The following is a 144,179-nucleotide window of genomic DNA, read 5'->3' as shown; positions in this document are numbered from 1 at the left end:
CATAAAGATGCAGAAACTCCAAGCTCCTGTCCTTAGGGCAGCTGTGCCATTGCTACACCTGGCCAGCGACCTGCTAAAAGTTAAGAACAAGGAAATGTCAGTGCAGCAATTAGACATCAAACAACTGGCGAAACAGGCCACTGATGCCATTAGTCTGCTCGCTCACGTGAACACAGAGCTAAACTACCGCCGACGGGAAATGATCAGACCACATCTCAATAAGCAATTCCAGCAGTTGTGTTCACCTCAGACGCCTATGTCTACCCTGCTGTTTGGAGACAACTTGGCGGAAACGATCAAGTCAATGAGTATGACCAACAGATTGGCTCAACAACTCACCTACAGTCAGCAGCGCCCGGCGCCCTACCACAAGCCGTTTACTGCATACAAGACTCCCTCTTATGCAACCAGCCGTAACCATGGCAACCCGGTGAGAGGAAGGGGTTTTTTAGACAGGAGTCGCCCCTTCCACAAGAAGAAATTCGAAGGGGGGAGGCACTAACTGGTACCCCAAGAGAGGTGAGCACTTTCAATATACCAAACAATGTATTTGTTGCGGGTAGACTACGATTTCACGTTCAGAGCTGGCAAGAACTATCTTCAGACCCGTTTATCTTGCAGACTGTAACTGGTTCTTACATAGACTTTACTTCGTTGCCCGTCCAGTCGCATATTCCCAAAGAAATTAGCTTCTCACCCCAAGAACATTTCATCATAGGTGGAGAAATCGCTAAACTTTTAGCTAAGGGAGTTATCGTTCCATCACGTCGTGAACATGGTGAATACATATCCACAATCTTCATTAGACTTAAGAAAAACGGGACATACAGACTTATCCTGAATCTGAAGCAACTAAATGGAAGTGTAGACTATGTCCATTTCAAGATGGAGAGCCTTACAGCTGCTATCTCATTAGTGCGTAAGGACTGTTACATCGCATCGATAGATTTGAAAGATGCCTACTACACTGTGCCTGTTCATCCAAATCATCAGAAATACCTTAAATTCTTCTGGCAAGGTCAGCTATACCAGTTTACTGTTCTGCCAAACGGACTTAGTTGTGCTCCTAGATACTTCACAAAATTACTTAGAGTGCCGTTTTCATTTCTGAGAACACGGGGACATACTAATGTCGGATACATTGATGATTCGTTCATCGTTGGTGATGATAAGAAAGAATGTTCAACGTTTGTTTCGGAAACTGCTGTCTTGTTCACCAAACTAGGCTTTGTTTTACACCCTGAAAAATCGGTACTGTCACCTACACAGGAAATCACTTTTCTTGGTTTTGTCATCAACTCGTCATCAATGACCGTTTCTCCAGTTCCATCTAAAGCTCAGTTCGTGAAACAAGCCTGTGAAGCATTACTCAAGAAACAGTTGTGCTCGATCCGGGAACTAGCCGAGGTGATTGGTTACATGGTAGCGTGCTTTCCCGGAGTTCGATTAGGCCCCCTTAACTTCCGTCGCCTTGACAACGGCAAGTCACACGCTCTTCGAAACGCGAAAGGCCATTTTGACAAGGTATTAGAAGTCACCACAGATCAAACGGCTGATCTACAATGGTGGGTAGATAATGTGTGTACAAGTAGCAAGCCGATAAGTGTCGCACCTCCGGTAATTACCCTGACCTCAGACGCGTCAGACACCGGGTGGGGTGGGGCCCGCGGGAAACAGTCCACCGGCGGCCGGTGGTCACGTGATGAAACCGTTAAACATATAAACTACCTTGAGTTACTTGCGGCCTTCTTGACACTGCGGACATTCTGTTCCCTAGAATCCAGCTGTCATGTGAAACTAATGATTGACAATACCACGGCCGTCAGTTATATCAACAACATGGGTGGTAAGAAACCACCACTTGACAGCCTCGCAAGAGACACTTGGCTATGGGGTCTGCAGCGAGACTTGTGGTTAAGTGCGTGCCATGTTCCGGGTAAAGACAATGTGATTGCGGATCGAGAATCTAGAATAATGAAAGACAATACTGAGTGGTACATCGTTGATGAAGTGTTCAGTGAAATATGTAGGGTATTTGGGAAACCTGACATAGATTTGTTTGCCTCAAGACTTAATACTAGACTTGAAAAATATGCTTCTTGGAAGCCAGACCCAGATGCATGTGCCATTGACTCTTTTACGTTTGCATGGAATACTCACTTCTACGCTTTCCCGCCTTTCAGCATCCTGAATGCAGTGATAAAGAAAGTGGAAGAAGACCAAGCCAGAGGACTACTAGTGGCCCCAGTGTGGCCCACACAACCATGGTTCTCCAGACTCCTCAGACTCCTCATCCATCCACCAGTCATACTACCACCAGTCTCTCAGATCCTACGCCTTCCACACAACAAGGAGGCGAGACACTCTCTCGACAGAATGAAACTTGCAGTGTTTCCCTTATCAGGCTATCTCTTACACGGAGAGGAGTTTCGGACAGAGCTGCCAGTGTTATCCTCCAATCCTGGCGCAAATCCACTAGAGACCAGTACTCCACATACATCAAGAGATGGGTTGCGTTTTGTAATCAAAGGGAAATTGATACGCTGTGTCCATCTGTGACCGAGGTGTTAGATTTTCTGACGGAACTCTATGAGTTACACAACCTTGGTTACAGTGCACTTAACACAGCCAGATCCGCTCTGTCCTGTGTTATATCAGCAGATAACGTCACCATTGGATCTCATCCTCTCATTAACCGCTTCATGAAGGGAGTTTTTCAGACTCGCCCCTCACTGCCCAGAAACTCAGTGACGTGGGATACCAGTGTTGTTCTAGGTTATCTAAAAACATTGATGCCTTTGAAGGAACTGTCGTTGAAAGATTTGACACTTAAAACTGTGACTTTGATTGCGCTATTGTCAGGGCAGAGACTGCAAACTGTTCATCTATTAGATGTTAGAGATATTAGCTTGTTCAGTAGTTGTTGTAAGTTCAGAGTTGGTAGCCTGATCAAACAGTCGAGACCTGGGTCGCACCAGGCGGAGATCACTCTGCCGGCATACACGCCGAACAGTAGTCTGTGTATCGTTAGGGTATTACAGGAATACCTTGTCAGAACAGCTCCCATGCGGAACGGTGAGAATCAGCTATTCATTAGCTACACACAGCCGCATAAGGCTGTAAGTAAAGATACCGTGTCACGCTGGATCAAGCAGGTGCTTCAGTTGAGTGGCATAGACATGAATACGTTCACGCCACACAGTACAAGAATGGCGTCGACTAGTGCCGCGTTACGACATTCTGTGCCGCTTCAGACTATACTGAAAACGGCAGGGTGGAGTAGTTCTGCGACTTTCTCCAAGTTCTACAACAAACCAGTGACTGACAATACGTTCGCATTGGCCATCCTCGACAACAGCTGAACTATTAAACATATAATCATGGAGACTCGTCACATTCCAAGGACTTGGAAGTAGAAGTACATAGACTGGCAAGTGGTTGTTTGAGATTGCCAATTTGGACGTTTCATTTGTTCATATTTGCATATTATAATTAAACTAGCTGTCAGCTTATATTCAGCATTTGTTCTTTGTTTGAAACACCTGTGCTTTAAACATCTCACGTGATCACGATCTACGTCGTGATTGGTTGAAATATAATCGTAGATTAAACGAGACTTACCTGTAAGTTGAAGGTTGATATAGATTATATGAAATAATCACAAGTAGGAGGGATCACGTGCCCTCCCGAACTTATACAGTTACCCACCCTGCTATTTACAGGGTTTCAAACGCTTTAAAGTCTGACGCCTGGTTCGCTCTCGCTATCTCACGTGATCCCTCCTACTTGTGATTATTTCATATAATCTATATCAACCTTCAACTTACAGGTAAGTCTCGTTTAATCTACGATTTTGGGTGCGTGCGTTGTGTGGCCCATTACACAAATGTTGAAAACTTTTCAAATACAGAACAACTGATTTTACAGCCCATTGGAAGGCACATGTCAAAGTAATAACTGCCTTGAAATTGAAAACCAAGGAAATTAAAATCCTCTAACCTTATTGGGCAAAGCCTAAATGCACTTTATATATCTGCCTTGGCCAAAAGTGCTTTTATGCCTAAACCCTGTACCAAGGCGACCGCATCATCAAAGAGGGTGTATGTGACAGAGACAACATTGTCATCAATATTGTCATTTATGGATTAACTTTCAGGGATTTTTGTCCTGTGGGAGATATTCTAAATTCTTGCAGTGGGATTTCCGGTATGGCGCGCGAGCAGGTGTGACGCGAAAGATAGGCCTCTGCTACCAATCTTTTCCATTTCAATCTAAAACTGTCGGCAGCAACCCGTAAAAACCCTCAGTTCAACCAGAGTATCAAACATCACCACGATGGACAGGTATAGCGAAGATTCTCAGTGCGGAAACGTGAAGAAAATTTCCCCACCTGCCAACACCAAGATTAGCAACATGGCGTCACACGAGGTCGATTTCCACGGCGCGAGAAGTTGTCCAAGATTCTGATGCTGATAAGAACATGCGTGCATTCATAACTGAGGTGATTAGTAGACAAACAGCGGCAATATGTGCTAAAATCGATATAAAAAGAACATGAAACTCGTCTTCAATCTCCTGGTTGGTACAGGTAGAACATATATAATTTTCAATATCACTATCCTTGGTTCTACGATATTTATTGACAAGTAAGTTATGGAGACATATTCTAAATTTACAAAGAGCTCTCAATTGAGTTTTATCTTCTAATATGCTTAAATATGTTTGTTTTTTTCTTTGTCAACTTTCTGTTATTATGGAGTTCATTCTGTATTTTATCTCAATGTGTCTTTTTGTTCGTAGTGTATATTGGACATGGTGTGCTTTCAGTTGGATTTAAAAAGACATTCATTGGGACGGATTTGTAAGGTTTGTGGACCAAAGCTAGCTTCTGTACGTCCTTTGACAGGTCAGTCGTCATTATATGGCAAAAAAACATTTTACTGTCTGTCATGTATACTAATTACTAAGTCTGAGATCTTTGTGGTTTTAATCACTGTGCTGCACTACGTTACTGTTTGGTCATGTGACATCTACACAGAACACCAAGACCTGCAAACATATCAGACTGTAGATTTATACATTACTGATTTTTTTACAAAATATGTAATTTTCTATGCGACTAATCTACTGTGTGTGTTGCATCGCCAAAACGTGGGGAACGATGTTGAACGTTCACGTGACCTATCATTTGACCTCTAAGTGTACAAATATGAACATACTAGCATTGCTAAATCGACGTGTGCACTGTGTACGATTGAAGTCAAAGTATGTCCCGGTTTGTCGTGTGCCAAATGCCGGTGTGTGCAACATGGCAGAAGATCTTGGTTTGTAAGCTGAATACCGCTCATATGGCATGCCTGGGCTGTACGATTGTGGGGTCATGAATAACAACCATAGTTCCTGGTTAATTTTAGACCAAGGCGTCAGTGGGTAACGCGAAGGACGCAGTCTAAATTGCTGATCATAGTGTTTCCAGCCACCCCCCTTTAGCCTGTGATATGCTGTGCGAATAATATCCATGTACTACAACAACTGTTGAGGTCTAGCAGGAATATAAATGCTGGTAAAAACCAAGAAAGCTGATGTCCACTCTTCGACATTGTTAATCTTGGACTGCTGGCGGTTTACTTTCTCCAGATTTCCTCTGTTATTTAGGCCCAATTACACCTACTAAACCTCTCAGAATATGATGACCCCTTAGTTGTTTTGAGCATTATGGCTAAATCCACATACTCATGATTCCAAATATTTTCTTTAATATGCTGTGGGACAACACCCCCCAAAAATCATCCCCAGCTTGTGGAATACACATGTGGTTAATATCGGAGACAGTTTGCTGTGTGGATGTCGCCATGGACGGAGGAACGTAACATACATGTGCTGCATTGGACCGAAGAGCGACTGGTAACTACCATGCTTTCGAACGATATAGGAACGTTCTGAGGGTTGTAAGATGAGCCTAACTGAGGTGAGACATACCTAGGGTTTCAGGAGGAGTAATTGAAAATATGTTTCGAATAACCTCCCCCGATATGGCGCCATCCTGGACGGTAGCGGACTGCTGGCACTGGATGTCGGCAGCGGCCTGCTCAGTTGTCTGCGGTCCCCGGTCACTGTCAAGCCTAGTCTGTTTTCGTCCTGCCCTCCTTGTCCTCACAGACCCCCACTCTTCCTTTTATTCGTCATGCTGCTCCTGTTACGCAGCGACATGGACTGTGAATGTTACCCACGTATAGCTCGCTTTAAAAGTTAGACAGGAATGGACAACTCCTGCCGATGACCTGAATAACCTATCCAAACGGTTTAGAGTTATCTCCCTTTAAGTTGCTTTCAATTGCCAGTAATAATTAATTTTATGTCAAATGCTTTCAATAAAATATTATAATAGTACTGACCTTTTTGACGATTTCTAACGTGTAGCGACACTCTATTGAAGACGTCACATAGAACTATGACGTTACACGTTTGGGTACCTATGCAGTGATGTCACCTAGAATAATGTCAGAAAAACAGACAGTTTATTTTTAAATACAGTAAACTACGTTTATAACGAACACTCTTATAACTAACTGACCGATATACCGAACTTAATTTTTTAGTCCCGGTCATTTGTTCTGTACATGCTGTACATACGCTTATTACGAACTACGGTTATTACGAACTAAAATTAGTGGTCCTTTTGAATTCGTTATAACCGTAGTCTACTGACATTGAGATTGACATTTGATGACAAAAAAACAAAGCAGATTTCAGTAAAACCGATCGCCCAAACACATCACGGCAACGGTCATGGTAACCCGCTGCACGTGAGTTCCGTGCAAATTGAAATGCACATGCGTTCCCCAATTTCTTGCCCTATAAAAATCCACCCGGATCGGATAACATTCATTCGTTATTGAATTGCTGCCACATGCCAAGATTGACAAGAAATCAGCGACACCAAGTAGCCAATGCATTTCAAGTCCACGTAAGGACCATATACAGGCTCCAGCAACGATACCAGACCACCAACGCTACAGATGACGGACCACGTAGTGGAAGACCAAGGGTCTGACGTCTGACGTCGGATTGTCAGATTGTGCGACATCATCTTCATGATCGCTTTGTTACTGCCTCGGAAACTGCTCGTTAGACCAAGGGGACATACCAGCGACACATTAGTGCGGACACCGTGCGTCGACGATTGACGAGCAGAAAACCTCCACTGTCATAGGCCACACCCAGGACCAATTCTGACAACACGTCATCGCCGGGACCGTCTTCAGTGGGCAACAAAGCACCAGCATTGGCGCAACTAGCAGTGGAGAAGAGTCCTCCTCTCAGACGAGAGCCGTTACTGTATCTGAACAGCAAATGGCCGAGTGAGAGAGAGTCCGGCGACGCCGTGGGGAACGTTATTCGGGGTGCTTGTGTTGTTGAGGGGACTCGTGGGGTGGTCCGAGCATCATGGTGTGGGGTGGAATTGGTCTTGCACAGAGGGTCGGTCCTGTGGTCTTCCAGAACATCGGTCCAGGGAGAGGCAATGGTGTCACAGCAGCTCAGTACATTGATCAAGTCTTGAGACCACATGCACGTCGCCGCAACCACATGTTTCAGCATGATAACACCTGTACCCACACTGCGACAGCAACAATTGACTTCCTCCAGCAGAATGGCATCAGAACTATACAGTTGCCTGCCCTAAGTCCCGATTTAAATCCCATATAGCACCTGTGGGACGAGATTCAAAGACGGCTGAATGACGTCCGACCAAGGCCGACAGCTGCAGCTGAACTGCGACAGGCGTTCCTCCGAGTGCCTATGGCCTTCATCAACCGCCTCATCCATTCCATGTATCGACGTTGCACGGAAGTCATCAATGCACATGGCTGACACTCGAGATACTGACTTGTGATGCCATTTTCTCAGATACTAGTGTTGTGTTTCACTTTAAGAACATTTGACACTTTATTGTTTGATAGGCATTACTTAGAAGTTGACGGATGACAAGGTAGACACAATTTTGTATGGATAACAACTTCTTTAATACTGGGAAAAGCGACGTTTCGGTATAGATCCTTATACCGTTGTCAAGCAAGACTGAATGAGGGACATAGTACAGAATATATACTGAGTCAAATTAAAAACTTCACATTTTTAAAAGTAATCCCATATATGATATACAACGGACAAATGTATCAGAGAAGGTAATTTTTAATCATTAATGTCCTAAGAAGGATTTTAATTAACGGTGGTAACCGTTATTTGTTCCAAGCACCTACGATATTCGGTAATAACATCAACAGTTTAAATCATAAGTCCCAAGCACGAGGATCTGATGGCACACAAGTTCAGTAGCGTGTATGGCCACCATGTGCGTTGACAACTGCCACACAACGCCTCCGCATGGACCTTGTGATGCTTGTGAACACATGATTGGGAAGACGACGCATTTGCTGCTGCAAAATTGTGCCAAGATCTTGCAAATTCTGTGGTTGGTTCTGAAGAGTGCGCAGACTTCTGCCAAGAGCATCCCAGACGTGTTCGATTGGATTGAGGTCGGCAGACCTTGAGGGCCAGTCCATGACGTTGACTACCGCATTCTGAAGGACATTCCTTGTCAAAATTGCTGTGTGGGGTCTGGCATTGCCGTGTTGGAAGATCAAACCGGGTCAATGTGCTGCCATAAAAGGCAGAAGTTCTGGTGCCAGTACCTGGTCGCGGTAAGCAGCAGCGTTGAGGTTGCCACGGATGACAAGAAGCCTGGAACGTGCATTGCCACAGAAAGCACCCGCAACCATGACACTTCCACCTCGAAATCTGTCAACTTCCTGTACACAACACTGGGCGTAACGTTCATGACGGCGCCTCCACACCCTCGCCCTACCATCAGCAAATCGAAGATTAAATCGGGATTGATCACTGAAGACGACTTGATTCCAATTCCTGGGAAGGTATCCGGAAGGTTTCCTCAACACGGAGACCTACACTTTTTTGCTTTGAGTATTCATCTTCGTTTTGGTGGTTACAATATGGTGAGGTGAGGTGAAATTGGGTTTAACGTCGCGTCCAAGATTATTGCACTTATATAGCGACGTGCATGCACGTGTATGTGTGTGTGTGGCTGCTTGTACTAGTCCGGACTGATGCCAATTTATAGTGCTAGCTCACTGAGATACCATGCCGCAATTTAACATGAATACCCCACTCAGACACAGTATACTGACTCCGAGCCGACCAGTCCTTGTTTTAGCCCCTTAAAGCCGAGCGCCAGACAGGGTAACAACAAGTACAATCTTTTAACGTCTTTTTGTATGACGCGGCCCGGGATCGAACCCTGGACCTTCCGCTCTCCGGGCGGACGCTCTACCACAAGACCACGGAGGCGGTCGGTTACAGTATGGACAGGATGTATTTTCAATTCTAGCTGCTCTAATGTTAAAAGTATGTACATTGCATCTAAATTTCGTTAAGACTCGACGGAAAACAGTTTTTATTGACGTAAGGAAGGTCTCAGATGCAATAGGATTTTTAAATTCAGAATAATAATGTACCCAATTTTTTTCTCGTACATGACTCATTCTTGTTGATATATATCTTTACAGCTTTGTTTAAAAATAAGGAACTGCGATTCGGTGTGCTGAGTTGCGTCCCTTGAGCACGCCAGAAACCTATGATTGTGGGTTCGAATCCCGGTTCGCCCCGATTATGTTTCTAGGTTTGTCAGCACCATACCCGTGCTCGTGGGTTTTACCGAGGTAGTAAACGTCTGGGACCTGCATCACTCCCGGCTTTCCTCCCACATTAAGCTGACACGCGGTGATATAACTGGAATACTGTTAAAAGCGGCGTTAAACACATCTCACTCACTCACTGCTTGTCAAGTATCTCACAGGTTCTAGTGAATATATTTCTTCACGAAAATAGAACACTCTTTCCTTTGAGAAACCATTTCTCATATCTTGATATCCTACCTCCTTTTTAAAGACTATTATTTTGATATTACCCGTATTTATTTTTAATTGACCATTTCACACAATACTCATTTGGGATATCAATTTTACGCTAGAGCATAGCACCGAGTCCGCAAAAATGTTTATATCGTCTGCAAATAGTAAGATTGATAGATTTTGTATAGTTTCATCAATAAATATATATTTCGAATCGTTGGATAATTCTTCGCAGAAAAATGCAACCCTGTCTTACACCAGCATATGTCTTAAATATATCGGTCATATCATGTTTATTGGCTTTTACAGATGCTTTAATATTGTGGCACGTGTGTTTATATAAGGCGTTGTAATTTTCCATGTATGTCAGATTGTAGTAAAACGTATAGTAATTTGGATCTATGAACACAATCTAAGGTTTTTATAAAATCAACAAACAATACAACTTTGTTGCGTAAATACTTATGTTGAAGGCTGTAAAGGTTAAATGCACGGTCGGTGGTAGAGTAACTCTCTAAACCCAGCTTGCATTTTGATATTCTGATAACAATTGTCATCGATTCTTGAGTTCTTGCGATTGGCGCTTCCATTCTGTTCGGATTCTTTTCTCTTTTACTCAATATGACATATATATAAATATGTCCATCTCAATAGTTTTCGTTTATACATTTTTCAGGTATCTCAGAAAAACAGTATTGTAAGTATTGTCTGAAATGAGAAAGTATCATCAGATGTGTAATCCTTACATAGTATTATAAATGAATGAAAATTAGTTTTGCACATTTTCATAGGTTTTCGAATAAATACTGTGGACTTTAGGGAGGAATATGTTAATTACATGCCTAAGCGGTATGCCTTAATAAATCGAAAGAAGGCAGACTATTGAAAGATCAACCTTTTAAAAATACTATATTTTGTCAAAGTTTTGATGAGAGTAATTACATCCTTCCTTCTTTCTGAATATTCAAACAGAAACATCTCCTTTATCAAATATATTTTAGTTCCTGTTTTATTATGCATCCAGTTTTCTAGTTTATTCCATATTGTTCTTATCTACAATGTAATAGGGTGTATTAAGTGGGTGTATTAATGTCGTAACTATCCCACTTGCTTTCGCTGATAACGCAAAATATTTTATACAGCGGACTTATTGATTTTATTGTCCGAATAATTCCATGTATACTGTATGGACGTCGTCAATCGAAAGAAATTGTCAATGTCACGTTTTGTCACGGAAGGCAATAATTAATGCCGATGTATAATATACAGGTAGGACCAAATTATTATTCCAATGTAATTACTTGTATTCCATTTTTGTCGGGAAAACATTTTACAAAACCTAGTGAATATTGGTAACTTGGCCCAGTTCAACAAACACCATTTTTCATTCTTTGGACGTTTGCTTTGTGAAGATCCGAACAAAACGGAACTATGATCAGTAATATGTTTTTATTAATGTATATGAATTCTTTTATTGTAAAACCATTAAGCACACCAAAAACATATGAAGAGAATTTTAATTTGATTTGCATTTATAACAATGTGCTCTTAGACCGGGTAATGTCGAGCGCTGTATAAATATGGCAATTAACAGTCGCTGATTTTTATGTATCAGTATGAAGGCAGGCACCACATAGGCAGGGATTTTTTTTGCAGAGCTCTGAAGACAGTTGGTAAGTATATACCTATATTAAGACTTATGTATTATGTATCATTCGTTTGAGTCCTTTAAGACTTATGTAACCTTTATGCACAAATTTCCTGAAAAAGTAATTCATGGTACGAAACGTATAAATGTATATTAGGATGAGATGCCTGTAGATCGTTCCTTCTATTAACCTCAAGATTTCTCGACGACGTGCTGAAGCAACCTGTTACATATTGACGCAATTAAGATTCAGACAATATTTTCATTATATTTCCATGTAAAAACAATGAGGGATACAGCACTATAAAAGATAAAACATAAAACTATTTTATGTGTCTTTGTAAAGGAATAGTGATGGCATCCAACATTAAAGAAGAAGCATCAGAGAAAGAGTTGTCAGTCAACTGTGAAAATACAGATCAGGTGGACAAGAAGACTATAAGCAGCATCTGTGATTCGGACGAAGACAAAGCATCGTGTGGCGCCGGATCACGTTCACCATCCTGTATGCAAAGATGTGGGAAAGTTGGATCATTCACGATCTCGGTGGGATTGGCCTCCCTTTGTCTGCAAACAATAACGGTTTATCTAGCATCTCAGATAACCACTCTGGAGAAGGTGTTCAACATCGACAGTACAACGAGTGGCATCCTTCTGAGCTGCAATGATATCGGCTACCTTTCCACAGTCTTGTTTACCAGCCACTTCCTCCGGAAGAGTAATATCCCGCGAGTGCTTGGCGTAAGTACGTTGGTTTATGCACTATCGGGAGTTCTTAGCGGGCTGTGTCATTTCATGGATCCAGCGTCTTTGCCAAGAAGCATCGGCATGACAGGCAATGTCACCAACGCGACTGACGCAGGGGATTGGGAGAAGTATCTGTGCAGTCAATCCGGGTGGGAGAGTAGGCAGAATGATACGTGTGAGGGTGGATCTGCTGGACCCCTCGGGTCGGAGAAGCGATTGGCGCTGTGGTTTCTCGCATTGACGCTGGTGGTACAGGGGTTAGCTAAATCTCCCAGGACCCCTCTGTCATCAGAGTATATTGACAACAGTGTGACTGATAGAAGAAGAACGGGGCTGTTTCTAGGTAAGAGTGAGTAGGTTGAGTCTAATGTCGTTTGGGATGGAAATGTCGTAAGAATGGAATGAGCTAAGGATAGGATGACTTAAGTCACTGTTGTTGATAAAACCAATGACGGGAACCAGCCTATGCTTATGTATAATAGAAACATCATCTCACACAGCATTAATTCTGTTTTCGACCAGCTTACAGATGTCTGAAAAGATCCAAAACAGATAATGTTACAAAAACGTTGTTTTGTCTAATGTTGAAATATTTATTTAATTTCATGTTCAAATGTTTGTTTGATCTACCTTTGCAAAGATACTTTCACCATATCATCATGTTATCATGAACATAGTGAATGTGACGTTGGGGCACATATTCGTACTTTTGAATGTATGTACGGATGGACACCATTTGTTATATCATTTTATTCATATGTATTTCAATTCATGTCAGGGGGACTTATATCAATTACAATGTTCGGACCAGCGTTGGCATTTTCCCTTGGAGGCGTCTTTTCTCAAATCCCAGTTGATTTGTCTCGTAAGTAAGATAAATATTGTTTACAAATATGTAAAAATGTATGTATTTTCCTATACGGTCGGTATCGTACAAACATTTATTCAATGAACTCGATTCTGTTGTCACAAGTTAAAACGTATTGTTAATAATATTAAAAAATAACATATTATTATAATGATTTAACATGAAATAATAATAACCCAATAAAATTATCAATAGGACTTTCTGTGATAAATTACTAAACACTTTCAATAACATAAAGTTCAATACTTATGGTTAAAATGCAGCGAAACTTTCTTCAAGATTTGAAACAAAAGATGAGATTGTCTGCTCTGTTGTTATATATGACTCTCTAAACATGTCAGCTTTGTACAAGGACTTCATGATGCAATATCTAAACAATGTTTTTCCCAAGCCTCTGAGATATGCCACTGCATTAGATGTTGTTATAAGTTAAGAACTTAAAAGCATTACCAAACAAATGTCCATCTGTCAAGTTTGTCATTTTATATCTCCCTTATCATACTTTGTCACGGGTGGCCATTTTAGCCATCCGAGATTATTGGAGCTTTGGACAACTTTAGGCAAATTTATAGTCTTTGAACGTTTATACCTGTTACATATATTGGCCCTACTTTATGTTCTTCCAGCTACTTCTCTGACCCCACAGGATCCAAGATGGCTTGGTGCCTGGTGGCTCGGATTTATTGTTTTCGGTGGTGTGTCGGTCGTCACGGCAGTGCCATTGTTCTTCTTTCCGAAAAGGATAAAAGGCCGACATATTGTCCTATCAGATGATGACAAGACACAATCATTTTGTGACAAAGTAAAAGGTAGTGCTCCAGAAATCATGATGTAAAATGTAAACAAGATTAACATCAGTGCCCTTTATTTATGAAATATACATTGAGGGGTATTTCATAGCATTTAACGCTTCAGCCAATAATGGGAAGAGTTGATATTTGATATTATTAGTCTTTTGGCCAAAAGGAGGGATTAAATATAACTCATATCGTACACACCTTAACCTGAAACACCAGAATATAGTAATTTCTTCTTTTGTCAGGTCACATTACTGTTCCATAACTTGTGTCATGTTTAGACAAACCAAGGGTGACAAAAATGAGAGTAAATGTTTTCATGATATGTTTATTGAAGAAGTAACAGTGAAAGGTAGCTGCGATTGCCTTCGAGCTCAACTGATCATTTCTCCACATGTTCAGATTTCCCGCTGTCGTTGTTTCGGGTGGTGAGTCAACCAGTCTACACTTTAAACAACATCTCCATGGCGTGCGCGTCGATTGCTGCAGCGGGGCTAATCTCATTTGGCGCCAAGTATCTCGAAACAGTCTTCAACATCCCTTCCTGGAAGTCCAACCTGTTTATAGGTCTGTTTAATGTATCATCACGTCTTAAATGTGTAGGGGCACGTGTGGCCCAGTCGTCTAAGGTGTCCCTTGGGCTTGCCAGAAACCTATGATTGTGGGTTCGAATCCCGGTTCGCCCCGATTATGTTTCTAGGTTTGTCAGCACCATACCCGTGCTCGTGGGTTTCACTGAAGTGGTAAACGTCTGAGACCTGCATCACTTCGGGCTTTCCTCCCACATTAAGCTGACACGCCGTGATATAACTGGAATAATGTTAAAAGCGGGTTAAACCCAACTCACTCACTCACTCTTAGATGTGTTCTCCTTTATGTCTTGTCTCCATTTACGAATCGAATCCACCATGCATCATTGTGTCATAACTAACATGTTAGGCCTGTCAATCAGCGAATCATCACTTCTTAAACCTGTTCTCCTTTAGCGAATTACGAGATCTTTGGTCTGTATTCCATCAGTGAGTTATGATCTGGATCAGGCTGGATCTCTATCATAACCGCGTTTTAGATGTTCTCACGAGATTCATCACGCCTTAGGTATGTCCTCCATCTGTGTACACTCGCTTATTAGATGTGCCCTCCACCAGTGAATCATTACGTCTTAGGTGCATATATGTTATCCATCCGTCATTACTCATTCCGACATAACGCCGAAGACCCGGGTTCGATTCCCGACATGGGTAAAATGTGTGAAGCCCATTTCTGGTGTCCCCCGCCGTGATATTGCTGGAATATTGCTAAAAGCGGCGTAAAACCATACTCACTCACTTACTTATTCCGACATATATTCTCCATCAGTGAATCATTATAATTAGGTATGTCCTCCATCCGTGTACACTCGCTTAGTAGATATGTACTCCATCATTGAGTCATTACGTCTTCGGAAACTATATGTTATCCATCCGTGGTACCCCATTCTGATATATGATCTCCACCAGTAAATCATTACGTCTCAGGTACTTGTATGTTCTCGATCTGTGAATCATTATAATTAGGTACGTTCTCCATCCGTATTCACTGACTTTGTAAGTCAATCAACTGTGTCTTCCGTTAGTGAATCATTAGGTCTACATTAGCTATGTTCTTTTAACTGGCGGTATCTTCGGCCGATTTACAACTATTTACCTTACACCATTGATAGCATGACTACCATACCTGCACATGTTGTTTGTCATTTTGTAGGTGTCATCGTGCTGATAACAACAATTTCTGGAACGTTTCTCGGAGGTTTCATTGCAATGCATTTCAAGTTAGACAGAAGTGGCTGTCTCAAAGTAATTATCGGGACCTTCTTTCTCGCTACTCTTGTTGAGTGCCTAAACTTCCAATTTGGCTGTGACAACCAAACGATACGCGGACTTAGACGGGGAAACCAGTAAGTTTATAAAATATTATTTCTTAGGACAATTTACTTCTTGAAATGAGACTGAACACTATCAGAATCGTAATTTCGTATCCATTGTCTTTGTTGGTGATATTAACTGTTTGATATTGTCACATCTTCAGAGAGAGGGTTGTGTTTGATGACGGTCTGAATACGTGTGACTGTCTCAACGTCCGCTTTCTTCCCGTCTGCAGCGGCAACGTCACGTTCTTCTCACCATGTCATGCGGGGTGTCGCAACCAGACTGACACTGTAAGGGGTATTATATACTGAACCGCAAAAGAAATGTCACCGTGGATAGATATTTGAGAAACTATATTTTTCCTAACACTGTAAACATATTTTGAGATACTCTGATGCCATTCTGCTGGGGGAAGTCTCTTGTTGCTGTCGCAGTGTGGGCACGGGCGTTATCATGCTGAAACTCGTGGTTGCGGCGACGTGCGAAATGAGGTATGGCGCGTGGTTTCAAGACTTGATCAATGTACCGAGCTGCTGTGGCACCATTGCCTCTCCCTGGACCGATGTTCTGGAAGACCACAGGGCCGACGCTCTGTGCAAGACCAATTCCACCCCTAACCATGATGCTCGCACCACCGCACGAGTCTCTCTCAACAACACAATCATCAATATAACGTTCCCCACGGCGTCTCCAGACTCTCTCTCTCTCTCTGCCATATGCTGTTCAGATACAGTAACGGCTCTCGTCTGAGAAGAGGACTCTTCTCCACTGCTAGTTGCGCCAATGATGATGCTGTTTTGCCCACTGAAGACGGTCCCGGCGATGACGTGGTGTCAGAATGGGTCCTGGGTGTGGCATGTGACAGTGGGGGTGTCTGCTCGTCAATCGTCGACGCACGGTGTCCGCACTTATGTGTCGCTGGTGTGTCCCCATGGTCTGCCCAGCAGTTTCCGCAGCAGTAACAAAGCGGCCTTGAAGATGCTGTCGCACGATCTGACGAGCCTGACGTCGGGTGGTGACCCTTGGTCTTCCACTACGTGGTCGGTCATCTGTTGTGTTGGTGGTCTGGTACCGATGCTGGAGCCTGTATATGGTCCTTACTGGACTTGAAATGCATTGGCTACCTGCCGGGCGGTTTGTGCAGCTTGCAATCCTCCAAGGACTTGGTGATGCTGATTTCTTGTCAATCTTGGCATGTGGTAGCAATTCAATAACGAATGAATGTTATCCGATCCGGGTGGATTTTATAGGGCAAGAAACGGGGGAACGCATGTGCATTTCAATTTGCACGGAATTTGCAGCGGTTTACCATTGTCGTTGCCGTGATGTGTTTGGGTGATCGGTTTTATTGTCATCTGCTTTGTGTTATTATCATCAAATTTAATTTTGTCGGACTAGGTTATGTTATATTTTAGTAACTTTGACAAAAATTACTCAGATATTTAAATGACAACTTTTCATGCAATCGTACTTGGGGTGACGTTTCTTTTGCGATTCAGTATAGTTTTTCTTTTAAAGGTTGAGGTAGGATGAGAGATAAAAGGCCGAGTTTTGGAACTCCTAGAGAACCCATTCATATGAACTCATCTGGTCACATTCACAATGATTTCAAAAGGTTTTTCCTCATTTCATATATTATGCATGTCCCGTTGGGTAAAAGATGCTCTTATCCTACCATGGCTTTCTATAAGCAAATATTATGAAGTCATGTGCTGAAAACGAATTTTGTACTAAATAAAATGAATAACTGAATTGTTCAATGCCTGTCCAGTTAAATTCCACATATGTTGATATGTTTGGGTAGCCTTTATCCGGCGCTTATGTATTTGAGGACCATATATAGTGCGTTCCCTATACCAGTATCATTGCACAGATTCAACGCAACTGATTAATCGTAATGATTCAATTAAAGATTATCATGTAAGTGTACCGGCATTGTCAATATGGAAAAAAGCTGGAAAGGGACTTGAACAGATGGATTTCTGGGCAGAATAAGTAATGCTATTCAGAGTCGATTTAAGTGAGGAAGCAATCAAAGAGTTGGTATTTTTCGTGCCTTCAGCTAATTAATTGAATATTGATAAATGTTGAGTTAAACAACAACCAAACAAACAAACAAACAAGCAATGTTAAAGATCGCTATTGCGACATACCAAAAAGGTTGAAACCTAAGGTACACACATGGGCGAAATTCGTCTTTAATTCCTTTTTCTGATTGACAATATAGTAGTACCGTGTATCTTTTGTTACATACAGCCGTCACTCAATCCGTTCGTGAATGTAGCGCTTGATGTGTACCTTTAAGGCTAGGAAATTATTACTGAGTTATCGAACATCCTACAGCCTTTTGCTGATCGGATTTATGTGTCTTCATTTTACTCATTATAACTTGATGACGTTTGGCTTATACACCTGTTTGGCATATGTGTTGATGCATATCTAGTCATAAGCAACACGAACGTTTGTTTCAGACTTACGGAGGTTGTTTGTCTGCTGGAGGCGGCTCTGTAAGCCCCAGCTTCTGTGAATCGGGATGTCCCTACCTCTACCCCTACGTTGCCACTACGGCTGTTTACGCTTTGGCTGGAAGTACTGCGATCATCCCCATGTATCTTGTCCTAATACGGTAGGGTCACAACATTCAGGATGTTATGCATGCAACAGGAGTATCTCTGTAAAGTCTTCTACACATTTGAAGTACCATATCAACTTACACCGTAGTGATTCCCGAGTTAGAAGGCGACTTAAAGGATCCAGTACTCAGATTCCATATTGATTTCATTGTTGATGTCGTATTCTTGTATCGTAGCTCGTAATATCAATCAATTGATTGTAAGTACCCAACTCGATTAATTCCAGGCCGTCGTAATATAGCCAGAATTTTGCCGGTGCGGCGTTATACAAAATACAAACATACGAAATATTGTTTCCATTACAATATAGCATTATTAACCTCCTGTGGGTAAATATGCTTGCATTGACTTCAGTGATGCTGCATACAAATGCCTCTAATTATACTTTGTATTTCATAACAGAAGTGTGGCGGAGAAAGACAAGTCAATGGCAATAGGACTATTCAGTTTTTCAGTGTCTGTTTTTGGTACGTATTTGTAAGTCACTATATCTCTTTCTTTCTCTTTCTCGCATACACACACACACACACACACACACACACACACACACACACACACACACACACACACACACACACACAAACACAACACATGGACTAGCATGGTGTGCAAGCGGCCCAGCTCTTGGTGCCGGTATGTTGTCTCGGTAGTCCTGTCCAGTGACCCTTCTATGCACAAAACGCCATGGCGTTGTGGCAGCCATAGTAATACCGACATTTATTATTACAGACCAACCCCCTATTACTTCGACGATTTGATTGGCTGTCTTGGCTCGATTTCATAATTGTTAGATAGGCATTTCTTCGAGTTAATGAATGACAAAGTGGAAAACAGCTTATTGATAACAGCTTCCTTATTACACTGTAACAGCGACGTTTTCGGCATCTGTCCGATTAATTATTGCAGAACAAGTGTTTTGATACAGACATGTGATGCAATGCAATACCTGCACGATGCCTCTACTGAGCGTGAATTCAAGGTGCAAAGCGTGTAGGCTAGACCAGTGTGTGCAAACAGCAACCACTATTTGCGGCTGAGCTTACAAATGTTACCCAACATAGCGGTTTGGCGCAGATATTTCATAATCCAACTAAATATCTACGCGACGCATCAATGTTCGTTATTTCAACATTTCAACGTGTGTTTAACACAAGTGAGTCACACGTTTCTATGGTTTCTGTTTCAGCCTTCATCCCAGGCCCTATTGTGTACGGGAAGATTATCGACACCACGTGTATTATCTGGAATTACGCATGCGGCAAGCGTGGATCATGTGCACTCCATGACCTTGTAGATCTACGAATGAAAATTACAGGAATGAATTTATGCGCCCGCTCGGTTTGTATTGTGTTGAGTGTCATAGCACTGTTGCTTCTGAAGCGGAGGAATAAGAAACCAGAAAACTCAAAGAAACTCGAGTCAGAGACAGCGTCGTCTGAAATGTAGCACTCCCATCGGGATTTAGTATTCTGATAGTATACCATCAGCTGAAGTTCAGTATGATTTAGGTGATCGTTCAAACTGTTTCAGTACGGGATATAATACAATCAAATGAGTTTCTACATTCAATATAGTACCATCCATGGGGTGTCTGTATACGATATAGTACCATTCATACGGTTTCAGTACGTTACAATCAATAGGGTTTCTGTATGCAGCATGGTAACGTCTATATGGTTTCTGTATGAGATAGGTACCATTAATGGGGTTTTAGTATGAGAGACAGAACCATCCATATGGTTTCAGTATGACATATACTCCCATCCACGGGGTTTCGAACGGAGATTATTTTGGCACCCATATTGTTTCAATGTGAAAAGTTGCAGTTTGTGCTGAGATGTAGTATCATGCAATGAGTGGTCAGGTTTGGACTTGGGACATGATCAAATTTATAATTATGACTAAAGAAAAACACGAGTACTAACTTCACTTCAAGCCAGTTAAGTATTGTATGGTATTTCTAAGGCGCTGTATGTTGTAACATCCATCCCATTAAATATGTTTCTTGACATGATTTAAACCATATATGTGTAATGCTCCAATGTTCTCCTCACATTTCATGAATAAACGAATTAAAACCAAAAGGTCCGTGAGTCAAGATAATGTGTTTACCTTAACTCTATACTGTTTTTATCTACATCTACTTGAGTCAAAGACTTGCTCACAGGTTTCAAAACGCTCTATTGAAACATTAAAAACCACATTTGACACATACCTATTAGCCATAAGTATTTGCTGATAATGTTCATGAACCAGGCGTCAAAAACCTCGTGTACAGGATAACATGACTATTTAAGAATGGAATTTGATTAAACTTAGCGTACATGATCTCTAACGCACGGTCTCGATCGCATCCACACTTTAGGTGACCTCCATATAAGGTCAAGGTCACCAGAGGTCAAATGATGAAAAATTGCACTAACTTTAGCTTCATAGTTACACTAAGCTACAGCACAGTGGCGTGACGTGTAATACACATTGTAATAAGACACCACATTGTTCTGGAAATTAGATCAAGGACCATGATGTTCCAAAATACTATTTCCACATGATTTCATATAAAACGCTGCTTTATGTACCCAGTAAACTAGGTTCAAGAATATCAAGGGAAAAGTAAATGGAACCAACATACCTATAGCTGGTTGTATGAAGTCATTGGATTCCGATTTAACGACGTCGGCTACAGCAAATCTAGTAATTAATCAGGCGACCCGTGAAGATCCGGGGTAGAATAGGTTTTCAGCAAGCCATACTTGCTGTAAAAGGCGACTATGCTTGTCATAAGAGGCGACTAACGGGATCGGGTGGTCAGGCTCGCTGACTTGGTTGATCCCAATTGCGTGGATGGATGCTCATGATATGAATTACTGGATTGTGTGGTCCAGACTCGATTATTTACAGACAGCCGTTATATAGCTGGAATGTTGCTGAGTGCGGCGTTAAACAACCAACCAAGCAGCCAACCAACCAATTAATCAGTCATCATCGGGATTCGAACCCACGAACATAGGCTTCTAGCACATATTGTTGATGCAACACTGCACAGTGACTGGTTTACCCGTCCCCAAAGTTTCCTTTATAGTGTATTTGTAAGAGAGACCAATATTAATAAAAGCACCTTCAATCTGGAAAGTAACGTCGTCACATATGAAATGTACGAAAACTAAATTAAATTCTCAAACCTTATTTTAGCACTCTGAATTGTTTGATCACCTACACGTATTTACGATATGGTTTTCCCTCATTGGTTAAAAGAAAACCTGTTTTAGATTGATTATCACCAAATCTAATTACAACCCTAACGCTTTTGGACCGTATTTTTCAAAGAAATATTTGTGTATGTGTGTTTATGTTTATTAACACTACAAATTACAGAATGATAATAATCTATTTAATCGAATCTGATGATGATAAAATACATGTAGATGAAACATGATATCATTAATAAGTTCACAATTGGCAAATCCATCAGAACTTCATACATTTTTCTGTATCTCTTTTATGACATAATGAAAACAACTGGTTGTTTAAATAATAACACAACAGATTGCAAAGTACAGAAAAAATGTTCCATTTAAAATAATCCATTCACGATACAGTACATATAGGATGCTATAACATAATATTATTATTAATATAGAGATTCATAATATAGGGAGTCGCAGTTTCGGTGCCTGGATCTAGGGAGTCGCAGATTCAGTACATAGCTCCAGAGAATCGCAAATTTAGTGCTCAGAGTCAGAGAGTCACAGATTCAGTGTCTCACATTCAGTGCACAGAGCCATCGATTCATTGCAGAGATCCAGAGAATCGCAAATTCAGTGCCTATATCAACAGAATCGCAGATAGGGTGCATGGATTCTGAGAATTCAGTGAATAGATCAAGAGAATCGCATTGCCAGAGTTCCAGAGAATTGCAGATAACCCCAGAGAGTCGCGATCTAAGGAGTTGCAGTTTCATTGCATAGAACCAGAGAGTAACTGGTTGAGTATACAGAGCCAGAGTCACAGATACAGGACCTAACGCAGAAAGCCGCAGATTTAGTGCATACGCATTCAGCTGTAACCTATTCCTGCCTAAAAGGCAACACAGCTATGTCTTAAAAAGATATTAGGACATCAGTATCATTATTACCTGTCGTAAATGCCGGAGACAGAGAAGACCCGGTTGAACTTCACACAAGCTTGCGTAACGCACAGAGTACACCAAAATGGCGACGAAGAATAACTGGGCTTGCCTCATTCACCTTCTCCACAGGCGCTGCCTCCCTTTGCTTACAGACCGTTACAGTATACATAGCGTCGCAGGTTCCTGCCATAGAGAAGGCGTTGAACATTGACAGCGCCACCAGCGGGGTCCTCATGAGTTGCAACGACATCGGCTTTTTGACAACCATACTGTTCAGCAGTCACCTTCTCCGAAAGAGTCATATCCCACGGGTCCTAGGTGTATGCACTGCAATGTATGGTTGTGCAAGCTTCCTATGCAGTATTCCCCATTTTGTTGACCCTGCAGTTTTGCCTTGGACGTCGGAGCTGAGGAACATCAGTTCGGAATTGCTTCACCTGTGTACAAGGCAAGGGCGAGAAGTTCGTGGAACGATGTCCTGTGATGTTGACGGGAGGACGCCAAGCAAGTCGTGGTCAGTAGGGCTGTTCGCTGTGTGTTTGTTGATTCAGGATGCAGTAAAAGCTCCTAGAACACCTCTAGTCACCGAGTACATTGACAACAACGTTATCCAGAAACGACACACGGGCGTACTGTTAGGTAAGACAATGAGTAGTGTACATTTCTGTTAGGAAGAGAGTTCAAATGTACCAGCCATATGACAATGAGAACACATTTAATGTGATTAATTAACGACTTCCTTTCTGAACTAATAATGCACGAAACAGTTTTATAAATAAACTTGATACATGATTAGCATGGTTAAAGGGGAACTAGCCCATAGTAAACTGTCGAGTCCCTGCTAATTTTATTTAAGTCTTTCAAGCATCTGTTTGTGTCTTTGCTATGTTCAATTTATTGTGTATCAATTTAGCAAGTGTTGATTATTCTAATTGCACAGAGACAATGTCTCAGTTTCTCATAAAATATTAATTACTACGTCTGGAACAATGCAGAAAAAAAGGCTTCTGACATTATAGTTCATTCGTCATTTAAATGTACCTGTTTTTGTTAGTATCGTGTTGAGCATGCTAGTGTTTGTTTCTGTTTAGGTTCAGTTTTGACACTTGGAGTCTTCGGTCTAGCAATTGCATTTGTATTAGGAGGGATCTTCTCTGCTATACCAGTCGATTTGAGTGGTAAGTGTTATGATATGTAAACAGAGATTATATGTATCTTATACTCGACCCCGAAAACATTCCATTACAGGTACCGTAACATTAACCCCAATGCTTGGAACAAAACTTATTAAACAGAGCTTAGGGTTGTTAACATGTGTGCCCTGGCTGCCCTTATCATCGTCGTCCGACCGGCAAGTATCGTTGCTCATATTATCAACTCCTGGGCCCCCATGCACAAAGCGATCTTAGCGCTAAGATGATCGTAACATTCTTTCACATAGGCTTACAATAGTTGTAGCGCTAAGATCGCTTTGTGCATGTGGGCCCTGGTTGACTTTACTACTTGATTATCTACAGGCTATACTAAAGCTGGAATATTGCTGATTGTGACATAAAACAACATTCGCTCATTACCTCATATTCGATGACTGTAATTTGGTAGGGAACGGTTCTCATAGCCATGTAAAGTGTCCCAGTGGCTTTCTACGGAAGCATGGGTCCTCTTTGTAGTCTTTAGCTGACCATGATGATCGGGTGATTCACGCCGAGTAGGTTACATGTGGTTAACACGAGGACACACGGCCAGGACACTTTGAAACATCAACCATACCTGATTTCCTTAGAAAAGCACAGAATTAATTATGTTAACATTATCATCATCGAAGGTGACAATAGCAGCATGTTTATGTTATAACGCATTACGACTACCGCTACTTTGACCACAGACACAGCTCTAACGAGACGCGACCCACGATGGATTGGTGCTTGGTGGTTAGGCTTTTTGGTGCTGGGGGTGATCTCCGTCGTCCTAGCCGTCCCGTTGTTCTTCTACCCAAAACAGCAGACAAGTCGGCCCCTGGTCCCAACTGAGCAGCACCCATATCCGACGACTGAGGAGCTGTCAAACCAGACCGGGGGGTTGGGTGGGGGGTAGGGGTGGTGGGGGGTGGGGGGCCGGGGTCGCTGGATGATGTGGTGTGGTGAGGACTTTCGTTAGAGACGCAATTAACTTCTGTCAGTCCTTCAAGACATTAACTTTCTCTGTACGCAGCAACCAATTATGTTTTGGTACAAATTACTTATTAGTTGATGGGACCTCAAAGCCCAGACTCGGATATTAGCGTTGAGTACTAACAAACTGACTGAGCAAGTACAACTATCTCTACCTGCATATGGTGACCTATACATTCCACTCTCCTCAGACGTCCCCAAGTCTGTGTTCCGTGTGGTGAGAAATCCGGTGTACCTGCTCACCTTGCTGGCCATGGCGGGACTCAACATGCGAGCAATCAGTCTCCTCGTCTTTGGGTCGAAGTACATGGAGCACGTGTTCAATGTTCCAATCTGGCAATCAAGCATGTTTATAGGTCGGTATATATAGGATGTTGTTTATAGTTCACGTCGTTGTTGTTTACACTTTAGGTGTAAACTTGTACGTATGATTTTCACTGTTTTGTCACCCACAATGATCTATTGCACTACAGAGTTTTCGTGATAACGTTTGTTTCACATGTTTTAAAGCTATGGCGTTTGCTCGATTTTAACTTTAACGGTTCAAAGCGTTCATTCTCCAGTAAACCAACACAATATGAAATATATTTCTTAAATATAACATATTTCTGAACTGTTGATCATTTGAACAACAGTCCCATAAACCCAATTTAATCACCTGAACAACAGTCACGTGATCTCAATTGTTGATCATCTGAACAAATGTCACATTGTACTCGCTTTCAGTGATGTTCAACAACATGCGCTACACCACGCTATCGATAAATCTGAAGCAAATCACTTGTAGGTCATCTCAAGGCAGAATGTAGCTTGGTCCCAAGCTCCAAGTGTTTGACGTTGATTGTTGCTTACGCTATCAGTGATTGCTTTGTCAACCCCAGCATCGATTACTTACCCGCATTGGTGAAATAGCTGGAATAGTGCTGACTGTGTCATGAAAATAACATTAAATCAATCTGAACATTCCCGAGTTACAGTAGAACACGGATATAACGAACCCGGATATAGTGAACAAACGGATACAACGAACTGTTAAAAAATCCCCGATTTATCTCCTATATAATATCATATGAAATTTACGTATATAACGAACCTTCTACAGCGAACTAACGGATACAGCGAACTGATATCGGATCACCGACAAGCCCATCTATCATTAATTAGTGACGTGTATAGCGAACTGATTTCTCTGGTCCCTTGTAATTCGTTATATCCGTGTTCTACTGTACTTCCGATTTGAGCGGCTCGAGCGATTTTTGTACCCTTTATTTTTATATAATTAAGGATATTCGCATTGCCAGGTATTGGAGTGATGCTACTGAGTGGAGTGGGGTGCTTTCTCGGCGGGGCTGTGGTATCTCATTTTAAGATGGGACGCAGGGGGTGTCTTTTATTTGCAACTGGAGCCATGGTGCTGTCCACAGTTTCAGAAGGCATAAATATGACAATGGGTTGTCCAAACACACGCATAGCTGGGCTTAACCTGCAGTAAGTATGTTTGCAGAGTAACGTTAGGTTTTAATCTTTGATAGCACGCACAGATCAGGAATAAATTCTTGCATATCGATCTGAAAAAACACAGCTGAAGGGGGCACGAGTGGCACAGTGGTTAGAGGCCCCGCAATTCGCTGTGCAGAGGTGCGCCTTAGTCGTACCAGAAACAGATAATCGGGGTTTAAATCCTACCTTCGCACCCGTAATATTCCTGGATTTCTTCACAATCATAAACTTGTACGACCAGCACGACTTCAGGCTTTACTTACACACGAAGCCGACAAGCAGTGATAATATACACGGCGGTAAACACGCCTTTCAATCATCGTTGTGAAGCTGCAATGAACATAAAACGAGGGAGAACCTGGTAAAACCTATTTTATGTGTGTTAAGGGATTTGTATTTTGTTCATGAAAGGTTTATAACCGTCCAGCGAAATAATGATTGTCAACTGGTCTCTAGATTAAATGGCACACTGAACACAATTGCTTGCCAGTGTGATGGTACCGACTTTCTTCCGGTTTGCGGCAATGATGTCACATTTTTCTCCCCGTGCCACCCCGGATGCCAGAATTCAACTGGCATTGTGAGTAGTTCTCGGGAAAACTGTAGATCCAAGTGTTGATTGCAGTAAATATTTCAAAACCGTTATTGCTGTATATTTTTATTTGATAACAAATTCTATCCATTTTAGCTGTAATGGCGGTAATGCTATTTTTCAGGGCAATATCATTTGCAGAAGTCCTCGGCCGTTTCAACTACCCTCCTTCGGCAGTTAATTGAAGACCTTTGATTTCTGCAAATGATAATGCTCTGAAAAATAGCTTACCTTTATAGTAATGCCCTACTTTAAGGCTTGCGTTGGTACAAAGCTGCATTATCCTACTGTCAGCCTAGTGTACATGGTATTTTGAAGCTGCAATGCCCTACTTTAAGGCTGGTGTTCGTATACGGCTGTTTACCCTACTGCCAGCCCAGTGTTTCAGTGTGAAACGTTTAAAGATATGACACTGACAATAAATTCCCTGTGATGCGAGCGTTTCAGAGTTTTTGTGTTCTTGCATCTACACATAGTGTTGCTATTGTTGTTTCAGTCCTATGGAGGCTGTGCTGGTGTGGAAGGTGGGGCAGTAGTGTTGGGAATGTGTGACACGGACTGCTTCAAACTCTACCCGTTCATGGCGCTCACAGTTGTTTATGCCGTGGTCGGCTCTTTCTCCATTGTGCCCAGCTATCTGGTCCTCATCAGGTACAATCACATACCTTATTCCAATGTATGTAGGTATCAGGACACTATGTAACCTAACGACGTTATCGCGTGTCCTTTCAATACACTAGTCGTATTGTAAGTAAATTATATGAAATCAAGATATTTCAAACAGAACCCTTCCTGGTCAGGTGTGCTGTGGAGAGATGATTTTAAATGACCAGAATTATTTTAGTGTTTTTGCCAGTCCTTCATACGATAATGATAATGTATTTCTTTGTTATGTCTTGTATTTATTTTGTCCTTTGTCTCATCTATTTATTGTTATGATTATGATTGTTTTGCAGAAGCGTCTCTGAACGCGATAGGACGATGGCAGCAAGTATCTATGGACTGGCGATATCTCTGCTTGGTATGTGGCCCCGTGAATATCCGGGGTAGAAAGTGCCTTCAGTTACCCATGCTTGTCGTAAAACGCGACTGTGCTTGTCGTAAGAGGCGACTAACGGATCAGGTGGTCAGGCTCGCTGACTTGGTTAAAGCATATCATCGATCAAAACTGCGTGTATTGAAGCTCATGATATTAATCACTGGATTGTCTGGTCCAGACCCGATTATTTGCTGGAATGTTGCTGAGTGCGGCGTAAAACAACTAAACAATCAACCAACCTTGGTATGTGTCTTTCTTTGTAGCTTGATTTTCTATTCTATTTTCTATTTCTCTACAAAACAATACAAGAGTATAGCTCTGTCGCGTTTAACCTTTAGGAAGTATTTCAGCTGTAGCACAGCTTGTCACCTTAATATCGAATGAGGGCCAAAAGTTACTCATTCCGTAAATGCACGATATATCGGATATTGAGCTGACAGACCATGGATCACAACGCATTTGAATCTCAAAAAGCCGATCCTAACACTTCTAATGGGCAGCAACTGGACAGTGCGGAATCCGCAGCCTTACACCACATTCACGACTGCACTACCTAGCGAGTTATCTTAAACATTTGTTTATGTTTGCAGCCTACATACCGGGACCTGTACTGTATGGGAAGATCATCGACACCACTTGTATTGTCTGGAGGAACTTGTGCGGTAAACGTGGGGCATGCGCACTATACGACATTGTTGAATGGAGGATGAAGATGGCGGGAACGAACGTAGGACTCTTGGTGATGTCCACCCTGTTCGCTGTTCTAGCGTACTGCGTTCTAACATATAAAGGAAGACCTGCTGTTGCCAAGTCAGTATGATTGGTATGAATATGTTGACACACAGCTGTCTGCATGGGCAATTAAACTATTTGAACAATTAAACTGATTGTCCATGCAGCTGATTTCAGGGACATGCATTGTCATCACACTGACGTGGCAACACCTGGACTTTTCGTTTCACTCTTTAACAGGGAGTGGCCTCGAGCCAAGTTGCATCCCACTTTGTGTGCCTGCTGCTATTTTGTTGCGTATACAAATTAGGGCATTTAACAATATCACAACGTTTCCATTTCGTACAAGGCGTTAAATCTATGATTGGACCTACACTGGAAATAGGCGCCAGGCCTTGGAATGTAGTCACTTGTTAACTTGGCCTCTTTCATTCCTTGTTGCATTACTGATTTTGTTTATCTCAGGCGGATATACTTTTCCCAAACTGTCACTTGTATTGCATGATGTAAGATCTTGCACTAATAAATATACAGATTGCTATGATTTTTGATGGAGGGGTGGGGGAAGCAGAGGGGTGCTTCTATTGCTACCTCTGTGGAGACATACATAGAGTCGACTATAAACTTAGGTATGGGTGGTTACAGTGTGTGGCCTGGCTGTTTGGAAAACTGGCAGTGGCGAAAAGAAACCAAGACTCACTCACCAAATTTACTCATTAGTTGATGGTATATTGCCTAGAATGTTCACGAAGTACAGGCCTGTTACAATTCTACATTTCAAGTGTTTAATTTGAACAACGGGTGGCATTTCTTGTTGCATGGAGAATGAACACATAAGTGTGCTGGGACAGGTATAATACAAGTATATCTATGATGCGCCCCACCCTATTGTCAAATAGGGTGGAGGTGGGGCGTCCTGGGCATCGCCAGTGCGTCCCGTATGCTTTCCAGCAACCGATAATCGTTGGTTTGAATCCCAGTTGGCCCTGATTATGTTTGTAGGTTTAGAGGCACCATACCCAAGCACCAAAGTATCATCAAAGTGGTGAATGTCTAAGACCTGCGTCAGGTTGGTCTTTCCTCACATCAAGCTGACACGTCGTGACATAGATAAACTACTCATCATTGCGGCGTTAAACCAAACCTACTCACTCATTCAATAACCCACACACAGGCCTGGATGTAGCACAGATCGCACCTATGACTCATCCTTCTTGTGATAACATTTATGGCGACGATGGGGAAATAGTAGTGGTTAAAGCTTGGTTAGGGGGCACGGGTGGCCAAGTCGTCCAAGGCGCCGCGATTCGCTGTGCAGAGTTGCGTCCCTTGGGTACGCCAGAAACCTATGATTGTGAGTTCGAATCCAGGTTCGACCCGATTATGTTTCTAGGTTTGTCAGCACCATACTTGTGCTCGTGGGTTTCACCGAAGTGGTAAACGTCTAAGACCTGCATCACTTCGGGCTTTCCCCCCACATTAAACTGACACGCCGCGATATAACTAGAATACTTTTAAAAGCGGCGTGTAACCCAACTCGCTCACTCGTCAATGGTTAATTCATTCGTTAGTCACGCCGAAGGTCGGGGTTTGATTCCCCACATGGGTACAATGCTAAATGTGGTGTTAACCAAATTCACTCGCTCGTCCATATTCGCTCGTCTGGCACAAGGAAGGAAACACAACGAAACAGAAGCACTTCTGAAGCTAGCACTTCCGAACCGTAGTCAAAATAATGACATCACTGATTCGTCAAACACGTGTACAGAGGTCCCACCAGGGGACGTTGCCCACGCTAATAGTTTGGGATGGTATTACTTGATTATATTCTATTATTGATAAATATAATGTTTGCATAAGTCGTGTGGTCTTCGTAATAGAAATAGTCTGAACAAGTAAAACGCTTTCCGAATATGTGCAAAGAGACGAAACGAAAAAATAAGAAAAGCAAAAATGAAACAAGAAAGCCCTTGATGTCAGGACAAGTATCAACATGCCTACATGTGAGTCCATCTTGGCAGCAAAGTATTGGTTCTCTTTTCAAAACAAAACTAAACGAAACAAATAAAAAAACTAAAAATCAGATTTATTTGGATAACACGTTTGGAAGTATAGTTGATAAGAACAATCTAACAAGTAATTATTTACAAGTCGTAGAAATGAAGCTATCTTGCGGAGTAATACTGACTTGAACCTATGAAGCATTGCACAATGATTGGTGAAAATGGAACATATAAAACAGACAATTAAGACTACGATGTCATCTTGAGGTTAACACCTTTCGCACGTGTATCGTAACATGTAATAAATAACAGTAAATATACACGGAGGGCACACGATTAACCTGATGGCAGTGTACAAACATTTATTATATACATACAAACATACATACATACATACAAACACGTAACCAAGAAACATTCATAACTATATCTATGTAACAATAATACAAACTTTAATTGTTAAAGCAATCAATCATAAAATATATTTTGCATAGTTGATTACAGCACCAGTTGTAACGTGTAGGATATTAAATTTACTGCACGTACTAGTAGCAGTAGATTAACGGCGTGAAGTAGCTGCAGTAGATGAAGCCGTAGAGTAGTTGCAGTAGATGTACCGGGCGTAGTATTTGTAGTGGATATTCTGAACTTAGCAGTTGCCGTAGATGTACGAAACAATCTAGTTGCAGTCACGTATACCGAGAAGCGCAGTAGATGTAAGGCATAAAGAAGTCTATGTTGCTAAAAGTCGTGAAGTTGTTGCTGTAGATGTAAGCCGTGAAGTAGTTGAAAGTAGAAACGATCTAGTTGCAGTCACCTATACCGATAAGTTCAGTAGATGTAAGACATAAAGTAGTTTCTGTTGGTAAAAGTCGTGAAGTTGTTGCTGTAGATGTAAACCTCTGGAGTAGTTGCAGTAGATGTAAGCCGGGAAGCAGTTGAAGTAGATGTACGCCGTGACGTAGTTGCAGCAGATGTAAGCCGTGAAGTAGTTGCAATAGATGTACGCCGTGAAGTACTTGTTGTAGATGCGTTGTGGTGTTTGCTCTAGAGCCACTATAGATAGTTGAAGTTGGAGTAGTGATTGTGGGCATTGTCTGTCCAAGTGTTGGTTGTTCTTTTGCACGAGAAAATGTTCTTGTTGTAAAGCTAATTTCAGTTCTTGCTCTCGTAGAACTTGAAGTTGTAATTGTCTTGTTGTTGACTTTTATTCTACTACATGAACTACCATGTAGTATTTTTCTGCTGTTAGTTGGTGAACTACAAGAAGCACCCGTTGCACTAGTGGCATTAGTTTTGACCGTGCCGATGAGTACCCACTAGTCCAGCTGTGCAGGTTGTCTCGGCAGCAGCGGCCCCTCTAGATAAACAGGCAGTAAGACAGTTGCCAGGCCATGTTAGCAGCGAACAGCAAAGCTATAGATGATTCGTTCGAGAGGTTTATCAAAGTGCACATTAATCAAAACGCGTTTTCTTTGATTATAAAAAGCATTGTAAAAAAACCATGCGAAGTATACTTCCTATTTAGTAAGCCTTCAATCCGCCAACGTTCTGAACGATGGTTTGTACACCAAGGTATGTCGTGGTATTCTGTTCCCTAAAACTACATTGAGATATTACTAACCATTAGATGTGTCGATATACATAGAAACGCCGACATTGTATGTCTATACACAAACATATTACTTCAAGTAATAGATACAGAACCTTATCTAACAAACGTTTGTTTATAAAAATACAAACGTATCTTGAGTGTCTCATATATGGAACTAAGACAAGGACAGAGCGTAAATTGATACCATATCCCATGTAATTTCGTATGTCAACAAACAGACAAACACAGTTTGATACACAACTCACAAGGAACATTGTACGTACAGGACTGCAGTTAGAACTGATTTGTTTGCTATATGGTTAACGAGATATATTGAGACATGTGTTCTTTTGAAGATATTATTGAGTACAGAATTAACTCCGCTTATGTATATACATAATGACTGTTAATGGTAAATGATCCACGGACATAATATACAACGATCCAAGAATGTTTCGATGAATGACAGTTATAAACTCCAAAATGTATTTTAATCCACAGATAATACTGTAGCTTGTATCACCGTTCCAACGCCTCAATACAATTGTCATAGCCTGTTGATTTCTTGAGATCAGCAATCTGATAACACAAAATGAGTATCTAGTCTGCATTTTGTATGTTAGTGAATTAGATTAATATCAAGGTGCACATTAGTAGTAAATTACACGTGACAATATCGTTTGTGTTAGATAAGAACTATAATATGAAGGGATGTTAAAAGTTTAAAATGTATAGATTTATAAAAGATGACTACTATGGGGAGGTTAAGCTCATTAGACAATGAGTAAGTTGCTAATAACACCTTTCGAGTATCATTTCACACGTAAAATCAAATTTAGACCAAAGACAAAAATTTGAAGCAAACACTTGACCACCAATAACAAGATACAAATACAGATCTAAATGGGGTATAGATTTTAAAGGATTATCTTATAACCCTGATCAAAGGTACTATATTTGTTGATAAATGTATAAAAAAATATATTACCAGAGAATAATCAGCCTCGATATTGGGCGTAAAATACAAAAAAGTGGTGAAAATTACATGAATGTATCACTGAAAATCAGCGGTGACACCAGGTGTTCGCTTAAAGGGTAAGCATGTCCTGCTTTCAAAAGCAACAATGAAACATTACTTATCGCCGTCGTAGGCCAAGTGTTTTACATACACTTTCACTTTACACTGCAACAGTGGGCTTGGCAATTACGCACGAAGAACATAACAGTAGTGCACAAGCGAATCGAGTCTTGAATCACACAAGATGAATCTGCCAACCTATCATTTAGTCAAGGCATCTGACTGCTGTCTTTGTCATTATGTTTGTTGAGATCCTACACTCTGAAAACACCGGATTTCGTCTTGTTAATGCTGCCCTCTTTAACATGTTAGTCCAATTAGATTGGCAAGCTAGTCTACGTTTATGTCACGAATTGGTATACGTAACTCCTCATAAGGTTCAAGGTGTTATGAAGAAGGCGGACCTTTTCTTTAAAACTAAAGAGCCAAGGTAAGGTTTCCAGCATCGAAGGGTGTTTCTGTACCATTGTCAGGTGTAAGAATATCATTGCAGACACATGGGATGTAATTACACTACACCCATCGCTACATGAATGTAATGAATACCTTTGAATCCAGTAGATACTGATACGCTATATTTTCTTGATCTTTAAGCTTGACTTTCTTGATGTGTATACCGTCCAGCATTAGCATAACGGTCGTCTCCACTGAAATAACCCGCGTTATATTTACCACTTTGATCTCTTCTACCTCGGTACTCGTCCATCGAGTCAGGCTCATCATCATTGACATCGTAAGCAGGGTTATGGGCGGGTCGCTTCTTCGTAGATGTATCTTCCTCAGACCTGCAACAGTAAGGGATAGAGATGAAGTGAAATGGGGGTTAATATCGCCTTCAAGATTATTGCACATACATTGCGACGTACATGCACGTGTGTGTCTGTGTGTGGCTGCTTGTACTAGTAAGGACTTATTTTGGTTTGATAGTGCTAGCCCACTGATATATCATGTCGCATCTTAACACGGGTACCTTACTCAGACACTGTACACAGACCCCGAGCCGACCAGTCCTTGCTTTGTCTCCCGAATACCGAGCGTCAGGTCGGGTTTCGACAAGAACGATCTTTTCACGTCTTTTTGTATAACGCGGCCGGGAATAGAACCACCCACCTTCCGCTCTCCGGGCAGACGCTCCATCAACTAGACCACCTCCGTGGTCTTTTAGTGATACATGGAACGTGTGAATGAAATATGGACCAGTCTCTGTTGATTGTACAAGTTAAGTATGTCTTCAAATTATCTGCCGACATAGTTTTATACTTACACATCTATTGTTGATTTTCACGTGTGACAGATCTTTTCTTTGGATACATTGGTACTGTCATTAGTTCCTTTATAAATAAGAAGCGTTTTCAAAGTAAATCGATATATGTCAGCCCGAAAACCACATATTACTCCGTCAAGGTCGTCCATATATAGCAAATAAAAATACTTACTCTATTCTGGCAACATTGTGGAACTTGTGGTCTTCCAAATCCTTATCCGGATTAAGGTACACGGCGTTTACCTCTTTTGCATAGACTGAAAGATAAAATATGTCAAATACTAGCACGAATACGAAACGACATTCCATTAGGTGTGAACTTAGTTCCAGACGTGACAAGGAAAATAGTTCAATGGATCCCTCATCGAATAACAGTGAGTGAGTGAGTGAGTATGGTTTTACGCTGCTTTTAGCAATATTCCAGCAATATCACGGCGGGGGACACCAGAAATGGGCTTCACACATTGTACCCATGTCGGGAATCGAACCCGGGTTTTCGGCGTGACGAGCGAACACATTAACCACTAGGCTACCCGACCGCCCCTCGAATAACAGATGAGATATAACTAATAGTGACCTATTTGGACATTCCTTGGCTACACTGATATATCATTTTTTAAATGCAAAATACCAGTTGGCTACTGCAAATTATGTAAGTATATATTAGTATTTGGTAAGCGTTATCAACATTGCCTATTAATGATTAGTTTCATAAAGCTATTTATTTATGATTGGTCATATAGTTTCCTTATTTTACATTTTACTCTATTTCTCATAGTTGTACACCTAACTAAGTATAAATGCATTTCTAATGTATCTCTCTTCGCAACGCAAACAACAGTTAGCAATAGATAAGTGTAGCCGTTAATCGCATGGTCCATTACGATGAGAATTACATTTGATGCAGTAAAGAATGCAATCTACGATTTGGAGGACATTTTTTATACAAACATCAAAATTTCACTTTATTAATGAGAATTTGTCAAAACCCACATATCTAGTAAGAATCATAGCACACTGATACAACAGCAGTTGAGACTGTAACAACCTGTTCTTGTATCTCCTGGAGAGAGAAACTAAATTCTTCTGAAAAGCATGACTGCTAGCTTACATTCCTATCTATGATTGTGAAGGTATATGAGTAATTACTCAGAACATCATGACAGGGGCAGTAAAGCCTATTGGCATGATAACAGGGCAAAATAACATCAACAAGATAACTGCATTTGGATGTACAGGTTAGCTTTAGTAACAGAGACAGGATCGAATTTCCCAAAGTATATACTGGATCATCCAATGCTGAAGTGTTCCATGTAATCCAACAGCTCACCTTTGTAAGTCCCTTCATCCTGTTTCCGCTTGCAGCAGAAGCAGATGAGGATGATGATGACGACGAGCAAGAGGAGGAGTATCACCACCACTATCCACCACCACGGGAAGTCCCCAGCGGCTGCAACCGCATCATCTGGCAACAAGGATACATGTAACGTTGGGAAACTACCTTGAAAGGTTCATAGTTCCATAGTTCATACAAGTACACTATTTATGTGAAGGTATATTTTTAAACAGAAATACACAGTTATGTGTAAATAACATCTGACAATAATAATGAGAATTCTACCATGAATTTGGAATTCACTCGATTCTGATTGGTCAATCAGAGGCTATTAAATCACAATAAACCTCCTGTGATTGAAACAGCTCGTTTGACGGCCGCATCATCGCGGAAGCTAATATTCATAAAATAGTACTATTTTCTGTCATTGTCGGTAGGCATATTTAAATAACTATATCTACAGTTACAGGTTACAAAATGCACAGATGCTGTTACTACAATATTCAAAGGATGTGTGGCAATACATTTCGTGCAGAAAAAAACTACAAAAATCAACAAAGGGAATGTATTTACGTTTTGGAGACAAGAGAGAGCTTGAAATTTTGGCGCTTTTCTATATACGACTGTGACGTCATATCTTTTGAAAACACACTATGTTTATCTCCTAAATATATCTGCTGAGCGCAAAATCCATTTTACGATTGCGACCATATCATAAGCATGAATGAATGAATGAATGAATGAATGAATGAATGTATGAATTTAAGAAATATATGATATCAAGCCATACAATAACACATAGACAACATTTCTCAATTTCAAAGACTAATTACGACGGTTAAACAGCACTAAATCATTACCAGATCACGGAGCACAGTCTACTTAAACACTAGACAAACACGGCCAAAGTCGCTGCAGCTGACGATATGAGTTTATATTTCGAAATTGCAAAGGAGGTCACCGTCAAATTGTTTAACATGGTTAATTTTCTTAAGGTCACTGGCTTTCAAAATACTGTAGTAAATGACATGAACTGAAGCATCGACACTTAACTGTACGCGGGATACATTTAGCATTACATTCCGAGGAGTGCGGATTGACACAAGAAACATTTGATTAGATTAATATTATTTGAAAACACCAACCTCTACCCTTCGGTACGACTTCAATTGTTACTGTGTAGCTATCGTATTGGTGATACAGGTCCCGGTAGTACACGCCAATAATCGCTTCAAACTCCGCATCGGTGAGGCCTGACGTGTCGATATAGGCTTCCTTTGTGACATCATTGTAGATCACATGAGGCGGCGCATTATTGTCATAGGTTTGATTCTTGAAGCGCCATCTTTCTCTCAAGGTCATCCCCGGGTCAGTTGTAGCTTTCACTGTCAGGTTAACGCGATCGCCCTTGACGATTTCTTGAATTGGCGGGGGATGTTCGGTTATTACGATTGGTTCTGAAAGAAACATGCAAAATGTGTCTTTCTTCGGGTCCCAGGTTGCAATGATGCTTGAATATTGCTACAAGATCCAATCTACACTGAACATGAAGTAACTTAACATGTGGAAAAAATATACATTAGTCATTCGAATTTCAAGAAATGCATACAACACACATTGCACGAATTAACACCATTCCTTGAGTAACATCGTCATGAAACTGTCACATTACTGTCCAGGAATGATGATTTAACTATCTTTGTATCCATCCGTTTGTATCCATGTTTGGTGACAAATATAACCACTTACCGATGACGTTGAGGCAACCATTTGCAAATTCATAGTCTATTTTGTTGCTGACGTTACACTGGAAACACTGGGTATCGTCCGGTTTCTGCAGACCTATGACCGTTAACACTCTTCCACCATCACTGAACTGGAACTTGCCGCTTCCTATAAAGGGATGTGAATTGTTTTTGAAATAATCGTATTAGAACAATTATACCCATACATGTGTATGTCAAATGTGTATGTCTGCGAGGGATTCTTTCGAAAGTCATTTGTTAAAGTCGCAATAATGATTAAATTTTGCAAGGGGGAGTTTCTTTAACACAACAAAGATTCATCTCTGACAATCTGGTTTCGTTTGTCGTTTCGTGAAGCTGTTGTTCAATGACATGCTTTCATGTTTTTCCTCGATGTTTTCAAAGCCGACAACTGTTGATTTTGCCCTTTTTAAGGCATCTTCTACATAATGCAGGGCAATTAATGCAATTATACATGTGTGGATTTTGCCATATCAGTGTGAGAAAAAAGATATTTGAGAAAATGTGTACAACACAGATATTGCGCCTCAGACTCCACTTCTCGCATGTCTACATGCACCTGAATTACATGGAAGGTAGGGTGAACTGGGATTTTATGTCACGTTCAAGATTTGTGGATCAATATTGCGACGTTTAAATTACAGAAGGACAGTATCAGTCTTACCTGGAGGACTTAGTATGTTAATTAGATTCCCATTAATGTACCAGGTGGGTGTGTCAATGGGATCCTCCCCGTCAGCTGCCCGGGACTTGCAGTAGAAGACAGCGTCCCTGCCCGTTGGTATAGTCTGGTAACTTAACGCCTGTTCCCAAATAGGACCAGCTGCAACATAGAGCTCACAGTTTAGTCACACACGTTATCCAAATTATCTTTAGAACTTGGGGGATATATTAGTTAAAAAATTAAAAAACAATATGTCATCTTTGTTCATCAAAATTCTGAATTAACGAATATTGAAAACCGTGCATCGAAACATGCGAATCTATGTGTCAACATGGAGCACAACTCAGATCAATATCCGGTGATGGTCCATAGTAATAAAAGAACAATGTGCGAGTTAGGTTTAACACCGCTCTGAACAGTATTGCATTCAAATATCACGGCCTTTCATCTTAATAGGAAGGAATCTCATCGTTACGCCGGTTGTAAACATTTTACCTCTTTGATGAAAAAACGAGGAAGGATATCGTACTGACAGATCAAAGATCAATACCGGGAGAACAAGATATCTGGGCGGCCAAGGTTTGTAACTCTTCACAACGAGTTAGACGAACCGTGACCCATCATAACAATACAGAATAACTTACACGTGACATCGAGAAAGATTGGAATCTGGACTGTGCTGACGGAGTTCTGCCCGAAGCAGGTGTAAATTCCCTCGTCTTCCTCCACCAGGTTCAATACCTTCAGTTTCCTGTTGATCTTGTCGAACTGATATTTCTCACTTGCTGTGATGGTATTACCCCCCTTGCGCCACGTGATTGTTGGTAGAGGACTAAGAACACATGTACCAAAAGCTTTAGTGCAATGGTATTAAAATCAGTATTCATCTTTAATCAAGGTTTGTGAAGGCTTAAGATGACTATACAAAATAGTTTTAAAACTACGCTGCTGTACCAATGTAAGAACTATATATTGTTGTTATAATTAACGGAGTTATATGGCAAACAGGTGTATATTTACTCAAATGACATGTCAACGTTGAACATGTACTTGCGGAAATATATCAAATCTATCATGAACGAACTGCACTCACTATCCACTGAACACACACTCCAGCTCTGCCGTCTGGGTCCGTAAGAATATTGCAGGGTTAGTTGTATACTCGGCCTTAGGTTTTACCTGCGGTTTACCTGAAACAAAATGCAAAGTAATACGTCAATGAAAATATCTATTGAGTTATGACTAGTTTACTAGTTGGCTGGTTTACTAGATTGGGTATAATTGCGAGCCGTGTATGCTGGTGTCCATCATCTCATAGTTCGACGCTCTCAATTTCCGACGGACACTGTATTAAGTCATAGGACAGTCTGTCCTGGAATAAAACAGTGTACATTGTATTCTATGCTACAATGGTATGCCAGGATAAGTAGCTCTCGACGAAGAAGACAGTGTAAATTGCCCTGGGACATTTTATCCTCGTATTTATGGCTCAAGACACGAAAATCCAGTTCATTGTCTAAGGACATTCATTCCTGGGAATAGTAGACAAGTAAACAATGTAAAGTGTATGAGAACATTGCTTGCCCCATATATATATATATATATATATATATATATATATATATCATTAAAGACTTATAGATCGATTTGTAAATACAGAGAAATACTGAGCCACGCTGAAAATGAGCTTAAGGAAAAAAATAATGTCAGTCTCTTTCGCAGATGATAGCATCAAAATATACCTTATTGTGAAATACCACAAATTCCTATAAGAAATAAGATAGGATGTATATCGGTTTTATATCTTTTAAAACAATAAATCATTTTTAAAGATATATCGATTACAGTGTAGACACGAATTTAAAGGCAACCATTACAATACGGCCTCCTTAACATACAGCATATGTACGTACATTACTAGACGCTGAGTAGACTGAATAGGCATATGTGTATGTGTGCCAGAAATAGTAGTTGCAGGACACCAAGAAGCAATGACCTGCGGAGGACGTTGTATGCTAGAAATAACACCCTCTGGACAAGCCATTGTCACATCGACATAATCCTTCCTATTTGACGTTTCAATGTGGAAAGGGAGACAACTGCCAAGTCAATCATACCTCTTTATATGAATAAACTAAAGATATCTTGGATAGCTAAATACGCTGTCCTGGTGGATGTCATGAATATTTTAATGTCAAGGTTTGGTATTTTCCATGGCCATCGTCTTGACATTTTGATGTCTTCTTTAATTCACCTGTTGATGTCAATTTCGTTTCCATATATGGACAACAGCGTATGTGAGTTTTGCATACTATGTGACATTTCTGTACTTCATACATAATTGAATATTGAATTCAGCTAAGAATCTGAAGGTTTGTTCCATGTTCACTCTTCATGTTTTCACTACGAGCAAAACAACACATTTAACAATTCGTGCCACTACATTATCGCTCGTGTCAGTAGGACAGACAGGTACGTGCTAATATAAGCAAGGGGAGATAACTTGAGAGAAGAAGGGTTAAATCTAAAGAAAGTGATAGTGATATACACGCTAGATGGTTAAAGTTGTTAAATACATGAACAATATTAATTTGTTAAATACAACGTCACATCTGATACAAAGCAATCGATACTCACTGGCAACCGGAGTAACTGTCAGACTCTTTGGACTGCCTAGCTGAATAGTGTTTAGGATATTGTTATAGATGGCACACTTGTACAGATCGGCGCCAGTCTGGTCAATTGTCTCCAAGTAGATAAAATGCAGCGTTCCTGTGAAAAAAATTGTATTAAATACAAATCATGCAATATCATCCAGTAGACTATTAGAGATGGAATGCATTGCGTATGCATATACTAACAACTATTCAAGTAGAGAGGTAGGATAAAATGTCATTCGGTAGACTTTTAAGGTTGAAATGTATGGTTCTAGTATATATGAATGTCGTAATAACATTTATTCATATCCAAAGATATAAACATATTCCCAGTTAAAGCAAAATTCTTGTTTCATTATAAAATGACTGGGTAATAGGGAGGAGTTTATTTAGTTTCATTTTTAGTGGGTTACATATCTAGAAAAACGTTGCTTTAGGTGTACAACGTGACCGATTATTGTCACCACGGTTGTCCCTGCAATTCTGACGAACAACGAATTGAAAAAGTTGGAATCTGTTCCAAAGCCGTTTCATAAACAATTAATGAATGGCGAGTCAGGTCAAACAGGAAACTTAACAAATACATATTGTAAGGGTTTTACACCAATTGTGTCGTAGGACAAAGATTGTTGTGTCAAAAGTCTCACTGTTTTGCCATCTTTGTCTTTTAGTCTTGTCTATTAAACATTAATTTTGAACACCAACCTTGATCGTCAACGTGGATTCTGTCGGTTTCCTCCACTTGTTTCTTTGCCCCGTCGGGTGATTCTAAAAACCAGCTGAATTGAGCTTTCGGGACACTTTCTGGTACGTCTGTACATAGCAGGTTGGCGTATGCTCCTTCGAATTTGTTGATGTCTTCAACAGGGATCACAGGCCAGTTTGCACCGAGTGCTGTAAATACACACGTTAAAGGTCGTGTATGTTGGGACATAGCGTATACCCCGTTATTATCAATGCTCTCTTGGTGGGTTTTGAAGGGTTGGTATATAAATATGCAAATGAGTTACGTTACATCGATGTAATGTCTACGTGATAAAACAAAAGTTATATTTGACATTTCCACTACGTGTGAAAGGTGTTTCCCGATGTCTTGGTGTTTCTGCAGACAAACATGGCTGCAAATCAGCTGACACTACGTGTATATGATAAATGAAGCGATACACTCAAACATTGTATTCATACGCAGTTTTAAGGTTACCTCCTCAAACATTGCTTATTTTAAGACACACATAATACGATAAAGAGATTATAATCCTCGTGTGATACGGAAACAAGATCGGCTGATAATCACAATTTCTCAGATGAACTTACAGCATAACTCCGCTCTTTTTCTTTGGCGATTAAGCAGTCATGTACTTGAACACTGTTCTGACAGACTTTCTTATTTAAATTCAACTTTCTACATTCTAATTGTGTCTGCATCTTTATTCACCTTTGGTGAAAAGTTGGATTACGTTAATTCTTCATCAAAATGTTTGAACTGTTTGAAATGGGAAAAGTGAGATAAAACTTTCATATTGACACCAAACTGCTTGTGCTGTGCTTGTTTGACAAAAGGTCTGTTGTGTACAACATTAACCATCGAGTCCATATCATTATAACTATGATCATAAATCGATTGATATTCAGTTCAATAATCTGCCATTGAGTAAATATTACACCTTGTCAGTGTGAACATTATGGACAGAAAGAACATGCATATGAATCGGAGTGTCTGCTCGGGTTGGCAAAACCAATACAAAGGAATTTGGCCAAGACGTGAAACTAAATATTACTATAATTATCAAAGCGGTAATTCCCTACCGGCCTGAACTAGAAATTCAGGAGACCAGTGAAATCGCCTCATCTGTTTCATATTTGCATCTATGTTTAGAGCTTCAGAATGACAAAAACATATCCACATGCCTGAATGAATGAATTAAGTTAACATTCCTTTTGTCGAGCAATATTCTAGCAGCTCCAGCCTTTGGGGTCAATATTTCACAACTTTAGAGGTATAATCTTTCAATTAAGATTTTAAAGAGCGTCATACGACGAAAGGTTGTTTGATCAGGATTACGACATTCAGGGCCTCACAAATGGGAGGACATCACAAATTGGTAGAATCAGTGTCCAAAATTATATCCGATTAATTCCTTATTTTGAGTTGGAGACCTGCATCACTTCGGACTTTCCTCCCACAGTAAGTTGACACGCCGCGATATAACTGGAATACTGTTAAAAGCGGCGTTAAACCCAACTCACTCACTCACTATTTTGAGTTGTATCATATGTTCATGTTACATGTGTTTTTTGACACTGGGGCAGGATACGCTCACCTATTTCACTATGACAAAGCAAGGATCGTAAACTCAGGATGTTATTTGTAATAGCCTTGACTGTAAGTTCTGTTCGGCCACCCGATCCCCGTTTTAGTCGGCATGGGGCACTGGGGACCTGGCCCTTAATCCCAAAGGATGTGTGTACGCGTTGAAATTGGCATGTTGCTACGGGTCTTCACATCATTGTATTAATCGAAATATACGAATATGTGGTCTTTATTTCAGATTTATAACAGATTATGAACATATACGACATTGTTAAATCATTAATCTGTGAACGGATGTATATTCATGTCAAAAACATTACAGCATAGAGCGAACCCCCGTTAATCCGGAATGCTAGTGTTCGCATTAGCACATTTTCCGATATGACGAATCATCAGTACGCATTTATGTCACTTTGTATGCATGAAGGACTATCCAACAGTGCTCGTCCCGAAGGAAGGGGTTTCCGGATTAGCGGGGTCCAGACTAAATCGGTTTGACTGTATATTGCAGCAGTGCATAGATATATCTACTCACAAACTTCTCTGACGTTAATGGCGGGGGATTGGGCTAATGGAGTCACCCCTGGACTAACGGTGTTCTCCGCCCCGCACTGGTATAATCCTTCCTCCCTTATTGTGAAGCTGGGTATGGACAAGTTGCCAGTGACTGGATCTACTTGTGTGATAGAATCGGAGACAATTAAGGCCCCGTCTTTGTACCATTTGTACCTGCAATCAGACAAAAAGACACAAGTGGAAACTTTTGATTCTTGTGGTCTCAAACTCTTTAATGACTTATTACACTGTTAACGCCGCTGAGGTTCCTAAATAGAACCTCAGAAACCTATGTTTGTTATGTAGTCAGGCTCTTCTACAAGTCATTGTTAGCAGATATTGCACAGGATATTTGACCAACTGACTGTATCAATACAGACAATCATTCTGTACAAGGTACATTAAGGAATGTGGTATATCCCCCATCTTCGAATTTCATTGAAGGCACCTTCAGCTTAGAAAGGCTCGCCTTGCGATGCTCATTTACCCACACACATGTAGGTTGCCTCTAGAACTCTCATTCTACAACTACTTCAACGGTTCAGTTGTTCTTCAAGCAGGACACAGTTTCAAAGAAGATCTTTAAAGAATCAAAAGAGCTTGTTTCAAGGAATCGAACAGCAGTATTGATACCAACAATAAGATAACTTTCATAACGTGGACTTTCATTTGTCTAAATAACACCATGAAGTTGCCTTACAGCCGATATGCTTTTTAAGGGGCATAAGAGTAGCCTACTCGAAGAAGCAATCGCCCGTCATAACAAAAATGCCCGGGTCCGATTACACATTTATAATAAGTGAAACCCATTTCTCATGCTAAACGCGCCTTATTCCCTACCCACTCGTGTCTTTACTCTTATTCATAATTGTGACCAACCATGAGATATGGGACTTTATGGGTGAAATATCATATTTTGACTTTTCATTATATTTTAAAACTACAGTATCTTAGGAACACACAAATATAATTCACAAGCTTCAATTCATATTTATTACATCATTATTTGGCATCAAACTTTTGGACTCATTTTCCGACTTATAACTGTTTATGTAATAATTGTAGATTTTAGACATACTGTCTGATGAATTGAAAAAAGACATGTATGCTGAAATATTGTGAAATAATGTTTTTATTACATTGCGAACTAACGAAAAAAAAGTGAAGATGGTGACATCTTTTACTAAAATAAAATACATAATTCAACCTTCAAATAACATCGACCGAAAGGTCAGTTAGTGTTCCCCTTTGTATGAAATACTTTGAAATAACGATTTGTGACAAAAGTCGTACTTACCTAGGGACTGGTACACCTTCGGCATTACACATCAAAAGGACCTGTTGATTGGAAATGTATTCCATCCGACGCACATCAGGCATCTTTATTTCTGGAGCTGTTTCTGGAAACAATTAATCCAATTACAGACAACAAGGCTACTCGACCTGTTTACAGTTGAATAATGTCTGGAGTATTATATACTAATAACTGGAGACGTCTTCGTCTACACAGTCCTGTATACCACTTTTTAATGCAGGACCTATGTTAGTGGTAAGAGCCAACGAAATGGATCGGTAGTCAGGCTCAGTGACTTGGTTGATTGTGTGGCACCATAACCCGCCATTAGTCACAGTTAGCCGTCTTATACTATGAGCTGGAATAGTGAGAGTGGCGTTAAACAAAACAAAAGCAAAAGAGACTTTAAGACAGGATGTGCCTCTGGATAATGTACTGTGTATCACATGATAATGAGAGAAATCCTCCTTTTCACAGTCCTGAATCGTATTGGTAAGGCAGTATATGCATTGGAAACGATGTCTTCACAATGCTTCAAAGTGTTTTGATACAATATGCTCTTGAATTTGTCCCTTTTGGTTTTCTTGTAACAGCGATGCGAACTCGAATCACGTAGAGGAATATACGTTTCTTAATGAGTACTTACATACAATAATAAAAAGCATGTAGGTGATACGATAGGTAGTTTATAAATATTGATTAAACGACGCAAAAACAGCGTTCGAGTAACTACCTCCGTGATATTGCTGCAATATGGTTAAACGCTGCGTACTAACCTTGAGTAAACAATTTGACCAAATAGTATGATGCAAAATGTTTAAATCCCTACAGCCTTTTCATATGGTATTGACAACATATCGATCAATTTTGGGCTCCGAACATGGACATGTAATAAAAACAAACTCGAAGACAATAAATTCACTATAATTTTGCCACTGAAAATAGGAATATAACTTTCTTTTAAATTCCTTTCAAACTTGTGGAATGGACATTGCGTTTCCATAAAGTGTTTCAGCATTAATACCGAAAAGTGGAACTTCGTATTGATAGCTGTAGGCAATCTGAAATGTTTACGATATATCGCTCAGCCCTGGACGAAGAGCTGAACCCATTTTTTACGAAACGTTTCTACAGCGACACCAGGCGCATGGTAACCTTGGGAGTGACGCTAGTCGTGGTGTATCGATCGCTGTTTGGGACGGACCCATTGTCGCAAAGGGGGAACCTCATACCCGGTACACCACATTCACGCCCTTCCCTACCCCTATTACAAATCACCTGATAACGCCTACCCGACGAGTCACCAAGAGCAAACACTCAATATCCTTATCCGTTAAGTAAACACACATCATAAATCACTCTTATCAGTAAAACTGCAAGACCTTGGTTTGTCTACTACCTTAATAACGTTTATCTCACAGTCAGCCAAATGCATGTCTGAAGTTAATATGCGGGACACTATTACTGTGCTTGTCCCACCTACCAGTGATCCGATCAATCATGCACAGGTATACACGTGGGTGGATGATTAATCTTTAGGTGTGGCGATGACCTTCCAATTCGTTGTGTTTTTATTTCCTGCGTGTGTTGGTGATTTGACTTTTTTCATGTTAAAATCAACATTTACAGTGTTTTTTCGATTACGACTCGTCTGTCCAACGAGTAGGGTTTAACAGAGTTGTGGGCAAACTCGGCACAGATAGTAATACAACCACTGAGAGGCAAATGGCGGATAAAAGTGGCTTCCGGTCCGCATTATTCAAAACTTTAACCTTAGTTTCCTGAGCGCAACAAAACCAGAACATAAGTCACACCCAGTTTTGTTTGTCGTCATGAAAAGATAAATCCCGCTTTTTTAATATGCAGTAAATACTAACAGGCGTAGATAATCTTTACATTTGTCAAGGCTTAGCGACAACATCATAACAGCCAAGGGAAGCAAACAACAGCCCAGAGACGGGTGCTTATTCCAGACGAGTACTTATCCTTGTTCTATCTGGTAATCACCTTTCTGCGGATATTATCAACAGCTTTTGAATGAAGCTCTTAATTTGATGCCTCGAATCAGCAAGTTCTCTTCACTGCGTGTTACATGATGTACCTGATGCCTTTGATCCAAACTATTTACTACTTGGTGACTTTGATCCAACACTATGTACTACTTGGTGACTTTGATCCAACACTATGTATTACGTGGTGACTTTGATCCAAAACTATGTACAACTTGGTGACTTTGACCCAAACAATGTACTACTTGGTGACTTTGATCTAACACTATGTACTACGTGATGACTTTGATCCAACACTATGTACTACTTGGTGACTTTGACCCAAACAATGTACTACTTGGTGACTTTGATTCAACACTATGTACTACGTGATGACTTTGATCCAACACTATGTATTACTTGGTGACTTTGATGCAACACTATGTACTACTTGGTGACTTTGATCCAACATTATGTACTACTTGGTGACTTTGATCCAAACAATGTACTACTTGGTGACTTTGATCCAACACTATGTACTACTTGGTGATTTTGATCTAAAGTATGTACTACTTGGTGACTTTGATGCAACACTATGTACTACTTGGTGACTTTGATCCAAACTATGTATTACGTGGTGACTTTGATCCAACAGTAATGCCTATAATGTAGTGCCTGGTGTATTTGATCCAACATCACTGCTTACTATGAACTACCAAACGTCATAGATGCAACAATGCAGATCGCAGTATGCTACATTAACTACCTGATACATCAATAATGCTGCTGGGGAATACATGATCTATTAGATGGAACAGTGCTGCACACTATGTACCACATATCGCCTCAGAACCAACTACATGTATACTGCTTTCAGTGTACTAGCCAGTGCTCAGACATGTTAATAGTGTCTTAAAAGGACTCACAGTATTACTCCGGGTCAATAGATGGATCAATGTGCAACAGTGGTGCTTAATGTGTACATCTTGGTATCTTTGATGCAACAATACTGGTTACGTTGCTGCCTTATGCGATACATTTGATATGACGTTCCTGCATACAATGTACTACCTGATGCCTTAGATGTACCAATGCTGCTTGCTATGTAGCAACTGATGCCCTCTATGTAATACTACCATTAGTTATATACTACCTGATGCCTCAGAGGTAACAATACTGCTTACTGTGTACTACCTGGTGCCTTCTATGTAATACTACCATTAGTTATCTACTACCTGATGCTTTACAGGTAACAATACTGCTTACTGTGTACTACCTGGTGCCTTCTATGTAATACTACCATTAGTTATCTACTACCTGATGCTTTACAGGTAACAATACTGCTTACTGTGTACTACCTGGTGCCTTCTATGTAATACTACCACTAGTTATATACTACCCGATGCCTCAGAGGTAACAATACTGCTTACATGTGTACTACCTGGTGCCTTCTATGTAATACTACCATTAGTTACATACTATCTGATGCCTCAGAGGTAACAATACTGCTTACAGTGTACAACCTGGTGCCTTCTATGTAATGCTACCACTAGTTATATACTACCTGATGCCTCAGAGGTAACAATACTGCTTACTGTGTACAACCTGGTGCCTTCTATGTAATACTACCACTAGATATATACTATCTGATGCCTCAGAGGTAACAATACTGCTTACTGTGTACTACCTGGTGCCTTCTATGTAATACTCCCACTAGTTATATACTACCTGATGCCTCAGAGGTAACAATACTGCTTACTGTGTACTACCTGGTGCCTTCTATGTAATACTACCACTAGTTATATAGTACCTGATGCCTCAGAGGTAACAATACTGCTTACTGTGTACTACCTGGTGCCTTCTATGTAATACTACCACTAGTTATATACTACCTGATGCCTCAGAGGTAACAATACTGCTTACTGTGTACTACCTGGTGCCTTCTATGTAATACTACCACTAGTTATATACTATCTGATGCTTCAGAGGTAACAATACTGCTTTCTGTGTACTACCTGGTGCCTTCTATGTAATACTCCCACTAGTTATATACTACCTGATGCCTCAGAGGTAACAATACTGCTTACTGTGTACTACCTGTCGCCTTCTATGTAATACTACCCCTAGTTATATACTATCTGATGCCTCAGAGGTAACAATACTGCTTACATGTGTACTACCTGGTGCCTTCTATGTAATATTACCACTAGTTATATACTATCTGATGCCTCAGAGGTAACAATACTGCTTACTGTGTACTACCTGGTGCCTTCTATGTAATACTACCATTAGTTACATACTATCTGATGCTTCAGAGGTAACAATACTGCTTACTTGTGTACTACCTGGTGCCTTCTATGTAATACTACCACTAGTTATATACTATCTGATGCCTCAGAGGTAACAATACTGCTTACTGTGTACTACCTGGTGCCTTCTATGTAATACTCCCACTAGTTATATACTACCTGATGCCTCAGAGGTAACAATACTGCTTACTGTGTACTACCTGGTGCCTTCTATGTAATACTACCACTAGTTATATACTACCTGATGCCTTAGAGGTAACAATGCTGCTTGCTATGTAGTAACCGATGCCTTCTATGTAATGCTACCACTAGTTATATACTACCTGATGCCTCAGAGGTAACAATACTGCTTACTGTGTACTACCTGGTGCCTTCTATGTAGTACTACCACTAGTTATATACTACCTGATGCCTCAGAGGTAACAATACTGCTTACTGTGTACTACCCGGTGCCTTCTATGTAATACTCCCACTAGTTATGATGCCTCAGAGGTAACAATACTGCTTACTGTGTAGTACCTAGTGCCTTCTATGTAATACTACCACTAGTTATATACTACCTGATGCCTCAGAGGTAACAATACTGCTTACTGTGTACTACCTGGTGACTTCTATGTAATACTACCATTAGTAATATACTACCTGATGCCTTAGATGTAACAATTCTGCTTGCTATGTAGTAACCGATGCCTTCTATGTAATACTACCACTAGTTATATACTACCTGATGCCTCAGAGGTAACAATACTGCTTACTGTGTACTACCTGGTGCCTTCTATGTAATACTACCATTAGTAATATACTACCAGATGCCTTAGATGTAACAATGCTGCTTGCTATGTAGTAACCGAGGCCTTCTATGTAATGCTACCACTAGTTATATACTACCTGATGCCTCAGAGGTAACAATACTGCTTACTGTATGCTACCTGGTGCCTTCTATGTAATACTACCCCTAGTCATATACTACCTGATGCCTCAGAGGTAACAATACTGCTTACTGTGTACTACCTGGTGCCTTCTATGTAATATAACCACTAGTTATATACTACCCGATGCCTCAGAGGTAACAATACTGCTAACTGTGTACTACCTGGTGCCTTCTATGTAATACTACCACTAGTTATGATGCCTCAGAGGTAACAATACTGCTTACTGTGTACTACCTGGTGCCTTCTATGTAATACTACCACTAGTTATATAGTACCTGATGCCTCAGAGGTAACAATACTGCTTACTGTGTACTACCTGGTGACTTCTATGTAATACTACCACTAGTTATATACTACCTGATGCCTCAGAGGTAACAATACTGCTTACTGTGTACTACCTGGTGCCTTCTATGTAATACTACCATTAGTAATATACTACCAGATGCCTTAGATGTAACAATGCTGCTTGCTATGTAGTAACCGATGCCTTCTATGTAATACTACCACTAGTTATATACTACCTGATGCCTCAGAGGTAACAATACTGCTTACTGTGTACTACCTGGTGCCTTCTATGTAATACTACCATTAGTAATATACTACCAGATGCCTAGATGTAACAATGCTGCTTGCTATGTAGTAACCGATGCCTTCTATGTTATGCTACCACTAGTTATATACTACCTGATGCCTCAGAGGTAACAAAACTGCTTACATGTGTGCTACCTGGTGCTTTCTATATAATACTACCCCTAGTTATACACTACCTGATGCTTCAGAGGTAACAATACTGCTTACTGTGTACTACCTGGTGCCTTCTATGTAATACTACCATTAGTTACATACTACCTGATGCCTCAGAGGTAACAATACTGCTTACTGTGTACTACCTGGTGCGTTCTATATAATACTACCACTAGTTATATACTACCTGATGCCTCAGAGGTAACAATACTGCTTACTGTGTACTACCTGGTGCCTTCTAGATAATACTACCACTTACTATTTACACCCTTGGGCCTTTGATGTTACAATGCAGATTGATGCGTGTGCCCTGATGTCTCAGATCTATGTAACAAGACTCCTTATTATGTAATACATGATGCCTTCTATATAACGATGCTGCTTACTGATCCTTAAATGTAACAATACTGCTTATAACGTAATACCTGATTTTATTTCTATGAAACAAAACTGCTTACCATATAAAACATGATGCTTGCGACGTAACAGTGCTGCTTACTACATACCACCTATTACTTATATGTAATGATACTGCTTACTATATACTACATGATGCTGAGTTGTAACAATTCTGCTTATTATGTTATACCTCATAACTTCGACCCTTCGATGAAAAAATACCGCAAACGGTTTACTATTATAATACATGATGCCATAGATATTGCAATATTGCTTATTATGTACGACCTAACGCCTTTCATTCAACAGTGTCCTAGTATATACTACCTTGTGCCTTTCATGGTATAAATGTTGATATGGTTGACATGTGGAGGACATTTCCAAATTTGACGCATCAGTGACAAAATATGATGTCTGATGCAATTCTTTATTTTAACTTGTACCATATGTGCCCGTGTTTTTTCAAGTGAAAAATTGACTTGTGTTTGTGACGGATGCAACCTTTGGGGCAGGATACGCTCACCTTTTCGAGAACACCAGGCGTCATCACAATATGACAGTGATTCATAAACAAATGCTCATGATATAGTCGGAACCGTGCAATCTGCTTTCCTTTGGATTTCGAATGGGTTTTGTGGCTTTAATGTAACAATGCTGCGCACACGGTAACAGTTCACATTACTATGCATAACATCATGTCTTAGATTCAGTAGTTTAACTTAGCATGCACAGCCTCATGTCTTAGATGTAACAGTTCCCCTAACTATGGACAACATTGCGTCTTAAATGTAACAGTTCCCCTAACTATGGACATAGATTTAACAACACTGATTTAAATTTATATGTACTGTATGATGTTTGAGTGTAATAATACTGCTTTAAATATATTACCATATGCCTAAGATGTAACATTACTGCTTACTGTAAACTACCTGATGCCTTAGATGTAACAATACTGCTGACTATGTACTGCAGAATATCTTGATGCCAAAGATGTAAAACTACTGCTTACTATATATTATCCGAAGCTTGTGACATAACAATTCTACTCACTATACTTACTATATAATAAATGATGTCATAGATGTCATATCGCTTATTTGGCATTGTCTGATACAGTACCTTTAACTGTGTTCTTCCTAAAACATTGGATCTAAAAGTACTTCCTGATCCCTCGGATGCAACAGTCCTACTTACTTACAATCTTAAATGTAACAATACTGTTACTTCCTTATCCCTTAGATAGAGCAATACTGCAAACTATGTATTACCTTTTTCAAAGATTTAACAACACCACTACATACCACATGAGGACTTCGATGTAAAAATACTGCTTACTATGTACTACCTGATGCCTTTGATGTAACCCTGAGGCTTATAATTAATATGTACTACCTGATGCCTTTGATGTAACAATGAGGCTTACTATGTACTACCTGATGCCTTTGATGTAACAATGAGGCTTGCTATGAACTACCTGATGTCTTTGGTATAACACTGAGGCTTACTATGTACTACCTGATGCCTTTGGTATAACACTGAGGCTTACTATGGCTATGTACTACCTGATGCCTTTGATGTAACACTGAGGCTTACTATGTCCTACCTGATGCCTTTGGTATAACACTGAGGCTTACTATGTACTACCTGATGCCTTTGACGTAACAATAATGAGGCTTACTATAGCTATGTACTACCTGATGCCTTTGATGTAACACTGAGGCTTACTATGTACTGCCTGATGCCTTTGGTATAACCATGAGGCTTACTATAGCTATGTACTGCCTGATGCCTTTGACGTAACAATAATGAGGCTTACTATGATCCAACAATATTACCGGAGAATCTATCATGTGAACAAGTCAGTTATCTGACATTTATATCTGATATTTGATGTCAAACCATTAAACTAAAAATACACAAGTTCACTTGACTAAATGTAATGTAACTGCAGTACGTGTACGCCTGCCAGGCTGTTACTGACGCTCGGTTATGTTATGTAAACAATAATACAATGATACATGTACCGTAAAGTACGTCATATATACTGGTATGTTAAAATCCTTGTTGTGCCTATCCTTATCAGGTGTACATTGTCAGATATGTACCATGACACATGTTGAATAGTCACAGGTGCTATCCTGACGACAAGGACTATTCTTATCAACATGCAGGAAATGACAATGACTCACACAGTAGGAGTGTTTACTGAGTGTTATTCGATCATATACCTTCTTTAAGTAACAGTGGTGTCATTATGTGGACGACAAATAATAACTCTACTATCATCTGCTCTTCGATATAAATTTGTTTGAAATAAATTGTAAATTCAATAATGACATCGGACCCAGTGCCATGAAATGTTGGAAACTCTTCACATAATCAAACCTTAAACTCTTGCCCAGAACGCACACAAGGAAACCTCGTTAATGCAGATACATCGGGGTACCTTAAGTCTTAAACAATATATGTTCAGAAACTGGCAACGTTGAATGCCGCAGTGCTAGGATTACAGTCAGGTTCGATACAGTCACTCCATTGTGTGACCTGCTGCAAGCTCAGTCATGTGAAATTGTATTGACATTGGTCTTACCCTGTGCTGTGACCCCGTTCAGCTGGGTCAGCGCGAGGAGAAAGAAGACGGTGAAGCACAGTCTCATATTGAAGCGGTGCCTCCTTCACTGGAGCTTGTGGTGGCTAACTCTCGTTGGTCACATACAGGTTATCTACAAATAGACGTGAAAAATAGACGTGACATGAGGTCATTTGACATGAAGCACACATTCTACAATACATGAAACAGACAATTGTGTGTTATGCCCATTGATTATACTTTGAAAATGTTAATTTTCTAGTGAGTAACAGTCGTTTGACAACTACACCAATACCCAAATCGTTTAAACTAGCACGTTTATTAGCGCGACCTGAAGTGTGCTGGCAGATCAATACTACTGTGGCTAGCCAGGTAACCCAGATATGAAGCATGGCGGACAGGTAGAGCAACGTGACCGCGTTAGTGATATTCAAAGTCCACCCGGTTCCTGGTGGCAAATATGTGTTTCAGTTAATTCGAACGATGGTGTTCCTAAAAAGCAACTGATAGTTAATGCTATACCAAGGCTACACAAACGAGGCCTCCCATGACAAAGGTATTCATAAAGTGTACTCACGCTATAGAGACCCACTGTATATGATAACACAAACACATATGTACAAGAGACGCGCATACTTCCCTACGCCTTTGTACAGTACATGGACTATGTGAGAACTGTGTCAGTTGCTCTGCGTGCTTACCTTTAGGTGTTCGTGATGCGTTGACCAAGTAACATCCTGAGTCAACAAGCAGAGGCGAATTTTTCAAAGGTCCGTCATACCGGTGCAGCTCGCCCACACCTGTCTTCAATGCGCTGTAAGTATGTCAGAGTCACGGCGATAACTCCCTGGGTTAGTGGCTGGGTAGCTACCGGTATAGGGTATTCAAACTAGATATAACTGCTTGCTTGAGCTCGGCCAATGCATTGTTGGCGTGACAGCGGTTGACTTCTACCGCAACCTGTCTGGTTTCAAACATGAATATACATTAAACGCATGAGTGCATAACTCTATGCACTATTTTTTTAATACTTCAACACCTTCTGTCACATTTGGATATATTATGTTGAATTCATGCCCTGAATATAGAAAACAATATAAACTTATTTCACAACATATACATTCAGCTTAAAAATATGGTAATCAAAATGATAGATGTTGGTGTTTTTTGTTTTATAATTAACACCACTTTGCCTGCCGTCATTCATAATTCGGATAAGGTACGAACGTATCACGAGTCTGTGGCACCTCATGAGTGTGGCTTTTTCTACTGCTTGGGTGAGTGAGTGAGTGAGTGAGTTGGGTTTAACAGAACATCATGGCGTGTCAGCTTAATGTCGGTTTACAAGGCTAGTGGAATCCACGAGCACGAGTGCGACGCTGAAAACCCAATAATCTGAGTCAGAGAGAATCCGAGATTCTAATCTACGACTGTCGGATACCAGCATGCAAATGCATCTCTACACGGTCTTAATGCTCTGACGATCTGTGCGTAGGCTTCTGTTGGATTGTCAGTTTATATTGCACATTTATATACGTCAAAACACAGTTAGATCCGCCTATGCTACTAAGTTGTTTATCGTAGTTTATTTTCAGCATACCTCTGCGCAAGTGAAGACTAACCGGTTCGGTATGGTTTTGAGGACACAAGCCAGGAAGAGTGTGCGTGTTCTGTTACAATAGCGTCGGCCATCATAGGCCCACAACACCTTAGTTACCCTCCTCACTTCGCTGAACGTGCTGAATAGGAGCGTTCATGCAAACAATGTACAGCATGTGTACGGCCTTTCCATCTCTTGCCATGTCCCAGTTGCATGTATGGGCTAATATCCCACATGGGATCCGCATTGACGAACTATCTGCATTGACGAGCAGTGACGCATGACCAGCCTCATTTATCGGAGATTATATACATTGCTGAACAATGAGACATATATCGCCTCGTGCTTTATCATCTGATATGGTACGTATAACAGAAAGACACATGGAGACAAATATACCATGTGTGATAATAGAGTTGAACAGTACGACACACATAATATGGGCACACATTACCCAATAGGATACACACAGGTTAATATTGAGACACAGAGGCTAATGCAAGATGTAAAGGATGAACAGTGAGACATATATGGACATTGTATTTAAGTTGAACCTATATATATGTATGGAACATACCGAATGTAGGGATTGTTGATCATGAGTCATACACCGCCTCCGTGGTCTAGTGGTAGAGTATCCGCCTGGAGAGCGGCAGGTCAGGGGTTCGATCCAAAAAACGTTAAATTATGGTAGTTACCGTTCCTGTCGCTCGACATTTAGGGGCTAGAACAAGGACTGGTCGGCTATAATTCAGTATACTGTGTCTGAATGGGTTATTCATGTTAAACTGTGGTATCTCATTGGGCTAACACTAAAAATCGGAATTTGTCCGGACTAGTACAGGCACACGCACGCGCACACACGCGCGCGCACACACACACACACACACACACACACACACACACACACACACACACACACACACACACACACACACACACACACACACACACACACACACACACTCACACACACTCACACACACACTCACACACACTCACACATGCACACATGCACGTCACTATATTGGTGGGCCTACCATTAACATACGCCTTACACATGAGGTTGAACACTGAGGTATTTATAGTGTAATGTACTGAAAATGATACACATAGCTGAGCACCGAGATAAGCGTGCTAGGCTTTGATACATCATGTGATACATATAATAATGGAAAAAGTAAATGTGTTCCATATAAAGTCCAATATTAAGAAAAATATAAATAATTATGCTGAGAATAAATACCGCATCTGTCAATACACATTCATGAAGATTATTCAGTTGGAATGTTTGCGTGTGTGTTCGCAGCTTTATACCAAAACTCGTGCTTTTTTGTAATGTGAACGTTATCTGCAGTAGGGTAACACTCATGACTTGACACGGGCCGGTCGCCCATGTGTCGTGATATCTACGTCAACAGGACAACAATTTTCGATCGGTTCATCTGCGGAATCGATACCAAACTGCTTCATTATCAGCTTGGACAATTCCAAGGTTGAGATCAGTTAGAGGCAGAACCGTAAGCAACCGGTTGAGGGAGCACAACACAAAAGTGTATATATTGTTAACACCAGATCATATCAACTTCTTGGTAACTGAATAATAACCACGAATATGATGCTACTGGCAGTAGGGTTTTACAGACAGATCACGCACTGTGCACATTTTTTACCACTTGCAATAGTTAAGATTCACTTGGGTAGTTTGATGCCGTCTTAATGTGTATGTGAGGCAAAAAAGAAAGTCACACCTCACGATTTCTCTCTCGTTCAAACAGTTGTACATCGCTAATATTGAATGAAACTAAACAAACATTTCATCATAAGACAAGAACTGCTAAGCAGAAGTTGAATTTGAGATTTTGAATTTTTGTCAGATTCTTAAGAAAGCCAATGGGTAAACACTCAATCCAATAATAAATCAGTATGGTTCAACTTTCCAAAGAATAAAGTAGGGGTTTTGAGCAATGTACTACCATCATATCAGAATATGAAAAACGTCGTCACAGTTACTTTTGCCTTTGAGTATAATGTCAGGTTGTTGAGTGATCTAAGGGAGGCAACTCTCCTATCACAATGTTGTTTGACACGTTTGTCGCTGAATTCACTGGGAAAGGAGGCCCTCTGTACTAAATCAGGACACATACATGTGACAAGCAATACGGTTTCTCCTGGTAATTAAGGTACACCCGCCCCGTGGTGATTCCACAGTGCTATAGTGACAAGTCCCACAAAGTAAACGCAACTGTAAGGTTTGCCAGTAACGAAGACTGTTTAGTGGAGTATGGCCCTGATCCTCCATGAGGCTTGTGATCTTTTGTTTTACAAAATTTATATAGTTTGGCCATGACACCTTAGATTCCTTACTCGTTGAGGGGAAATATCAACGCATAACCATAAAATATGTATATAGTAAACTTCAATGGATCAGTAACTCTATAGAAAGGATACAAACCATATACATTTCATCGTTACTGGCAGAATGGGTTAAAGCTGGTATAAGAAGACAAAATACTTTCCATAATCATAAGAAATTTGTGCCTAAAGCAGAGATCATTGTACTATTGCGAAGATATCATGCGCATGTATTTATGAATCACTATCCGTGAATTCAATTCTATCCAGAGCTGTTGCAGCTTTTTCTCTTGTTGTATGCAGATGACATAAACTGTATTGTTAACACTGAAACTGTTGACACGTGTAAACATTGATCAAACAAAAATTGCTGTCTTCAAAAAGAAGGGAATACTGACAAAATATGAAAAGTTTGCATTATGGTGTCTTCCGTTGGAATGTGTGTCATCGTATAAATACTTAGGGGTTACTTATTCAAAAAACAGTTGGAGTAGACATGTGTCAAATGTATTGCTAGAGGCAAAGCGGGTTAAGTGCTCTGTATGTAAGTACCTGAGACATTTTTAACCAAATGATAATCATGTGAATTTTAAGGTTTTCGACATTACATTTCCAAATGGTGCAAGATTGTAAGTATGCGTCGTTACCCTAAAAAGGGTTAAATATATTGTATCGTGAAGCTCTTAAATCAACCTGCTCAGTTAACTAGTACCAGCATTTATCAGTAAATTTAGGTTACTTCAGGTCAGCAATGGCTCACATTCTTTACGTGGAAACAGGTCGATACAATAACACTCCCAAGGACGAAAGGTTTGTGAGATATGTGACACGGGCTACCATCCTGTTATCGCTTATGGTAATCTTCGACAGAAGAAAAGTTCCATAACCATCCTACAATATCTGTGTTTAATATTCTAATGTCAAACCAGTCGACAAAACGAGAAATACAGCCATATTTGTGCATCACGCAATGAATCCTCGTTTGGCCATACTGTCTTCTGTCGACCTTCACTTGTAGCATAGGACAAAGTCCTACGCGTTATTTTACATTCAATAAAGAATTAAGACAGTAGGACATGACTGTCGACTACATATGCATTAGTATACTGGAATATTATTGATAACCCTGACTCTATGCCAGTTATTCTCCACTACAAGTATATGGTGTCTGGTTGGTCCTGTGTAATGGTTTGAGTGTCCTTGTGGTGGTCACCCTTTTTGACCAGAGAAACATAGCCAAATCTGCGCAGACCAAGGGGGATCCCGGAATATGGCAGCAGTAAAAGGTTCGCAGTGAATTTTAACTTGAAACAATTCTTGCTCATATTCATGAAAGTGTAGGGTACAGATGTCACCGTCAAATGGATGAGTTTGTCGGACAAATTTATCGAGATACATATGTCGAAGCTACAACTTTGTCAAAATATAATTCAATATACCAGCGACAATAAAGGGAACTGATGAAATGATAGTGAGAGTGTAATGAAATAATGGTGTGTAGAATTAATCTAGGGCGTGTAGATCAATATCTGCTGTGTCCACCTTGTTCAGTGATTCATGGATGACATACCTTTGACTTCACTTTGGTATTGCCCGCCATTCCACCTGGAGAGCTACTCCAAGCTTTGCCCCGTTGGCGGATTATGGGTCTCTGGCGTAGGAGAGAATCCAAAATGTCTTCAACATATCGGTGCCCAGTGAAATGTCCATAAACAATAACCAAATCAGTTCGCCTTTCACGCGTGATACCCTCCCACACCATCACACTACCACCCTAATACCCGCTCCCCGCTTCGTCGCCAACAACCTTTTCTGCCATCTGTGAATCGGAGGCAAAACCTTTATTCGTCAGTAAATACAAAGCGTGTACCTGGTCTGTCAAGCTCATGGTAAGCTGTTAGGGTCACATCCTTCACAGGGCGGTCTGCATAGAGTCAACTTTTAAAGGCACATGTTGAAATTCGTCTTTCTGTTGATAACAGGAGCGGAGTTGATGTTTTTGCGTAGTGCAATAAATGTAATGAGACGCTCTAGTCTGGGTGTCTTGGTTTTTTAGGCCCGTCACGCCCAGGTCTCATTGCAATCCTACCCGTTTGACGGCACTTGTCCCCCAGTCGGGAAATTACACTGTTTGATTTGACAAACATTCGGACAACTTGGAATATTGACGTCACAAAAGACTGACAGCACAACATCACCAATTTGCTCCAAACATCTTTGGTACTAATCATATTCATCGCCTCCTTGGTCTGGTGGTAGAGCGTCCGCCCGGAGAGCGGAAGGTCCGGGGTTTGATACGACATACCAAAAGACGTTAACAGATGGTACCTCTTGTTACCCTGTCCGGCGCTCGGCATTAAGGGGCTAAAACTGGGACTGTCTGAGTGGGGTATTCATGTTTAATGTAGAAATCCGTTGTACGATTCCGACTGTATCATAAGCATGTGTGTATGTTTCACTATCAATTAGTGATATAACAGGTGTTCGAGAAAAGGAGAGCGCATCCTCCTGCCCAAAGGATGTTACCCGTCGCAAACACAAGCAAAGGAAAGTGTCTCGACGAACGGGAACATGATTCCATATATATATATATTCCAGCTGCTATTTGATAGACTAGTGAGTTATGAGTGTGCGTGTGTGTGTGTGTGTGTGTGTGTGTGTGTGTGTGTGTGTGTGTGTGTGTGTGTGTGTGTGAGAGAGTTTGGTTTAACGCCGCTGTTAATAGTATTCCAGTAATATCACGACGTGTTAGCTTAATGTGGGAGTAAAGCCCGAAGTGATCCAGTTCTCAGACGTTTACCACTTCGGTGAAACCCATGGTATGGCTGAAAAACCTAGAAACATAATCGGGGCGAATCGAGATTCGAACCCACAATCAAAGGTTTCTGACGTGCACAGCGAATCGCGGCGCCTTAGACGACTGGGCCACCAGTGCCTCCAGTGATTTATGAACGCATCCTTATGATACTGTCGGAACCGTGCACTCGTATTATGGCTTCGCTTCTCTGTACAGCCACGAAGGTCGTGTTTCTGATCACACAAGTGACAGTACTTCTTATCGACTTCCATACACATTGAGGTTGAAAGCGTTTATATCAGTGTTCTTCAAAAACATTTCTTACGTCTCGGTTCTGAGATGGCCAATCTAGCTGTGACACCGTAACTTTGTTCTCTATAGTCTATATCATTGTCACATCAATGGCTTTCATCACCGTCAATGACTGCCCCCATACTTCCGCCTTTAGGACAAGCATGGGTTGCTGAATGCCTATTCTAACGAAGATTTTCACGAATTGAAGTCAGGAGGTATATAACAGAGATATGTCTCCTGTGAAACTTTAGTCGTTCTAACAAGTTAGATTTGTTCGCGGTGTACCTTTTTTTCTAGTCTAACTTTAACCAATAATCTGCCTATTCCTATGATCGACAAATCAAATACTGAGCTGCTCTTAGTAAAAATTGCATTGGGCATCGTTTTGAGCACTGATACGTGAAGTTTGGAAACGTCTTCCATATGTCCATTAAAAGCTCTAATTAGGCCTTGTATCATGTGACCTTGATCAAACAACTTTTGTTCAAGTCATAAGATTCTTTGAAATCACCATAGAAAAAGCATGCTCTATTGTTCCTCAAAAGTTTTGAAAAAAGACAAGGGCCGTAGCTCTTGGAGTATTGCTCCACATAAAAAGGAAAGTTGACTATTGGAGCACTAAAAGATTTTGTCATTCTGATCTAAAAACAGATAAGGTGGTGTCACTGATCTCTTTTATTTCTAGTTCAGGTGGGTAAATCAGTGAAACGGAATAGGTAATTTGATATCCGATATACCTGAAGCATATATTAAACATTTTGACCCTTATTCCCGTTTTTTCATTTTCCCAATCCGAGCAGAAATTCAGATTCATATGCACGAAGAAACAGATCATCAAGGAGTGTAACCCATGCCTGAATGTCCTATTTATCAGTGAGAAAGTCAATCAATCAATACATTATTCAGTATAAGGCCATAGGCCCACATACAAAAATCAATTTCAAAGTAGTAGCAATATACATAATTGTAAAAATGTTTTAACAAATACTTTATTCTTTAATAAGCATGATAAATACACGAGCATAATGATTTGATTTGTTATAAATATGGTTATAAATGATTCATATTAACATTAATGATACTTGTCTTTGGTAAAAATTTAATCTTGATAGCAATAAAAGTTATAGAAACAATCATATTCATCTTCCATACTTCGATCACATAAAGGTTTCTAACACATACATCTACGTGTATATTCATTATTTCTAAACTTCTCAAATAGGTTGCAAAGCTTTAATTCACAAATAAAGACACTTTAAACAAAACTTTAAATTCTCCTCAAGGTTATGTCGAAAAATGTTGTTAATAGTGGATGTCCAATTCTGATGAAATATTTTAAAAGCACAATCATTCAATATAACAATCTTCAACTGTTTGTGACAGCCACACAAAACCAAAACCATGAGAAGATATTAAGTGTATATTATTTGAAGCCCAGTTATTCTATTACCCTAAATATAGGGTACATTATCTAAATAAAATAATATTTTGTACGCTTTTAGGGGAGGTGTTTCTATAATTATACTAATACCCAATGCTACGAACAAGTGGGTTGATATACATCAGATATCGGCCACATATGCCATCCACATTAGGTGTTTTTCGTCCAATTTGTAAAAGGTTTTTACCAGCCAGTAGATCTGTACTATCAAATCTATTGATCCCCAAAATTGTATATGCGTACAAAAAGAAGCGGACTAACCTGACAATGAAATAACGTAAAGAATACTTCAGGGGCAGTAATACATAGTTTTCTAGTTGTAAGTAACTCAAATAAAGCCTTTTGGCATGTACAGCTAGATCAGTATAAACAGCTTTACTTTGACTACATTTACAAGTGAAAACTAATCCCAGATATCGATACGTATTACATCCTCGAGCGCTGAGACCTATCTTCAATAATATCATACTGCTATAGCTGAAAAACAACATTATATTTTTCAAAGTTAAAAGTCACTCCCCACTTCGCTGCATAAGAACCTAAAATATTTATCTGGTGCTGTAAACTACGTATAGTATCAGAAACCAGAATTACATCATCAACAAATATCAACATTAATATATATCTTGTATAATTTGGGAGGTGTTATTTCCCATGAGTTCGACGTGTCATAATTTATACAGTAGGGGATTATGAAAGAATATAAATGTTAATACAAATTATTATAAAGCAAAGGTATGTGTTGACCATAAACATCCTGTACAAGAACAAGAACGTTCATGTCTGTAAAACGTACACGTGCAGTGGACAAAAGTGAGTGAGTGAGTGCATATGGTTTTACGCCGCTTTTAGCAATATTCCAGCAATATCACGGCGGGGGACACCAGAAATGGGCTTCACACATTGTACCCATGTCGGGAATCTAACCCGGGTCTTCGGCGTGACGTAAATGTTGACGATCGACCCCGTCCAGGCTCTACGAAATCGAGGTCAAACGGTGAATCAAATTGCAGACGTCCAGATGTAGAAGACACCGTCAGGCTCATCTCCATGCTCGACAGCCACGTGTTTTGCCGCCCCTTAATGAATCGTCATATTTCCAACACAACGTCGAAACTGGGGTAATCGACAATAGTCCCGTGTCATGATTTGCACTTCTTCGATAGGTGTGGTCGTGTCTGGCCACGTCGAAGTGACTGTCAAGCCAGTGTCAACCTGAGACCTCATGACAGATTTGGCGGTGGGTCGTTGATGGTGTTGTTTGGCATCACTGTGACTCACCGAGCTCCACTACACCATCTGTTGCCCCGTTTGCAAGCCACGTGGGTCGAAGTTTAGTCTTTCAGGACGACAAAGCCCGCGCTCATCGTCAATACTCCCCTCCAGCAGAACACCATCCATAAAGAGTCATGACTAACAATATGCCCAGACCTTTCCCCAATTGAACACGTTTGGGACATGCTAGGGAGACGTGCGTCAACGTTATAGGCCGCCGACCACGTTGAGAAAAGCGGGACCGACTTCCCCAAATCGCCACTGGGAGACCCATATGCAGTATGCCTAGTACACCGGTTGAAACTGTTCCCAATTCGTTCATTAATACCATACAACTATAACTCGAAACTAATATATCTTACAATTTTGGAAATTTTAAGCTGTTTCCGAGTAGGGGAAGGTGGGGTAGCCTAGTGGTTAAAGCGTTCGTTCGTCACGCCACAGACCCGGATTCGATTCCCCACATGGTTACTATGTGTGAAGCCAATTTCTGGTTGTCCTCGCCGTGATATTTCTGGAATATTGCTAAAACCACACTCACTCACTCACTCACTCACTCACTCACTCACTCACTCACCCAATCACTCTGAGTATTCTCTCCTTTATATATATATATACAATAATTATGGTGTGAAAATACATAAGGAACAAATATGCAGACAAACAGTAATCTTACCACATAACGATCCAGCTATAGGTGTAATACAATGATTTCTACAGAATCGAGCAATGTTCACAGAAAAATCTTTTCAACGAATAAGGAATGTCGCAACTGTATAACCTGGCTTATTATATATAACGCCTCTTCTAAATAGTGTACAGAGCGTCTGCGCGTCGAGGTGAATGTCAGGGAACCGATCCCCGTCTGCGTCTTACTAAAAAACGTTAAAAGACGGTACTTTTTGTTTCCCTCCCTTGCGCTCGGCATTAAGGGGATAACAAAGACTGGTTGACTCGGAGTCAGTATACTGTGTTTGAGTGGGGAATTTGTGTTAAACTGCGGCATGGTATCTCAGAGGACGCACACACGTACACCACGTACCTACGTGACTATGTAAGTGCACTAATAAGTTAAACTCAATTTCGCAAGGACGCTTGTGACTATGACATTAGGCTTCATTAAATAAATTAATTTCCTAAGTTATTAAGATAACATACAATACAAAACACATGCAGTCACATGTGAATATTTGAACTTATCCTAATCATGGATTTAAAAACACGAAGAGAAAATTATTTGTAAGTCCTTTCTCAAGGTGTGGTATCAACGTGAGACGGTGGCATCACCTGCAGATAGATTTGGCGTTAACATCTCGTCGGCGCGGGCACATCGGGTATGGTGGAATAGTAAGGACCATCGTCACCTCCCGCTTCGCCACCTCCTACTACATGACTCATGTTGATGGCGACTGGAGTCAGGTAGGCCTCACTTGGTTGTTGAGTCGGACAGGTACATGTGGGCCTGCAGAAGAGGAAACATACTATATTGTATATGTATGGCGCGTGAAGACATCCTGTTGGAAGGGTTGTTATTTTGAAACTTAATACCACCAGCAAAAGTCCTGATAATTGAAAAACTACAGTCGGTTCACAGTTTGTGGTATATTGTGGCAATCGTTGTTGACGGAAATCCTAGTTGCCTATCTCATTTTGTGTTGACTGTAACTTTTAAACAAAATGTGATTCCTGTCAGCAAAAGTGATAAACGGCTGCGATCTGCGCCACTCTGGTCTTTCATGTCATACTAAACTTGTTAACCTTTAATATTCACATATAAATGCATTCGGGCGTGACTACTTAGTTGCTATGACTTCTGCCAAATACTCTTTTTCAAGAAGTTGTTATATGCCAGTGTATTTTATTGTTTCTGTTGGGATTGGGTAGACGCTTATTGTGTTTCGACAATGATCAGTCGTCAGGAATTACTATATTTCGATGCTAGTATGGTGCGTAAACTTCCGGTCCGTATTCTATTTGCTGAGGGCACGGTATGGACATTTCAGGTAGCTTGTTAGGTATTAAAAAAGGGGACAATAGCGTTTTTTCGTATCCCTCACGCTTTTCAGCGCTTCGGAACCAGCTTTCATGTGATAATCGCTCATCATCCCTGATTCCCTGAAAAGACCATCTCGGAAGCTTGACCACTTTCGCCGCTACTTGAATATATAGTATTATCACTGACGTTTGCCATCACCACTGTATTTTGCCATCACCACTGTTTTTTTTATGTATCTGATGCTGACCGCTACAATCATATTATATTATGCCATTGAATATTGTTCTACCACTCTATTGTGTAGTGCCATTGTACGTGTTGTGCAGTAATTTGTATTGATTTGTAAACGTAGTTAATTTTTGTAATACATCTGTTGATTGTATACCACTTGTTTCACACTAAGTTCTGTTACGTACAGATTTGGGGTTAACAGACCGCCTCAGTGGTCTAGTGGTAGAGCGTCCGCCCGGACAGCGGAAGGTCCAGGGTTCGACCCCTGGCCGCGTCATACCAAAAGACGTTAAACGACTTGTTGTTATCCTGTCTGGCGCTCGGCATTAAGGGGTTAAAACAAGGACTGGTCGGCTCGGAGTCAGTATACTGTGTCTGAGTGGGGTATTCATGTTAAACTGCGGCATGGTATCTCAGTGTGCTAGCACTATAAATCGGCATCAGTCCGAACAAGTACAAGCAGCCACACACACACACACACACACACACACACACACACACACGTGCATGCACGTCGCTGTATAAGTGCAATAATCTTGGACGCGACGTTAAACCCCATTTCACCCCACCTCACCTGGGTTAACATCTTGTTTCAATTTGGGAATCGACTCGTAACATTGGGTGAGTGTGTAAATAAAACCTCAAAAGCAAGAACCACATTTTCTCCCTATTCCACAATAATAAAACATAGACCATGCCCTCCGTTAAACAAAATCGAGTTGAACTATCCATTCTGGGTCGAGGGTACTCACAGCATAAACTCCATGGAAATAAGTAGGCATTATAAAGCGTGAAGAGGTCACCAAAATGGCAAAAAAAAGAGTAGATCTATAGATTTCTTGTAACTTGTGGTTTAGTGAGGAGACCTAAAGTGAATACCTTCTTATAATTAAAAACACCACTATGAACAGGAGCACAACGACTGCCGCAGACAATGAATATATCCACGGATACAGTGAGTGTTCTTCACAGACGTCTAGATCTGCACCTGAAACAATCAGAGGTTTCTGATGCATTAATGTACAGAAAATAATGACTTTCCCCCAATGCTTGTCAGTTTCTTTGGATGACCCTCCACGAAAAGATAAATAGCAAAATCACCTTCATAAAAAGAGAATTTCTATCTATTTCAAGAATGTCCATAATTCTTACTCCTCATGCATGTAAAATCATGGGCAAATTATTGTTGTTTTCTGAGGCAGGTTAATGTTACTGATCCGCCAATCCTCATTGCGGCCACATGTTGCACGTCTTCCCTTGATAGACGTATAGACGCTGGGAGGGCGGGGGAGGGGGGTGGGTAAGAACTGAATTGCAGTCAACTTTTATCTGAAACAAATATAGGGTGGCGCCTCCTTTTTTACGTATACTTTAGCTGAAATATCAAAATACAAAACCGAATTTTTTAAAATGAAAGTAGAAGAATCTAGAGGATTGGAATTGGAATCCTGTAAATAAATTAAGCACAAAGATGAGTGACATGTTTCATTACAGGTAGATGATAAATTTATCAGTTATCACTTAAGATTTCTGTACGATATCAGGTTTCCAACAAAAACAAAACACCTATTTGTACTATATGATACCATGAGTGAGTTGGGTTTAACGCCGCTTTTAACAGTATTCCAGTTATATCACGGCGTGTCAGCTTCATGTGGGAGGAAAGCCCGAAGTGATGCAGGTCTCAGACGTTTACCACTTCGAGGGTGAAACCCACAAGCACGAGTATGGTGCTGACAAACCTAGAAACATAATCGGGGCGAACCGTGATTCGAACCCACAATCATAGGTTTCTGGCGTGCCCAAGGGACGCAACTCTGCACAGCGAATCGCGGCGCCTTAGACGACTGGGCCACCCGTGCCCCCTCTTTTCATCCTGAAATGATTTGAACTATGATAAGAAGCACTAAAGACTATAAAAGTCTTAAAATTGAACAATATAAATTAGGACAACATGCAGATTTCACACAACTTTGCTTGAATAGAACAGAAGGCCTCTTTTCTTCCAAGCATTTCATATTTGAACTGAACCTATATGGATACGTCGGCCTGAAACCACCCCAGAACGCACAGTAACCAACAGGCACAACAGAAGTACACACCTCGGGGAACACATCCAGCGAGTGAGTGAGTGGTTAGCTTTTAAGGCGCTTTTAGCAATATTTTAGGCATATCACGGCCTATGGACACCACGCCGGGATTAGAAACCTTCCTCCCACGCACTATCCATCTGAGAGACATATGACACATGCTTGGCACAGCAGACATGGTGACAACATCAAATTGTTCATATCAAGGGTACAAACCTGTCACTTGATATCTGTCACCTGTCCCATCATCTAGGACAACGTCAATAACTACACGGCGGGTTTCAAAGTCGTGGTACAGCACTCCGGTGTAGGTTCCTTCTATATGTCTGTACTCCTCATCGCTCAGACTTGTAGTGTTGATGTAGGTTTGTTTCGTGGCGTCATCGTAGACCACATGTGGCGGTAGTCCTGTGTAATACGTGTGTTTCTTGAATTCCCATCTGTACCTGAGTGTCATCCCCGGGTCTGTGGTTCCCCGCACAGTGAGGTTCACCAGATCACCTTTCTTGATGCCCTGCTTAAGTGGAGGCTGGGTAGTCACTTTGATTGGTTCTGGAATGTAGGATTACATATGATTTCATACATAGAGGATATAATATGAGTGTTCATGTCATACTATGTTTACGACACTCGTGTCTAAATCCCGGTATTTTTAGTGTTTACCTATTGACCTTTGTCACTCTTTGCTAATTCCGGTTTTAAAGCGAGGCTTGGAGAGCAGAAGGTGAAGGCTGGATAGCACATGATACACATAGAGATGTCAACAAGGACGCAATCAAGAAAAACTGTGACAATTATACCATTCCGGTACTATCACGGCAACAATTATCGTAAGTATTGAACACTATAATTATTCATTGACAAAATTTTCTACTGTTATCTGGTCTCCTCACTGATATACATTTAGCAAGTGAGTCTGGCCGTTCTGTTGTGATTTCAATTTCAAATATCCATGACCACCTGGTAACTCCCAGTGCAGGTTATTGTAGTTGAACAGACTTAATAAAACCCTACTGGGATCATGTAAAGAATAATTCATTGTTAACACACCATTAACCCAAACTATTTATTTATGTGTTTTAGTCAAGGTGTGAGTTTGAATAACTTTGCGAGTTGTATTTGAAGTCGAGCAGAAAATATTGAACTTTTGACCATATCTAGATAGATGGTTGAAACTAACTAAATTGATATGTTGATATAATTTATCATATTGTAACCTATTGAGAATTTATAGTCATAAGCAAATCAGAATTTTGCATCAGATGTGTATTTGATGTAAATTGTAATTGACTCAAATACATTCCAATAAGATATTAGACCTATAGATGCTGCTGTGATTGTGAACAGAAGTTATTTTAATTGTCAATGTTGACAGATTAGATAGCATGAGGTGTAATATTTCAACTGAATTATAACATAAAGGGTGTGTAGATATTTAAAGTGAAGTACAGTTTGATCTGCAATTTTGTAAACAGTATTTCTACCAAAATGATAATTATTTTTCTGTACCAAATTAATCATGTAATGTAATGAAAAAAAACAACCAAATAATTAATGGCGAGTAAATGTTCAATCTACATGTGATCTTTATGTTATGTACAGAAACAGATAACTCTTTAACAGTCTGTATTCAAATATTGAAAATTCATAAATTGAGTTTGAAATTACTATAAACATAATTATTTTTGCAATCATAACTCATTTATTCCCTTTGTTTAATTATGAAATCCATCTTTTTTATGTACACAAACATGTTTTGAAAATTTTAAAACAAAATAATCTCTTTTATGCCAGCAAATGCTATGTAATGTATTATTGATTATTAATCATATCAATTTATATATTAGATTATAGTTGTGCTTACTGTGTCAGTGTGCAATAACTATATTGTTATGAATAATGTTTTGCTATTGATCACAATCTTTAGAGCATGAGTTTATTTTAATCTAGTCAAGTGGTGTGATAATTTTGATAATTTTGATAATTCAGTCAAGACGAGAAATAGAAAAAAGTATAAAAACTTAGGAATTTTTTTTCCTTGTCAAATAACGATGATAGCATGATTATTTTCACGAGTGGCACAGCCACAAATCAAAATATCAACTTTAGTAAACCACAAGATGAGATAAACATTTCATTTGACCAAATAAATACAAGTCTTATTCATATTATATTTTCTTTGTGATCTTCATGACCTTACTCAGAAAACCATAGTGCCAATGAGGCAGACTGACTGTAGGTGTGACGAAACGTGAATTTCTCTATTTCAGAAGAATGTTGTTTTCTGAATAAGCAATATTTTGAGAGAAGGTGAATATGCATTTTTTTGTAAAAAAAATCGTATAAGTAGAAATATTATTACAATATTATTGAATTATTTATACACAATGAATATCTACACAGTTTACAGAGTCCACTATGTTTCTTCACGGAGAAGATGTATGCTGAAACTAAAACCATCTCCGGTGATGGAGGTCTGGGGGAGCTTTCGGCTGATTGTAACACACTGGGTACAATGTGCTTCCTGTCAAATTCACTTAAATAGGACGAGGAAGTGAAAGCCATATTGACTCACTCAACAAAAGTGCTTCATGTTACGTTCACTTAAAAAGGACGAGGAAATGAAAAGCCTTATTCACTCACTCAACAACATGGCCGATATTTATCAGACTCATGATACTTGAATAAAACTATTCTACAAAAACACATTGTACAATTTGTTGCCAAGCAAGAAAATTATTTTCTCCTGGAATTTAATTAGGTGCTTTTGACTGAACACCCGGGCCATGTTAAGTTTTGAAACGTCTGAATAACTGAAGTGGACGATAAACAATCTTATATTGTGAGAAATAAGACATGGAAATTTTGGGTTATTTTTCTTTGTTAAATATGAGAAATCCAGATGATTTTAGATAATAGTGATTCCTTAAATGTATTGTCGGGTTTTGGAAACATAGAAAAAATAACAATGTTTGGGGATGATATGTCAAATAGGTTTTCCCCCGACCCACTTTGACATTTTATTACTGACTGAACAGATGAAATTATATTCCATTTTTTGGGTAAAATTTGAGGTTGGTATGTTCATAGGTAACATAAAACACCATTTACATGTTTGATGGCAGATAATGTTGTAAGAATTTTGTAAATGTTTGGAAAAAAACCACCCAAAATCAACAACATGAACATCATGGATATATTTTAAGCATGCTGAACTTTTTGTGAGATATCTCAATGATTTAATTTTTGAAATCATATTACAATGACATAATTTCAATACATCCTCCGAAACTGAGATTTTCTCAACATTAAACTTGATAATCTACATGTATGATATGGTATATATTATTAGTTTTTGACAATTCATAAACAATTTAATATTTACATATATCCAGCTTTCAAGATAGAGTGTAAATGGACTGTAAAAATATATTTGTATATTTATTTTTGAAACTTTATGAAAAGAATACTTTGATATTTTTGTTTGGTCATAAGTATCATCAAATATTTCATACATTTATCTGCATGAACTTCATTTAGACCAGACACACTTCATACAAAACTTCTGTCATTAAATATACTATTACATTGTACCCATATGCCGACGAGGTTGTGATAAAACAATCTATTTCGGAAATACGTATCTCGAAATGCACCTTTCGATTCACAGCAAAATGCGAATTCCAGTGTATAACAGGCATATTTTAGTTGGTCCTCGGGATTAAATGTGCAATATCTTCTGTATTGGATACAGATGATACCCTTTTTGTGTTTGAGATGTCCATCAGTTAAATGCACAACATGCTCTCTGTTCCCTATCAGCTGATGCGACCACACTGCATGGAGCTATGCTCCCCAAACCTCGTTTTCGATCCAAGATGGCGAAAGTGTGAAAAAGGTCAATAAGGACAGCAAGTCGCAACAGCAGGGGAACCACAATTTGTCGAATGACGTCAACAATCTTCAGCTATGACATCGTTTTAATAAATAGACATACGTCCCTGGCATTGAACGTCTGAATACAGAATGGGCTCAGTTTGTATTAATGTAGGGCATTGGGTCTGTGAGCTAATCACTCAATATACGGGCTAGTTGCATGGGACACAAGGCAGGGGTCAAATATAAACTGCTGACGATATAAGAATATAAGCAATTACTACAAGCAGATTTTGTACTTGTATCTCAGCAGTGTGTGTCCAGCATTGCACAAAGAGCGTAAGAATGAACCGTCTACAGGAAAGTATGGACTGAAAAAATCGATGGTCGAGGGTAGTAAAGTTGCACACTGTAGTCTCCTGATCATGAAATAAGTCTAAAAAGTTGAAAATAGAAATGTGATATTAAAAACAGAACCAAATAAAATCGTTGTTCCCTGACACACAACATACAAGGCTATGGAAAGTGTATCCACCAATCCAAACGTGTAGGATTCTCAATACATGGTACTCTGTCACATGAATAGAAACAGAATTCACACAAAATGGAATCGACACGTCTATGGAGACATATCATTGCATTCTTATAACTTACTGCTACTATTACGTCCTGATACTATGAAATAGTTAACGAAGCTACTTACTAATGACGTTGAGACAACCGTTGGAAAACACGGAGCCGATGTCGTTGGTGATCTGGCACTGGAAACACATGATGTCATCAGGTTTTATCGGCTGAGTCACTGTCAGGACTCGACCTTCGTCCCCGAAGATAATATTACCTGCGGAACGACAGGGACAAACAGTCAGTTGTCTGAGGCATTGTCGTGATATCAGCATGAGGGTTTATGAGGTGGTCGTAGGGTACCTTCTCAGGTTCTTGTGCATTGTCAGTGTGAATAAAAAAACAAAACTCATCCTCTACAGCTATTATGCTTACACAATACGAACCGTAAGACTGATATTAAACTCTACAAAGATCCGATTTACAATTGTTCTTCAGCAACCCATGCTTGTCGTAAGACGCATGTCATCGCATCCCAATTGTGTAGATCGATGCTCATGATGTCAATCCCTAGGTAGTCTTCAATTAATTACAAACCGCCGAAAGCTGGAATATTGCTGAGTGCGGCGTTAAACAAAAGAGGAGATACGGATTTTGTGAAATATGGCTAATATATATGGAATACTACTAATAAACATATTGGCTATGATGCATTTGATTGCATGTTAAGCCAAAACATACCATATGTGTGACGTCAAAGCATTATGGCATTGCACGTATCATATACGTAATACATACTGACTGTATAAAGGGATGTCACTCGTACATGCGGAAGAAATTCTCGTTACGTTTTGAACATTCTGATAAAATGTTTGTGTTGCATTAATGTCAGACAAATATAAGATAAAAAAAACAGTCTGAGATATAATTTGTGCGATGTGATGCGACATAGTAATTTCAAGATGATTTTAAACATCAGTGTGTGCCGTTTTCAAATAATCGTTTGTTTAGAATCATATAAGATAATAAATAATCATTTCACCTTCATGTCTTATAATCTAAAATTTATTAACTTCGTCGATTGAAGGAACTCGTTGTGTGTAAACTTTTGATCGTGATGTGGAGGAGTTTCTGCTCTCTCATACATGTGATTACTGTAATGATTTACCCTTTTCGGATGAACTCCTGTCAGGTGAGATCACTGAAAGAGAGGTCTCGGGCAATAATCTCAGTACGGGCAAGTCCGGAAGTGAAGATGGGATACCCCCTGAATTCTTTAAAGTACCATCGGATCTCTTAGCACAATACTTGAAGTTATTGTTCAATAAGATTTTAGACATAGGTGTGTTTCCAGAATCTTGGAATATAAGTATGATTATTTCATTGCATAAATCTTGGTCAGTTTGTGAACCAAGTAATTGTAGAGGCATTTCACTGCTAAATGTTATGGGGAAAATCTGCACCTCAATCATAGAAAAACGATTGAGAATATGGATGGAAGTAAATGATTTACTGTCCGAGTCTCAAGCAGGGTTCCGACCTAACTACTCTATTGTTGATAATTTGTTTGTTTTACAAGCTCTTTGCTCTAAATACTTGTGCAAAACCAGAGGTCGCTTTTATTGTGTATTTATTGATTTTTAAAAAGCTTTTGACTATGTTAATAGGAAAAAATGATGTATTTACTTATTACTAGGATGTCATGGTACAATGTCTGTACTTTTTTAAAAACATGTATGCACCAGTCAGCGCATGTATAAAGGTCAATAATGAACGTACGGACTGCTTTACAACATCCTCCGGTGTACGACAAGGTTGTGTTTTAAGTCCGTTGTTGTTTATATTTTTCATAAATGAACTTGCTATAGAGCTGCAAAATAGTTGCCAACATGGGATATTTGTAACACAAAAAATAATGGGCATTATGCTCCTTCTCTTTGCTGATGAAGTTGTAATTCTTTTCCTATTCTGTAAATGGCTTGTAAAAACAGTTAAATGTGTTACAGAGTAACTGTTCAAAATGGAGTCTTGTAAAGTAAATCTGAATAAAACCAATGCTATAGTTTTTAGAAAAGGTGGTATTGTTGCAAAACATGAAAAATGGTTTCTTGGTTCGTCTGCCTTGAGTGTAGTCACTTACTATAAATATTTAGGTCTTATGTTTTCCTCTAGATTGTCGTGGTCTATGGCATGTAAGCAATTAGCTGTTCATGCGTCGATAGCCATTATGCCTCTTTATAATTCATTCAGGAAAAATAGTTGTGTGTCATTTTTCACAGCATGTACCATTTTTGAAGGCAAAATTATGCCTATACTCTTGTATGGTTCTGAAATATGCGGTGCTAAGTACTACGCTGCAATTGAAAAAGTTCACACTTCATATTTCAAATGTTTACTCGGTGTTGGTAAGTTTGCCTGAAACAAGGCAATCCTTGATGAAACAGGCCGTAGTAATATTTTTGTAGCCAGCCGATAAGGGTAATTAAGTATTGGATTAAATTACTTAGAATGATGCCTGATAGATACCCATATCAGTGTTATAAAATGTTAAAGGTACTTAATGATAATGGTAAAAATAATTGGGTTTCAGATGTGAGAAATCTATTATTTGTTATTGGCTTTTCATATGTATGGATTTCCCAAGATGTGGGAGATCCACAATTATTTTTATATTCATTTAAGCAAAGACTAAAGCATATATTTTGTCAACAGTGGCACCAAAGTATTTCTGAATCACTTTATCTTAGCAATTACAGCAAGGTAAAATCATTGTTACAAACTGAAAGATATTCAACTTGTTTAAATGATAAAAGTTTAATAAGAGCTAATTGTACACTTAGAATTTCATTACACAATTTTAATGTAAATGTATGTCGCAGGTCCAAAGACGGTGATATTGCGAGGTCTATTTGTACAAACTGTTCATCCGGAGAAGTAGAAGATGAATACCATGTCTTACCTATATGTGAAACGTATTCCCATTTAAGGAATATTGCAAGGTATTTCTAAAGACCGTTAGTTAATGATAATCTGCTTAACTCTGAAATTCCTGATATGATCCATGCTGTTTCTGTATTCTTAAAACATGTCTTTAAAATGAGGAATGTGTAACTTGATTTAAAATCTAATCATGTACAACACGTGACAAATGTTAATATCCAATCTGCATTGTACTATGGGCCTTGATGCCGAAATTACTGAATAAACTGTCTGTCTGTCTGTCTGTGTGTAAACTGTACTTTAAAAGTATTTTATTTCAACAGATAACAGCCGCGATATACAAACACACGTCCACACCCACGCCAAAAACGATTTATTGTATGAAGGGTGTAATTATTATAAATTAAGCAAACGAGAATAGGACCACTAGAACTAACAACACCCATCAACATCACATCAATCTGCCAGAAATTTTAGTATAAATTGTATATTTATATACTTATCCTATCTCACACTTTGCATTTCTCCCTTCTTCTTCGATCCTATGTGGGAACGTGCTTGAATCATCCAGCTCCTTAAACTAAAAATAGCCACCCACTCATCTCCATTACGTCCAAAAGCTAGGTCAATTACGTGCCTCTCTAGGCTAGAGTAAATGAGATGCGGGGATGGTCGGGTGGGCCTATCGCGTGTGAGATAGGATAAGTATATAAATATACAATTTATACTAAAATTTCCAAATTTTTAAACTTATCCTATCTCACACTTTGCATTTTATCCTACGGTTGGATGGTGAGCCGCAGATACCCTAGCCTGTATAGACTACAACCGTGAGATATGCACAAGGAAGCTGGTTCTAGACAGTGTAATTTTGAATTTGTTTCAGAATTTCGAAAAACTGTCTAGCGTCTAAAGACATGAACTCATACACACGATCAATCGGTGTTAATGATCCCGATACGTTACTCAAACGAAACAGCATGAGATCGGGTATACATGCCGAACGTTTTTTCCCGTATGTCATCGTACATATAGGACGACCGTGTAGCTGTAACCGCATAAACGAAACGGCAAAAGGGACTCAATCTGGGAAACCCGAACAATAAAAAAACATGTAATACCACGTAATGTTTAATGATTTATTCTGTATATACAATTGTAACCCGCAAGCATTACAAAGTATATCAGTTTATGTTCTGCGTGAACTGGAGCGAGACAGTTGTTGTGCCAACACCAACGAACCGAACTTGTTGAGAGCCCTTGTACGATTGTGACTGAATGTATACGATCGGCTGCACCGATTGGTCACTTCGTAAATTAGACGAATAAGTCTCTACAGACGAGCTAAACCACCCTCCGAAAAGGACTCGATCTGGGAAAAATCGAACACGTAATACCACGTAAATGTTCAATGATTTATTCTGTATATACACTTGTAACCCCGTAGTATAACTGTTTATTATCTGCGTGAACCGGGGCGAGACAGCTGTTGAGCCAAACCAACGGACCGAACTTATGGAGCCCTTGTACGTCTGTGACTGAAATGTCGCAAAGGTAGTGGGACACAAACACAGTATCAGACTTCCAAAAGCACCCTTCCATGATGGTTGAGAGGGTGCAGTTACTGTGGACGGCCATGGTGGAAGCAACCGCACGGGTCTCATGAGGATTTGACGTTGTAGTCGGAGGCAGCCCGGCGAAAGTATACGCTCGCAGAATGATTGAGCGGAGCCAGAAGGATAGCGTCGTCCGAGAAATTTCCGATGTAGACAATGGGATGAAAAGTCTCTTCCGGGAACGTCTGTGGAGGCGTGACGCATCGAGATATATTAGAAGCGCCTGAACCGGGCACAAAGAGAGGTCTTCATGGTCGTTCGATCCCAAAATAGCCGAGAGCGGGGGAATCGTAAATAGCCGGTCCGGTTGTCCGGGCAGTTGGTTCTTTGCCACGAAACCCCAACGAAGCCCCAGGAACGCTTTGCCACTTCCGGATCTGTTAAACTGGACTCTCGTGACATCCAAAGCATGAATTTTACTAACCCGTGCGGCAGTGGCCAAAGCCAACAAAAAACGGTCTTCAGCGTAACTGTCTCGAAATGTTTCTCCGTCAGTGGTTCGTAATCACCGGAAGCCAGGTGTTGAAGAATAACGTTTAGGTCCCACGAAGGAGGCCGAAAACGAGCAGCTTGGTCTGCTAATCTGTAGGAACGGATGAGCGATTGTAGTTCCGTAACCGTGGAAACCTTCGCACCGGAAGTGGTGGCGATGACGAAGTTAATAGCCGCGAGGTAGGTTGCCAACGTGGACCCCCAAAGTTTCCGAGTCGAACGCAGGTGATGTGAGTATTCGGCAATCTGTTGAGGCGAAGCCGAGGTAGGAGTGGAAATGTCACGAGCGCGACGATAAGTCTCAAAATCCGTCCACTTGTGGTCATAAAGGCGCCTGGTGGAAACACGATGGGCAGCAGAGATGGTTTTTGCTACCCGCTATGAGTAACCTTTTGCTACCAGGGACTTCTGCAGATGCGCCGAACGCAAAGATGGAGCGTTGTCAGAGACTGATGGAGCCACCGAGAGTGCGGTTGAATGAGGAGGTCGTCGCGGAGCGGAAGAGGATGAAATCGTTCGTCGGCGAGCCTTAGCAACGTGGGGAACCAGTTGCGCGTTGGCCAGTAGGGCGCGACCAAAATCAGAGACAGGTGATCGGTGGCTGCTACCTTCTGTAGGACCCGGGGAAGGAGCCGTGTCGGGGGAAAAGCGTAGGCATTGAGACCTTCCCACGAGATCGCCAACGCGTCGTGCTCCCAAGCCCGAGGGGCGGGGATCGGGGATACGAATCGGGATAGTTGAGCGTTGAAGCGGGTGGCGAAGAGGTCTACATCCGGGGCCGGATATAGTTGACAAATCCATTGGAACAATTGTGGATGAAGAGACCACTCGGTTGGTGATGGTCTGTCTGGTCGGGACAGGGAGTCTGCTATGACGTTGGATATCCCCGGAATGTGCCGAGCGCAGACATGTATGTTGAGGGAGTCGATGAAACGAACGAACTCGAGGGCAAGTTGGAGTAGGGACATCGACTTCGTGGATCCCATCCTGTTGATGGACCACACAACCGCCGTGTTGTCGGACTGGATCATGAGGGCGGAGGACCGGAGGAGGTCCGACCAATGCGAAATCGCAAGAATTGTTGCCTTGAACTCGAGATTGTTGATGTGAAGGCAACGTTCTACGTCGGACCAACGCCCTGCTACTTGCCGATCTTGAAAATGTGCTCCCCAACCGACGGTTGAAGCGTCGACGAACAGATGGAGGGACGGGGCGAATGGCGTCAAGGAGACCCCGTCGCAAACGTTCGACGCGACCAGCCACCATTGAAGATGAGGGTGGAGATAGAGCGGTAGAGAAATGACAATCGGTGATCCTCATAAAGGGCGCGAGAAACCATTGGAGAGGTCGCAATGAAGTCGACCCCGTACTTTGAATGCCTGCGACGATGTTAAGAGGCCCAGGAGTTGTTGCCATTGGTGCAGTTGAAGCAGCTGTTTGAGTGCTAACGGTACGAGACGTTGAATCTTCTCCCATCGGTCGTGGGGAACGAACATACGACCTTGCCGAGTGTCGAACAGGGCTCCTATGAATTGGAGACGTTGAGTGGGAATGAGTTCCGACTTTTGTCCGTTGATTAGCCAGCCGAGTTGTCGGAGAAGATGATTTGTGAAGGCGAGTTGTATACGGCGGAAAACGGCATCTGCGTGAACTTCGTGATGGGTCGGGTCAGGCGGTTAAAAAGCCACGGGGCGGAAGGGATTCCAAACGGGAGCGCCTTCCATTGGTAATGGTGGTCTTGAAAAACGAACCGGAGGAAGTGTCGGTGCTCCTGATGGATCGGATCGTGCAGATAAGCGTCTTGGAGATCGAGACTGATGATATAATCGCCGGGATGAATGAGCGTACGAAGGAGCGCGATCGACGTCATGCGAAAATGTGGTGGGGTTTCAAGGTACGTAGCGTTGAAAGTCTTCATGTTGAAAATGAAGTTTTAAACTGTCCTTTTAGGGGACAAGAAAACTGGGGGAGTAAAAGCCGGAGGTCGCGGGAAGTGTGCGCGATAGCGTATTTTGCTAGTAACGTACCTATCGTTTCGATCATTGTTGGTAGCTGCCTGGACGAGTACGTTCTCCGATGGGGATGGAGTTTTGTAGGTAATGGTGCGATCATCGGTAATCGATACCCTTGTTGAAGGTTCGCCGGCGCTCTTGGGTCCGGTAAAGGCGACCGATCGAGCCGAGGAGGGTTTTGACCTCTTCGACCTCTGCCGCGCCCCCGAAAGGGATAAGGCCGGTGAGAAATAAGCTCACGTAAATCGCGCTTGCCAGGAACAAATTTGGGATATTGGCGATCCTTTTTCTGTTGATCCTCCAATTGTCTTTTCTGGAGACGTAGAAGGTCCACCATGACCTGAAGGCTAGAATCTATCTGCACGTCCTGTGGGACCTGTTGTATCGCGTCAGCAAACAAGGAGCGGGAAGACCAGGGTTGCTGATGCAGTTTGGCCTTAAATTGGTCATCCCAGGAAGAATGTTGTAGCACACCACGGCGGCGTCATGGAGCCGGCGTGGTGAGTGAGGAGTTCCAAAATCTGCGTAAGGTTGATTAATCCCCGAGTAAAGGCATCTTCTTGGGAATGAGTGGAGAGAGAGATCGTCCATGGCTGACAACATAGTAGACACGAGTGGGAGGGTACGGCGGACTGTGGTATCCAAGTGCGTTAGGTCCCGATCTTCAACCACGTAAGACGAGGTTGGGCGCTTCTGAGACAGAGTAGAAACGTCACTGTCAATCTCGGGGGAGACGACCGTAGTAGACATGCCATGAGTGCCTGTGTCTTCAAGGATGAAGCGGGGGATATGGAGACGATCCCGAAGTCGACGAAAGGACGCGAAAGCCATGTCTAGGTTAGAGTTAATGTCCAGTAAGACAGGTCTTGGAGTGAGCGTAATCTTGGACGAACTAGCCGATGGAACTGCGAATCCAGAGAACCTATCCGCAGCCGAAGTCGTCCGCTGTAACTGCAGTTTATCAGCTATCCAATGCAAGACTGATACAGGGTCCGCTGGTTCATAACTCCCAACAGAGGAAGGCGTTGACACGTGATCGTCAAACGCAGTGTCGAATGCCGCTACGAACTGTTGATGGTCGAATACGTGTTTGGAGGCAACGTAACACTCGTTTTGCACCAAGGAACACCCAGAAGACCTTAGCATGTGGCGGGGGGTCTGTCATGATATGGGGTTGTTTCCTTAGGCTGCAAACTTCCGCTGGTGACAATTCGTGGAAACCTGAATGGCCAACAATACCAAGATGCCGTTCTTCGTCCAGTGGTAGTCCCTCATTTTGACAACCATCCTCTTCAGACAAGACCTGTTTACATGGACGACAATGCTAGACCACACAGATCTCGTGCAGTTTTGGCTTATTTGCGTAAGAGCTATTGCCATTCTTCCTTGGCCTGCCTTGTCCGGATCTTAATCTGATTGAGCATCTCTGGGAAATTCTTGACCGGAAAATCAGACATCGTGACCCCCCAGTTCAAAATTTCGCTGGACTTTAAGCCGCACTTCATGAAGAATGGATCCGTTTGCCTCAGAGAACCATTCAACGACTTGTAATGAGTATGAGGCGTAGGGTTGAAGCTGTGGTCAATGTCCATGGATCATACACACGTTACTGACGTTTCTGTCTTGCAATAGACTCTTCACTCCCTAGGGTGTCTATGCGACACTTGATATGGTCTGCTGATATCGTGACAGTTACATGACAAAAAAAAGTTTTCAAATGTTTTCTAATCCTTCAATTTCTGGTCTTCGGTAAAATTCGATTCTGCTCATATTCTTTTGGAACACAAGATAACCTTGCTTTGGGACAACTCTTGCATCACATGAGGTTTACATATACGGCTTATAACAATCGCACATCTCGTTATAATAGTCATCATTAAGTGCCAAAAGTAACAGCTCACAAATATGGTGGGTGGCGCTTAACTTTTGTGCATGTGTATATTTTTCATGACACGTTATCCTATCTACTCAGACTATGAACATATTATTATACCTTGTCAATGCCTGCCTTGGTGGATAGTATCTTATGTTCATTGACAGTTATTTCATAGGATATTTACCTGTTGTTTTTTGTATTCTCTCCCAATTCTTGTACCACACCGGTGGTTCCAATGCTTTCTCGTCGATAGCTGGTCGGGCCTTGCAGGTGAAGGAAGCGTCTCTACCCTCCGGTACGGTCAGGTTAGTGATGGCTTTTTCCCATATAGGACCAGCTGCAACATGTTTTAACTCAAGTAAGCTCAAAGAAACTAAAACACCTACAGCAATATTAAACCATCCATTAAACCATCAAAATGTCACCACTAAAAGTATGTGATCTTGAATTCAATGCACTCATGTATATAGGAATGAGGACATTAAGATAATTAACTTCACTGATCAGAGATATAAAATCTTTGAAAACACCATATGTATGACACATGGCCCAACTTTGACCATATTTGGTTGAAACTTGACTTTCTATTTGTTGAAGTCGTTCCATCACTTATCAAAAGGTACTTTTCACTATCTTGACGTCACATTTTTTTACGCCACTCTTAAAATGAGCATATGTTATGATTGTTATGTTGCTAATGAGGTGACAGAACTGAAAGAAATGAGAATAGATTGGCAATATGTAACTTTATAATGATTGTCATACTGAAAAAAACCAAGAACAAAACAAGGAATACATTTTACGTCAAGGAAGATGGTCGTCTCAGCTTCCCCAAGAGTATTCTCCCCCTTGCATCTGTACAGGCCTTCATCTTTCTCTGTTAGTTTAGCGATCTTCAGTTTCATGTTGTGTTTATCCATTTGGTATCTCCCTCCTGGATTGATGGGCTCATTCCTTATGTTAAACCATTGGGTCGATGGTAGGGGACTTCAATGATAAATGAACATGTATTAATTAACCAGTGGTTACCCCGTGTAAAGGTACCACGTGTAAACCATCACAGGCATCAAGTGAGAGAAAATAATCCCATGAAAGCATACCGAAATCAGTCTGTAACGAAAAGCTATACGAGAAACACGCCCATTCCTCTGTTTGGTTTATTTGTCAATATATAGTGTCTTACATTGTATATATATATATATATTCAACATTTCAACAGAGTTAACAACGAACACAGGAAAACACTCAATTATCAACCGAAAGGACTGGTTCACTACCGGCTTAGGAAAATGCTATAGCAATCTCCAGGAATGAGAATTATTACTCTCGTCATGATTGCATGTTATGCTGTTCTTATTACATATGGGCGGTCGCGTAGCCTAGTGGTTAAAGCGTTCGCTCGTCACGCCAAAGACCGGGGTTCGATTCCCGACATGGGTACAATGTGTAAAGCCCATTTCTGGTGTCCCCCGCCGTGATATTGCTGGAATATTGCTAAAAGCGGCGTAAAACCGTACTAACTCACTCACTCACTCTTATTACATATGCCTAAACTCTAACTTCTTTGAGAGGCATCAATCAGCCGTGATCCAGGCTATAACACATCCGCTGCTTAAAATGATAATCAACTCATCAAAGACTCCAATCAGGTATTATCCGCTTGTTTCTACAACTGACTCTTAGGGTTTTTACCTTGTATCACCTGCATTGTGTACATAACAGGCCTCTCCAGTCTGTTGTAATTACCCCCAATCTACTAAACTGTATAAACTCTGCCTTGTATATATGCTTGTAGTAGGCCATTTAGATTGCGCATATTTACATACCACTCAGGGGCATGCTCAAAGCGATATTATTACACCGGATCAGTATGCACTCTAGAATCATTCTCAGCTCCCTAAGTAGTATACAACCCAAGCTGCCTGTTGGGCGCTAGAAGGTTAAAAACATCTCATCCTACCGGATACCCATTCACTCCTGGGTGAACTGAGGCACATTTTGAACAAAGCCATTTGTCCAAGGAGACGCCACATGTGTTATATGTGCTTCGGTTCAGGGCAGGACCGAAGCCATGGAAACCCTCAGGAGCCAAGCTGCCGAAACGCGGTAACCCATCTAAGGACTCTCACGTTGCTTACTTTCACCTGATGTGCACAGGACCACGTGTCACTAGTTTGCTTGTCAAGCATAGTCTGTATATTTCTTGCTTGATAACAGTGTTAGAACCTACACCGAAACGTCGCTCCTAATTGTAGTAAAGAATTTGATCATCCATATATCTTATCCTTACCTATACCAAAGCTCGGTAGGAGAGTCGACACTGGGGTTTTCCAACACCAATACATTGTATAAAGAACAATAGCGTTTTATGTAAAAGGACCATGGAAAACCAGATTTAAGCTAGGGATAGCATTATTATCTCCTTTAGGGATCAGTTAAGGTGAGGTGAAATGGGGTTTAACGTCGCATCCAAGATTGTTGCACTTATATAGCGACGTGCATGCACGTGTGTGTGACACAGTATACTGACTCCGAGCCGACTAGTTCTTGTTTTAGCCCCTTAACGCCGAGGGGCAGACAGGGTAGCAACAAGTACTATCTTTTAACGTCTTTTGGTATGACGCGGCCGGGGATCGAGCCCCGGATCTTCCGCTCTCCGGTCGGACGCTCTACCACTTGACCTCGGAGGCGGTCCTGAGAGCAGTCTAAGAACAGACATGCAGAATATAAGTTCAATAATATTATTGGATAAGGTTATTTCAGAATCGAAGTCCTTGTGGCCCAAAGTACAGTTGAATATCATATCATCTGTGCACATACATTAACAATTATGGAGATGCACTCCTTTTCAGAAGGTAGCGATTGTTTTGAAGGTACATGTAAAAAGTTGATAGTTAATACCTATTTCATTCACACGAAAATAATGGGACACAAGTTATGACAACTTAGATCGCCCTCTCCAATAGATTTACACGTGTTATTATATATAATAAGCACATTAAAAGACAGAAAGGAAAGACGAGGAATAGATAATTGTATTAACATGGCTCACTCAAACCTTTTTGGTTTTCTTTATACATGTATGCTAATTCCTAAACATGTTTTCCTTGACACGATTAGGTAAAGCTGCATCGTCAACTATCATCTAGTCAATATGCATATAACAGGTCTCTTTCACAACGAACAATAGTGATCGGAAAAATGGATATTCCATGAAAGAAATGATATGAATTGTCTCTTAAGGGCGACGATGTCGCTAAATATATGTCAGCGATTCTCCAAACAAGTGAGCAGAAGCGTAATGTCGCATCGGCAAATTGTCGACGGGTCCCAATGATACACTTGTTTAACTAATGGGGCATAAGGTTTTACATTGACAAACCGTCTTTGCAATCTAAACATAAAATCGGTTTTATGTCAAAGCAAATGAAGCCCTTAGAGAAATGAGAGCACCTTAATAATATATTTCCAAGAAAACCTTGCAAATAAAAGGTAAAACATGAGATACGAAATAATGAATGCGTAGTAACACACTTCACTTGGTTATTTTCAGTCATTAAAAAGGAAACTTGAAAAGTAACATACTCTATCCACAGTACCAAGAAGCCTCGCGTCGCTTTTATTCTGATCACTGCAAACATTCACGCATTTCAAGTCAGGACAAATACTGCTACTCACTATCCGCTGAAAACACACTCCAGCTCTGCCGTATGACCAATTTGGAATTCCGCAGGGTCGGTTTTAAACTGGTTCCTAGGCTTCCTTTCTGGTTTACCTGACAAAGAGAGGTGACAAGAAAATACCATTACTTTGAAAACGCCTCCAAGATGGAGGAACAGAAGTCATGGGTGATAATATGTGAAGTTGGTTCATATCTGTTAATGAATTACCACTAACTAAACGTGAAAATAACTTAATTAAGTAACCCACAGTGACAATTTTTTCTAATTAATCAAGATGATATTCATGTATTACATGTCTATGTAACTCTGATGCTAGAACATATGTGAGTCGTGGTAAAGGATGTTTTGTTTGTTGTTCTTTGCAGTAATACTCCAGCTATAATACGACGACCTTTAAATGACCGTGTCTTGTTCACACAAACCAGTGGTTGATAGCATGATCAAAGTCATTGGGGAACGATGACACACATTCAACCAAGTCACCGAGCCTGACCCCCTGATTAATATATCTTCCGGCAAACATAGGTTACCAAGGAAAATCCTACCCATGGATCACTACGACCTTTGAAAGATATGCAGCATAACGTTACCAGTGACTTCTTTAACTGTTAGTCTCTTGGCATTGCCAAGCTTAATGTAGTCCTGAACTTTGTTATGGATGGCACAGTTATACACATCATTGCCACTCGTCTTGTCACTTGGCTCCACGTAGATGAAATGTAGAGTACCTTCAATGAACACATCATCATACAGTGCCTTGCTTTCACTTGTGAAACGTTGGCAAAAATAAAGCTGACGTTGAGTCAGTACAAACGTTCTGATAATTTGCAACCTCTTACAAAAGAGTATTTTCCAAGGTCATGATAGGACCGCTCTGTAACAATGAATACATCTGAAATGTGGAATGTACTTCCGCAATATTTCATGCCGATCGAAAACTTTGCCTTTAAGATGATCATACGGCACCCTTATTTATTTCTGGATTTAATGAGGTTAAATTCACGTAACCCAATCTTAGAAGAAACAGAACGAGACATATATACCTCTCTCGTCAATGTAGGTTCTGTTACTTTCTCGCAACTGATCAGCATCTGATGATGATTTCAGAAACCAGCTGAATGGAAGTTTGGGGTCACCGGGGGTCACATAATTACATTCCAGTTTGGCGTATTCCCCCTCTGACGCATTGATGTGATCAATGTCGCCGCTTTTAGTCCAAACAGTAGCATGTCCTTAAATATACAGACAACAAATGTGTTTGATATTTTTAAATAGGGACCGGTACTTTCGTATGTTCTAACAAATAAACCTCTTCCACTGCTTATTGTTCTTCAATTTCACACCCCGTAGTTCTCCTCAGGTGTATAGAAATTAAATTTTTGTTGTTTTTTTGTGTGTGCAAAAACATCTCCATATAAATACACTATGCCTTTTGTTTAATATTAGTTAACCACAATGCTGCTTTCCTCAAACTAGTCCTGTTTTTTGTTGATTCACTTCTACCCGTATCCTAACCACCAAACCAAATACCTTGGAAAGGATAGACACTGTCAGTTATTTTGGCTTTGTGATGATTCCGGGCAAATGCTAATATATAATATCTTAATAGTGACAGGCAGCTACTTACGTATGGTGTACAATGCAGAAGCAGAATACACGCATGATCTGACCTATCCAGCGTAGGGCAGCCAGGCAATGAATAGTTTAATAATGAAGTGATGCTGCACAACAGGTCATATATAAAAGATATATATCTTCCCGACAGGACCCCTGGTGCACAGTTGTGCTCAACTCACTGATTTCTTTCAGGCTGATAGCGGGTGACATGGCTAATGGTGATACCCCTAGGCTGATGTTGTTTGTCGCCCCACATCGGTAGTCCCCCGCCTCCCTGCCTGAAAAGTCGAGTATTTCCAGTGCACCAGTGTCAGCATCTACTTTCTGGTACTGATTTGACGCAATTTCTGTTCCAGTCCTGTACCATGTATATCTGAAAAAAGGAATTGGAATACCTAGTGCATGCACAAAGTAATAATCACCGCAGGACCACCTGCCCGACTACATTGTTTGTTGATGTGCTGAACGAAAAGCACAACACAGAACCTTGAACAAGGACAAGTTCTTTTGGAGCAACAACTTCTACAGTTGAGACTTCCTTTTAAAGTAGATTCTAACACCTTTATTTAGCAATATACTAGAACATAAACCGAAATTGCAACATACCACTCAAAGGAGGTACATAGAGCCTTATCTAATGTTGCCCTAGGTACAAAACCAGACATAGCGTTGCTTGGTGGTAAAATGAATTTACAAGCATATGCATGTAGAGTTATAGTCATGGATGGTTCGAAGATACTGTAGCGTGCTTACATAAAAGTGCATCTTCCCTTGTTGAATGGAAAATGTTAGTTTGAAGATGTGGCCTGCATATATGCGTCACTATAACAAATCTAGAGAGTACCCAGCGTCGTTAGCTTCTTTTGCTGAGGCTTGTCCCAATAAAGTCAACGTCTTTCTCAACTACATATCCTGACCTTACCATATAACTGCTACAACCAGTCAGCCCCTTCTGATTTATATGGCTTTATCCAGGTATATCAACCACCTAGGTCTTCCATGACCAACTCGTCGGGACAAGCCGAACGTAGACCCCTCTCTATGGTTTCGATATTGTCGTATAAACTACTTCAAGCAAGAACGATAACTCTTATTCTTCCCGTACCTTAAATACAGCAGCGCTCACTTGGTCCTGTGGTAAAAGTATTGAATCTCTCTGATATAAAGTTAATATATTCTTTAGAACAAAAGTATATTTGGCAAGCCATTCAACTCATTCATTTTCAACTGTTGATCTTTTATTTGCAAATTAGTAATTAGTAACAATGAATTTCTTAGACATATTCAGTTAAATGTGGCAAATTTGAAATCGTCTTTTCAAAGCTTGAAAGGGCAATTTTAAAACTCATTACTTCAGAACTAAATCTGTCCTTTCATCGACAGTGTTAACAAATAGTACGCATATTGTCTATGAATTAATTACAATATAATTATGACGGAATTCCATATCCACCATGTCTAGAGATGACGCAAAGTTTTTCTAAACATATATCGACAGCATAGTGAGACCATGTTAGTTTTCAAACCCTGTGAGGATTCCCAAGTAGCCTATGCCTGTGGTAAGAGACGTCTTTATGGATAGGGTGATCACACTCGATACCTAGTTGATTGCGTACCATCGCACCTCGACCGTATTGATCGTTGCTTCCAATATCAATTGCTGGTGAATATCAGTGCCAGCTGTAGTACATTCAATTTATACCCCAGAGCGATGTCTGACAAAGACATATTTATAGATAGTTAATATTCTACAATTAGAAATTCTTATATTTCTGTACAACATACATTTTATTAATCAGTATGAAAGTTGAAATTACAAGAAAAATTGTAAATTTCGCAAATGGCCAAAAATACCCGCAACACAATATCCCATAACTGGAGTTTTATAGGTACGTGAATAATTTGTTTTGAAAATAGGTGATTAGATAATAACTTTTACACATTTCGTAAAGGGATATTACACGTAATGTCGTTCTGGAAAGTCAGGTCTAGTTCAAATGGACGGATATTGCAGTTAAGTGTGCCGTTTCCTGAATGTAAACAAACGCACGTGTACATTTGAATTTATCATCCAACATAGCACTTCAAGTAACAATATAAGTTATATATACTCTCCGCCAAAAGAAACGCGAACAATAGAAACACATAGATAAGCAAGTACGTTAAAAAGAGATATGTCCAATGTATGCTACTTAATGGCAAAACTAACAAGCAGTCAAGCGTTGTCAAGACCACAGAGCGTCTTTCTACTTATCACAATATGCTGCACGTGATTCCAAACTTTTCACGCTAATCTTGCAAAAGACAAATGGTGCATCTAGAGTCATGGATCTGTGACGTCACATATGATGCGTTCATAAGCGTCGGTTCACACAATATAGCAGTATGTTCGTTTCTGCATCAAACCATTCTAATTCTCTTCAAAATGAGTAATTCGTCATATATTACCCAACTTATATGGGATTCGCGTTTCTTTTGTTGGTGAGTATATGTATCACACTTCTGTTATCTGTATATACAATGCGGTGTGGAACCGACAATCTACAATTTTCTGCAGTTTTTTTAAACAAACGCTTCTTTTAAAAAAAATTATTTTAAGGACTCTGGATTATATTGATCAAAGTACCAATATCCTGACACGCATTCTGATTGGCTTGCGCCGTTTCGACGCATGACGGCCTTCGAGAGGGGAACGAGCCTTGTAGGTTACGGAGACGAGCCTTGTAGGTTACGGAAACATGCGAGTGGTGACGAATACCTTCTTTCTGCTGAGAAACAACTCCTTTGTATACCAAAGACAAAACTGACAAGGTTTGGGCAGAGGCCATTTGTCTACAATACAAAGAGTTTGTATCATGCTGTGAAAACAGGTTTGGATTATAAATAAACGAAACCCACAATAACGATATATGACGATATAATTTCTCAAACGACGGTGAAAGATTTGTTTAAATTTCGAGAAAAAGCATCCCGTATTACCATAGGTACTTTGGTTTTAGAACCATTAGAGTTAAAAAGACCACTGGAATTTACAGTGAAAAGGTGTATAACCATTTCAGCGCATGCGTCGATATTTCACTTACTACACATGCGCACCTCTACTCTATTCGTTGTGTCAGTAAATTAACCATGTCAGTCGATTTCCTTAAGCGTCGCTTACGCCATACATACATTTGTTTCTATAATCATGTCTTTTCTCTGTTCGTTGTGTCAGTAAAGTCTTTAGGAGCCTTTTTAATTTCTTTCATTGTTTTTACTAACTCAAGTAAACTAATAGCCATGTTAGTAGACAATCCCCAGCGCTTTGTTTCTGTAATTTCTCTACTTTGCTATCTTTGTCACTAAATTAATCACATTAAGCTTGACGTTTAAAACCTTCAATCAGTTTACTCCAGGACCAAATTACTTTCATTGTACGCGGTGGTCAAACCTTGTAATTTGGTTGCTACAACTATAAGTGAAGACGTATAAAAGGGCAAACAATTTGGCAATAAAATAGATAATGTTTTGTGGTATCTACGCTTTCACATAATTCACACAAATTACTATTCTTTACATGTATATCATTAAAGTACACATTACACAGGATAATTGAATGAAGTATCTTAAATTGAAGTTGTTTTTAGTCATGCTCCAGTGGTATTCCTCCGAGTATTTTCCAGTTATACTGATCTTCACTATGTATTGGATGTACAACAAGTATAAGATCATACCAATATTTCGATTTGGCAGGAAAATAGGTAATAACGCTACAAACTATGGAAACATTGTATTAGTTACAAGTAATATGGGTGGCCCAGTCGTCTAAGGCGGCGCGATTCGCTGTGCAGAGTTGCGTCCCTTGGGCACGCCAGAAACCCCGGTTCGCCCCGATTATGTTTCTAGGTTTGTCAGCACCATGTTTGTGCTCACGGGTTTCACCGAAGTGGTAAACGTCTGAGACCTGCATCACTTCGGGCTTTCCTCCCACATTAAGCTCACACGAGATATAACTGGAATACTGTTTAAAGCGGCGTTAAACCCAACTCACTCACTTACTGAAGTTCCTTGGAGCGGGCTATGTACTCTCACGAGCACAAGAAACTATAGCAACCCATGTGTCAGGCTTGTCAAAACACATAAGATATTCAGAAGGAAGCGTCACTCCTATATTATGGATTTGTATAATTCATTTTTTTATTTGAAATATATAACAATGATACTTTAGTCTAACTTCTTGTTGTTTATCGGTGGTTCGAGGCCCTGGACGCGTCATTCTGGTAGTTGCTGTTGCTCTCCCTGGCGCTGGGCAGTAAGGGGATAAAACAAGGTCCCGTCGGGTCGTAGTCAGATGTAATGTGTGTATGGCATCTCAGTGGGCTAACACCATAGAGTGAGTGAGTATGGTTTTACGCCGCTTTAAGCAATATTCCAGCAATATCACGGCGGGGGACACCAGAAATGGGCTTCACACATTGTACCCCTGTCGGGAATCGAACCCGGGTCTTCGGCGTGACGAGCGAACGCTTTAACCACTAGGCTACCCGACCACCCCCAACACTATAGAACTGACAAGTAGGAAGTCCTAACTAGTACAAGAAGCCACACATGCACGCACATCGCTATAGAAATATAATAATATTGAACGCGACATTAAACGCAATTTCACCTAATTTTTGTTCTGTATATTGTTATTCATTCTGTATGGTTACACCCAAAATTTCCAACACGTCGAATAAAGTATCGAGGGTGGTAATTATATTGTTACCTTTATAACGAGTTTTGTTTTCAAAACTGAGCAATAATTTGCCATAAAATATTGTTGTTAATATTTAGAGACATTTCCGGAAGCTCACTTTCAAACATTGATCAGTAGCTACACTGTAATGACGTCACAATTGAAGTATATCATTGAAAGAGATGTGATCAAGGTTTACCATAGTAAATAAAATCAACAATACAATTTCCATAACCATTACATTCATCTGAGTCCATTGCACGACCATACCAAAAGCATGCGTATCGGATGCTGGGAAGCCAATATGCCAAGGATGCCCACGTGTATCTAATTGGTTGTGATACCAATTATATATCTGTATGCGGTTTATAGCCATACAGGGGCAGCTGGGTATCATCGTGGTTAAAGCGTGGGCTTGTAACACCAAAGCCTTGGGCTCGATTCCCCACATGAGTACACTCACTCAACCACCCACCCAAAACACACCCACTCAATTGCCAAAACATCACCCACTCACTCAGTGCACATGTGCATTCAGCTATATAAATAATGTTCTTACTTGGGGGTAGGGTTGCCCTCTGCTTTGCATGTGAGAATGATGCTGTCCTTGGCAGCGATGTACCTGATTTGATGCACCAGCGGATCTGTTATGCCTGGCGGTTTTCCTATTTCGGAAAAAATAAATGTATGGAGTTGCGGTTCTTTGGCAGGCCAGAAACATATGATTATGGGTTCGAATCCCTGTTCGCCGTGACTATTTATCTCAGCACCAGTTTGTCAACACCATACCAGTGCTCGTGGGGTTCACCAAAGTGGTAAACGTCTGATCATGAGACCTGCATCACTTCGGGCTTTCCTCCCACATTAAGCTGACACGGAGTGATGTAACTGGAATACTGTTAAAAGCGGCGGTTTAACAAACTCACATATTGACGAGTGTTCATACCTTTGATATCAGAAGTTACTCGGGTAAAATTCTTATTAGAAAATATGATGGTTAAGTCATATTCCGCTGTCATATTTCCCAGATATTTGACGATGTTTAAGTCAGCTAAACATTATGCATTAAAGGAAAACATGCTTAGACACAAATGAAACTAGCTGCGACAGCAGGAATACGAGTTCTGGCATAACTGACTGTGTGTGAAACTCACCCTGAGACGCGACGCTGTGTAGCGAGGCCAGGGAACAGAACAGGATGAATATTGTCGACATTGCGGCTCCAACACCGGAAAGGTCTGAGTCACTTGTGGCCTGTCATACACACGTTTCCTGTAAAGAACACTGAATAATATACTAAATAAAAAAGTAAGGGCTCAGGACATATAAATGTTAATACCATGTGTCTTGACAACAAATATCCTATGCACGAACGTTTATGTCTGTAAAACTTAACACCAAAACCCATCCTGCAGTTCACACACAGTAGCGCCAGACACATGAGTAAGGTGTCATTGCTGAGTTTTAGGAAAGGTAATTTAATCTCTGTGGACCAATATTTCTGTCAATCTTATTTATCATACAATTGTGATTTACTTGATTTCATTCATTGTTTGTGTATGGGTTAGCGATGCGGCGTCTGCAACGCGCGGAGCGCCTTCGGGCTATTGGCATGTTGAAAACTGTCTGAAGTCAACGTGCAGTGGCCAATTTGTTCAAAGTTTCCTAGTCTGTGTTTAGCAGGTCAACGACACGAGTACAGGATAGATTGATCCGAAAGCAGGTGTTACACAATCGAGCTCAAACGGCGACTCAAATTGCTTCAAACTTCCATCAGGCCACTGGAGTAAGCGTTAATAGTCAGACGCTTACAAATCGTCTACATGCAGCTCATCTCCATGCTCGACGGCCACGTGTTGTGCCGCCCTTACAAATCGTAAATTGGCAACAGACGTCAATGGTGTGCGCAACTTCCGAACTGGGGTAATCGTTGCTGCACTCGTGTCATGTTTTGAGATAAGTTACGATTCACTTTGCACTCTCTTTGATAGGAGTGGTCGTGAAATGAACGCCAACCTGGCATCATGGCTGTTTTGACGGTGGATCCGGTATGGTGGGTGGCATCACTAGGACTGACCGAACCCACTCCATATTGCGAAAGGAACGGTCACAGGACAGCACTATCGAGACAACATACTGACACCCTTTGTTTTCTCGTATGGCAAGCCGGAATTACAGATATCTTCAATTGTTTTAAGGATATCGGTATTTTATTTAAAGATATCAATAATGTTTTTAAGATATCAAAAATAATTAAAGATATCTTAAATTCATTTCTGATATCCATAATACAATTACTGATATCTTAAAATGTTACGGTGATATCAACAAACTAGTTTGTGATATCTCTAAATGTATTTAAGATATCATTAAACAATTACCATCCTACAGTACATAAATATATTAGAAATAAATTCAAGATATCTTAAATTCAATTCAAGATATCTTGAAATAAGTTATACATATCCACAAATGCATTACAGATATCTTTAATTCAATTAGAGATATATTTAATTCAATTCAAGATATCATTAATCCTGACCGTTACTGATATCAAAAATCCAATTAAAGATTGATGATTTTGATGATTTCTCTATATCAATTATTGATATCAGTTATCTAATTTAAGTAACATTATTAATGTAACATCTTTAATAATGGCAACAATTGAAGATATTAATAATTAATTATTGATATCTGTATTTAGTTTCAATATATTATGAATTGAATTATTGACATCATAACATTTTGATATCTTTAAATCATATATTGATATCAATAATCGAATTTAAGATATCAGCCATTATTTTCAATTTATCAGTAATACGCTTCACCATATCCCTTATTCATTTGGTGATATCTTATATTTTATTGCAGATATCTACAATTATCTGCATTTAAGATATATTCAATTCCATTCAAGATATCTTCAATTCCATTCAAGATATCTTCAATTCAATTCAAGATATCTTTAAAACAATTGAAGATATCTGTAATTCCGTAATAAATATGAAAACGGCTTGCCATAGTCTCGTTTGCAAGGTGTGTGGATCGACGTATTGTCTTTTGGGACGACAACGCTGCATGAATCGCCAATTCCTCACCCAAAGCAGCACAACAGCCATAGAATGCCATGGCCAGCAATGAGCCTAGACCTTTCCCCTATTGAACACGCCTGGGACATATAAGTGTTCGAATATTAAAGATACTCTCAGTTCGTTGATTCGTAATACGTTTTACAGCGATCTTCTCTCATCCATTGTCAAAACATCTAAGTTAGTTACTAATACTATAGCCTCAGAAATCATTTGGAACAATAAAAATATTCTAATAGATAATAAAGTAGTTCACTATACAAATTGGAGCGAAAGTGGTGTACACTTTCTATCATATGAACAGTTTAAAGACAAATACAATGTGAACACCAACTTTTTAAGATATAGAGGAATAATAAGTGCACTAAAACAGTATTGCTCAATACACTTTGTCGACTTTAAGGACATACAGACCTTTCAAAAGCCATTTATACCTACATATCTGTCTGAACTACTGAATGGCAATAGCCAGTCATACTACAGAACCTTGATGAAAAAAATTAATGTCAATAACCAACATTGTGCAAAATGGAACCATATTTTAGAAAACGATCTCGATTTAAGCGTGTGGCATACTTATAACCATATACCATTCCGATGCACAAAAGATACTGAACTACAATGGTTCCAGTATAAAGTATTACATCATATACTACCAACAAACAGAAGACTTTTTAAAATGCGACTAGTTGATTCGGAGACATGTAGTTTTTGTTCAAATAGTATAGAATCTGTTTCCCATGCACTGGCAAACCCATATGGCAAAAACTGGAAGAGTGGCAATCAGATGAGATTCAAGTTGAGCTCACATTAACAAGAAAAAACATTCTGCTTGGTTTTGATCAGCGACACAACGATCCTATAAATGTAATTATCTTACTTTGCAAATTCGTAATTTTTACATATAGATATTAAAAAAATACTGAACTTTCAGTTTAAAAAAAAAGAGATTTACAAATATTACATGCTTACAAAATACACAGCTCTCATAAGTAATAGTATCGATAAATTCCACAAATTTTGGTCATCTTGTCATCTTTTGTTTCCCACACAATAATTCTGTTCTCAACTTTTGTTTACTGCCTATGTATTACATCGTATAGCCCATGTGTAAAAATGCAACAGAAATAAAAAGTTATAAAAAAAACCCGTCTGGGACATATGATAGGGAGGCGTGTGATATCAACGTCAACGTCAACGTATGCTGAACGTGGCTAGGCGCTGCAGAATTAGTAGAACAGGCTTCCTCAGATCGCCATTGGGAGACTCATTGACAGAATGCCTCGTCGAGTGAATGAATGTTTGACACCCGGCCATCGTCCTTCAAGATCGTTGGGTCATAACTTTATACTTCATTACCAGTTATAATGTGTTCCCAATTCGTTCATTATTATCATACAACTATAACTAGAAAGTAATATCTCTTACAATTATGGACGTTTTAAGTTATTTCCTGTTAATTACCTAAACACGAAACAAATGGCATGTAAACCTGGAGAGAAAAGCGTAATTAAGCATAATTGGACGGACGCAACTGGTCCATATAAACGAAATACATTCTAATAGACAAAATGGCATCACATACGATGGGTTGAACATGCCAGTAAACCATGCCTGTCGGTTATATACGTATCAGGATACGGGGATAGTTTAAGAGACACGTACCTGTAAGTACTGATTGGTTCTAAGCCAGATATTCTCTACTACTTGCAGTAGTTAGTGTGTGGTTGGTCCTGTTTAATGAACTGTGTGTCCGTGTAAGAGTCCCTGTTAGACTGAGCTACATCAGTGCAGATCAGAGGGGGATCCCGGAATATGAAAGAATACAAACCAACGCTGTGCATTTTGATTATTTTGAAACTTTTCCTGCTCATATTTATGAAAGCGAGCTTGTGATTAAAGACGGGCTTCTGGGACAAAGTTGGCGAGATACACCTAGGTGATTTTACTAATTCCTGCGTCTAAAATGTTTGTTTGAATTTTTAACTCCCTCGTGTAAAACATACATACAATATGTCCGGAAATGTGTTAATCCGGACGATCCATTGTGGACGGTGTTCGTACTAATGAGGTTTTGATGTCTGGCGCATGTGAATTGAACCATTATGTCGGGAAGAGTTTTGAAATGTGTGTGTTTTGCTTCATAGCTCGCTTGTTTAATACAATGTCTGTCAGTAGTGTAACGTATCTTCCTGTGTAAACATAGATCTGGTGTGTGTCTCTGTTATGTTCTCCCTCAGAGTCTGTATACAGACCATGTATCAATGATTTTCTATAACTGCCCATCCATACACACTGTCACTTGTAGTCCACTGAGAAATATATTTGTCTGACCCCCCGAAAGGTTTGGTTTGGTGTGTTTGTTGTTTTACGCCGCACTCAGCAATATTCCAGCTTTATGACGGCGGTCTGTAAATAATCGAGTCTGGACCAGACAATCCAGTGATTGATATCATGAGCATCGATCCACGCAATTGGAATCGATGACAAGCTTCATCCAAGTCAGCGAGTCTGACCACACGATCCCGTTAGTCATCTCTTACGACAAGCATATTCGCCTTTTACGGATCCTCACGGGTCCTTCCCAAGAATGAAGATGATGCATCAGTAGTGTTCCATAATTCTCCATGTCCATGTGTTGTTTTAAAAGCGGCCTTGTGTCCATCATGTGTATCAGTGGTATTCTTGATCTCTCTTATTTAGCTGTTGCTTTAAACACTTCTCATGTACACAGACTATGTATGTGTGTTATGTAACTGTAGTGTGACAAGGTACGTGTTCTTGTGAACTCACTTCGTGTTATGTAACTGTGTACTTAATGCTAACAGGGATTACTTTGCATGGGTGAATATGTACGATAATGCTTGTTCTCATACTTCGTTTTTTATGAAAAGCGGCGTTAAACCCAACTCATTCACTCTTTTTTATGACAAGGTGATAAAAGAAAACTATCGCTGTGGGGATTCCGGGTCAGAATAGATCCCCAATGAATGATACTGTTCGTGAAAGCCAACTAAAATAGGACTTGACTTGAACAGTTTACCCTTGGTTTGCCTTGCTGTGATACAGCTCGAAAATAGTGCTGACTGCGGCCTAAAACAAAGAAATACATTGCTTTTGGTGAATGTTACTATGATCACTGTACACTTACGTCCCATTGATTAACTGTGCACTATGCTGCTTTCTCAGTTACTTGTGTGAGACGACGTGGCGATTTCGGTTTAGAATAGGTCCCCAGCAACCTGTACTGGTCGTAAGAGGCGACCAAATGGTGGTCAGACTCGGTGACTTGGTTGATTGCGTAACATGATAGCGTTGATCGTTGCTCACAATATTGATCACTTGCCTGGATTCAAATATTTACAGGTCGCTATAAAACAACATGTTCATTTCAGTTTATATAGCTGTCAGGGTAATACTCCAGATAAGGTGACAACACTCTTCTATGGCAAGTCATGTCTCACTGTTCAGCCATGTATATCATGTATATCATTGACTTAACAATGGGTGTTTCTTGATAGTATACTTACTTGGTACCGAGTGACAAAACCCCTTTCCATAAGCATTAAATGCAGAGTCCATTGTACGTTTCAGACTACATATATCTGTATATCATACGCATGTGTTTATAAATCACTATGAAATAATGATGATACCATGTGTCCGCGAACAGGTGAGAATAACCTGCCCGTAACGGTGGCACCCATAACAAACACATGCGAATGCAAATCAAGTGTTCACCCGAACAAACATGAGAACATACGGTACACGGCCGTGGTAGTTGTTGCCGGTCGTAGTCATGAGTCACAAGCTTCTTTGTCCATCCGATGGTTCGCGCAACCACAGAGGAAACGGAAGATGATTCATTATTTTCCTTGCACACAGAGAAAGCATTGAATGGGAGGCCACTTTACCCATTCATAGCCTCTAAAAATATACTCATCGCCAAAACAAGAGCGAATACCATACATGTTGGTTAATATATGAAACATTACTTATATCCAAGAGAAGATTTTAGATTGGTTCGATGCGCAAACGAACATACTGCTATGTTGTGTGAAACGACGCTCATGAACGCATCATATGTGACGTCACAGATCCATTACTCGAGATGCACAATTTGTTTCGTGCAATATTAGCGTGTCAAGTTTGGAAATCACGTGCAGCAAATCTTTATAAGAATAAAGGCACTGTGGTAACATTTGACTGTAAGTTTTGTCATTAATTGGTACACATCAGACACATCTCTTCTTTACGTACATACTTCTCTATATGTTTTTAAAGTTCGCGTTTCTTTTGGCGGTGATTTTATATCGGACATGACATACATAGCTAATCAGCGAGACACGACTAGCCATATATATCGGACAATATATACATAGCCGAACAGTGAGACAGGACTAGCCATATATATCGAACATGATATACACGGCTGAACGGTGAGACACGACTAGCCATATATATCGAACATGATATACACAGATGAACAGTGAGACACGAATAGCCATATATATCGAAAAATCATATACATAGCTGAACAGCGAGACACGACTAGCCATATCTATCGGACAGTATATACATAGCCGAACAGTGAGACACAGCTAGCCATATATATCGAACATGATATACATGGCTGAACAGTGAGACACGACTAGCCATATATATCGAAAAATCATATGCATAGCTAAACAGCGAGACATGACTAGCCATATATATCGAACATGATATACATAGCCGAACAGTGAGACACGACTAGCCATATATATCGAACATGATATACATAGCTGAACAGCGAGACACGACTAGCCATATATATCGGACAGTATATACATAGCCGAACAGTGAGACACGACTAGCCATATATATCGAACATGATATACATGGCTGAACAGTGAGAAACGACTAGCTATATATATCGGACATGATATACATAGCTGAATAGTGAGACATGACTAGCCATATATATCGGACAGTATATACATAGCTGAACAGTGAGACACGACTAGCCATATATATCGAAAAATCATATACATGGCTGAACAGTGAGACATGACTAGCCATATATATCGAACATGATATAAATGGCTGACAGTGAGACACGACTAGCCATATATATCGAACATGATATACATGGCTGAACAGTGAGACATGACTTGCCATATATATCGGACATGATATATATGGCTGAACAGTGAGACACGACTAGCCATATATGTCAAAATCATATACATAGCAGAACAGCAGACACGACTAGCCATATATATCAGACAGTATATACATTGCTGAACAGTGAGACACGACTAGCCATATATATCGAAAAATCATATGCATAATTGAACAGCGAGGCACGACTAGCCATATAATGAACATGATATACACACATGAACAGTGAGACACGACTAGCCATATATATCGAACATGATATACACAGATGAACAGTGAGACTCGACTAGCCATATATATCGAAAAATCATATACATAGCTGAACAGCGAGACACGACTAGCCATATCTATCGGACAGTATATACATAGCCGAACAGTGAGACACGACTAGCCATATATATCGGACATGATATACATGGCTGAACAGTGAGACACGACTAGCCATATATATCGAACATGATATACACAGATGAACAGTGAGACACGACTAGCCATATATATCGACAAATCATATACATAGCTGAACAGCGAGACACGACTAGCCATATATATCGGACAGCATATACATAGCCGAACAGTGAGACACAACTAGCCATATATATCGAACATGATATACACAGATGAACAGTGAGACACGACTAGCCATATATATCGAAAAATCATATACATAGCTGAACAGCGAGACACGACTAGCCATATATATCAGACAGTGTATACATAACCAAACAGTGAGACACAACTAGCCATATATATCGAACATGATATACACAGATGAACAGTGAGACACGACTAGCCAGATATATCGAAAAATCATATACATAGCTGAACAGCGAGACACGACTAGCCATATCTATCGGACAGTATATACATAGCCGAACAGTGAGACACAGCTAGCCATATATATCGAACATGATATACATGGCTGAACAGTGAGACACGACTAGCCATATATATCGAAAAATCATATGCATAGCTGAACAGTGAGACATGACTAGCCATATATATCGAACATGATAAACATGGCTGGAACAGTTAGACACAACTAGCCATATATATCAAACAGGATATACATGGCTGAACAGTGAGACATGACTAGCCATATATATCGGACATGATATACATGGCTGAACAGTGAGACACGACTAGCCATATATATCGAAAAATCATATGCATAGCTGAACAGCGAGACAAGACTAGCCATATATATCGAACATGATATACATGGCTGAACATTGAGACACGACTAGCCATATATATCGAAAAATCATATACATAGCTGAACAGTGAGACATGACTAGCCATATATATCGAACATGATATACATGGCTTGAACAGTTAGATACGACTAGCCATATATATCGGACATGATATACATGGCTGAACAGTGAGACATGACTAGCCATATATATCGGATATGATATACATGGCTGAAAGGTGAGACACGACTAGCCATTTATATAGAAAAATCATATACATAGCTGAACAGTGAGACATGACTAGCCATATATATCGAACATAATATACATGGCTGAACAGTGAGACACGACTACCCATATATATCGAACATGATATACACAGATGAACAGTGAGACATGACTAGCCATATATATATCGGACATAATATACATGGCTGAACAGTGAGACATGACTAGCCATATATATCGGACATAATATACATGGCTGAACAGTGAGACACGACTAGCCATATATATCGAAAAATGATATACATAGCTGAACGGTGAGACATGACTAGCCATATATATCAAACAGGATATACACAGATGAACATTGAGACACGACTAGCCATATATATCAAACATGATATACATAGCTGAACGGTAAGACATGACTAGCCATATATATCAAACATGATATACATGGCTGAACAGTGAGACACGACTAGCCATATATATCGGACATGATATACATGGCTGAACAGTGAGACACGACTAGCCATATATATCGAACATGATATACATAGCTGAACAGTGAGACACGACTAGCCACATATATCGAACATGATATACATGGCTGAACAGTGAGACACGACTAGCCATATATATCGAAAAATGATATACATAGCTGAACGGTGAGACATGACTAGCCATATATATCAAACAGGATATACATGGCTGAACGGTGAGACATGACTAGCCATATATATCAAACAGGATATACATAGCTGAACGGTGAGACATGACTAGCCATAAATATCAAACATGATATACATGGCTGAACGGTGAGACATGACCAGCCATATATGTCGGACATGATATACAGGTACATAGATGAACAGTGAGACATGACTAGCCATATATGTCAGACATGATATACATGTACATAGCCGAAACAGTGAGACATATCTTGGTTACATGGTATGATACATCTAGCTGAACACTGACGCATGAATCTGAATATACCTTACATGACAGCTGAACTTGAACAATAGGCATATGTGCACAATTGCACACTGAGACACGTAAAACTTTATGCAACATGTATATAAGTATAGTTAAACAATGAGACATATATGGTTGGGTAACATCCCAAGAATGCTTCGCTCTATGTTTTGGATCATTGTCTTGCTGGGACACCAACCGTCACCATACAGAACGTGTGCTGTTCGAAGGAGATGTCCTTGCAGATTGTCAGCGTACACTGCACAAGTCACGTGGCACCCAGCACAGACACCCCACCCCGAACTTGAAATTTACGAATATTTATTGGACGCTGGTAACTTGTTTTTTTCTGCACCTTTGGTCCGCATTTTTATGCAGTTTGGATATAGCCACACTGATCTTTCATCAAAGAACATAACATTGTCCAAATTGAAAGTCTATGCTCCAGACTCGCTTCTTGGTGTGCATGTTTTAGGAGTGGTGATGGAGTTGTCTCCCTTGAATCAAAGTTAGAATAAGTTCTACATACACCGCTGATATGGTTATTATTGATGGTCAAAATGGTTTAAAAAATCTCAATGCATTCTGGTCAAACTATATTTAAAATATCTCTTGGTGTTAATTGAATACTTCAACATCCACACCCACGTGTTACCCTTTACTTATGTACGATAACTAATAAAAATACATATATGAAGTACCATAGCTATAGGTCTCATCAAAAATATATATTAGTCTCAAAGACTTTATGGTGTAAAGACATAAATCTTTACATCACAAATGTGCATTACATTAAATAATGAAATACACATATTCATCCAGTTACTCGTCTGTCTTCTGCGAACATATTTCTAAACACATATCACAACCAGAAAGAAATATTTGACTTTTCAAATGATTTAATCGTTGATACTCTGTTGTTAGGTTTCGTTGATTTATCCCCATATGTTATGATGTTTAAGAATTGTTGTTTCTGTCAAGGGAGCTAGGAAACTAGGTAAGATCATTGGATTCGTGAAGATCAGGGCGACTATGCTTGTTATAAGAGGCGACTGACAGGATCGGGTGGTCATGCTCGCTGACTTGGTTGATGTATGTCATCATATCCCAAATGCGTGGATCGATGCTCATGATGTCAATCACTGGAATATCTGGTTCAGACTTGATTATTTACAGACCACCGTCATATAGCTAGAATATTGCTGAGTGCGGCGGTAAAGAACAAACAATCAAAAGGTAGGACCATTGATTCCACCTTCTATTCACAACATACAATGAGGCCGTATCATATGTTGCCTCTACGAAATGCAGTTACCTGTATGCGTTATACCCAGGTAACACAGGGAAGATGTCCTTCGCGTTCTTGTGCTGATATTTTGATGAATGTCAATCAAACAATGTTCTGAAGAACAATGAAATGAACAAACTTTAACGAGTAAATTAAACTGATTCTTTCCAAACTGAATTTGCATTAAGGAGTTGGTTCACATCTTTGGTAACTCATCGCCCTGAGCACCTGGATAGATACAATCACCACGCAAACTGAATTATCTGTAAGAGTTTTCATACATGATATAACATGATATATACACCCTTGAAACGAAAAGCACCACCGACCTTATTGCCAAATATTCCGAACATCCACATAATGATATACAATATAGATAACTGGTGACAACTGAGCATTTAAATATGAGTACATGTATGTCACTTTGAAATGGGGGTAATAATCTCAGATGGATATTATGGGATCAAAGAGGATCTCCTCGACATCTTCCTTCTTAAGGTCACTGCAGATATGTGTCACAAAAAACACAAGTTAATTTTTTTGTACCATTGAAGAAATAACAGAGTAAAATGTAATTTTCAGGAGAAAGAAGTGGACGTTAAACTTATAATATATTTCAGGATGAGGCTTAGGGGAGAGACGTGAAGCGACGACCTGGGGCGTGATATGGCGTCGCCGTGTAACAAACATGGCGAAAGAAAAGCGACAGTTGTCTGCAGTACGTTGCTAAATGCCATACAGTGAGCAATTGGTGTTTACGTGGTTATGAAACTCTATAAGGATTGCTCATGTCAGTGTACAGAGCTAGCCATAATTCCAAGAGCACCAACGCCCGCCTCGGACAACTTTTATTCAGTGGTTTGAATATGTTTGGGACAAGCCTGCGGTATGAGAGATGATTGACTCACAGTAATGTAACTGAAATACTCACTCACCCAGAGCACTAGGAATACTCATACTCGTTAACTTTGCATTGGGTGGCACAGTTGGGCCTTGACAAATGCGTAGGTTATCCGAATCATGAATGACGTTATCACTATGATGCAGTGACAGAAGGCAAATTGTATTTTGTGATTTGAAATTACAACGTGTTGTAAATAGTTTATACCATATACCACATGCATATCGATACACATAACGACTACCCCCTGCATTTTAATGATAATGTAATTGCAACATATATTGCACAAAAGTATTTAGTTGCAGCCAACAAGGCTAAAATGTTGTCTTTATATACGAGTGTGCGTCATTATCTGAAGGTAAGAAATTCAATTTAAAATATCAATGCAAGAGAATAACCAGCATAATCATGCTACACCATGTGATGAATAATAGGTCCAGGTTTATGGTATAAACTGCTTCGCCTACTAAAGTATAAAATTGATAATAAACAATGTTTAACAAGTGTTAAGTCTAATGGTTAATTCCAAAGTGGTGTTAATGATAAATACACTCCAACACTTACCATTTTTACGACCATAATAATTCATACTCATCGTATATGCTGTGTAATTAGGGGTATTTTCTATATATTCAACGCATTGTACAGGCAAATGTAACAGTCGCAGAACAAAACAAATTAATGCATAGAGTAATGCACTCGTGTGTTTAATAAACATTTGAGACACCACTCTGGTAGACGAAAAAGGCTTCGTCCTGGCATCATCATAATTTACATAATGCTTACAATTCTGTCTTCGAGTTTGGGAAGAGGTGGAAATCTGACGGTGCCAAATCTGGCGAATGCGGAGGATGTTCAATAAGTTCAACGCCACAATCATGCACTGCAGTCATGTCGATAACAGACTTATCCTGTCCTGGTGGAACAAAATACCTTTAGTGACTATTCCACGACGTTTATCCTTGCTATTCTTATGAAGTTGCCTATTCAGATTAGCATGATATTGGTCATAAATTGTTTGACCTGTCGCGACGTAGTCCACAGTAAGATGTCTTTGGAATTCCGGGGCGGTCGGGAAGCCTAGTGGTTAAAGCGTTCGCTCGTCACGCCGAAGACCCGGGTTCAATTCCCGACATGGGTACAATGCGTGAAGCCCATTTCTGGTGTCCCCCGCCGTGATATTGCTGGGATATTGCTAAAAGCGGCGTAAAACAATACTCACTGACTCTTTGGTATTCCAGAAACCGAAGCCATCTTCTTACAAGTAGATGGAACGAACTTGACCTTCTTCTTCCTCGGAGAGATGCCTGCTGTACTAGCTATGTGACCTGTGGTCAGTCGTCCATTACCCATAATCATGTCATGTATTTTACCAAACATTTTCCTGTGTGAGGGCAGTTGAAGGTCATCCTAATCTTGAATTATTTTCGAGACTCAATCTTTCCCTCTTTGCCCAGCTCCATACAGTGGCAAAGCAAAGAGCATCATCACCTGCATGGATGGCTGTCCGAGGCAGCTCTTTAAGTTGGGGATACTTGATGATAACGTGGAAGACAATTTTGGCCATTTTCATCAACAACAACAGAATACCTAGTCACTTTGAATGCGTAAGATTTATATGCTGCCTGTACATGTACTTTGTTGTTGTTGTTTATTCAGCAAGGTTAGGCCATCGGCCCATGCCACAGCAGTTGCACAGCAGCTATTATTATAATTGAAATTTACATCTGCAGTTTTGTCCTCAATTGCATAAACTTATAAATATACATAGCCAAATTTCTTATGATATTACATTTATCACTTGGCATCAAGACATTGAATTTATGTAATGTGGGAAATTCATAGTAGTTTCTTGGAATGTACTGTTCACGCAGTTCGTCATACACCGTTCATACAAACAACAAATGATACTCATCCTCAACGAAACCTCTTACTTAACACATCATCAATACAAGCGACAAAAATCTTTCCATATTCATTGTCAATTTCTATATTCTGTCAAAAGCAAAGTCGATTGTACGCTTCTGACTATATTATGAGCATGTGTCTATGAATCAGTATAAAGCAGTGTTGATACAAGGTTTTCGCTAAACGGTAAGTGTATCCTGCCCAACCGGTGGCACCCGTCACAGACAAAAGCAACGATGTGTCAGTTGTTCAACTTAAAAAAACACGGGACCATATGCTACAAGTCAAAATAGGGAAAAGCATCGGACATTATTTTTGTCACTGATCCGTCAAGTTCAGAAATGTCATCCACATGTTGACTTATGGAACGTTACCCCTCTCGTCATACAGTCTTGTGGAAGAGTGATGTGTCACTCTGAAGCTTGATGCATAGATCTGAATATGAAACAGATGGGGCGGTCTCACTGGTCTCCTTTATTTCTAGTTCAGGAGGGTAAATCAGTGGGTCTTTGGTGGTCATTGAACGATATCAGACTTTGCCAATCAGAGCCGAAATTCCGATTCATATGCATAAAGAAACAGATCAGCAAGAAGGGGAGCACAATAAGTGCCCATGGGTATAACTTCTTCTTACAGTATTTCACATTTTGTTTTCTCAGTAGACTTTACATGGTACATGCACACTGTTAATGGTGTACTTTATTAGCCAAGTCCCATATTCGTCAGTTTGAATACCATATCTCATTGGCTACCCAGAAGCTCAGCCAGTCAGTCAGCGCCGTGACTCCGGAATACCTACACCCCACTGAAGACTGAAGGTGTGGGCCAGCTGCACCCATATGACGGACCTTTAAAACATTCGCCACTGCTGGTTGACTCAGGATGTAACTTGGCTAACCCGTCACCAACACCTAAAGGTAAGCAACTGCCGTGGTCCTCACACAGTCCATGTAATACTTTTGTGTGTAGGGACATATGCGCGTTGCGTGTGTATGTGTGCTAGTGTTATTATATACAGTGGATCGCTGTAGTTTGAGTACGACCTCCTGCGTGGTCTAGTGGGAAGAGCGTCATACTAAAATACGTTAAAAGATAGTATCCTGCCTGGCGCACACACACACACACACACACACACACACACACACACACACACACACACACACACACACACACACACACACACACACACACACACACACACACACACACACACACACACAAACACACACACACACACACACACACACACACACACACAAACACACACACAAACACAAACAGACACACACACACACAAACAGACAGACAGACAGACAGACACACACACACAGACAAACAGACAGACACACACACACACACACACACATACATACAGTCAGACATCCACACAGGGACAGATAAAGACACAGCCAGACCGAGATCGAAACAGACACCGAGACACAGAAACAGACAGAGACACAGACAGACCCAGAGCAGCAATAATCTTGAACGCGAACACACACCGACAGAGATCAACACACACAGACACACAGACACACAGACTGACATCCACACTTACATACACACACAGACAGAGACAGACACAGAGTAATAATCTTGAACGCACACATTCATGAACACAAACAGCGACAGACACAGACAGACATCCACACATAGACACGGGCAGACATCCCCACACACAAACAGACAGACACAGAGACAGCTACAGAGCAATAATTCTGAACGCGAACGACACACACAGACACAGACAGACATCCACACATACAGATAGACATTAACACATACATAAAAACAGACAGGCATGAATCCACACACAGACAGACAGATATCCACACACACAGACAGACATCCGCAGACAGACATCCACACAGACAGACAGACATCCACACAGACAGACAGATATCCACACACAGACAGACACACACACACAGACATCCACACACAGAGACAGAGCCTTAATCTTGAACGCGGACACACACATACATACACATACAGACAGACATAGATTGACATCCACACAGACAGATATACATCCAGCGACAAACAGAGAGACAGACACACAGAGACAGACAGGCACCCCCCCCCCCCCCCCCCCCCCACACACACACACACACACAGACATATATCCACACACACACACAGACATCCATACAGACACACAGAGACAGAGACACAGAGCAATAATCTTGAATGCGAACAAACACATAGACACAAACACAGACAGACAGATATCCACACACAGACAGACATCCACACACACAGACACACACACACAGACATCCACACACAGAGACAGAGCCTTAATCTTGAACGCGGACACACACACACAGATACAGACAGGCATCCACACACACATGCATACACATACAGACAGACTGACAGACATAGATTGACATCCACACAGACAGATATACCGTACATCCAGCGACACACAAAAAGACAGACATACACACACACGCAGACACAGACATACATCCATATACACTGAGACAGATAGACATCCACACACACATACAGAGAGACAGACACAGAGAGACAGACAGGCATCCCCCCCCCCCCACACACACACACACACACAGACATATATCCACACACACAGACATCCATACAGACACACAGAGACACAGACACAGAGCAATAATCTTGAACGCGAACAAACACATAGACACAAACACAGACAGACACAGAAACGGACAGACATCCACACACACAGAAAGACAGACATATACAGACAGACAGACATCCACACACAGAGACAGACAGTCACACAGATTGAGACAGGCAGAGAGAGACACAGAGCAATAATCTCGTACGCGATTTTAACCCCCCATTTCACCTCATCCACTGACATACACTTTATTGCTATCTTGGTAAAGCATTCAGTGTCAGTTCATGTTATTGAGGAACATCGTCGTTCGTTTTCACTGAAACTCATATTTGTCTTTAAGAACGGGCGGCCCATTCACGAAGCTGTCTTAGCTAAGACACATCTTAGCGACTTACGATACAAATTACGACTGACATAAGAGCTATTCTTGAAGCTGTCCTAAACCTATCGTAGCCGTGTCCCAGCTACGACAGCTGTCGCGCCTAAGACAGGGAGCTCTCTTCTGTCGAAGACAGAAAGAGTCTGGTGTTTTCCCTTGACGTCATAAGGGAATTCCCTTGACCTACATTGACGGGCAGACGATACCTGTCATCTGTGCGCCATGGACCACAGGTATGAGCAGCCATTCGGTCCAAAAATACAAAGTTAAAAAAAGGACAAAAGTACGCAATTAAGGTCAAATATTACGAATAAAGAACAAAATGTTACTACTAAAGGTCAAAATACAAAACAAACAGACGCCGGTTAAACATACAAAGTTGAAATAAATGTTAAACGTACGCAGTATTAATAGTCAAATGTTACGAAAAGACGTCATAAGAAAAGAAAGAACGATGTGTACGAAAGAACGTCAGTGAACACGAAAGGACGTTTTCAATAAAGAACATCAGGGAGCACGAAAGGACGTTTTCAATAAAGAACGTCAGTGAGCACGAAAAGGCGTTTATAATAAAGAACGCCAGATGGCGCTGCAATTTGTACAATATTCCGAGTTTAATCGGCTGGTTCCGGCGTGTATATGAAAACTGCATGCCGAGGTGCACATGTATTACGTCATTCCTCGTGCACTCACCGTCTGACGTCACATATATATACATGTATTTATAAAGTATAATGAACACATTGTGTATAAACATGTTGCGTTAAGCTTTGTCACCGCTTAAGGGCCTTCATAATTACAGTATACTGTGTAATCCAACATCTTCCTAACATTAGTACATGTATTTAGTATACAACCTTCAAAAAACACTCACTTAACGCTAAACTAGGATTCATCTACAGTGATCCAATAGCTGTTTATGCTTGGTGCACACGAGGGTGCTATGATGCCGAGTTTTGTTTCAGATGCACATTTTCATCTGAAAAGTGAACGTTGTGCGAGGGTTTGTTTTATTTAACAGCTTTTCGGAAACTGCGTGCGAACAAAATGCTGCCTAATATCTGAACAACAGATATAAACTGACGTCCAAAAGAAACTTTACCAGAGTTTGAAATCACACTTGCTCAAAAACAACAAAACATACATGACAATGATACCGCGACCGAGAATGACGTCAGAGCCCCCCAAAGATGGGTGTGGTACAAAACTCGAGCTTTCAGAATCATGGACAATAGGCAGAGTACATAAACAATCGCTCACGTTCAAAAGCAAGTCATTAGTAGCGTGTGTGACCACCAAATGCCTCAATACACGCAAAAACTCTTCGACGCACAGAAAAAGTCAGTCGTCTGATGAGGTCACGTGGGATTTGACGCCATTCTTCTTGGAGGGCCAAGATCAGTTCTTGCCGGTTGGCTTGAGAGTGTGGTCGTTGTCGAACACGACGATCCATCAAGTCCAAGAGGTGTTCTGTGGGGGACCTGTCGGGTGAGCGTGCAGGCCACGGCAGGACGTTGACGTTGTTGGCTGCGAGGAAGTTAGTGACAATTCTGGCTGTATGGGCTCTAGCGTTGTCATGCTGATAAATGACACCACGTGGCTGCTGTTGGAGAAATGGTAGGACAACTGGACGAAGAATGTTATCCATGTAACGCTGAGCTGTCAAGTTTCCGTCAACGATGACCAGCGGTGTCCTCTCCTGCCCACAGATCCCTCCCCACACCATGACACTCCCTCCACCATATAGCACGACCTCCTGCACGCAACACGCCGACGTTCGTTCACCCATTCGGCGGTAAACACGTTGTCTTCCATCAGCCCTAAACATACAGAATCGACTTTCGTTAGTGAAGACAACCCTCTGCCAGTCACGCCGTTGCCAACGTCGACGATGTTGCGCTGTCAATAGCTGTCCTCTGTATGGTCTAAAAGCCCTGAGTCTCCTGGCCACTGTCTGTCGACTAACCCTGTGACCTAAGGCATTTGTCGCCGATGACGTCACTGTCAGGAAGCGATTTCGGAGGTGCAAGGTACGCAAGTACCGGTCATCATGGGGCGTGGTCACCCTGGGTCTGCCTGTTCTTGGCCTGTCAGCGGTCCGCCCTGTCTGTCTGTAACGTTGCATCAAATTGGTAACGGCAACACGGGAGCAACCGAAGTTTCGTGCAATATGGGCGTGGGTGGCTCCCATCTGTACCATACCCTAGGCTCGTTCACGTTGTTCGACCGTGAGGCGTGGCATTTCTTTTGTGTTTTTTTATCACTGTGGATGTCTGACTTGCCGTTGCAATGGTTTTTACCCTCACCCGCACGTGCATTTGCAGTTGTCCGTGGTGCACGTGTTTTTCACTTTTTCGCGTGTTATCTCGCAAACATGTAACAGACGATTAACCTTTTCTGCATACACTATTGTTGTATTTAGGTTATATGTTTTAGATAGACATTCATCGAAAAAAAATTATACTTTGTCTGAAATTTATATTTTCAGTTGGTAAAGTTTCTTTTGGACATCAGTTTATATACCAAATGGATTTGTATGCATATGTAAACCTTACACATTCGTTAGAAGAAAAAAAATAGCTCCACATAAATGAAGAGTTAATCTTTGACGCCAGCGTTCGTTTTCAAACCATATTTATTTCGCTTGTTTACATCCACATGTATATTTAGTGAGGAGACCTAAAGTGAATACCTTCTTATAATTAAAAACACAACTATGAACAGGAGCACAACGACTGCCGCAGACAATGAATATATCCACGGATACAGTGAGTGTTCTTCACAGACGTCTGCACCTGAAACAATCAGAGGTTTCTGATGCATTAATGTACAAAAAATAATGACCCTCCCCTAATGCTTGTCAATTTGTTGGATGACCCTCCACTAAAAGATAAAATGCAAAATCACTTTCATCAAAAAAAGTCTATTTCGAGAACGTCCATTTTCTTACTCCTCATGCATGTAAAATCATGGGCAAATTATTGTTGTTTTCTGAGGCAGGTTAATGTCACTGATCCGCCAATCCTCATCGCGGCCACATGTTGCACGTCTTCCCTTGATAGACGTATAGACGCTGGGAGGGCGGGGGAGGGGGGTGGGTAAGAACTGAATTGCAGTCAACGTTTATCTGAAACAAATATAGGATGACGCCTCCATTTTTACGTATACTTTAGCTGAAATATCAAAATAAAAAACCGAATTTTTAAAAATAAAAGTAGAAGAATCTAGAGGATTGGAATTGGAATCCTGTGGTGAGAAGAAAGTAAAAAAAAATTTAAAAACTTCTTCAACTTAGAAAACAAAAATAACACAAATAAACTCATAAGTGAACTGATCAATGACATCGGTGGGGGAAAAAGTCAAGGAGACGTGGCCTTATACGAACAAAGAAATTCTATCAAAGGCTCTAGAAAGCTTCTGACGATGAAACGATAGATATCTTAAGTTCATACAAATACTAAATTAAATAAACAGCTCTTCGATAAAGAATTCAAAATTGAAGAAATATAAAAACTGTTAAAAAATAAACATGAAAAATAATAAACGCAAGGGTATTGATTGCTTCCCGGTTGAGTTTTAAAAAAATTCTTTTGGAAAGATTCAGGAATTCGGGTCTACAAAATTATCACAGAAACAATAAATTAAGCACAAAGATGATCAATCCATTAGTAATCAGAAGAGTTTGAAATATCATCAAACTTAACATATCTGAAATACCTTTGGGTTACCACGCCAGGTTGATATCTTTGTGGAAAGGGCATGCTCGATAAAACCTCAAACGTTGTGAAATGAAGACACAAAAGGCTGGACCTTCTAGAATATTGCTCGACATAACTTCTTCACCATCGCTATGTTACCTTAAATATACATATACGTTAGATGTTCATTGAATGTACCATTCTGTCACGTGTACAGTAATTGAAAGTACCTTACAGTAACATTGACGTGTTTTACGTACTAGTATTAATTGTGTTAGGTGTGTTCTCTTTCACTCGCTCCCGCCAAGACCTCATTGATTTTTTTTACCGGGCCTTGTAAACGAGATATCATATTGTGCCAATAACTGAACTCACGAATGAGTGTGTGTTAATTATAATTAAGAAAAGATTACAGAACACCAACCTCTCCCCTTTAGTGCCACACTAATTGTTACTGTGTAGCTATCGTATTGGTGATACAGGTCCCGGTAGTACACGCCAATAATCGCTTCAAACTCCGCATCAGTGAGGCCTGACGTGTCGATATAGGCTTCCTTTGTGACATCATTGTAGATCACATGAGGAGGCGCATTATTGTCATAGGTTTGATTCTTGAAGCGCCATCTTTCTCTCAAGGTCATCCCCGGGTCAGTTGTAGCTTTCACTGTCAGCTGAACGCGATCGCCCTTGACGATTTCTTGAAGTGGCGGCGGATGCTCAGTTATTACGATTGGTTCTGAAAGAAACATGCAAAATGTGTCTTTTCTTCGGGTCCCAGGTTGCAATGTGGCTTAAATATTGATACAAGATCCAAATCTACACTGTATTAGAATTTTTCAAACTTAACATGTGGAAAAAATATACATTAGTCATTCGAATTTCAAGAAATACATACAACACACATTGCACGAATTAACACCATTTCTTGAGTAACATCGTCATGAAACTGTCACATTACTGTCCAGGAATGAAGATTTAACTCCCTTTGTATCCATCCGTTTGTTTCCATGTTTGATGACAAATATAACCACTTACCGATGACGTTGAGGCAACCATTTGCAAATTCATAGTCTATTTTGTTGCTGACGTTACACTGGAAACACTGGGTATCGTCCGGTCCGGACTGATAGCACAACATCACTAATTTGCTCCAATCATCTTTGGTACTAATCATATTCATCGGCTCCGTGGTCTGGTGGCAGAGCGTCAGCCCGGAGAGATACGACATACCAAAAGACGTTAACAGATGGTACCTCTTGTTACCCTGTCCGGCGCTCGGCAGTAAGGGGCTAAAACTAGGACTGTCTGAGTGGGGTATTCGTGTCAAACTGTGGCATTATATCTCAGTGGACTAGCACTATAAAATCGGTATTAGTCCGGACTAGTACAAGCAGCCACACACACACACACACACACACACACACACACACACACACACACACACACACACACACACACACACACACACACACACGTGCATGCACGTCACTACATAAGTGCGATAATCTTGAACGCGACGTTCATCTCACTTATCATATCCCTGACACAGATATACTATAAACCTTTAGAAATCGAAATGTTTTCTTGGGAAGAGTTCATCAAACGTTCACGGAAAAGTTTTTGAATGTGCCAGTTGTCATGCACGGCAGTCGTGACGTCTAGTAGTATAGTAGTATATAAGTGCGAAACATTTCCATAATCATTAGAAATCCGTTGTACGATTCCGACTGTATCAAAAGCATGTATGTATGTTTCACTATCAATTAGTGATAATACCAGGTGTCCGAGAAAAGGAGAGAGCATCCTCCTACCCAAAGGATGTTACCCGTCGCAAACACAAGCAAAGGAAAGTGTTTCGACGAACGGGAACATGATTCCATATATCTAGTCCAGCTGCTATTTAATAGTGATTTATGAGTGTGTGTGAGTTGGGTTTAACGCCGCTGTTAATAATATTCCAGTAATATCACGACGTGTTAGCTTAATGTGGGAGGAAAGCCCGAAGTGATGCAGGTCTCAGACGTTTACCACTTCGGCGAAACCCATGGTGTGGCTGACAAACCTAGAAACATAATCGGGGCGAATCGGGATTCGAACCCACAATCAAAGGTTTCAGCGTGCCCAGGGGACGCAACTCTGCACAGCGAATCGCGGCGCCTTAGACGATTGGGCCACCAGTGCCTCCAGTGATTTATGAACGCATCCATATGATACTGTCGGAACCGTGCACTCGTATTATGGCTTCGCTTCTATGTGCAGCCATGAAGGTCGTGTTTCTGATCACACAAGTGACAGTACTTCATATCGACTTCGATTGACATTGAGGTTGAATACGTTTATATCAGCGTTCTTCAAAAACATTTCTTACGTCTCGGTTCTGAGATGGCCAATCTAGCTTTGACGTCGTAATTTTATTTTCTCTAGTCTATATCATTGTCACATCAATGGCTTTCATCACTGTCAATGACTGCCCCCATACTTCCGCATTTAGGACAAGCATTGGTTACTGAATGCCTATTCTAACGACGATTTTCACGAATTGAAGTCAGGAGGTATATAACAGAGATATGTCTCCTGTGGTACTTTAGTCGTTCTAACAAGTTAGATTTGTTCCATGTGTACCTGTTTTCTAACTAATAATCTGCCTATTCCTATGATCCACAAATCAAATACTGAGCTGCTGTTAGTCAAATTTGCATTGGGCATCGTTTTGAGCACTGATACGTGAAGTTTGGAAACGTCTTCCATATGTCCATTAAAAGCTCTAATTAGGCCTTGTATCATGTGACCTAGATCAAACAACTTTTGTTCAAGTCATAAGATTCTTTGAAATCACCATAGAAAAAGCATGCTCTATTGTTCCTCAAAAGTTTTGAAAAAAGACAAGGGCCGTAGCTCTTGGAGTATTGCTCCACATAAAAAGGAAAGTTGACTATTGGAGCGCTAAAAGATTTTGTCATTCTGATCTAAAAAAAGATAAGGTTGTGTTACTGATCTCTTTTATTTCTAGTTTAGGTGGGTAAATCAGTGAAACGGAATAGGTAATTTGATATCCGATATACCTGAAGCATATATTAAACATTTTGACCCTTATTCCCGTTATTTCATTTTCCCAATCCGAGCAGAAATTCAGATTCACAGTCATGCACGAAGAAACAGATCAGCAAGGGGTGTAACCCATGGGCCTACTTCTTGCCTGAATGTCCTATTTATCAGTGAGAAAGTCAATCAGTCAATTCTTTATTCAGTATAAAAGGCCATAGGCCCAAATACAAATATCAATTTCCAAGTAGTAGCAATATACATAATTGTAAAAATGTTTTAACAAATACTTTATTCTTTCATAAGCATGATAAATACACAAGCATAATGATTTGATTTGTTATAATTATGGTTATAAATGTTTCATATTTACATTAATGATACTTGTCTTTGGTAAATAATAAATCTTGATAGCAATAAAAGTTATAAGTAACAATCATATTCATCTTCCATACTTCGATCACATAAAGGTTTCTAACACATACATCTACATGTACAATCATTATTTCTAAACTTCTCAAATAGGTTGCAAAGCTTTAATTCACAAATAAAGACACTTTAAACAAAACTTTAAATTCTCCTCAAGGTTATGTCGAGAAATGTTGTTAATAGTGGATGTCCAATTCTGATGAAATATATTAAAAGCACAATCATTCAATATAACAATCTTCAACTGTTTGTGAGAGCCACACAAAACCAAAACCATGAGAAGATATTAAGTGTCTATTATTTGAAGCCCAGTTATTCTATTACCCTAAATATAGGGTTCATTATCTAAATATAATAATATGTTGTACGCTTTTAGGGGAGGTGTTTTTTATATTTATACTAATACCCAATGCTACGAACAAGTGGGTTGATATACATCAGATATCGGCCACATATGCAATCAACTTTAGGTGTTTGTGGTCCAATTTGTAAAAGGTTTTTACCAGCCAGTAGCTCTGTACTATCAAATCTATTGATCCCCCAAATTGTATATGCGTATAAAAGAATCGGACTAACCTGACAAGCGAATAACGTAAAGAATACTTCAGGGGCAGTAATACATAGTTTTCTGGTTGTAAGTAACTCAAATAAAGCCTTTTGGCACGTAAAGCTAGATCAGTATAAACAGCTTTACTTTGACTTCATTTACAAGTGAAAACTAATCCCAGATATCGATATGTATTACATCCTCGAGCGCTAAAGCCTATCTTCAATAATAACATACTGCTATAGCTGATAGGTTTCCTCCTCTTCGAAAAACAACATTAAATTTTTCCAAGTTAAAAGTCACTCGCCACTTCGCTGGATAAGAACCTAACATATTTATCTGGTGCTGTAAACTACGTATAGTATCAGAAACCAGAATTGCATCATCAACAAATATCAACATTAATACATATCTTCTAAAATTTGGGAGGTGTTAATTCCCATGAGTTCCAGGTGTCATAATTTATACAGTAGGGGATTATGAAAGAATATAAATGTTAATACTTATTATTATAAAGCAAAGATATGTGTTGACCATAAACATCCTGTACAAAAACGTTCATGTCTGTAAAACTTATAAGTGCAGTGGCCAATTTGTTAAAAGTTTCACAGTCTGTGATTAGAAAACTGTGGAACAGGTACCAAACAACCCAAAATGTTGACTATCGACCCCGTGCAGGTTCTACGAAATCGAGGCCAAACGGTGAATCAAATTGCAGACGTCCAGATGTAGAAGACACCGTCAGGCTCATCTCCATGCTCGACAGCCACGTGTTTTGCCGCCCCTTAACGAATCGTCATATTTCCAACACAACGTCGAAACTGGGGTAATCGACGATGGTCCGGTGGCATGATTTGCACTTCTTCGATAGGTATGGCCGTGTCTGGCCACGTCGAAGTGACTGTCAAGCCAGTGTTAACCTGAGACCTCGTGACAGATTTGGCGGTGGGGCGTTGATGGTGTTTTTTGGCATCACTATGACTCACCGAGCTCCACTACACTTAAGGGTCACCAGACAATACTCTCGAGACAACCTAGTGACACCATCTGTTGCCCCGTTTGCAAGCCACGTGGGTCGAAGTTTAATCTTTCAGAACGAGAAAGCCCGCGCTCATCGTCAATACTCCCCTCCAGCAGAACACCATCCAAAAAGAGTCATGACTAACAATATGCCCAGACTTTTCCCCCATTGAACACGTTTGGGACATGCCAGAGAGACGTGCGTCAACGTTATAGGTCGCCGACCACGTTGAGAAGAGTGGGACCGACTTCCCCAAATCGCCACTGGGAGACCCATATGCAGTATGCCTAGTACACCGGTTGAAACTGTTCCCAATTCGTTCATTATTACCATACAACTATAACTCGAAACTAATATATCTTACAATTTTGGAAATTTTAAGCAGTTTCCGAGTAGGGGAAGGTGGGGTAGCCTAGTGGTTAAAGCGTTCGTTCGTCACGCCACAGACCCGGGTTCGATTGCCAACATGGTTACTATGTGTGAAGCCAATTTCTGGTTGTCCTCGCCGTGATATTTCTGGAATATTGCTAAAACCACACTCACTCACTCACTCACTCACTCACCCACTCACTTTGAGTATTCTCTTCTTTATATATATACAATAATTATTGTTTGAAAATACATAAAGAAAAATATGCAGACAAACAGTAATTTTACCACATAACGATCTATAGGTGTAATACAATGATTCCTACAGAATCGAGCAATGTTCACAGAGAAATCTTGTCAACGAATAAGGAATGTCGCAACTGTATCTCTGGGGTATTATATATAACGCCTCTAATAATCTTGAACCGGCTCGATGGTGTAGTGGATAGAGCGTCTGCGCGGCGAGGCGAATGTCAGGGAACCGATCCCCGTCTACCAAAAAACGTTAAAAGACGGTACTTTTTGTTTCCCTCCCTAGCGCTCGGCATTAAGGGGATAATAAAGACTGGTTGACTCGGAGTCAGTATACTGTGTTTGAATGTTGTATTTGTATTAAACTGCGGCATGGTATCTCAGAGGACGCACACACGTACACACACGTACCTACGTGACTATGTAAGTGTACTAATAAGTAAACTCCATTTCGCAAGGACGCTTGTGACTATGAAATTAGGCTTCATTGTATAAATTACTTTCCTAAGTTATTAAGATAACATACAATACAAAACACAATCAGTCACATGTGAATATTTGAACGTATCCTAAGCATGGATTTAAAAACACGAAGAGAAAATTACGAGTATTTGTAAGTCCTTTCTCAAGGGGTGGTATCAACGTGAGACGGTGGCATCACCTGCAGATAGATTTGGCGTTAACATTTCTTCGGCGCGGGCACATCGAGTATGGTGGTATAGTAAGGACCATCGTTACCTCCCGCTTCGCCACCACCTACTACATGACTCATGTTGATGGCGACTGGAGTCAGGTAGGCGTCACTTGGTTGTTGAGACGGACAGGTGAATATGGGCCTGCAGAAGAGGAAACATACTATATTGTATATGTATGGTGCTTGAGGACATCCTGTTGGAAGGGTTGTTATTTTGAAACTTAATACCACCAGAAAAGTCCTGATAATTGAAAAACTTTAGTCGGTTAACAGTTGATGGTAGGTATATTGTGGCAATCGTTGCTGACGGAAATCCTAGTTGCCTAGCTCATCTCATTTTGTGTCGACTGTAACTTTTAAACAAAATGTGAAGCCTGTCAGCAAAAGTGGTAAACGGCTGCGATCTGCGCCACTCTGATCTTTCATGTCATTCTAAACTGCGTCGTATTAACAGTCCTTAAACTATGGGTACAGTATTATTACTCAATTTTAGAAAGCAAATTATTTTGGCTGTGTCGGTTGTTATATATCTTGATAACCCTTAATATTCACATATAAATGCATTCGGGCGTGACTACTTAGTTGCTATGACTTGTGCCAAATATTCTTTTTCAAGAAGTTGTTATATGCCAGTGTATTTTATTGTTTCTGTTGGGATTGGGTAGACGCTTATTGTGTTTCGACAATGATCAGTCGTCAGGGATTACTATATTTAGATGCTAGTATGGTGCGTAAACTTCCGGTCCGTGTTCTATGTGGTGAGGGCACGGTATGGACATTTCCAGTAGCTTGTTAGGTATTAAAAAAGGGGACAATAGCGTTTTTACGTATCCCTCACGCTTTTCATCGCTTCGGAACCAGCTTTCATGTGAGGATCGCTCATCATCCCTGATTCCCTGAAAAGAAGCTTGACCACTTTCGCCGCTACTTGAATATATATTATTATCACTGACGTTCGCCACCACCACTGTATTTTGCCATCACCACTGGGTTTTTTATGTATCTGATGCTGACCGCTACTATGATATCATATTATGCCATTGAATATTGTACTACCACTCTGTTGTGTACTGCCATTGTACCTGTTGTGCAGTAATTTGTATTGATTTGTTAACGTAGTTAATTTTTGTAATACATCTGTTGATTGTATACCACTTGTTTCACACTAAGTTCTATTACGTACTTATTCCTGGGTTAACAGACCGCCTCCGTGGTCTAGTGGTAGAGCGTCCGCACGGAGAGCGGAAGGTCCGGGGTTCGATCCCCGGCCGCGTCATACCAAAAGGCGTTAAAAGATGGTACTTGTTGTTACCCTGTCTGACGCTCGGCATTAAGGGGTTAAAACAAGGACTGGTCGGCTCGGAGTCAGTATACTGTGTCTGAGTGGGGTATTCATGTTAAACTGCGGCAAGGTATCTCAGTGTGCTAGCACTATAAATCGGCATCAGTCCGAAGTAGTACAAGCAGCCACACACACACACACACACACATGTGCATGCACGTCGCTATATAAGTGCAATAATCTTGGACGCGACGTTAAACCCCATTTCACCCCACCTCACCTGGGTTAACATCTTGTTTCAATTTGGGAATCGACTCGTAACATTGAGTGAGTGTTTAAATAAAACCAGAAAAGCAAGAACCACATTTTCTCCCTATTCCACAATAGTAATACATAGACTATGCCTTCCGTTAAACAAAATCGAGTTGAACTATCCATTCTGGGTCGAGGGTACTTACAGCTTAAACTCCATGGAAATAAGCAGACATTATAAAACGTGAAGAGGTCACCAAAATGGCAAAAGAAAAAAGTAGATCAATAGATTCTTTGTAACTTGTGGTTTAGTGAGGAGACCTAAAGTGAATACCTTCTTATAATTAAAAACACCACTATGAACAGGAGCACAACGACTGCCGCAGACAATGAATATATCCACGGATACAGTGAGTGTTCTTCACAGACGTCTGCACCTGAAACAATCAGAGGTTTCTGATGCATTAATGTACAAAAAATAATGACCCTCCCCTAATGCTTGTCAATTTGTTGGATGACCCTCCACTAAAAGATAAAATGCAAAATCACTTTCATAAAAAAAGTCTATTTCGAGAATGTCCATTTTCTTACTCCTCATGCATGTAAAATCATGGGCAAATTATTGTTGGTTTTTTTCTGAGGCAAGTAAATGTTACTGATCCGCCAATCCTCATTGCGGCCACATGTTGCACGTCTTCCATTGATAGACGTATAGACGCTGGAAGGGGGTGGGGTGGGTGGGTAAGAACTGAATTGCAGTCAACGTTTATCTGAAACAAATATAGGATGACGCCTCCATTTTTACGTATACTTTAGCTGAAATATCAAAATACAAAACCGAATTTTTAAAAATAAAAGTAGAAGAATCTAGAGGATTGGAATTGGAATCCTGTGGTGAGAAGAAAGTAAAAAAAATAATATTTTTTTCTTCAACTTAGAGAACAAAAATAACACAAATAACCTCATAAGTGAACTGATCAATGACATCGGTGGGGGAAAAAGTCAAGGAGACGTGGCCTTATACGAACAAAGAAATTCTATCAAAGGCTCTAGAAAGCTTCTGACGATGAAACGATAGATATCTTAAGTTCATACAAATACTAAATTAAATAAACAGCTCTTCGATAAAGAATTCAAAATTGAAGAAATATAAAAACTGTTAAAAAGAACATGAAAAATAATAAACGCCAGGGTATTGATTGCTTCCCGGTTGAGTTTTTAAAAAAATTCTTTTGGAAAGATTCAGGAATTTGGGTCTACAAAATTATCACAGAAACAATAAATTAAGCACAAAGATGAGTGACATGTTTCATTACAGGTAGATGATAAAATTATCGGTTATCACTTAAGACTTCTGTACGATATCAGGTTTCCAACAAAAACAAAACATCTATTAGTACTATATGATACCATTTATCGATTTTGAAAAAGAATTTTTGGACATAGTGTCCCCTAAACTTAACATGAGATAATTTGCTCAGGTGTTATCATATATATAAACACTACATCCTGTGTTTTACAAAATGGCATTTTGTCATCGTTTTATGACAAAAGGGTCTGTGTATAGGAAAACCAATATCGCCCTAACTTTTCATCCTGAAATGCTTGGAACTATGATAAGAAGCAATAAAGACTTTAAAAGAATTGAACAATATAAATTAGGACAATATGCAGATGACACACAACTTTGCTTAAATAGAACAGAAGAGAGGTTAGGAGCCTCTATTATCAGGCCTTAAGATGAACTTGATAAAACAAAATAAATTTTGATTACTCTCATGTCAGAAAGTAATATAAAGCTATGTCAGAATATCCATTCTGATTAGTAATCAGAAGAGTTTGAAATATCATCAAACTTAACATATCTGAAATACCTTTGGGTTACCACGCAAGGTTGAAATCTTTGTGGAAAGGGCATGCTCGATAAAACCTCAAACGTTGTGAAATGAAGACACAAAAGGCTGGACCTTCTAGAATATTGCTCGACATAACTTCTTCACCATCGCTATGTTACCTTAAATATACATATACGTTAGATGTTCATTGAATGTACCATTCAGTAACATTGACATGTTTTACGTACTAGTATTAATTGTGTTAGGTGTGTTCTCTTTCACTCGCTCCCGCCAAGACCTCATTGATTTTTTTTTTACCGGGCCTTGTAAACGAGATGAGTGTGTGTTAATTATAATTAAGAAAAGATTACAGAACACCAACCTCTCCCCTTTAGTGCCACACTAATTGTTACTGTGTAGCTATCGTATTGGTGATACAGGTCCCGGTAGTACACGCCAATAATCGCTTCAAACTCCGCATCAGTGAGGCCTGACGTGTCGATATAGGCTTCCTTTGTGACATCATTGTAGATCACATGAGGAGGCGCATTATTGTCATAGGTTTGATTCTTGAAGCGCCATCTTTCTCTCAAGGTCATCCCCGGGTCAGTTGTAGCTTTCACTGTCAGCTGAACGCGATCGCCCTTGACGATTTCTTGAAGTGGCGGCGGATGCTCAGTTATTACGATTGGTTCTGAAAGAAACATGCAAAATGTGTCTATTCTTCGGGTCCCAGGTTGCAATGTGGCTTGAATATTGCTACAAGATCCAAATCTACACTGAACATAAAGTAACATGACAAGTATTAGAATTTTTCAAACTTAACATTCGAATTTCAAGAAATACAGGGGGCACGGGTGGCCCAACCGTCTAAGGCGCCGCGTTTCGCTGTGCAGAGTTGAGTCCCTTGGGCACGCCAGAAACCTATGATTGTGGGTTCGAATCCCGGTTCGCCCCATTTATGTTTCTAGGTTCGTCAGCACCATACCCGTGCTCGTGGGTTTCACCGAAGTGGTAAACGTCTGAGACCTGCATCACTTCGGGCTTTCCTCCCACATTAAGCTGACACGCCGTGATATAACTGGAATACTGTTAAAAGCGGCGTTAAACCCAACTCACTCACTCAAGAAATACATACAACACACATTGCACGAATTAACACCAGTTCTTGAGTAACATCGTCATGAAACTGTCACATTACTGTCCAGGAATGAAGATTTAACTCCCTTTGTATCCATCCGTTTGTATCCATGTTTGATGACAAATATAACCACTTACCGATGACGTTGAGGCAACCATTTGCAAATTCATAGTCTATTTTGTTGCTGACGTTACACTGGAAACACTGGGTATCGTCCGGTTTCTGCAGACCTATGACCGTTAACACTCTTCCACTATCACCGAACTGGAACTTGCCGCTTCCTATAAAGGGATGTGAATTGTTTTTGAAATAATCGTATTAGAACGATTATACCCATACATGTCAAATGTGTATGTCTGCGAGGGATTCTTTCGAAAGTCATTTGTTAAAGTCGCAATAATGATTAAATTTTGCAAGGGGGAGTTTCTCTAACACAAACAAAGATTCATCTCTGACAATCTGGTTTCGTTTGTGATTGGTCGTTTCGTGACGCTGTTGTTCAATGACATGCTTCCATGTTTTTTCCTCGATGTTTTCTAAGCCGACAACTGTTGATTTTAAGGCATCGATATCTTCTACATAATGCAGGGCAATAAATGTAATTATACATGTGTGGATTTTGCCATATCAGTGTGAGAAAAAAGATATTTGAGAAAATGTGTACAACACAGATATTGCGCCTCAGACTCCACTTCTCGCATGTCTACATGCACCTGAATTACATGGAAGGTAGGGTGAACTGGGATTTTATGTCACGTTCAAGATTTGTGGATCAATATTGCGACGTTTAAATTACAGAAGGACAGTATGAGTCTTACCTGGAGGACTTAGTATGTTAATTGGATCCCCATTAATGTACCAGTTGGGTGTGTCAATGGGATCCTCCCCGTCAGCTGCCCGGGACTTGCAGTAGAAGACAGCGTCCCTGCCCGTTGGTATAGTCTGGTAACTTAACGCCTGTTCCCAAATAGGACCAGCTGCAACATAGAGCTCTCAGTTTAGTCACACACTTAATCCAATCCAAATTATCTTTAAAACGTGGGGGATATATTAGTTAACACATTAAAAAAAATATGTCATCTTTGTTCATCAAAATTCTGATTAAACGAATATTGAAAACCGTGCCTCGAAACATCTATGTGTCAACATGGAGTACAACTCTGATCAATATCCGGTGATGGTCCATGGTCATAAAAGAACAATGTGCGAGTTAGGTTAAACACCGCTCTGAACAGTATTGCATTCAAATATCACGGCCTTTCATCTTAATAGGAGGGAATCTATCTCATCGTTACGCCGATTGTAAAAAAATTATCTCTTTGGTGACAAAACGAGGAAGGATATGGTACTGACAGATCAAAGATCATAATCGTGGAGAACAAGATATCTGGGTGGCCAAGGTTTGTAACTCTTCACAACGAGTTAGACGAACCGTGACCCATCATAACAATACAGAACAACTTACACGTGACATCGAGAAAGATGGCAATCTGGACTGTGCTGACTGAGTTCTGCCCGAAGCAGGTGTAAAATCCCTCGTCTTCCTCCACCAGGTTCAATACCTTCAGTTTCCTGTTGTTCTTGTCGAACTGATATTTCTCACTTGCTGTGATGATATTACTCCCCTTGCGCCACGTGATTGTTGGTAGAGGACTAAGAACACATGTACCAAAAGCTTTAGTGCAATGGTATTAAAATCAGTATTCATCCTTAATCAAGGTTTGTGAAGGCTTAAGATGACTATACAAAATCGTTTTAAAACTACGCTGCTGTACCAATGTAAGAACTATATATTGTTGTTATAATTAACGGAGTTATATGGCAAACAGGTGTATATTTACTCAAATGACATGCCAATGTTGAACATGTACTTGCGGAAATATATCAAATCTATCATGAACGAGCTGCACTCACTATCCACTGAACACACACTCCAGCTCTGCCGTCTGGGTCCGTAAGAATATTGTAGGGTTAGTTGTATACTCGGCCATAGGTTTTACCTGCGGTTTACCTGAAACAAAATGCAAAGTAATACGTCAATGAAAATATCTACTGAGTTATGACTATGGCAATTGGCTGGTTTACTAGATTGGGTATAATTACTAGCCGTGTATGCTGGTGTCCATCATCTCATAGTTCGACGCTCTCAATTTCCGACGGACACTGTTTCCTACAGATAAATTGATAACTAGAGTAATGTCATAGGACATTATATCCAGGAATAACTTGTCCAAAGCAATAAAACAGTGAACATTGTATTCAATGCTAAATCTGTATGCTAGGATAAGTAGCTCTCCAAAAAGAAGACAGTTTTCTTAGGTTGTACCTACGGTTTATCTGAAACAAAATACAAAATTATACCTCAATGAAAATGTCTACTGAGTTATGACTATGGCCATTGTTCATTGTCTGTAAAAGAAGCCGTGCTAGGATTAGTGGTTCTCTCGACAAGGAAGGCAGTGTAAATTGTCCTAGGACATCCTATCCTGGTATTTGTAGCTCTAGACAAGAAAAGCAAGTCCACTGTCTCGGGACATTCATTCACTACTTGGAATAGTAGACAATGGAAATAGTGCGATTTTTCCCTCTGATTGCTTGCCAAAGAAAGTGAAAAACAAAGTACATTTTCTTCAGTCATTCTATCCATGGACCAGTAGCTCCATCGAATCAATGGAAACAGCGTGGTCTTGGAATATTCTGTCTACTGAATACTTGGCGGAGACAAGAAAACGATGTGCATATTTTCAAGACATTCTTTCCTGGTATTAGTAGCCCCGATAATGACAACAGTGACCTTTGAGATTCTCGGAGGCAATGTCCCAGCACGACCTTTCCCTGTGAATCAGTGTCTGTGGTAGGAACCAGCTTCCTAGTGGGGTAGTTTCTTTCACTTAGTGTTTGTATACATTTCTTTTCATGAGGAACCAATATCCACTTGGCAGTTGTTGTTAGTTACCTGCATGTTGAGTTTTAACCATAACTAAACAACATATTGTATCTGCCATAGATTGACTTAGAGATCTACATTAAAATGGGTCTGTGACATTTTGAAAGTATTGTTAAGGCGTTAAGTACAGAAAGCGTAATTAATAAGAACGTTATGAGAATTATGAAACGTTATGTAATTCAATATAAACAAGTGAAATACGGACACATTTGTAAAAATAAGCTGAAGGGTCAATGTCTCATTTTAAAATAATATGTCTTGATATCATCTACATATACCTTATCCTTAAATAACACAAATTCATAAAGAAAAGGTGTTTTTCGGTATTATTATAAAATAAAAAATATATATATAACCATACACCAGGTGTGTTTTTAACCGGCCTCCTGAACATACAGCACATGTACGGACATTAATAGACACTGAGTAGACTTAATAGACACATGCGCATGTCCGCAAGAAATCGTAGTTGAAGGGCACCCAGAAGCAATGCTCTGTGTTGGACTTTGGATGTTAGAAAGAATTGTTACGGGACAGTTTGTATTATCATATCATATGTGTTTGAATGAATATTAAACAAAAACCATATTGTCCTGCGCAGATGTCATCAATTATTTTTTTGTCCATGTATTTTCAATAGCCATCATCCTTACAAATTGTGACGGCTTCTTTAATTAGAAAACGAGTCGATGTCAACCTCAACAAACAATGGATCACATGAATCTTATACACAATGTGACAGTGAGTGAGTATTCCAGTTATATCGCGGCGTGTCAGCTTAATGTGGGAGGAAAGCCCGAAGTGATGCAGGTCTCTGACGTTTACCACTTCGGTGGAACCCACGAGCACGGGTATGGTGCTGACAAACCTAGAAACATAATCGGAGCGAACCGGGATTCAAACCCACAATCATAGATTTCTGGCGTGCCCAAGGGACTCAACTCTGCACAGCGGATCGCGGCGCCTTAGACGACTGGGCAAGCCGTGCCCCATTTCCGTACCACATACACGATTGTTTATATACTTGCCGAACAAAGTACCTGTTCTTCATACAAAGTGGGGGGCGGTCGGGTAGCCTAGTGGTTAAAGCGTTCGCTCGTCACGTCGAAGACCCGGGTTCGATTCCCGACATGGGTATTTCTGGTGTCCTCCGCCGTGATATTGCTGGAATATTGCTAAAATCGGCGTAAATCAAACTCACTCACTCATACAAAGTGGTGTAAATTGTATCATGTTATTTAAAAAATAATAACATAATATTTCGTCATTCGTCTGATGTCAGCGATGTTGTTCCAAATGTCAAACAACGATTATCCCAAATGTGTTCAGCTGGCTCTGGGGCTATGGGGGAGAGGTCTGGAGAAACAGCAGGCAATGGCAGAAAAGCAATGATAAATGGTATGCGGCCTTAAAAGTATGTTAAAAGATGTGCGCAAGCGTCGCTATACCGTTATCCTGGGCGTTTGTATACCCTTGCACGACCATCGGAACTATACAAATGAAACCTGGACTCATTTGTGAACAGTATACAATCCCAATCGTGTCTTCTGAACCTCCGATGCTAAACCAAGTCAGTTGTGCTTATCGCTGGACGTCGGCGTAGGATGCTGTTCTCCCTTAGCCGGTGGAAGTATGGTCTTGCCGTAATTGTCCGAACTTTTAATGTGGCAGTTTGGTTTCGATTCCGTAGATGCACCAACAGAATGTGTTTGTCATGTTGACGTGACGTCACAACTGGACGGCCGACCTGTGGCAAGTCATGAGTGTTGCTCTGCTATAGATAACGTCTTAATATAATATATTGTGTTTCGATGAACATTAAAATGTCTGGCAACATTAAAATGTCTGGCAACTGTCTGGTAAACGTTGACTTTTAGCAAGCGTGGCATTGCGTCAGCGTTATTTACTGTTGAGTGAGTGAGTGAGTTGAGTTTAACGCCGCCTTTATCAGTATTCCAGTTATATCGCGGCGTGTTAGCTTAATGTTGGAGAAAAACCCGAAGTGATCCAAGTGTCAGACGTTTACCACTTCGGTGAAACCCACGAACACGAGTATGGTGCTGACAAACCTAGAAACATAATCGGGTCAACCCGGGATTCGAATCCACAATCATAGGTTTCTGGCGAGCCCAAGGGGCGCAACTCTGCACAGTGAATCGCGGCGCTTTGGACGACTGGGCCACCCGTGCCCCCTATGTAATTTTGAACAACGGTGTTTTTATGAGTACCTGATAGCGAAACAATCCTTGAGTGCTGTCCACATTAACAAACCAAATCATGCTCCCAACAATCATTCAACTTGTGCACCGTGCATTAACATGCACGTGCAAATTGTGAATCACGACCTTAAAGTCCAGGAGATGTCTCCATGAATATGAATTGAAAGAAACACTATTCAATTTCAGAATAGCTTTATTTTTATGTGCAGCACTGTTATTTTTCCCCGTTGGTAAATATATCACATACTGTGTCAAAGCCGTATGCACTTATCTTATCTTATCTTATCTTATAGAATGCAGGGTTCTGACACTTTGAATAATAACTAGAGAACAGGCAAGTACACGCTATATATAAGCAAGGGAAGATAACCTGTGGGAAGAGGGGTTTAATCTAAAAGACGTAATTGTGAAATAAACACAAGATTGTTCATGTTTAAATGACTAATACGTTCAACGAAAACGTAGCTCCTGTCACAAGGCAATCGATACTCACTGGCAACCGGAGTAACTGTCAGACTCTTTGGACTGCCTAGCTGAACAGTGTTTAGGATATTGTTATAGATGGCACACTTGTACAGATCGGCGCCCGTCTGGTCACTTGTCTCCAAGTAGATAAAATGCAGCGTTCCTTTGAAAAAAATTGTATGAAGTACAAATCATGCAATATCATCCAGTAGACTATTAGAGATGGAATGCATTGCGTATGCATATAGTAACAACTGTCCAAGTAGAGAGGTAGGATTTTATCTAGTTTTCATTTTTAGAAAACGAATCTAAATAAGAGAACGAGATTCCTCTGTACCACGCGACCTATTTTGGTGACCAAGGTTAGGTTTTATTGCGAATCAGACATACGATAAATGGCCTTGTGCGTGCAAAGAGTTGGAATTTGTTGCAAAGCCGTTTCTTAACAGTGTTTAAACAATTAATTGGTCAAGTCAGGTTAAACAAGAAATGTGTTTTAACAAGCCTAAAATATCCCCGTGGAAAGAGCTATACACCAAGTGAGAACAAGACAAAAGTCGTTTTCCCTTCATGTCGAGCAATATTCCAGCAGATCCAGCATACTTAGATCTATGCTTTAAGATTTACAGTGACAACGTTCCAATAGTCAACTTTCCCTTTATGTCGAGCAATATTCCTGCGGTTCAAGCCTTTGGCGTTTACATTTCACAGCTTTTGAGATACAATCGAGCATGCTCTTTCTGCCAAGATTTCAAAAAATGTCACACGACTCTTGCTCAGAAGTTGTTTGGTCAAGGTTACAACTTTCAAGGCCTCAGTAAAGCTTTCAAAAAGTTTTATGGTAGACATCTGGATCACATTTACAAATAACACGCATCAGTGACAAAAATAATGGCCGATGCATTTCGCTATTTTGACCTGTAGAATTTTTTTTCATGTGAAAAATTGACTTGCCTTTGCGTGTGTTTGATACGGGTGCCAACGGTGGGGTAGGATATGCTCAGCTTTTCGCCAAAACCTGATATCATCCCTGATAGTGATTCATAAACACATGCTAATGATATAGTCGGAATCGTACAATCCACTCTACTTTATGCAGAGATTTCTAATGGGTGTGGATACTGCTTTGTCATCATCAAAAGTGTATATTCTTTTGTCATCCTTATCATGGTTCTCAAATAGCAATGCTCTGAAACAGTCACTTTGAAACTGTTGCTAAGCTTAAACACCATCTGCCGACATCCGACTAAACGCTTTATCTCTATCCAAAGATTACCTTGATCGTCAACGTGGATTCTGGTGGTTTCCTCCACTTGGTTCTTTGCCCCGTTGGGTGATTCTAAAAACCAGGCGACTTGAGCTTTCGGGACACTTTCTGGTGCGTCTGTACATAGCAGGTTGGCGTATGCTCCTTCGAATTTGTTGATGTCTTCAACAGGGATCACAGGCCAGTTTGCACCGAGTGCTGTAAATACACACGTTAAAGGTCGTATATGTTGGGACATAGCGTACACCCCGTTATTATCAATGCTCTCTTGGTGGGGCTTGAAGTGTTGGTATATAAATATGCAAATGAGTTGTGTTACATCGATGTAATGTCTGCGTTATAAAACAAAAATGATATTTGACATTTCCACTACGTTTAGAAAGTTGTTTCCCGATGTATGAGTGTTTCTGCAGACAAACATGGCTGCAAATCATTTGGCATTACATGTAAACATTTCCCCGATATTATCACTAGTCTATTCATGGGTCATGAAATTTTGTTGTACATACTCAAAGGTTAATGTATTGATCAGATGTATTTTGCATATTACAACTCCCCTCCCTTTCTTCGTTGATTCTTCGGGGCGGTCGGGTAGCCTAGTGGTTAAAGCGTTCGCTCGTCACGCCGAAGACCCGGGTTCGATTCCCGACAATGGTGTCCCCCGCCGTGATATTGCTGGAATATTGCTAAAAGCGGCGTAAAACCATACTCACTCACTCACTCGTTGATTCTTCGGTTCAAATGTACGAGAGCCTTATTTGACTGAACATCGATGTTTCATGTTTTAATTTTCAAAATTCAATTGTCAATATTGTAATTGAGACTATTTTTGTGTTCAGTTTTGTCAAAGAGTTGGATTACCTTAATTCCCAAGTAACCTTATAGAGTAGTTTGAAATGTGGAAAATTTGAGATTTGACTTTTATTGATTTTACCGGCCTGAATAAAAGAAAGTGAAAAATAATCGCACAATCTATTTCATATTTGAATCTATGCATAACAAGTGATAAAAAAACAAGATGACCTCACCTTTTCAATATTATGTCCTTTCCTTTTTTGTCGGACAATATTAACACACAAAAAATAAAAGCGACAAAACACTTTCCATATTCATAAGAAATCTCTGTCAAAAACAAAGTCGATTGAACTATTCCGATTATATCATGAGCATGTGTTTTTGAATCGCAATCAAATATTGATTATACTAGGCGTTTGCGATATTTGATCGTATCCTGCCACACCGGTGGCACCCGTCACAAACACATGCAAAGGCAAGTCAATTGTTCACATGAAAAAACACATGCTTCAAGTCAAGATAGGGAATTGCATCGGACATCACTGATGGAATTGTCATCCACATGTTCATTAAACTTTTTGAAAGCTTTACTGAAACCGTGAATGTTGTAACCTTGATCAAACAACTTCTGAGCAAGAAATCTTGGTACAAACAGCATGCTGGATGTCAAGAGTTGTGAATTGAAGACGCCAAAGACTGGAGCAGCAGGAATATTGCTCGACATAAAGGTAAAGATAACTTTTGGAAATTTGAAGTTATCCCTCTTGTCATATATTCTTGTGGGGAGTCTTTTGTCATTCTGTATTTTTTTGCATAGATCTAAATATGAAACAGATAAAGCGGTCTCACTGGTCTCCTTTACTTAATTCTGGTTCAGGTTCAAGATTTAGTTGATCCTCTTGGCCAAATTACCTTCTTTTGACTAATGCATAAAGGTACATATCAGCATGAAGAGGAGCGCAATTGGTGCCCATGGGGATGCTTACATCTTTCCTAAATGTCCCCCCCCAAAAAAAAAAATAATAAATTTTTTTTACATAGATGTTATGATACAATGCAAGCACGGTGTATTGTTGTTCTGACGGAACACGGATGCGTGTACTCGTGGGAGTCGACATGTGACAAGTCTTCACTTCATCGTATTATCGAATTATACTGATACAGCCTTGCTGTCTTTATTTCACATTGTATTTTGAACATATACAATATTGTTAAATCATTATTCTTTGCATATACGCGCACACAGTATTACAGTATACAGTGAAACCCCTTACGGACGTTAGCGTTTGGATTTGCAAATTTCCATTTTAACGAATCATGGTTACGGAGCAATGTCACTTTGTATAAGGTGGGGTTGCCGGATTAGCAGGGTCCAGGCTAAATCGGTTTGACTGTATATTGCAGCAGTACATAGATATATCTACTCACAAACTTCTCTGACGTTAATGGCGGGGGATACGGCTAATGGAGTCACCCCTGGACTAACGGTGTTCTCCGCCCCGCACTGGTATAATCCCTCCTCCCTGATTGTGAAGCTTGGTATGGACAAGTTGCCAGTGACTGGATCTACTTGTGTGATAGAATCGGAGACAATTAAGGCCCCGTCTTTGTACCATTTGTACCTGCAATCAGACAAAAAGACATCAGTGGATATTGTGGCCTCAAAGTCTTTAATGACTTATTACACTGTTAACGCATCTGCGGTTCCGAGTGAGAATAGAACCTCTGGAACCTATGTTTGTCAGGCTCTTCTACAACAGTCATGTTTACACTTTCAAGTGAAACAGGTGTTGCTCAGGGGTTATTTGACAACTAGTGACCCATTTCTGTACCATTTGTACCTGCAATCAGACACGATATAAATGGAACTTGTATGAATGGAAATGGTCCCTGTCGTTGGAACGGTGCAGTTGTACCTCAGGCAAGATGTAGTATTAAAGAAGATCTTCAAAGATTTCAACTGAATAAACCAAACCAGAACGTATTTTGGAATTCGAAAAACAGTACTTGCAGTCAGTACCAACAATAGGTTAACTTTCATATGTCTAAATACCACCATCGTAAGAGGCGACTAACGGGATCGGGTGGTCAGACTCGCTGACTTGGTTGATGCATGTCATCGTATCCGAACTGTGTAGATCAATGCTCATGATGTCAAAAGCTGGATTGTTGGATCCAGACTTGACTATTTGAAAACATTTTGCTGAATTATTGCTGAGTGAGGCGTAAAACAACAAACAACATTTATCTTAAAAGAGGATCTGATAGTGGAGAGTTCATGGGTACGTTGAACGCCAGACAAAGACACGCACTGGCAATGAAACGCTTAATGTCTATGAATGGATCCCACATACGGCGGAACAATAAACATTAACTTCTGCCGTGAGCACAGTGATTTCTCTTCTCCGAAACGTCAAAGGCTGGAAACAAGCTATATTGACAACAGCAATGCTGAGTAACCGATTTGAAAAGGACAGGACAGGACAATTTGTGAAACATTAAAGCAAATGCCATCTGAATTTTACTGAGAAAACAATATGTGAAATGCTGGACTTCCTCATTGATAACATCTACGTAACATTTTGGGGAAAGACATTTAGACAAGAAGTAGGCATCTCCATTGGCACCAATTGTGCTCCCTTTCTCTTGGATCTGTTTCTTTATGAATATGAATTGGAATTTCTTTTCGGATTGGCAAAGTCAATACGAGGTAATTTGGACAAGAAGTTCAACCTAAGCTTCAGGTATACCGATGATCTGACATCGTTCAATAACAATCAAAAAGCTAATTCCCTTCCACTGATTTATCCACCTGAAGCCAAGAAAAGGAGACCAGTGAGACTGCTTCATCTGTTCCATACTTAGATCTATGCATTAAGATTAAGAGTGACAAAACACTCTCCACAAGACTGTATAACTGGAGGGATGACTTCAACTTTCCAATAGTCAACATTTCCTTCATGTCGAGCAATATTCCTGCAGCTCCAGCCTTTGGTGTTTACATTTCACAACTTTTGAGATACAATCGAGCATGCTCTTTCTACCAAGATTTCAAAGACCGTCATTCAATTCTTGCTCAGAATTTGTTTGGTCAAGGTTAAAACTTTCAAGGCCTCAGTAAAGCATTCAAAAGGTTTTATGGTAGACATGTGGAGGACATTTTCAAATCTAACGCATCAGTGACAAGAATGATGTCCGATGTTATTCCCTATTTTGACTTGTACGATATGTTCCCATGTGTTTCATTCAGACGAACAATCGACTTGCCTTTGCACGGGTTTGTGACGGGAGCCAACGGTGGGGCAAGATACGCTCACCTTTTCGCGAACATCTGCTATCATTACTGTTTGAGAGTGATCCATAAACACATGCTCATGATATAGTCAGAATCGTACAATTGAGTCTGCTTTATGCAGATTTCTATTGGACATGGGATGGGTTTTGTCGCATTATTTACCTAGGGTTTGGTTCACTTATGCTTGTCAGGTAGTCAGGCTCTTCTACAAGTCATTGTTAAGCAGATATTGCACAGGATATTTGACCAACTGACTGTATCAATACAGAACTCTCATTCTACAACTACTTCAACGGTTCAGTTGTTCTTCAAGCAAGACGCAGTTTCAAAGCAGATCTTTAAAGAATCAAAAGAGCTTGTTTCAAGGAATCGAACAGCAGGTGATAACTTTCATAGTGTAGACTTTCATTTGTCTAAATTACACCATGCATTAGAGTAGCCTACTCGTAGAAGCAATCGCCCGTCATAACAAAAATGCCCGGGTCCGATTACACATTTATAATAAGTGAAACCCATTTCTCGTGCTAAACGCGCCTTATTCCCTACCCACTCGTGTCTTTACTCTTATTCGTAATTGCGACCAACCATGAGATATGGGACCTTATGGGTGTAATATCACATTTTGACTTGTCATTATATTTTAAAAGTATAGTATCTTAGGAACACACAAATATAATTCACAAGCTTCAATTCATATTTATTACATCATTATTTGGCATCAAACATTTGGACTCATTTTCCGACTTATAATTGTTAATGTAATAATTGCAGATTTTAGACATACTGTCTGATGACTTGAAAGAAGACATGTATGCTGAAATATTGTGAAATAATGTTTTTATTACATTGCGAACTAACGAGAGAAGAGTGAAGATGGTGACATCTTTTACTAAAATGAAATACATAATTCAACCTTCAAATAACATCGACCGAAAAGGTCAGTTAGTGTTCCCCCTTGTATGAAATACTTTGAAATAACGATTTGTGACAAAAGTCGTACTTACCTAGGGACTGGTACACCTTCGGCATGACACATCAAACGGACCTGTTGATTGGAAATGTATTCCATCCGACGCACATCAGGCATTTTTATTTCTGGAGCCGTTTCTGGAAAGAACAATTAAACCAAATATAGCCACCAAGGCTACGTGAAATGTTTACTGTTGAATACTCCCCGATGTAATATATACTCTTAAAAAAAAGAAACTTGACATAGATGTAAAACCACTTTTTGCCAAATATCTATAATAAATACATTAAATGAGAACCAAATAAGTCAAACAGAAAGATGATGTGTCTATAATTCGCGAAAACACATGCAAAGCACATAAACGTAGCGTTTGGGGGTCAATTTTACAGCTTCATCCAAACGCAACCGCCTGTAAAGAACGTGCAGCACAGGATCCTGCATTTAGGCATGCAGGCCCCCTGCTGAATGGGTATAAAAATCCACATCAACGGCTGTTCATACAGTCCTTATCCACTGAATGCAGCTCAACGGAACTACGCCATTGGGAGATTACAAGCTGGAGCAACTCAGCAAGAAGTGGCCAGGCACTTTGGCGTATCCAGACAGACAATCTCCGCACTGTGGACCCGATACAACAACACCAACAGAGTTGACGACAGACCAAGGTCAGGAAGACCAAGGGTGACAACCCAAGCACAAGATCGAAACATCCGGCTGCGACACCTCCGAGACCGCACTACCACAGCCACGTCTACAACCACACAGATCCCTGGGGTACGCAGAATATCAGATCAAACGGTACGCAACAGACTGAGGGAGGCTGGACTTTTTACACGAAGACCTGTTCGACGGCATGTATTGACCCACGTCATCTGGCGGACCGTCTGCTTTGGTGCCAACACAGGGTTAGATGGGCACGTGCAAGGTGGAGAAATGTACTTTTTACTGACGAGTCCCGTTTCCTACTCACACGTGCTGATGGGCGCGCACGTGTCTACAGACGTCGGGGTGAATGTTACGCCCCCAACTGTGTGCAGCAGGTTGTCCCATTTGGCGGTGGTAGTGTCATGGTATGGGCCGGAATTCATCACGGTGGTAAGACGCCTCTGGTGCATGTGGCAGGTGCATTGACAGGTGTGCGTTACAGAAACTTGATCCTACAGCCTTACGTTCTTCCTCACGTCAACGTTCATGGCGGACAGTTCCAGCAGGACAACGCTCGACCGCATATTGCACGTGTTTGTCAGGACTTCTTACAGCAAAACAACATCCAGACATTACCTTTGCCAGCCCGGTCACCAGATTTGTCCCCGATTGAGCATCTGTGGGACGAGTTGGATCGACGCGTTCGCAGAAGGAATCCACCGCCCCAAACACTTCCGGCGCTTCTTGATGCACTTCAGCATGAAAGGTAGCACATCCAACAGCGTGTTATTGACAACTTGATTGCATCTATGGGTCGGCGGTGTCAAGCGATGATTGATGCACGTGCTGGGCACAACCGATAGTGACATTTTCTGTACCCCTGTGACATTAACTGTATCGTGTACGTGTGTCTGTCTAGGTGACACGATTAATGTTTTGAACATTGTGTATATTGATCTTCAAACAGTGTTTCAATTCTGTTTTTTGTGTCTTATTTTGAAACAATCGCATTATATTACATTTTGAAAGTCAGTGTCAAGTTGGGTTTTTTTAAGAGTATATAATAAACTGAGACGTCCTCGCCTACACGTCGTGTACAACACCTTTAAAACACGACATGCCTCGGGAACGTTATTTTGATGTTTATAGCTGAATATTGTCCAGTTTACCATAAGATAGCTTGGGAAATACTCGTATACAGTACTATAGATCTTCGGTAAAACCGGACATTCATTGGAAACGCCCGGTGTCCTCACGATAACTTGAAAGTGATTCGTTAGAATATGCCTTTAAAAGACTGTGTCGTTTCTTTACTTTGTAACAGAGATGCGAACACGAATAACCAGGCATATGCGTTTTAATGAGTACCTACACTCTTGAGTTAGTCATCAAGTTGCCAAAAATAGTTTTATGATGGCAAGTGTTTACGATTTATATAACTTTATCCTTTTTTTTTGACGACCGAAAACAATAAAGTCGCGATACAAAGTTGCCACTGTTTATGATATATTAATCAATGAATACTACAACTATGTAAACTTCCGTCCATGCAAGTAGCATTGCGTTTCCATATAGCGTTTCAGCATTCAAGCCAAAAAATGGAACATTGTTTAGATGGTACCTTTTTTCTAACGGGCCCATGGTCGTAAAGTGGGAGCCACATACCCTTCATTCCTCCCCCGATCACAAATCACCTAATAAGGCCGACCCAACGCGTCACCCACAGCAAAGACTCAATACCCTGAATCATTAAGCAAATTTATATAGCTTTTTCCTATGGTATTGAATAAATGCAATCATAATATAATAAACAAGGCTACGGCAAAAAGCAATGGTTTTTTTTATTTTTGCTCTCCTCAAAGTTTTCTGTGATATAATAACTGATATCCTTCAAGAAATGTACACTTGGCCTAGATGCGTTCTACATTATGTACTTGTGAAGGCGGTATAGAGCTGTGTTGTAATGTAAATAGGATTCAAAGCGCAAATTTTTCCTAGTTACATTGTTCACTCATAAATCTTTAATGGGGTGGCATACAGATTTGTTGTAATATACAAAGTGTATGAAACGGAAACTGGAGACAACGGCCACCGGATAATTAGGGAAAACAGCCACTCATAAGCGAAAACGCAAAATAGGGTTCATGGAAACGGCCACCACGAATGTAGAACACGACGGTAAGTCAACAGAAAACTATGAAAGTAATTTATCAAATTATGGAACTCTTGACTCAGTATGTAAATTTCTTTCATGATTTACTTTTATGTTATCATTTTGTATTTGTCTATTTATAGACTGCCTGCACCAGTCAACGTTGCCTAGGACCCTTTTGAAACAGACATATTTTCATGAACCAATACATATTTGTTTTTTGCTCCGGTTATTCAGAAACAGGGGTGGTGGAGAAACAAGTGGACTGTCCCTCCGGTCATCACGCCGAAGACCCTGGTTCGATTACCCACATGTGTACAATGTGTGAAGCCCATTTCTGGTGTCCCTGTCGTGATACGGCTGGAATATTGCTGAAAGCGGCGTAAAACATAACTCACTTACAATTCAGACTAAATACACGAATATGGAAACTGTTGCGAGGTGATTTCTACATTGAAATGCAAAGGTTAACCTGAAATCGGTTCATACGGAACTAAATTATGAAATAAGTTAATGACCATGCACGATCAATGAATTATAAACACATTATAAAGAAACACAGAGTTTTGGGGTTTAAATTCACAGAAGGTAAAATACAATCGGTCAAATAAGTGGCAGCTGCAATAGGTAACGGTCCCTACAATATATGTCAATGCACTTGTGAATGGCGAGACGGCTTGAAAAAGGGCCGAACTCTGTTTCTGAATCGGCTGTTTGTACAATTCGGACTAATGCCGACTTTATAGAGCTAGTCCAGTGAGACACCATGTCGAATGTTAACATGAGTACCCAACTCAGATACAGAATACTGACTCCCAGCTGACCAGTCCTTATTTAACGCCCCTTATGCCTAGCGCCAGGCAGAGTAACAACAACTATCATCTTTTAACGTATTTTCGCATGACGGAGCCGTGGATGGAACACACGACCTTTCGCTCTCCGGGCAGACGCTCTATCCACTGGACCACGGAGGCGGTCCAATTAGATACGATGCCAGTCAGGTTGTAAAAGGCCTCGAATCGTGCTGGTCTCGCGCTTAAAGAGTTACAGCCAGCCTTCTAGAAGTTGTCACGTCAGGAAACTTCTCGAAGGACCATGCTGTCCTGAGTTTTTCACAGGTCCCAAACTGAAACAGTATGTTAACCCAGAAATCTGTACTAAAAGAACGTACAAAGAAGGCATCTAAATATGGTAACTTCCTGACGACTGATCACTGTCCAAACACAATGCAATGAGTGTCTACCGAATCTCAACAGAAACAATGCAACACAGTTACAGTCATTGTTCATCAATTGGTGAGGTGAGGTGAAATTGGGTTTAACGTCGCGTCTGTTTAGCAATAAGATACACTGCAATGTAACAAGTTATTTGCTGTCACTTAAAGTCACTGCAAATAAACAATGGCATCTCCATATGTATAGCTTGCTATTATATAAATGTTATCCCCGAGGTATTTGCGAAGGTATGCTATTTTTTACCTTTGAACCGTCTTCGGGCAGACATACTTTCGTGAAGGAAAATGTGTTTTTGTTTCCAAGTCAGTCTTTTCTTTCACACATAAGAGGTAAAACCTCAATGTGTCAATGTGTCTCTTTAGTGTCTTCAATATTTCATTACTAATGAGCTGAATCAAATCACATTTGCGTCCATTTGAAAATAACTAATTATTCAGATGCCACGTCCAAAAGAGGAAACGCCCTTTATGCCTGATTTCATTTACTTTAAATCATACAATCCACTATGTTATCTACGTTGTACTCACTTCTTGATGCCTAGAATACACAAGTAATGCTTATTGTATGTACCTAATGTACCCAATGCCTTTGATCCAACAAGACCCTTCACTATCGACCACCCGAGGCTGACAACGTACTGCCGGGTGCCTTAGATTTATGAGGTGTACAATGTTAGGTGTGTACCCTGACGCACGTTGAATACTCTCTGGTGAAGACAAGTACTATTCTTATCAACATGCAGGGAGTGATTATGACTCACGCAGTAGGAGTGTTTATAGGGTGTTTATTCAGTTTTAAGTATCTTTTAAGTGACATCTACTTATAGAGGTATATTTGTTTTTAAATATATTTTATATTCAGCGACGTAATCAGACCCGATGATATGTTCGAAAACTCTCAATAAAATTAAACACATATTTATATTCAACTCTTGCTGTAACAAACTCCCAAGTAACGAATATAAGGATACCTCGTTAATGCAAAAAAACATGGGATATATAGTGTTATCCGTAGTTCGAGATAAGATATTCTTATTATTAACAATGGCGTTAAATGCCACAGTGAGCAGATCAGTTTCGATTAGGGCTGGGACGAGTCCAAATTTACTACCCGGGTACCCGACACACTATTACCCGGGCCTACCCGGATACCCGCTATAGGTCTCAAGAGTTGGGTACGAAATGTCCGAATGGGAATTGTTTTACCGCAGCCCTGGCACAAACTATTTAGATACACGTATAAAACAATCTGATCATGCATACACTGCAGTTGATAGACGCTTTATACTTACTCGAACATATAAAAGTAAGAACGTCAGTGAGAAAGAAATATTACCACTAGCTATACTTGTAGTGTACCCATTGAGTTTTATTGTTAATGTCATTAATAGTCATGTGGGTACCCAGGTCCTCTTCAGGGCCCACTCGACCCGAGTACCCGAGTTACCCGTCCCAGACCTAGTTTGATACAGTCGATCAATAACTTTACCTGCAGTTGACAGCATATAACATACATACAAGCCATGGGCGGATGCACCTCCCCCCCCCCCCCCCCCCCCCCCCCCCCTTTTATTTCGAAAACAAATCTTTTTTTCTGTATAAATTACCACCAAAGACACCACCACCTTTTCAAAAAAGCTGTATCCGCCCATGAGCCCAGTCATGTGTATTTTACCGACGGTAATCTTACCCTGTGTCATGACCCCGTTCAGCTGGGCCAGAAGCAGGAAGACGGTGGAGTAGAGTCCCATACTGAAGCTATGCCTCTTTCACTGTGCTGGCTAAAACCCCTTGGTCACATGCAGTTCATCTACAACAGTAGACAACATAGATGTGACATGAAGTCCTTGATTGATCTTGATTATGTCACTGCTGTGCTATGCACTGATCATACTTTGAAATGTTAAAACGGTCTAGTGACTAACAGTTGTTTAAACCAATACCGAAATCGTTAAAAAAATAGTGAGGTGTGATTGCAGATAAGTAACTGTTGGCTAGCCAGATCTGCATGTCTGCGTGTATGTGGATGTATGTCTGTGTCTGTGTGTATGTGAATGTCTGTCTGTGTATGTCTTTTTGTGTGTCGATGGATGTATATCTGTCTGTATGTGTATGTTTGTGTGTGTGGATGCCTGTCTGTGTGTGTGTGTCTTTGTGTGTGTATGTGTGTGTCTGCGTTCAAGATTATTGCTCTGTCTCTGTCTGTCTGTGTGTGTGTGAATGTCTGTGTCTGTGTGTCTGTGTGGGGGAGGGGGGGTCTGTCTGCGTGTGGATGTCAGTGTCTGGGTGTGTGTGTGGATATCTTTCTGTCTGTGTATGGATTCATGTCTGTCTGTTTGTATGTATGTGTGAATGTCTGTATGTCTGTCTGTATGTGTGCATGTCTGTGTCAGTCTGTCTCTATGTGTGGATGTCTGTCTGTGTCTCTGTGTGTCGTTCGCGTTCAAGATTATTGCTCTGTAGCTGTCTCTCTCTGTCTCTGTGTCTATCTGTCTGTGTGTGTGGATGTCTGTCTGTGTCTGTCTCTGTTTGTGTGCATGAATGCGAGTGTGTGTGCGTTCAAGATTATTGCTCTGTAGCTGTCTCTCTCTGTCTCTGTGTCTATCTGTCTGTGTGTGTGGATGTCTGCCAGTGTCTGTATGTGTGGATGTCTGTATGTGTCTGTCTCTGTTTGTGTGCATGAATGCGAGTGTGTGTGCGATCAAGATTATTGCTCTGTGTCTGTCTCTGTCTGTGTGTGTCTGTAAGTGTGGATGTCAGTCTGTGTGTCTGTGTGTGTTGATCTCTGTCTGTGTATTTCTCTGTGTGTGTTCGCGTTCAAGATTATTGCTGCTCTGGGTCTGTCTGTGTCTCTGTCGGTCTCTGTTACGGTCTCTGTCTGTCTGTCCGTCTGTGGATGTCTCTGTGTCTGTCCGCGTTCAAGATACTTGCTCTGGGACTGTCTGTGTCTTTATCTGTCCCTGTGTCGGTCTCGGTCTCTGACTGTCTGTCTGTCTGTCTGTCTGTGTGTGGATATATGTCTGCGCTTATCCTCTCAATGCCGAGCGCCAGGCAGGATACTATCTTTTAACGTATTATAGTATGACGCGGCCGAAAATTGAACCACCGACATTGCGCTCTCCAGACAGACGCTCTATCCACTAGACCACGCAGGAGGTCGTACTCAAACTACAGCGATCCACTGTATATAATAACACTAGCACACATACACTAGCGACGCGCATATGTCCCTACACTTTTATACAAAAGCAGTACATGGACTGTGTGAGGACCACGGCAGTTGCTTACCTTTAGGTGTTGGTGACGGGTTAGCCAAGTTACATCCTGAGTCAACCAGCAGTGGCGAATGTTTTAAAGGTCCGTCATATGGGTGCAGCTGGCCCACACCTTCAGCCTTCGGTGTGGTGTGGGTATTCCGGAGTCACGGCGCTGACTGACTTGCTGAGCTTCAGGGTAGCCAATGAGATATGGTATTCAAACTGACAAATATGAGACTGGGCTGATAAAGTACACCATTAACAGTTTGCATGTACCATGTAAAGTCTACTGAGAAAACAAAATGTGAAATACTGTAAGAAGAAGTTATACCCATGGGCACTTATTGTGCTCCCCTTCTTGCTGATCTGTTTCTTTATGCATATGAATCGGAATTTCGGCTCGGATTGGCAAAGTCTGATATCGTTCAATGACCACCAAAGAGCCACTGATTTACCCTACTGAACTAGAAATAAAGGAGGCCAGTGAGACCGCCCCATCTGTTTCATATTCAGATCTATGCATCAAGCTTCAGAGTGACACATCACTCTTCCACAAGACTGTATGACGAGAGGGGTAACGTTCCATAAGTCAACATGTGGATGAGGTTTCTAAACTTGACGCTTCAGTGACAAAAATGATGTCCGATGCATTTCCCTATTTTGACTTGTAGCATATGGTCCCGTGTATTTTTAGTTGAACAACTGACACATGTTTACTTTTGTCTGTGACGGGTGCCACCGGTTGGGCAGGATACACTTACCGTTTAGCGAAAACCTTGTATCAACACTGCTTTATACTGATTCATAGACACATGCTCATAATATAGTCAGAAGCGTACAATCGACTCTGCTTTTGACAGAATATAGAAATTGACAATGAATATGGAAAGATTTTTGTCGCTGCTTGTACTAGTCCGGACTGATGCCGATTTATAGTGCTAGCACACTGAGATACCATGACGCAGTTTAACATGAATAC

At 40.4% G+C, this 144,179-nt stretch overlaps 6 protein-coding genes and 1 long non-coding RNA gene across 12 annotated transcripts; 3 read left to right on the top strand and 4 right to left on the bottom strand.

Moving 5' to 3' along the window:
- Positions 1-11,441: 11,441 nt before the first annotated feature.
- LOC124139790 (solute carrier organic anion transporter family member 2B1-like) lies at positions 11,442-20,602 on the top strand. Its single transcript, XM_046507117.2, has 10 exons — positions 11,442-11,602; positions 11,924-12,667; positions 13,103-13,189; positions 13,819-14,001; positions 14,392-14,556; positions 15,733-15,925; positions 16,057-16,186; positions 18,368-18,522; positions 18,932-18,996; positions 19,716-20,602. Exons 1-10 carry the CDS (start codon positions 11,536-11,538, stop codon positions 19,973-19,975), a joined length of 2,049 nt encoding a protein of 682 aa, XP_046363073.2. The 5' UTR covers positions 11,442-11,535; the 3' UTR covers positions 19,976-20,602.
- A 2,552-nt stretch (positions 20,603-23,154) lies between these two features.
- On the top strand, positions 23,155-24,729 carry LOC125372416. The gene is made up of 3 exons (XR_007218121.1): positions 23,155-23,297; positions 23,750-23,836; positions 24,544-24,729. It is a non-coding gene; the product is annotated as an uncharacterized LOC125372416 (long non-coding RNA).
- A 222-nt stretch (positions 24,730-24,951) lies between these two features.
- LOC124139706 (solute carrier organic anion transporter family member 5A1-like) lies at positions 24,952-29,231 on the top strand. The gene is made up of 6 exons (XM_046506985.2): positions 24,952-25,185; positions 26,131-26,317; positions 26,786-26,909; positions 27,418-27,572; positions 27,878-27,942; positions 28,551-29,231. The coding sequence occupies exons 1-6, from the start codon at positions 25,083-25,085 to the stop codon at positions 28,778-28,780; spliced, it is 864 nt and encodes a 287-aa protein (XP_046362941.2). The 5' UTR covers positions 24,952-25,082; the 3' UTR covers positions 28,781-29,231.
- Positions 29,232-30,761: 1,530 nt separating this feature from the next.
- Positions 30,762-55,126, bottom strand: LOC124139705 (neural cell adhesion molecule L1-like). 4 transcript variants are annotated; one of them, XM_046506984.2, is made up of 15 exons: positions 54,881-55,125; positions 54,180-54,312; positions 45,218-45,320; positions 43,901-44,094; positions 41,760-41,948; positions 41,035-41,169; positions 39,491-39,587; positions 39,042-39,229; positions 38,398-38,556; positions 37,717-37,860; positions 37,113-37,424; positions 35,962-36,096; positions 34,804-34,888; positions 34,040-34,152; positions 30,762-32,868 (listed from the first exon to the last, which is right to left on the bottom strand). In XM_046506984.2, the coding sequence occupies exons 2-15, from the start codon at positions 54,244-54,246 to the stop codon at positions 32,861-32,863; spliced, it is 1,929 nt and encodes a 642-aa protein (XP_046362940.2). In that variant the 5' UTR covers positions 54,247-54,312; positions 54,881-55,125; the 3' UTR covers positions 30,762-32,860. The 4 variants fall into 4 exon arrangements, with proteins under 4 accessions (XP_046362940.2, XP_046362939.2, XP_046362937.2 ...); XM_046506983.2 differs by having other exon boundaries at positions 30,762-32,055; XM_046506981.2 differs by having other exon boundaries at positions 30,762-34,152; positions 54,881-55,126.
- Positions 55,127-64,481: 9,355 nt separating this feature from the next.
- Positions 64,482-96,537, bottom strand: LOC125382131 (neural cell adhesion molecule L1-like). 3 transcript variants are annotated; one of them, XM_048400455.1, is made up of 13 exons: positions 96,412-96,537; positions 92,806-92,923; positions 92,211-92,316; positions 87,114-87,307; positions 86,361-86,549; positions 85,908-86,045; positions 85,313-85,409; positions 82,431-82,621; positions 81,819-81,971; positions 72,838-72,975; positions 68,475-68,810; positions 67,048-67,156; positions 64,482-65,403 (listed from the first exon to the last, which is right to left on the bottom strand). In XM_048400455.1, the coding sequence occupies exons 2-13, from the start codon at positions 92,864-92,866 to the stop codon at positions 65,247-65,249; spliced, it is 1,869 nt and encodes a 622-aa protein (XP_048256412.1). In that variant the 5' UTR covers positions 92,867-92,923; positions 96,412-96,537; the 3' UTR covers positions 64,482-65,246. The 3 variants fall into 3 exon arrangements, with proteins under 3 accessions (XP_048256412.1, XP_048256418.1, XP_048256421.1); XM_048400461.1 differs by lacking the exons at positions 85,908-86,045; positions 86,361-86,549 and having other exon boundaries at positions 96,412-96,510; XM_048400464.1 differs by lacking the exons at positions 92,211-92,316; positions 92,806-92,923; positions 96,412-96,537 and adding an exon at positions 87,857-87,974.
- A 7,503-nt stretch (positions 96,538-104,040) lies between these two features.
- On the bottom strand, positions 104,041-114,228 carry LOC125372091. The gene is made up of 4 exons (XM_048381049.1): positions 114,126-114,228; positions 113,515-113,826; positions 112,085-112,187; positions 104,041-104,098 (listed from the first exon to the last, which is right to left on the bottom strand). Exons 1-4 carry the CDS (start codon positions 114,226-114,228, stop codon positions 104,041-104,043), a joined length of 576 nt encoding a protein of 191 aa, XP_048237006.1.
- A 4,485-nt stretch (positions 114,229-118,713) lies between these two features.
- Positions 118,714-143,374, bottom strand: LOC124139704 (neural cell adhesion molecule L1-like). Its single transcript, XM_046506980.2, has 13 exons — positions 143,232-143,374; positions 141,634-141,753; positions 135,947-136,049; positions 133,076-133,269; positions 130,862-131,050; positions 129,614-129,748; positions 125,869-125,965; positions 125,420-125,607; positions 124,773-124,931; positions 124,092-124,235; positions 123,196-123,507; positions 121,313-121,415; positions 118,714-119,586 (listed from the first exon to the last, which is right to left on the bottom strand). The coding sequence occupies exons 2-13, from the start codon at positions 141,692-141,694 to the stop codon at positions 119,430-119,432; spliced, it is 1,842 nt and encodes a 613-aa protein (XP_046362936.2). The 5' UTR covers positions 141,695-141,753; positions 143,232-143,374; the 3' UTR covers positions 118,714-119,429.
- Between the last annotated feature and the right edge of the window lie 805 nt (positions 143,375-144,179).

This window comes from Haliotis rufescens, unplaced genomic scaffold (assembly GCF_023055435.1).
Source record: "Haliotis rufescens isolate VD_foot unplaced genomic scaffold, xgHalRufe1.0.p SCAF_1, whole genome shotgun sequence".
Taxonomy (NCBI): Eukaryota; Metazoa; Mollusca; class Gastropoda; order Lepetellida; family Haliotidae; genus Haliotis; species Haliotis rufescens.
Note: the sequence above shows the minus strand (reverse complement) of the source record. Positions and strands in the feature narration are given on the sequence as shown.

Excerpts from the sequence above, each read along its gene's own strand:
- LOC124139790 (XM_046507117.2), top strand. The coding sequence starts at position 11,536 with ATGTATCAGTATGAAGGCAGGCACCACATAGGCAGGGATTTTTTTTGC. Across the intron at positions 11,603-11,923 it reads CAGAGCTCTGAAGACAGTTG|GAATAGTGATGGCATCCAAC; the intron begins GTAAGTATATAC and ends GTCTTTGTAAAG. Across the intron at positions 15,926-16,056 it reads GGACTTAGACGGGGAAACCA|AGAGAGGGTTGTGTTTGATG; the intron begins GTAAGTTTATAA and ends TCACATCTTCAG.
- LOC124139705 (XM_046506981.2), bottom strand. The coding sequence starts at position 54,246 with ATGAGACTGTGCTTCACCGTCTTCTTTCTCCTCGCGCTGACCCAGCTG. Across the intron at positions 41,170-41,759 it reads AATCCACGTTGACGATCAAG|GAACGCTGCATTTTATCTAC; the intron begins GTTGGTGTTCAA and ends TTTTTTTCACAG. Across the intron at positions 34,889-35,961 it reads GGATGAAGGGACTTACAAAG|TCTATGCAAAAGAGGTAAAC; the intron begins GTGAGCTGTTGG and ends TTTATCTTTCAG.
- LOC124139704 (XM_046506980.2), bottom strand. The coding sequence starts at position 141,694 with ATGGGACTCTACTCCACCGTCTTCCTGCTTCTGGCCCAGCTGAACGGG. Across the intron at positions 131,051-133,075 it reads CATTAACGTCAGAGAAGTTT|CACTCGGTGCAAACTGGCCT; the intron begins GTGAGTAGATAT and ends GTGTATTTACAG. Across the intron at positions 125,966-129,613 it reads GACAGTTACTCCGGTTGCCA|GTAAACCGCAGGTAAAACCT; the intron begins GTGAGTATCGAT and ends ATTTTGTTTCAG.
- LOC125382131 (XM_048400455.1), bottom strand. The coding sequence starts at position 92,866 with ATGTCGACAATATTCATCCTGTTCTGTTCCCTGGCCTCGCTACACAGC. Across the intron at positions 92,317-92,805 it reads ACACAGCGTCGCGTCTCAGG|GAAAACCGCCAGGCATAACA; the intron begins GTGAGTTTCACA and ends TTTCCGAAATAG. Across the intron at positions 87,308-92,210 it reads GAGGGCAACCCTACCCCCAA|ATATACATGGTACAGGACTG; the intron begins GTAAGAACATTA and ends TCCTTTTTTCAG.
- LOC124139706 (XM_046506985.2), top strand. The coding sequence starts at position 25,083 with ATGGCGGGACTCAACATGCGAGCAATCAGTCTCCTCGTCTTTGGGTCG. Across the intron at positions 26,318-26,785 it reads ATAGCTGGGCTTAACCTGCA|ATTAAATGGCACACTGAACA; the intron begins GTAAGTATGTTT and ends ACTGGTCTCTAG. Across the intron at positions 27,573-27,877 it reads AGCTATCTGGTCCTCATCAG|AAGCGTCTCTGAACGCGATA; the intron begins GTACAATCACAT and ends ATTGTTTTGCAG.
- LOC125372091 (XM_048381049.1), bottom strand. The coding sequence starts at position 114,228 with ATGTTGTGCTATCAGTCCGGACCGGACGATACCCAGTGTTTCCAGTGT. Across the intron at positions 113,827-114,125 it reads TGGTTGCCTCAACGTCATCG|AACCAATCGTAATAACTGAG; the intron begins GTAAGTGGTTAT and ends TGTTTCTTTCAG. Across the intron at positions 112,188-113,514 it reads TGTGGCACTAAAGGGGAGAG|GTGCAGACGTCTGTGAAGAA; the intron begins GTTGGTGTTCTG and ends TGATTGTTTCAG.